General features: G+C 44.8%; 1 protein-coding gene across 1 annotated transcript; it reads right to left on the reverse strand.

Moving 5' to 3' along the window:
- Positions 1-46,228: 46,228 nt before the first annotated feature.
- Positions 46,229-101,606, reverse strand: RHOD (ras homolog family member D). Its single transcript, XM_030185829.1, has 5 exons — positions 101,054-101,606; positions 88,986-89,073; positions 62,853-62,962; positions 55,500-55,634; positions 46,229-48,086 (listed from the first exon to the last, which is right to left on the reverse strand). Exons 1-5 carry the CDS (start codon positions 101,192-101,194, stop codon positions 47,922-47,924), a joined length of 639 nt encoding a protein of 212 aa, XP_030041689.1. The 5' UTR covers positions 101,195-101,606; the 3' UTR covers positions 46,229-47,921.
- Between the last annotated feature and the right edge of the window lie 42,573 nt (positions 101,607-144,179).

The raw sequence follows: 144,179 nt of genomic DNA on the forward strand, positions 1-144,179 counted from the left end.
CTTTAACTTGTGGACAAATGGGCAGTAAAGATATATACTTATCATTTTTGTTTCCTAATGTTAAATAATGCCGATTTCATATTCACTTTATGTGGTGATATATTGAAAAATTTAAATAATTAAAAAAAAAAAAAAAAAAAGGAACTCACTTGGTGGTTCCAGAAAGCCAGCCTTTCTGAAGAAGCTTTCTTCTCCCCTTCACCTCAAGATATAACCCTTACCACAGATGCATCAAGTCATGGTTGGGGAGCCCACCTTCTAGAATATTCTATTCAGGGTTGATGGACGCGATGGAACTTTTATGTCACATAAATGTTTTTGGAACTTTGTGCAGTTCATCACGCCATTCATGACTTTCCCCATGTTCTCAGAGGCAAGATGATACTTTTGCAAACAGACAATCAGATAACGATGTTCTACTTGAACAAGCAGGGCAGCATGGGCTCTCTACCACGCTGCCAGGAAGCTTACAGAATCTGGCTGACGCTTCTCAATATAGGCTCTTTTCTCCAATCCTCTTGCATCACTGGACTCTCCAGCACTATGGCCGACAGACTCAGCAGAGTCCTAGCTCCTCACGAATGGTCTCTAGCGCAGGAGACAGAATGCCATCTGTTTCATCGCTGGGGAACTCGTCTCATAGATCTATTCACTACTCACCGCAACACCAAATGAGACCAATTTTGCTACAGACTACCATCCCCCTTCAGTCTTCAGAAGGATGCTTTTTCCATACCCTGGACCACAGGTCTTTTTTTATGCTTTCCCACCAGTATGTCTTCTCTCAAGAGTTATTCCGAAAACCATTCAAGACTCAGTAAACCTAATTCTTATTGCGCCAAGGTGGGCCCGTCAACCCAGGTTTGCTTGGCTTCTCAAGCTGTCAGTGGACTCTCCCATTCCACTTGGAAGTCATCAACCCTCCTCACACAACAGAATGGTCGCCTACTCCATGCAAATCTTAAGAGACGTGTATTGAGAGCTTGGAGAATTTAGGGGCTCGATATCCTCTTCCTGAAAATTAACCTTATAGAAAGTTCTCAAAGCAGCCCTCAAACCTTCCACACAGAAATCATATTCACTAAAGTGGAAACGATTCACCATATGGTGTATACAACATCAATAAGATCCGCACACTTGCTCTATACCATCTCTTCTATAATATCTTCATTTATCCAATTCATGACTCCAATCTATCCAAGTTCACCTAGCAGCAATCTCCTTTTACCATGTGACTCAGTAATCCCTCCCTGCTCATCCACTGTTCTGCCATTTCTTCAAATGATTATTTCACTTGCATTCACCAATTAATCTTCCTCCATTTTCCTGGAATATAAATCTAGTTTTGTCCTAACTTTTGCACCCTCCATTTGAACCATTAGCTTCTACATCACTTCAATACCTTACTTGGAAGACATTGTTTTTGGTTACACTTACCTCTGCACATCGAATTAGTGAGATTCAAGCTCTGGTCCATTATCCTCCATATACACAATTCTTCCCAATAAAAGTGGTTCTTGGAACTCACCTTAAATTTCTTCCAAAAGTGGTAACTTCTTTTCATCTTAACAAACATGTGGATAAAGGTGAGCCAGTTGATATTGTGTATCTAGATTTTCAAAAGGCATTTGACAAAAGTACCTCATGAAAGACTCCAGAGGAAATTGGACAGTAGGTAGTGTTAAAAGATAGAAAACAGAGAGTAGGGTTAAATACTCAGTATTCTTAATAGAGAAGGGTAGTTAGTGGGGTTCCCCAGGGGTCTGTGCTAGGACTGCTGCTTTTTAATATATTTATAAATGACCTAGAGATGGGAGTAACTAGTAAGGTAATTAAATTTGCTGACAACACAAAGTTATTACAAGTTGTTAAATTGCAAGAGGATTGTGAAAAATTACAAGAGGGCCTTACGAGACTGGGAGACTGGGCGTTTAAATGGCAGATGACGTTTAATGTGAGGAAGTGCAAAGTGATGCATGTGGAAAAGAATTATAGCTACGTAATGCAAGGTTCCACGTTAGGAATCACCAACCAAGAAAAGGAACTAGGTGTCGTTGATGATACGTTGAAACCTTTTGCTCTGTGTGTTGCAGTGGCTAAGAAAACAAATAGAATGTTAGGTATTATTAGGAAAGGAATGGAAAACAAAAATGAAGACGTTATAATGCCTTTGTTTGTATCGCTCCATGGTGCGAAAGCAACTCAAATATTATGTTCAATTCTGGTCACCGCATCTCAAAAAAGATACAGTGGAATTAGAAAAGGCGCAGAGAAGGGCGACGAAAATGATAAAGGGGATGGGACGACTTCCCTATGAGGAAAGGCTAAAGTGGCTAGGGCTGTTCTGCTTGGAGAAAAGATGGCTGAGGGCAGATATGATAGAGGTCTATAAAATAATGAGTGGAGTGTAATGGGTAGATGTGAAGCATCTGTTTACTCTTTCCAAAAATACTAGGACGGGGGGGGGGGGGGGGGGGGGGGGGCATGCAATGAAATTTATATGGATTAATAAACAGCCTATTAGACACTCACTCAGTGTCAACAGCAAATCCCCCCCTCTCTCAACGGCTGTTGATCTAGCTACTGAGGTGTGTCGATCTGAGCTCCACTCCCACGGCATAGTGTAGCAAATTGGAACCGCAAGTAGTTCAGACCCAGCTGCCTCCACAGCATTGCACCAGCCATCTGCAGCCAACTTGATCTTTGGGCGGATCAGCACCTCCTATTGATTCCCTTCCTCCTCTTCCCAGCAGTCCTCTAACCTCTCATTACATTGTGGCAGTTTCAGCAATTGAAGCACAGCACTGCCGGCTGGCTCCAGAAGCTTTCTCTCTAGTTTGTCCTGCCTCCTCTGACACAACTTCCTGTAGGCAGGAGGCAGGAGGCACGAGAGAAAGCTTCTGGAGCTGGCCAAAGGTGCCCTGCATCAATCACTGAGGTTAGAGGACCGCCTGGGGGAAGGAGGTGAAGGAATCAAGAGAGATAGCAGACCATAAGGTGAGGCAGGGGGACAAGGGGGAGAAAGATGCTGCATCCATGGAGGGAGGGGGACAGATGCCTGACTAGGGTTGGCCAGGAGGTGGTGCCTGGAGTGAAATGATGAGGAGAAGAGAGGTATGGAATGAGCAGATATACCAAGTCACACGCATTCGGCCCCCTTCTCCAGCTCACATTCTAAAGCCACCTCCTCTTACGTATTTCAGGGAGGGCCGCCTGAAAGAAACCCCTCCCTTCCAGGCCCTACTGCAAAACTCAGCTGGCCTCCCACTACTCCCCACCCCAAACCTACCTGAACAATGCCCTGGTGGTCTAGAGTAAGGTGGGCAGCAGCAATCCCCAGTCGTTGCTACCTTTACTGGATCCGCAGTTCAAAATGGTGGCAGCAACCTCTCGTGAGAATACCATGAGAGTTTGTGGCTGCCACGTTGAACCGCGGAGCTGGCACAGGCAGCAATGACTGGGGTCACTGCTGCCCACCTTATCCTAGACCACCAGGGTATCATTCAGTTAGGTCTGGGGGAGGAAAAGGGTTCTCCATTTGTGTAGAGCATCGGAGAAGAAGGGGGTGAGGAGCAATGAATGGGACAAGTCAGGTGGTGCTGCAGGAGGGTGGGTACATGCTAGGGGATGAGGGAGACCTTGAGGAGCGACAGATAATGAAAATGGCAAGCTGAGGAGGGGGTGCCATAAGAGAGGTATGTACTGAAAGTATGGATGTGGGAGAAGGAGGGCAAGCTGGGTGAAACGTGAATGCAGTACCATGACTGAATTTTGGGGATTCCACAGGGGGGAGGGAAGAGGTGGGTGTGGGTGTATGTATGTGCCAAAGTAGGGAAGGAGACAGAGAGCAGGGGAGATGTATTGGTGGCATATGAGGGGGGTAGGGTGTCTTTAGCAGGAACTCTCCATTATCCTCATGTTGGGAGAGGGCATGGGCGTAGATTGGGGGGGTGAGGGGGGCATTGCCCCCCCAAACGAGTCTTCTTACCCGAAGTCGCACTGGTGAACTGGTGGGCGGGGCGCCAGTAGTAAAAGCACCAATCAGGCAGGCTCGACTCTGTCCTTTGCTTCCCTGCCCTCTCAGTGTCCTGCCTGCCCGAAAGGAAATGACATCAGAGGAAGGCAGGATGCAGAGAGGGCAGGGAAGCGAAGGATGGAGTTGAGCCTGCCTGATTGCTGCTATTACTACCGCCGCCCGCCTGTTTGCCATTGCAACGTCGGTGGAGTGGATGAGTCAGCCTATCTAGTCCACTGTAAGGAAGGAAGGTAAATCTCTGTCTGTTTCCACTCCCTCGTGCAGCTGTCGCCGTTCAAAACACAGCAAGCAAGCCTGCATCCACGTTGTCGTTCTTTATTGTTGGTTGATCTTGACTGTTCTCCTGAGGCTTTGACAGCTATCCGAGATATTATGGCAGAGTACAGCACTCTATCAGATTTTAAAGTTAATCTTTCCAAAATGGAAATTCTTAATGTGGCTTTACCATGGGAACAGGAGAGTGTGCTTTGCCAGCAGTTCCCTTTTAGATGGCTCTCCAGGTCCATTAAATACTAAGGTGTTGAACTTTGGGATTGACTGGAAGACTCTTTTTCAGTGTAACTACAGGCCTCTTATAGCTGCTATTAATCACAACTTGGAGCAATGGGGATACACTTATTTTGTCTTGGATTGGGAGAATGGAGACTATAAGATTGATGATGCTTCCATGATTTTTATATCTCTTCCAGGTCCTCCCTATAGGCGTTCCATCGGATTTTTTCTTTTGATGGCACCATAAGCTTTTTTGGTTTATTTGGGGGGGGGGGGAGGGGGAGGATCTAGAGTGGCTAGTGAGGTAACGTTCCAGGCCAAGGGAAGGTGGGGGAGTTTGGGGATCCTAAATTTGGAGCGGTATTATCAGGCTGCACAGCTAAGAGCTATGTTGGAGTGGCAGGTCTAACACTGTTTTTGTTGGGTAGGCAGTGCCTTACAAGGTGGAGGAGGAAAGAAGGAAGGGAGGGAAGAGCTGTTTTGGGGGGGAATAACCCTAATGAATATGTATGAACTATAAATGTATGCAAATGAATATGCTAATGTGCCCCGCCCCATCCTTTGCCCCCCTAAATGAAAAAGTCAAACTACACCCATGGGAAGCGGGTGGAAGCTCAGATGGAAGGGGGGAGCTTTGGACAGAAGAGAAAGGAACACGCTTGACCTTGGGGGAGGGGGACAGGAGAGAGGAAAAGAGGGAGTGTTGGTGGCTTGAGGGGGAGGACAGAAGACAAGTTAGAGAGAGGGAGCGATATTAAGGACTCAAGAGTTATGTTGGACAGGACAAGAATAGGGTCAGAAAGAAGGGAGATGATCAACATGGTAGGAGGATGGGGCAGGGCAGAGAATGTAGAGAAAATATGGATAGTGGACATGCAGAGAGAAGAAATGCCAAATGGACATGGAGCCCCCCTGGCAAGACAGCTAAGAAAACAGATGAAATAACCAGACAACGAAGGTAGAAAAAATAATGTTATTTTCTTTTTATTGATTATATCAGTTTTTGACATGTACATCTGCCAAGACTGGTTTAAGATATGGCTGGAGCCTGTGAGAAAAACCTCCAGCATTGTGGGGGTATATCTACAGCATTGGGATGGGCCACCCTTGGCATCTCTGGATGAGGGGCAGAGATGCTGAAGCCACCAAAGGAAGGAGAGAAAGAGATATGCCGGGGTGGATGGTGACCCAAAGATGGTGAGAGGGACAAAGAGAGAGAGATGCTGGTCTGGAGGGAGGTGGGCAGGGGAGAGAGAGGGACAGATGCTGGCCCTGGGATAGGGATGCAGGAGAAATGGAAGAGAGCAGGAGAAGTTGAATATAAAGAGATACATGGACCCAGAGGGGTAATGTTGGACATGGGGGGGGGGGGGGGGGCAGAGGTGGGGACAAAGTAGGCAGGTGCTGAACATGAGGGAAGGGATAGGGACACTTAACACAGAGGTGAGATATTAAACAGGACATTTAGGGACACAGACGGAATGATGGTGGGAGAAAATTAACAAATAGACCAGAGACCGTGAAAAGAGCAGAAGATGAATGGAACTCAGGGGTGGGGGAGCAAAGCAGAAGATTACTGGGACTTGCAGGCTTATTTTCGAAAGAGAAGGACGCCCATCTTTCGCCACAAATCGGAAGATGGGCGTCCTTCTCACAAAGTCACCCAAATCGGCATAATCGAAAGCCGATTTTGGGCGTTCCCAACTGCTTTCCGTTGCGGGGACGACCAAAGTTCCCAGGGGCATGTCGGAGGCATAGCGAAGGCGGGACTTGGGCGTGCATAACACATGGGCGTCCTTGACCCATAATGGAAAAAAGGGCGTCCCTGACGAGCATTGGACGACTTTACCTGGTCCAGTTTTTCTTACGACCAAGGCACAAAAAGGTGCCCAAACTGACCAGATGACCTCCCCTTACTCCCCCAGTGGTCACTAACCCCCTCCCACCCTCAAAAAACATCTTTAAAAATATTTTTTGCCAGCCTCTATGCCAGCCTCAAATGTCATACTCAGGTCCATCACAGCAGTATGCAGGTCCCTGGAGCAGTTTTAGTGGGTGCAGTGCACTTCAGGCAGGCAGACCCAGACCCAGACCCAGCCCCCCCTACCTGTTACACTTGTGGTGGTAAGTGTGAGCCCTCCAAAACCCCCCAGAAATCCACTGTACCCACATGTAGGTGCCCCCCTTCACCCGAAAGGGCTATGGTAGTGGTGTACAGTTGTGGGTAGTGGGTTTGGGGGGGGGGGGGTTGGGGGGCTAAGCACACAAGGTAAGGGAGCTATGTACCTGGGAGCTTTTTCTGAAGTCCACTGCAGTGCCCCCTAGGGTGCCTGGTTGGTGTACTGGCATGCCAGGGGGACCAGTGCACTACGAATGCTGGCTCCCATGACCAAAGGGCTTGCATTTGGTCGTTTCTGAGATGAGCGTCCTTAGTTTTCATTATCGACGAAAATCAGAAACGACCAAGTCTAAGGACGACCATCTCTAGGGACGACCTAAATGTCAAGATTTGGGCGTCCCGACCGTATTATCAAAACGAAAGATGGACGCCTATCTTGTTTCGATAATAAGGGTTTCCCCGCCCCTTCGCCAGGACGTCCTGCGAAGACGTCCTCATGAAAACTTGGGCGTCCCTTTTGATTATGCCCCTCTTGCTGATGCAGTGGGAGAATGTTGGCGAAGGAGGAGGGGCAGAGCAGGGAATTATGAATGGGAAAGTTGGAGAGAGGATTCTGAAGGGTTAGTGAAGACCTGGCAATTGGAAGGTATGAATGGGCATGATTTGATGGGTTGGGAGAATGAGTGAGGGTGTAAAATGGGGGGTAAAGAGAGGGGATAAAGTATGGGGAAAGGTGGAGACATAATGTGAATGCCCTGGAAGTCTGGAAAAGATGAGAGGATGAGGGTCCTGAGGAGAGGTATGGGAGGAAGGTGATGGGTCTCTGAAGGGATTGGGCGAGAGTGGAAATGGGGTTAAAAAAGATGGTGAAAGAGAGAAAAGAATGGCCTAGACGCAAGGGAAGTTTGGAGAGACAGGAAAGGAACTGGTACTGGTACTGGTGAGGGGATGAGAGGCAGTGGAGGGTAAATTAGGACAAAAATGGTGAGCACAAAGGATGGAAATGGTGAAGAGGGAATCAGAGGGCGTTGGGAAAGCCAGTAGGTGGATGAGAAGAAGACTAAGGACTAGAAGGTGAGAGAAAGGGAGAATAAGAGTAAAATCAAATGGGCAGATATAAACACGGAGAAAAGTGGGGGTAAGGGGATATAAAATTAAAGATCAGTGCCAGACACATGTAGAGAAGGAAAGGAAGAAGATAAGAGGAAAGAGAAGAAATAGAAATGCCAACCTGGAAAAGAATTTGGGAGAAGACTGGCATATCCTATATAATAATTCTCACCTCCAACAGGATGTGCCTGGGACCGTGCCTGCCGGAAGTGGTCTGCACGCACTGACCTCAGTGTCATCAGTGACAGACAATTTGGCAAAGCAAAACAATCTGAGTGCTGGCCATGAGGACACAGGGTTGATAGGAGAGTTTTAAAAGACTGAAGGAACCGAAAGTGATAAAAGAGGGGGGGGGGGGGGAGTTCTGAACAACTGAAAGACATGAACATTTAGGAAAGGAAAACAATCTGAATGCTGGCCATTAGGACACAGGGTAGATAGGAGAGTTTTAAAAGACTGAAGGAAACGAAAGTGTTAAACTGGAGAAGGGGGGGGGGGGGGGAGTTGTGAATGACTGAAAGACATGCAAATTTGGGACAGGAAAACAATCTCACTGCTGGCCATTAGCACACAGGGTACATAGGAGAGTTTTAAAAGACTGAAGGAACCAAAAGTGTTCAGGGGGGGGGCAAGTTCTGAATGATTGAAAGAAATGAAAATTTACGACAGGAACACAATCTGAATGCCGGGCATTTGTACACAGGGTAGATAGGACACTTTAAAAAAAAAAAATTAAGGACGTGAAAGTATTACATCTTGGGGGAGGGGTGAGGAGGAAAGCGGTGGGGTATCCGGATACTGGGTGTTAGGGCCACGGGGTACATAGACTTTTGAAAGCCTTAAGGAACCCAAAGTGTGGGAAGGAGGAGGAAAAGGAGGGGAGGGAACGGGGTGAGGGGCATTAGGAACAGGGGAGAGGGCCCTGTCACACACTCTCATTCTCACACACACACTGTCACACAGACAGTCTCACTCTGTCACACACCCGCACATTCACTCTGGCTCTCTCTCTCAAACATACACACTCCCAGGAAAACCTTGCTAGCGCCCGTTTAATTCGTTCCAGAAACGGGCCTTTTTTACTAGTGGAAAGTAGAAAAGAGACTGGGACCAGCCCAATTAGAAAAATAAAATTCCCAAACAACAAAGGTAGAAAAGAAATAAAAAATATTTGTATTTATTACTCGTTAAGGACTATGTGCCTGCTTTGTGAAATGTACATTTTTTTCTATCATTTTGCAAAGTACAGGGGAAAATACATTTCTGTTTCTCTTTTACCAATATTGCCTGCTTATGGAGGCTGACTTTCTTGGGCAGAGAAGGGAGGGATCTCCATTTCAGATTTTGTCTACATGTTTTTTTTGTGGTCCCCTATTTTGTATTAGGTGAGAGTTTGTCCATATTCCACATATGCAACTGAGGTGAAGGATTCTGCTCCATGTAATCTTTGTGTAGGAATTTGTAACAATCCAACTTGTTCCAGTTTCCCAGCAGCAGTTATATTGGTACTCTAGGGCCTGGTGTAATATTTATAGCACTGTCTTTTCAAAGTGGGTTAGGGCTGTCATGGTGTAAATTTACTATATAGGTTTTGAAATTGTCTTTTTGCAGGGTTTTGTATTATTTCACAAAGTGTTTCACCATATGTGAAAGTAGGCTCTGGAGCAGGCAGCCCTTGTCACCCAAAAATAAAATTATTCAGGACTAGTTGTCTTCAAATTCTGTACAGTCGCAACACAAGCAAAAGCCCATCTGATTAACAAAGTGTCTAGCAGTAGAAGGAGTGTATGTGCTATTCCTGAGGTGATGGTCACAGTTTGAATATTTTTCCTTGCAGTTAAGACAGTGGCATAGCCAGAACTCAATGTGTGTGGGGGGGGGGGGGGGGGGGGGGGGGGGGGGGGAGGGGGGAGAGGGGGGGGGGTCCAGAGCCCAAAGTGAGGGAGAGGCACATTTTGGCCCACCTCACTGCCGCCACCGCCTCACATACCTTGGCTGGCTCCAGTCCCCAACCCCCGCCAGCTGAAGAGTTTGTCCAGTGCTGATCTCCGCCGCATTTATTTATTTAGATTTTGCTCACAGCTTTTTCAGTAGTAGCTCAAGGTGAGTTACATTCAGGTACACTGGGTATTTCTCTATCCCAGGAGGGCTCACAATCTAAGTTTGTACCTGAGGCGATGGAGGGTTAAGTGACTTACCCAAGATCACAAGGAGCAGCGGTGGGATTTGAACCCGCCACCTCTGGATTGCAAGACCGGTGTGAGTACATTGCCTGCCCTGCTCTTCCCCTCACGATGCAGACCATGTATGCTACCACATTTTGAAAGTTTTGGTATATTTAGCAAAGGAATTGTTGATTAATGGTAAATGTAAATATTGGGATGTGTAGTTGCTTCAACCTGTCTCACCCTTTACACTTCTGATCCTTTCAAGCTGTCTGGAGTGGGAGAGGTTGTAGAAGGAAACAGGAGGGCTTCTCTCTGTTGAGTAAGATGTGGTGCAGGAGTCCTGTGTGCCCATGCAGAGTTTGGGTTGTCAACCAGTTGGTATTTTCCCAGACTGGCAGTTTTCTTAAAGGGAGGCTAGCAGTTGGCAGGGAAGAGAACCAGCTAATGTAAGTGTTGTAGCTGGTGGGAGTTGGTATCCCCCAACTCCCACTCCATCCAGCTGCCCTGCTTCATATGCCCTCACCCCAGCTCAAAAGTTAGTTGATTCCACTTGACTTGATACCACGAGACATGGTGCTTTTTTAAAGAGGTATCTATTCTCTGAAACTCACTTCTTTTTTTTTTTTTTTAGATTATCTTTATTAGTGTCAATACAGTACACGCTTTCCAAGCACTAGCAGATGTACAATCTAACAACAGTACATGAAATAAGCATCACAACAAGACATTTATAACACTCGGCCCATCCGCATGATGAAAGCCTTTACGCAACTCATGACTGCATTAACATTTTTCTACTTTTCTCCCCAACCTGTATGCCCCTCCCTCCCTCCCATGGATCCCCAGAGAAACTAAGCCATTCAAAAAGGAAAAACATTCACTTCCCCCCCTGTCATCCCCCTCTAACACTCCCTCACTCAAGCCCCCCCACCTTCCCTACCACACCTATATACAGTTCAACTCACTTCTAACCATTACGCTACTTCTGTGTGGAGTAGTAGTTTAATAGTGCAGCGGGCTTTGAACGTGGGTTCAGTTCTCACTGCAGCTCCTTGTGACCTTGGTCAAGTCAGTTAACTCTCCATTGCCCCAGATACAGAAACATAGTTTGTGAGCCCTCTAGTAGCGCTATAAAAATGATTAGTAGTAGTAGTAGTACTAACGCTTCATCTGTGATCGTCTTTTCCTAAATTCTGAATGTTTTTGAAGATTCATCATTTTTCCTTTTTGTATGGAGGTTTGATTAAGGCGGGATCTATAACTGCACAATTGTCTGATTGCCTTTTCCTTTTCCCCAGTTCCCTTACCCCACTTGTTGGTTTTCACTTTCTTTGCTTTCCTGTTTGTAATACAGAGTTCCATTTTTGAATGCTCTTGTTGTTTTGCTTTTTGGAAGAAAGGCAGTATAGCAAGAGAAAAATAAACATGTGAAACAGCATTTTGGAAAGGATGTCCAACTCAGAATACAGATGTCCAAGTCTGTACATCACAAAAGAACATCCATGTCACGTGTGTTTTAGAACAGGATCTGCCAATTCTAAAAAACATGAGAAATGGACATTCAAGTGCTGGCTGCATTCAGCAGGAACATCCATTTTACACACTGAAATGTCCAAACTGTGAACAGTGCAAAAAAGGGACATGGATGACTTTGTAGCAGCAGAGGAACATGCATATTATAAAATGGTCGCATAGAGGGGCATAATCATAAGTACATAAGTAATGCCATACTGGGAAAAGACCAAGGGTCCATCGAGCCCAGCATCTTGTCCACGACAGCAGCCAATCCAGGCCAAGGGCACCTGGCAAGCTTCCCAAACGTACAAACATTCTATACATGTTATTCCTTCGATTTTGGATTTTTCCAAGTCCGTTTAGTAGCGGTTTATGGACTTGTCCTTTAGGAAACCGTCCAACCCATTTTTAAACTCTGCTAAGCTAACCGCCTTCACCACATTTTCCGGCAATGAATTCCAGAGTTTAATTACACGTTGGGTGAAGAAAACGTTTCTCCGATTTGTTTAAATTTACTACACTGTAGTTTAATCGCATGCCCCTAGTCCTAGTATTTTTGGAAAGCGTGAACAGACGCTTCACATCCACCTGTTCCACTCCACTCATTATTTTATATACCTCTATCATGTCTCCCCTCAGCCGTCTCTTCTCCAAGCTGAATAGCCCTAGCCTCCTTAGTCTTTCTTCATAGCGAAGTCGTCCCATCCCCGCTATCATTTTAGTTGCCCTTCGCTGCACCTTTTCCAATTGTACTATATCTTTCTTGAGATGCGGCGACCAGAATTGAACACAATACTCAAGGTGCGGTCGCACCATGGAGCGATACAATGGCATTATAACATCCCCACACCTGTTTCCATACCTTTCCTAATAATACCCAACATTCTATTCGCTTTCCTAGCCGCAGCAGCACACTGAGCAGAAGGTTTCAGTGTGTTATCGACGACGACACCCAGATCCCTTTCTTGGTCCGTAACTCCTAACGTGGAACCTTGCATGACGTAGCTATAATTCGGGTTCTTTTTTCCCACATGCATCACCTTGCACTTGCTCACATTAAACGTCATCTGCCTTTTAGCCGCCCATTCTCGTAAGGTCCTCTTGTAATTTTTCACAATCCTGTCGCGAGTTAACTACTTTGAATAACTTTGTGTCATCAGCAAATTTAATTACCTCGCTAGTTACTCCCATCTCTAAATCATTTATAAATATATTAAAAAGCAGCAGTCCTAGCACAGACCCCTGAGGAACCCCACTAACTACCCTTCTCCATTGTGAATACTGCCCATTTAACCCCACTCTATCCTTCAACCAGTTTTTAATCCACAATAGGACATTTCCTCCTATCCCATGACCCTCCAATTTCCTCTGTAGCCTTTCATGAGGTACCTTGTCAAACGCCTTTTGAAAATCCAGATACACAATATCAACCAGCTCCCCTTTGTCCACATGTTTGTTTACTCCTTCAAAGAATTGAAGTAAATTGGTCAGGCAAGATTTCCCCACACAAAAGCCATGCTGACTCGGTCTCAGTAATCCATGTCCTCGGATGTGCTCTGTAATTTTGTTTTTAATAATAGCCTCTACCATTTTCCCCGGCACTGACGTCAGACTCACCGGTCTATAATTTCTCGAATCTCCCCTGGAGCCTTTTTTAAAAATGGGCGTTACATTGGCCACCCTCCAATCTTCCGGTACCACGCTCGATTTTAAGGATAAGTTGCATATCACTAACAGTAGCTCCGCAAGCTCATTTTTCAGTTCTATCAGTACTCTAGGATGAATACCATCCGGTCCAGGAGATTTGCTACTCTTCAGTTTGCCGAACTGCCCCATTACGTCCTCCAGGTTTACCGTGAAGTCAGTAAGTTTCTCCGACTCGTCCGCTTAGTACTACTACTACTATTTAGCATTTCTATAGCGCTACAAGGCATACGCAGCGCTGCACAAACATAGAAGAAAGACAGTCCCTGCTCAAAGAGCTTACAATCTAATAGACAAAAAATAAATAAAGTAAGCAAATCAAATCAATTAATGTGAACGGGAAGGAAGAGAGGAGGGTGGGTGGAGACGAGTGGTACAAGTGGTTACGAGTCAAAAGCAATGTTAAAGAGGTGGGCTTTCAGTCTAGATTTAAAGGTGGCCAAGGATGGGGCAAGACATAGGGGCTCAGGAAGTTTATTCCAGGCGTAGGGTGCAGCGAGACAGAAGGCGCGAAGTCTGGAGTTGGCAGTAGTGGAGAGGGAACAGATAAGAAGGATTTATCCATGGAGTGGAGTGCACGGGAAGGGGTGTAGGGAAGGACGAGTGTGGAGAGATACTGGGGAGCAGCAGAGTGAGTACATTTATAGGTTAGTAGAAGAAGTTGAACAGGATGCGAAAACGGATAGGGAGCCACCCAAATCTTCCTCGGTGAAGACCGAAGCAAAGAATTCATTCAGTCTCTTCCGCTACGTCTTTGTCTTCCTTGATCGCCCCTTTTATCCCTCGGTCATCCAGCGGCCCAACCGATTCTTTTGCCGGCTTCCTGCTTTTAATATACCGAAAAAATTTTTACTATGTTTTTTGCCTCTAATGCTATCTTTTTTTCGTATTCCCTCTTGGCCTTCTTTATCTGTGCCTTGCATTTGCTTTGACACTCCTTATGCTGCTTCTTGTTATTTTCAGACGGTTCCTTCTTCCATTTTCTGAAGGTGTTTCTTTTAGCCCTAATAGCTTCCTTCACCTCACTTTTCAACCAGGCCGGCTGTCTTTTGGAGTTCTGTCTTTCTTTTCTAATTCGCGGAATATGTATGGCCTGGGCCTCCAGGATGGTATTTTTGAACAGCGTCCACGCCTGTTGTACAGTTTTTACTCTCTCAGTTGCCCCCTAAGTTTTTTTTTTTACCGTTCTTCTCATTTTATCATAGTCTCCTTTTTTAAAGTTAAACGCTAACGTATTTGACTTTCTGTGTACAGTTACTTCAAGATCGATATCAAAACTGATCATATTATGGTCACTGTTATCGCGGCCCCAGTACCATAACATCCCTCACCAGATCATGCGCTCCACTAAGGACCAAGTCTAGAATTTTTCCTTCTCTCGTCGGCTCCTGCACCAGTTGCTCCATAAAGCTGTCCTTGATTTCATCAAGGAATTGTATCTCTGTAGCGTGTCCCGATGTTACATTTACCCAGTCTATATTTGGATAATTGAAGTCACCCATTATTATCACATTGCCCATTTTGTTCGCGTCTCTGATTTCTTTTATCATTTCTGCGTCTACCTGCTCATCCTGGCGAGGCGGACGGTAGTACACTCCTATCACCGTTTTTTTCCCTTTTCTACATGGAATTTCAACCCACAATGATTCAAAGGTGTGATTTATGTCCTGCTGAATTTGTAATTATCTGAGTCAAGACTCTCGTTAATATACAATGCAACCCCTCCACCAGTCCGGTCCACCCTATCACTACGATATACTTTGTAATCGAACGGCGCCGGCCAAATAGCTGGCTGGCCGTCTTCGGGGCCGGCGCCATAAGTGGGCGGAGCCAACCGTATTTTCGAAAAACATGGCCAGCCATCTTTTTCTTCGCTAATACGGTTGGGCCCGGCCAAATGTCAGAGTTCGCCGGGTTTGAGATGGCCGGCATCGGTTTTCGGCCATAATGGAAAATAATGCCAGCGATCTCAAACCCGGCGAAATCCAAGGCATTTGGTCGTGGGAGGAGCCAGCATTTGTAGTGTACTGGCCCCCCTCACATGCCAGGACACCAACTGGGCACCCTAGGGGGCACTTCTAAAAATTAAAAAAAAAATAGCTCCCAGATGCATAGCTCCCTTCCCTTGGTTGTTTAGCCCCCCCAAATCCCCCCCCAAAACTCACTCCCCACAACGCTACACCATTACCATAGCCCTAAGGGGTGAAGGGGGGCACCTACATGTGGGTACAGTGGGTTTTGGGTGGGTTTTGGAGGGTTCCTATTTACCACCACAAGTGTAACAGGTAGAGGGGTGATGGGCTTGGGTCCACCTGTCTGAAGTGCACTGCACCCACTAAAAACTGCTCCAGGGACTTGCATACTGCTATCAGGGAGCTGGGTATGACATTTGAGGCTGGCAAAAAAGTTTTTTTGGGGGTGGGAGGGGGTTCGTGACCACTGGGGGAGTAAGCGGAGGTCATCTACGATTCCCTCCGGTGGTCATTTGGTCAGTTGGGGCTCCTGTTTGAAGCTTGGTCATGTAAAAAAAGGGACCAAGTAAAGCTGGCGAATTGCTCGTCAAGCCTGGCTTTTTTTTCTTTATCAGGCGAAGCTGGCCATCTCGTGAGCACGCCCTCGTCCCGCCCATGTCCCGCCTTCACTACCCTACCGACACGCCCCCTTGATGTTTCGCCGGCTCCTCAACAGAAAGCAGTTGAACCCAGCCAAAATTGGCTTTCGATTATACTGATTTGGCTGGGTACAGGAGATCGCCAGCCATCTCCCGATTTGCGTCGGAAGATGGCCGGCGATCACTTTCGAAAATGAGCTGGATAGACACCCTGTGGAGGAATAGTTACAGTGGTTCCCAAACCTGGTCCTGGAGGCACCCCAGCCAGTCAGGTTTTCAGTAAATCCACAATGCATGTTCATCAAAAATGAAAAAAACTAAATACACCAGATCATCTTGAAAATATTTTAAAAAAAACCTGATCTGGGTGTTAAACAAAAACAAATCAAACTAACTTGTAATATAAATATGGAATGTGTGCTCAGAACCCAGTGCTACCCGACCAGGGTAACACCTACCAATTCCATCACTGCACACAAAGTATGCTTTAAATGGTGATAAAGTTCAGAAGTAATGTTTGTTAAGAAAAAAATAATCCACAAAATTCCCAGAAGATAGTTTAAAGGTTCCCAAAAAATATATCAACCTGAACTAATCCACAATTTTGCATCACAAATCATCAAATACTGTATGTATCTTCCGAAAAAAAGTTATTTAAGTTTGAGAACCACTTATCTGAGAAATGAAAATAGCTGTCGGCCACAAAGGCAAGTCTTCCTCAACTCCTCAACCGTTGATGGAAACTCTGCAGTGGGTAGATGAGTGTTCCACTGTCCAGCCAGGTATCAATATTACGAGTTAGTTTGATTAGTTTTTTTCAATGAATATTCATGAGATAGATTTGCATGCAAGTGGAGGCAGTGCATGCAGAGCTCTCTCATGAATATTCATTGCGGGTATCCTGAAAACCTGACTGGCTGGGGTGCCTCCAGGACCAGGTTTGTGATCCACTTGTCTATTAGAGCAGCTATATGTAAACCAGCAGGGCAGGGAACCAGAGGGTGCTGGTTCAAGTCTCACTGCAGCAATGTTGTCTTAATTGTGAGCCCTCTGGGGATACTGTGACTTCCCTTACTCCTTCCAGTGGAGAGCTGCTTAATCAGAGCACCTTTCTATAACCTGGACGTGCAAAGTACTAGGTCTAAATATGGACATCCACCTTTTTGGACCTGGATGTCCCTTCCCCTTCGGAAATCGGAATTGGACATCCTTATTTTGGCCCCTCCCTAGTCCCACCCAAAATACACCCAGACTACACTCCCTTGCCATATGGATGAACTACAGTTTTAGATGCCCATTTCCAAAACTGTTTCGGTCATGAATGTATGTATGTTACATACTGTGTGTGAAACAGAATAAAAACACAGGTACTGATGTACACATTGCAAATTCATTGAGGCTCAGGTGCTATTAGGATGTTATGTCCATGACATTATCCCCCAGATTCTATATAGAGATCCGTGCTGAAATCCAAGTCGATTCTATAACAACACGTGTAACTTAACAACAGTGGCGTACCAAGGGGGGGGGGGGCGGTGGGGGCAGTCCGCCCCGGGTGTCAGTGGGTGGGGGGGTGATCCGCTTCGCTCCCGCTGCTCCCACTTTACCTTAAAAAAAATTTTTTTGAAGCGTCGTTGCAGGCAGCGCCTTGCGTCTGCCCTGCTTGTTGTAAAAGAAGTAAATCTCTTCGCTTTGTCGTCGTCGTCAGGCCTCACTATGTCCCGCCCTCCTCTGAGGTAATTTCCGTGAGCCCGACGACGACGAAGCGAAGAGATTTACTTCTTTTACAATAAGCAGGGCAGCCGCAAGGCGCTGCCTGCAACGACGCTTCAAAAAAAAATTTTTTAAAGGTAGGGTGGGAGCAGGAGAGTCGGGTCGGGGTGGGCTCCTCAGATGGGAGAGGGGTATTGTGGGGGTTCTCACATGGGGGGAAGGGGTTTTTATATGGGAAAAGGGGGTGGGGTTCTCAGATGGGAGAGGGGTGTTGTGGGGGTTATCACATGGGGAGGGGAGGGGGTTTTCATATGGGAGAAGGGGACTAGAGTGGGGAGGGGCCTCTCAGATGGGAGAGGGGTGTTGTGGGGGTTCTCACATGGGGGGAAGGGGTTTTTATATGGGCGAAGGGGACTGGGGTGGGGAGGGGGTTTTCATATGGGAGAAGGGGACTAGAGTGGGGAGAGGGCTCTCAGATGGGAGAGGGGTGTTGTGGGGGTTCTCAGATGGGGAGGGGAGGGGGTTTTCATATGGAAGAAGGGGACTGGGGTGGAGAGGGGTGTTGTGGGGGTTCTCACATGGGGGGAAGGGTTTTTTATATGGGAAAAGGGGCCTGGGGTGGGGAGGGGGTTCTCAGATGGGAGAGGGGTGTTGTGGGGGTTCTCACATGGGGGGAAGGGTTTTTTATATGGGAAAAGGGGACTGGAGTGGGGAGGGGTTTCCAGATGGGAGAAGGGGACTGGGGTGGGGAGGGGGGTTCTGGGGATTCTCAGATGGGAGAAGGACTGGGGTGGGGTGAGGGTTCTCAGATGGGAGAAGGGGACTGGGGTGGGGTGGGGGTTCTCAAATGGGAGAAGGGGGCTAGAACTGGGGTCTGAGAAGGGGTCATGATGGAAAATGGGGCATGCCTGGGTCAGGTGGGAGAATGGGTCGGGCTGAAAAGGGGGGCAAGGCATGTGGATGAAAGGGGCTGAAACTGGGGGCTGAAAGGAGGGTAGGTGGGATAAGGGGGCTAGTACTGGGACTGGGGGCTGAAAGGCGGCAGGGGCTGAAATTGTGGGGACTGGGGGCTGAAAAGGAGACAGGGAGAAGTGGCTGGGGCTGAAGCGGCTGGGGCTGAAGCTCAGGACTGGTGAGAGAAAAGGGCTGGGGTTGAAACTGGGGGCTAAAAAGGGGACAGGGAGAAGTGGCTGGGGGCTAAAGCTCGGGACTGTTGGGAGAAAAGGACTGGGGCTGAAACTGGGGACTGGTGGGATAGTGGGGCTGGAACTGGGGGCTGAAATAAAGGGGTAGAGAGAGGGGACCGATCCTGGATGGAAGGGGGAGGAGAGGGAGGGCAGACCCTGGATGGATGGGAGAGGGAGGGCAGACCCTGGATGGATGGGAGAGGGAGGGCAAATGATGGATTGAAAGGGCAGACAGTGGATGGAAGGGATAGAAAGGGCAGACAGTGAATGGAAGAGGGAGAGAGAGAGGGTAGACAGGGGCAGAGATAGAGGGCACATGTAGATGGAAGGGGCAGGGAGAGAGGGCAGACATTGGATAGAGGGAACAGCAGAGAGGGCAGACACTGGATGGCAGAGAGAGAACAAAGACAGATGCTGGATGGAAGGAAGACAGTGAAAAGAAGATGAGGAAAGCAGAAACCAGAGACAACAAACTGTAAATAAAATATATATTTTTATTTTTTGCTTTAGGATAAAGTAGTATTGTAGCTGTGTTAATGTTTATAATAGAACATGTAAACAATGTAATCTTTTTATTGGACTAATTTTAATACATTTTGGCTAACTTTCGGAGAACAAAACCCCCTTCCTCAGGTCCGGATAGGATATTGTAATAGCACTATACTGTATTGACCTGAGGAAGGATGTTTTGGCCTCTGAAAGCTAAATGTATTAGTCCAATAAAATGGTATTATTTTATTTTCTATATTTGTTTTATTTCTATTTGTTAATTTGTAAAGTGGTGATTGGTACTTGTTAGTTTTTTCAAATGTACATCTGCTGTCTTTATATTTTGCACAGTACTAGGGGACATTTTCTGTTTCTGTGGTGTTGCATTGTATGCAGAGTCTGGCATCTTGGGGGTTCAGTTTAATTTTTGTCTAAATAGAAAGGTTATTATTGCTTATTCTATAGTGGATTAGGGTGTATCTGTGTTTGTGAAAAAGACATGGCTTTCGGTTGGCATTGACTGTGCAAGATGGACGATCTATGTTATTCTGCCTGGTTTCGTTTTACAGTAGGTGAATTGATGTTCTAGTGCTCACTGTAGTGTTTAAGATGCTTTCCTTTTCCTTGTGTGACTTGTAGAAATTACTGCTTATGGTATGCTAGAATTGCTCTATAGGTCCTGAGTGTTTTGTATTCTCGGCATGCCTAGTACTAGATTTTGGAGGGGGGGTGTTAAAAAATGACCGGCCCCGGGTGTCAACTACCCTAGGTACGCCACTGCTTAACAACAAACTAATGAGCACTGATAACAGCACTTAAGAAGCAATAATGAGCACTAATTGACACTAATTAGCGTATTCTGTAATGAAGTGTGCTGAGCTTCTAACAAACGCAGGCAAAAAGGGGTATGGTTATGGATGGGAAAATGGGTGTTTCATAGGCGTTCCGAAATGTACGCACTTAGTTACAGAATATGGCCCAGTGCACATAAATCTACACCCTGGGATTTACGCATAATTTTAGGCACTGAGGTATCAACTAGGTGTATTCTATATACCGTGCCTAAATCTAAGTGCCAATTATAGAATATGCTTAGTCGGCACTGATTTCCATGCCGATTATTTTAGGCACCATATATAGAATTTCGCCCTATATGATTAAAATAAAGTTTTTTAAAATTTTATTTTGATTAATTAATTTATTTATTTGTAACATTTATACCCCGCGCTTTCCCACTCATTAGCAGGTTCAATGCGGCTTACATAGTAAATATAATATAAATATGGATAGGTGATATGGACAGGATGGTAGAGGTAGGGAATGGGAGATGGGTATGTAATGGGGTTAGCGTGTTGTTTATAATGGGAGAATGAAAGGAAGGGAAGAAGAGGGATGTACTATAATGTGTAGGGAGGTGTAGGAAGAGGAGTATATTAGAAGAATTATACGGGGGGCATATTCCAGATTTACATTATTTAATAATTTACATTATTAAACAAGCAAAAATACTTGTACAGAAAAGTTTGATTAATTATGAATATTAATACAAACGTAATGTATAAAAAGAAGAAAATATTTACTTTTTTTTTTTTTTATTTTATTTATTTATTCATATTATTAAATATATTACAAGCAAAATTCTTGTTCAGGATAGTATCCATTTAACAATAACATACTCAATCATTATAATAAAGGAAAAGGTGAATTCCTCACGTTTTCAAAAGAAAACAATACTCAAGTCCATAAATTCAGATCCAAGATTTCGGAAAACAAAAGGAGAAAAAACATTACAAGGAAAATAGATATCGGAAGACATACTAATTCAACTAGGCAGAGTTATTTTATATATTTAGCGCTTTTCCACTTTTACTGAGGCTATAAGTGCCAACACATGAGCAGGTTCTGTAAATACATATTTTTTTTCTCTAACCCTTATTATGCACTTGCAGGGGTATCTTAAAAAAAAGGTACCCCCCAAGTGCAGAATCTCCGGCTTAAGGAGCAAGAATTGTTTCCTCCGTCTTCTTGTCTCCTTAGAGACATCCGGAAATAATAATATTTTAAAACCTAAAAAAGGTTTATCTTTGTTACGAAAAAATAGACGAAAAATCCAACTCTTGTCTGGTAACAATGCGACTGTTGCCACTAATGTGGCTGCAGTCGCTAGATCAATATCCGAAGTCTCTAACAAAAGTGAGACATCTAATGGAGCTTCGGGTTGATTTAGGTCTTTCCCAGGGATATAATAAGCCATAGTCATTGGTGGTAAATTTTGTTCAGGAATTAATAGTATTTCGCGCATATAGCGCTTCAACATTTCCATAGGAGCAACATTCTGAAGTTTAGGAAAATTGACGAATCTGAGGTTACAATTTTTAGTATAATTGTCAAAGATTTCCATTTTAACCCTTAGGCTCGTCAAGTCTTTAATCATAGTAGATTGTACTGTTTCAAATTTCATAATCCTTTGATCCATTTTAACAACTTTATCATTCAAGTCTTTTATCTGCTCTTCTTTCTTTTGTAGATCTTTTTCCAAGGTTTTTAATTGGTTAGAAACCAAATCCCACAAAGCTTCTAATGTAACCTCCTGGGGTTTGACCAGGAGTTCTAAAGGAATTTCAAATCTTACAGTTTGCTCAGATGTGGCACTCCGTTCCTCAGAGTTTCTCTCCTCAATCCGCGGCGTTTCCATGGGCATACTGCCCTCCAGTCCAGCTCCAGATGTAAAAACAGCTTCCATTCGGCGTTCTTCTGGGCCCCTGCCCTCTTCCGGGGTGGACCCTGTCGAATCCTCGAGGAATGAACTGGCGCCAAGCGGTTGTGGAGGAGGGGTGCGCTCGGCGGGGCTCAGAGTGACTTCAAGGCCAGGGAGCGCCGAAATCTCCAATTCGCCGGCGTTTCCGACTGGCAGCGTTCCGCCATCATGAGTAACTCCCTGGGGTCTCAAGTAACGATCCAAAGGACCAGGTAAGGAGGGAGTTAGCGGGGAAGCTCTAACCGCTAATCTCCCTCTCCGTTTAGGCATTTTTTTGTATAGAGAGATCGAGACCCGCTAGTGCTTAGTAAGTCGCGGCCATCTTGGATCCTTCCTGAAAATATTTACTTTTAACTTCACTTAAGTCCACAATATGGGTCCAAGATTCCTAATAAATGGAGTTTAAGGAAATAAAAAAAAAAAAAGAGAAGAAAACTCAGCGGATGTACAGGATTATAATTATTGATAAGAGCAAGTGCTAGGTATTACTACTTCCAGCATCTCATCTAGATGATATAAAAGCTGCGAGTTGAGGAGGTTCATAGTAGGCAAATTTCTGCAATTGTTATCTGATCAAACATTTACATGGATATTTAAGGAAAAAAGTTGCTCCTAGTTGAAGTACTTCTGATTTCATTTGGAGAAATTGCTGACGTCTTTTTTGCGTTTCCCTTGAAACGTCCGGATAAATTCGAACTTTAAAGTCTTTGAAGGTCTTTTCTTTATTTTGAAAAAATAGTCTTAAAATCCAAATTTTTTTTAATATGGCAAGAACATGGCCTTTTGGGTGTGTGTTAGTGAGGTTAGTATTTGTTAAGTCAGCCTTTTCTCTTGCTATGGTCTTGCACTATGCTGGCACTGAATAGAAGATGGTGGCTGCAGGCTGCAGTGACTGTCCCTGTCAGTTCTTTTTGATGCAGGATGCCACTTGGATATTTCCAGTGCAATTTCATGCCAGAAGTCCTCAATTGGATTAAAGTCTAGTGACTGGGTTGGCCAATCAAGGGTGGAGATCTTCTTGGATGTCTTCCAATCAACAACTGTTTTTGCTTGATAGCATGGGGCATTGCTATCCTGGAATATGTAGTCGCCTAGAAAAATTTCTCTGCTGATGGAATGATGCATTTCTGCAGTATCTCGCTATATTCCTTGGTATTTACCATGCCAATGATGATTTGTAGATGTCCCAGTACCATTTGCTTTTGTGCATCCCCAAACCATAACCTTCCATGGATGTTTGACAGACACATTTAAGCACTCTGGGACTGATGCAGAAAACTTCCTGCACAGTGACTGCAGGGTTAACACAGGTTGTACTGTGGGTTTGCAGTGCAGAAAGGGTTTCAATGCGGGTGTTAACTCACGCAGGACTTCTCCCTGATATGTTAGACTGGCCCTGCCTCAGTGCATCCCAGAATGCAGCCATTTTGCAGATTATGGCATCAGAGGCAGGAGAAAGTGGACATGGCGGAACCTGGCTAAGGGGTTGTGTGGTGGTGCCACTAGACACCAGGGACTCTTTTGGGAGGGGGACACTAGGCTAGTATTTCCCAAGTCGGTCCTGGAGTACCCCCTTGCCAGTCAGGTTTTCAGGATATCCACAATGAAAATACATAAAAGAGATCTGCATACAATGTAGGCAGTATATACAAATCAATCTCAATCATATTCATTGCAAATATCATGAAAAACCTGACTGGCAAGGGGGTACACCAGGGCCGACTTGGGAAACACTGCACTAGGCTACCAAGGAATAGGAGATGGGTCAGCTTGGGTTGGGGTGGGGCACTAGAATACTAGGGAATTTATTTTTGCAATTGGGGGAGAGAGGGGGGCCACATGACTACTACGGCAATTTATTTTTAAATAATCGAGGGAAGGGGATTAGGTCAGGCAGGGCAGGAGAGGAGGGATCCAATAAACCCTTGCAAATTTTTTCCCTTAAATGTATCTCTTCCTGTCAGTGCCTGAGCCAATCGGTGCTTGGACACTGATAGGAAGGGTGACATTTTGTAATGATCTGCAGATTACTGTAGCAATTTTAATGCGGCAGTAATTTGTATGCTCGTTGCTTATTTATTTATTTGTTACATGTGTATCCCACATTTTCCCACCTATTTGCAGGCTCAATGTGGCTTACATAGTACAGTAGAGGCGATCGCCAATATCAGTATGAACAAATACAAAGTGAGGTTATGACAGAGTAATGATCAGTGTGATAGATACATTGGGGGTCATAAGGAGGAAAAGTTGGGTTAAGTCCACTACGAACTTTTATATTGTTGTGTTGCGGGGTTAAAGCATTTAGGTTGGATCGTTAGGGTATGCCTTTTCGAACAGGTTAGTCTTTAGGAGTTTCCGGAAGTTTAAGTGGTCGTTTGTTGTTTTCACAGCGATTGGTAGTGTGTTCCATAGTTGCGTGCTTATCTAAGAGAAGCTGGATGCAAAGGTTGATTTGTATTTGAGTCCTTTGCAGCTTGGGTGGTGAAGATTTAGGTATGTTCGTGTTGATCTTGTTATGTTTCTGGCTGGTAGGTCTATGAGGTCTGCCATGTATCCCGGGGCATTGCCGTAGATGATTTTATGAACCAGGGTGCAGATTTTGAATGCAATACGTTCTTTGATTGGGAGCCAGTGTAGTTTTTCTCGTTGAGGTTTGGCGCTTTTGAATCTTGTTTTTTCCGAATATAATCAATTCCTTTTTATTAGACTAACTTATTACATTTCTGACCAGCCATCAGAGCTACATTTACTTGTCAGGTCTGCTGATTCTGGATCAGTGGCGTAGCCAGACCTGACATTTTGGGTGGGCCCAGTGCTAATATGGGTGGGCACTATGTACAGTGGTGGAAATAAGTATTTGATCCCTTGCTGATTTTGTAAGTTTGCCCACTGACAAAGACATGAGCAGCCCATAATTGAAGGGTAGGTTATTGGTAACAGTGAGAGATAGCACATCACAAATTAAATCCGGAAAATCACATTGTGGAAAGTATATGAATTTATTTGCATTCTGCAGAGGGAAATAAGTATTTAATCCCTCTGGCAAACAAGACCTAATACTTGGTGGCAAAACCCTTGTTGGCAAGCACAGCGGTCAGACGTCTTCTGTAGTTGATGATGAGGTTTGCACACATGTCAGGAGGAATTTTGGTCCACTCCTCTTTGCAGATCATCTCTAAATCATTAAGAGTTCTGGGCTGTCGCTTGGCAACTCGCAGCTTCAGCTCCCTCCATAAGTTTTCAATGGGATTAAGGTCTGGTGACTGGCTAGGCCACTCCATGACCCTAATGTGCTTCTTCCTGAGCCACTCCTTTGTTGCCTTGGCTGTATGTTTTGGGTCATTGTCGTGCTGGAAGACCCAGCCACGACCCATTTTTAAGGCCCTGGCGGAGGGAAGGAGGTTGTCACTCAGAATTGTACGGTACATGGCCCCATCCATTCTCCCATTGATGCGGTGAAGTAGTCCTGTGCCCTTAGCAGAGAAACACCCCCAAAACATAACATTTCCACCTCCATGCTTGACAGTGGGGACGGTGTTCTTTGGGTCATAGGCAGCATTTCTCTTCCTCCAAACACGGCGAGTTGAGTTCATGCCAAAGAGCTCAATTTTTGTCTCATCTGACCACAGCACCTTCTCCCAATCACTCTCGGCATCATCCAGGTGTTCACTGGCAAACTTCAGACGGGCCGTCACATGTGCCTTCCGGAGCAGGGGGACCTTGCGGGCACTGCAGGATTGCAATCCGTTATGTCGTAATGTGTTACCAATGGTTTTCGTGGTGACAGTGGTCCCAGCTGCCTTGAGATCATTGACAAGTTCCCCCCTTGTAGTTGTAGGCTGATTTCTAACCTTCCTCATGATCAAGGATACCCCACGAGGTGAGATTTTGCGTGGAGCCCCAGATCTTTGTCGATTGACAGTCATTTTGTACTTCTTCCATTTTCTTACTATGGCACCAACAGTTGTCTCCTTCTCGCCCAGCGTCTTACTGATGGTTTTGTAGCCCATTCCAGCCTTGTGCAGGTGTATGATCTTGTCCCTGACATCCTTAGACAGCTCCTTGCTCTTGGCTATTTGTAGAGGTTAGAGTCTGACTGATTCACTGAGTCTGTGGACAGGTGTCTTTCATACAGGTGACCATTGCCGACAGCTGTCTGTCATGCAGGTAACGAGTTGATTTGGAGCATCTACCTGGTCTGTAGGGGCCAGATCTCTTACTGGTTGGTGGGGGATCAAATACTTATTTCCCTCTGCAGAATGCAAATAAATTCATATACTTTCCACAATGTGATTTTCCGGATTTAATTTGTGATGTGCTACAGTGGGGGAAATAAGTATTTGATCCCTTGCTGATTTTGTAAGTTTGCCCACTGACAAAGACATGAGCAGCCCATAATTGAAGGGTAGGTTATTGGTAACAGTGAGAGATAGCACATCACAAATTAAATCCGGAAAATCACATTGTGGAAAGTATATGAATTTATTTGCATTCTGCAGAGGGAAATAAGTATTTAATCCCTCTGGCAAACAAGACCTAATACTTGGTGGCAAAACCCTTGTTGGCAAGCACAGCGGTCAGACGTCTTCTGTAGTTGATGATGAGGTTTGCACACATGTCAGGAGGAATTTTGGTCCACTCCTCTTTGCAGATCATCTCTAAATCATTAAGAGTTCTGGGCTGTCGCTTGGCAACTCGCAGCTTCAGCTCCCTCCATAAGTTTTCAATGGGATTAAGGTCTGGTGACTGGCTAGGCCACTCCATGACCCTAATGTGCTTCTTCCTGAGCCACTCCTTTGTTGCCTTGGCTGTATGTTTTGGGTCATTGTCGTGCTGGAAGACCCAGCCACGACCCATTTTTAAGGCCCTGGCGGAGGGAAGGAGGTTGTCACTCAGAATTGTACGGTACATGGCCCCATCCATTCTCCCATTGATGCGGTGAAGTAGTCCTGTGCCCTTAGCAGAGAAACACCCCCAAAACATAACATTTCCACCTCCATGCTTGACAGTGGGGACGGTGTTCTTTGGGTCATAGGCAGCATTTCTCTTCCTCCAAACACGGCGAGTTGAGTTCATGCCAAAGAGCTCAATTTTTGTCTCATCTGACCACAGCACCTTCTCCCAATCACTCTCGGCATCATCCAGGTGTTCACTGGCAAACTTCAGACGGGCCGTCACATGTGCCTTCCGGAGCAGGGGGACCTTGCGGGCACTGCAGGATTGCAATCCGTTATGTCGTAATGTGTTACCAATGGTTTTCGTGGTGACAGTGGTCCCAGCTGCCTTGAGATCATTGACAAGTTCCCCCCTTGTAGTTGTAGGCTGATTTCTAACCTTCCTCATGATCAAGGATACCCCACGAGGTGAGATTTTGCATGGAGCCCCAGATCTTTGTCGATTGACAGTCATTTTGTACTTCTTCCATTTTCTTACTATGGCACCAACAGTTGTCTCCTTCTCGCCCAGCGTCTTACTGATGGTTTTGTAGCCCATTCCAGCCTTGTGCAGGTGTATGATCTTGTCCCTGACATCCTTAGACAGCTCCTTGCTCTTGGCTATTTTGTAGAGGTTAGAGTCTGACTGATTCACTGAGTCTGTGGACAGGTGTCTTTCATACAGGTGACCATTGCCGACAGCTGTCTGTCATGCAGGTAACGAGTTGATTTGGAGCATCTACCTGGTCTGTAGGGGCCAGATCTCTTACTGGTTGGTGGGGGATCAAATACTTATTTCCCTCTGCAGAATGCAAATAAATTCATATACTTTCCACAATGTGATTTTCCGGATTTAATTTGTGATGTGCTATCTCTCACTGTTACCAATAACCTACCCTTCAATTATGGGCTGCTCATGTCTTTGTCAGTGGGCAAACTTACAAAATCAGCAAGGGATCAAATACTTATTTCCACCACTGTATATAAGTGAGAGTAGCATTTCTTGAGATCCTCCTAAATAATGCCTTAAAGTGCACTTGATGAAGGATTTCTAATAAACAGTCTGCCCAACAGCTGTCCACTAGCAATATAAACCGCATACATACTCAAAGCCTATGTAGCAAACTTTAACACCACCAATTCTGAACACACAAATACTAATAACAGTACCTTTAAAAAGGCAGCAGTGAATATACACAACAGCAATATGTGTCTCACTGGAAAAGTCAGACTACTCAGACTGATATAGATCCCAATACAAACCACATGCCAGAAGAATCACTTTGGTCACATGCAGAACACAGACCAACCCTCATCAATTGCCCAGCATCAGCTCTGTCCTTCCCTACCCCTCCATTCCTCCCTGTAGCCCGACATCAGTCCTACCCTTCCCTTCCCCACTCACCTCATCCATCCCTATAATCTGGCATTAGTCCTACCCTTCCTTTCCTACCCCCCATCCATCCATCCCCGTAGCCTGGCATCAGCCCTTCCTTTCTCTACACTACCCCCCCCCCCCATCTATCCCTATAATCTGGCATCAGCCCTCCCCTTCCCCACACCCATCCTGTACCTAGGCATCAGCCCCACCCTACCCCCACCCCTGCCTGTAGCCTAGTGTCAGTCCTGTCCTACCCCCTACTCATCCCACCATAGTCTGGCATGTCTGAAGCACACCACTGCAGAGCCCACCCCCACCCAGAAACCTACCTACATTAAATATAAAACTTTTTTTTAAATTTTAAGCTGGGCACAGCAGAGAACTTCCCCACCGCAAAACTCGCCAACGTAAAAAGACATACAACTTTTTTTATTATTATTATTTTTACCTGGGCATTGAGTGCACTCCCACCCAGAAAATTAATTAATTGTTGGTGGGTTTATGGGTGGGGATGGGCTCTACACTGCCTAGGGGGGAAATGCATATTTAATGATTCAATATACCTTTCTTCCCCTAGGCTGTGAAGAGCCGACCCTCACCCAGAAGCCCACCACCAGCAAACACTCACTGTACATGTTAAAAAGCATTTATTTACCTGGGCAGCTGGGCTTCCGACCAAATTTGTATGCATTTGGTGGCAGGTGCAGACTCCAAGAGCTTTGCAGACTGTGCTCCATATTCTGACTCCTTTTCCTGTTTGGGGCCATGGGTGAGTGCTGACTCTGGGGGTCTCACTCCCAACTGAAGGCTGACCCAGGCAGCAAGGGCCCAATAACGTCTTTTCCCTTTTACTGCTAGAGTATTACAGAGGAGGTACAGGTTGGTGGAATGGGAATCCTCAGCCCTTTCATTTTAGCTGGTAGTGGGACGAGATCCGAAGAAGACTGAAAGAGGTTAGGGATTCTAGTGTGTGTGTGGTGTGGGGGGGCGGGGATGTTAATGTTAAATTCTGCCTTGCTGAAGGTGTTGAGGGTCGGATGAGAAGGGTTTTCAGTTTCTGATCTGCAGCAGTACTAAGCAGTGGCGTAGCCAAGGGTGGGCCCAGGCCCACCCACTTTGGGCTCAGGCCCACCCAATAGCAGCACACCTATGATGTGGCTGGCAGGGATCCCCAAGCCCCACCAGCCAAAAACTCCCAACAACTGTCCCTCCTGCATACTTTTTAAATAGCAGATCTTCACCTGCAGCGAGCAGCAACTGATACATACTGCTTGCACCGGCCCCACAGCCTTCCCTCTGATGTATTCCCTCGTATGCGGAAACAGGAAGTTGCATCAGACGGAAGGCTGTGGGGCCAACATGAGCAGTGTATATTCACAGCCAGAGTTTTGTGAAAATCTGCTATTTAAAAAGTATGCAGGGGAGGGGGTATGTTTGCGAGACCATACGGCATGCAGGTGAGAGAGGGAGAGACCAAATCACTTGTGGGACAAGGTGGAGTTCTTCTGCCCACCCATCTTGGGCCCAGGCCCACCCAAAATTGGGTGTCTGGCTACGCCCCTGGTACTAAGAGACCACAGTTTTCTACAAGTTTTGAGGTGGGTAGGAAGATTACTCGGATCCATAGCCCTGCACTCACCTCCCTCCTGTAGGGCTCGGAGGAGCCCCCACCCAGCAAAGGCTCACTTGCAATAAGAGAAACAAAAGTCGGCTCATGAGCCACATCCCGATCACTTTCCCTCGCTGTTCCTCGGGTCCAGCCTGCCGAGCAGCTGAGTCAGGAAAGTTTTAAAGGGGCAGAAGCAAAGGGGGGGAGGAGTTGAGGGACCATTAAGGAGTGTAATTGTTAGTGACTTTTGTTATGTGAGTTTGCATTTAAATTGGTGAATAAAGGGGCAGAAGCACCGCTGAGCCAGGGCAGAACTGAAAGGCTCAGGCTGTGCAGCACTCTCACTGCAGCCTAACCGGCACCTAGAAGACCAGCACCGGATTGGAGGAGCAGGACAAATTGGGTGGGCCTGAGCCCATCCAGGCCCACCCGTAGCTACGCCCAATCTGGATGAAGGAACCCTAGCTCCTGAAAGCTAGCCACAAATAAACTGTTAGTTCAATAAAAAGATGCCACCCACAACTACTTTGTTGACATCCTACTTCTGTTTATACAGATAAAATGCAATTGAAAGTGTAGCACATGCCCCTTAAATATACCCACCATGCATAACTGAGAAAGTCTTTAGCCATAGTTTCTGCATAAAAAAAGAGACCAAAACAAAATTTAAGCTACGCAAAGGCCTTTTCAATTCCACAGTGAGGGCTGTTCATTATTTACAGTACTGGTCAGGTGTTTTACATAAATTATCTATGAGTAGATTGCTCTTAATTTTAGTGTATTTTCTGCAATGGGTGGAACAGTCCACTAACACTCTGAGATGAGGCTAAAACCAGTGGTTCTCAATCTCAACCCAATCCTTGGGGCACACCCAGCCAGTTGTTTTTGAATGAAAGTTTCATGGTAGAGCTGCACACTAAGCTGGCTCTACCTCGAGGCTTTTTGCATCAGCCCCTCTGGCTTGCATTCTTCACCTAGAAATTTCCTTTGATATATAAAAAGCCTAGGCTCCAGCAGCAGAATGTTCTTTTGGCACTTAAAAATATCTTTTCCCACATCTCACAAATCCTTTTTGAGTACTTATTTGCTCGCTGGACTGTGTTCTTATGTGCCTCCGTCAACAACATCTTCTTGCTTTACATCCCCTCAGTCATCTACCCACTGTAGATGAAGAAACTGCTGCTGCACATTTGTCAAACCACTGTCACAGTAGGAGATCATTTTACAAAGCTGCAGTAAGCACTAACGCATGCATGCCACAGCAAAAGATGGCATCCTGCAGGCGGGCTGAGGCGGCCCACAGTAATTTCAGGATGTGCACGCACTAGCCACACACTAAAAAATAAAAATGATTTTTTAGCACAGGGGATGTGCCTGGGGATGGGAACAGGGACTGGGCATGTTCTGCACACTAACTGATTAACGCATGCTTAGTGTGTTAGCCCTTACTGCCTACGCAATAGTTGATGGTAAGGGCTCATGCACTAATCTGTTTTAATGGCCATGTGCTAATGGCAAAATTAGTGCATAGCCATTAATACATAAAATAGCAAATTCGGCCATTTTACCCCAGTGGTAAAAATGACCTTAGTACATGGGAATGACCAACTTAAGGGCACACTAAGGCCATTTTTTACCGCTGTTTAGTAAAGGAGCCCCTAGCTGAGGCGAGTTTTGATTGATTTTGATTTAATATTTTAAATACCGCTTAGCACAAATATGAGTTTACCGCTGTATTGATGACACAGGTGATGTCAGCCAGGATGCCGCATTTAAAGTTTCATGCAGTCCTCTGTGTCTGCTTTCATGTATGCAAAGGATAGTTTAAGATCAGTCGAGGCACCTGGACTCAGACTGCCAGGGGAGTCAAGCTGCAGCAGACCTTTAATTCCCTCAGGAAGGTGCTTCTCAGATCTACTCCTGAGAAGCCCGTCTCCCTGGTGCATTCTGAGCGCTTTGAAAGGTGCATACTGATATACAGTAATAAAGTAAATGACAGCAGGTAAAGACCCGCATGGTTCATCTAGTTTGCTCAACAAGATGGCCAGAGCCACACCTGCCACTCTGTGCAAGCCCCAGTCACCCATGGGTAAATGCTGGTTGTCAAGTCCCACCATGCCAACTATATAGGCAGCGAAACATGATGGCGCCTTGGTTATAACCATATATCTTCCCCAGATGTCTTCCCCTCCCACCTGAGCTTAACAGCACCCTCACTCACAGCACATGAAAAAGTGATCTACAACACTGGAGTTGCTGAAGCTTCAACTGTCATTTGTCATTTGTGGGACACAGACCATAGAAGTCTGTCCTGCATCAACCTCAGTTCTCACTACTCTTTCTCAAGATAACATCTCAACAGCCATGTTGAACATAAGAGTAGCCCAGTATCCTGTTTTCCAAACAGTAGCCAAGCCAGGTCACAAGTACCTGGCAGAAACCCAATTCGTGGCAACACTCCATACTACAAATCCCAGGGCAAGCAGTTGCTTCCCATGTCTGTCTCAATAGCAGACTATGGACTTTTCATCCAAGAATTTGTCCAAACCTTTTTTAAACCCAGATATGCTAACTGCTGTTACCACCTCATCCGGCAAAGAGTTCCAGAGCTTAACTATTTGTTGAGTGAAGAAATATTTTCTCCTATTTGTTTTAAAAGTATTTCCATGTAACTTCCTCGAGTGTCCCCTAGTCTTTGTACTTTTGGAATGAGTAAAAAATCGATTTACTTCAACTCGTTCTACACCACTCAGGATTTTGTAGACCTCAGTCATACCTCCTCTCATCCATCTCTTTTCCAAGCTGAAGAACCTTAACCTCGATAGCCTTTCCTCATACGAGAGGAGTTCCATCCTGTTCATCATTTTGGTCATTCTCTTTGAATCTTTTTCTAATTCCGCTATACTTTTTTTGAGATACGGCGACCAGGACTGAATGCAATACTCAAGGTGCGGACACACCATGGAGTGATACAAAGGCATTATAGTATTTTTGGTCTTATTCACCATCCCTTTCCTCATAATTTCTAGCATCCTGTTTGCTTTTTTGTCTGCCGCCTCACACCGAGCACAAGATTTCAGCGTATTATCTACAATGACACCCAGATCTTTTTCTTGAGCACTGACCCCCAAGGTGAACCCTAGCATCAGGTTACTGTGATTCGGATTATTCTTTCCAATGTGTATCACCTTGCATTTGTCCACATTAAATTTCATCTGCCATTTGGACGCCCAGTCTTCCAATTTCCTAAGGTCTTCCAGCAATATTTCACAGTCTGCACGTGTTTTAACAACCTTGAATAGTTTTGTGTCATCTGCAAATTTGATCAATTTACTCATCGTTCCGATTTCCATATCATTTATAAATATGTTAAATAGTACTGTTCCCAGGCACTCCACTGTTCACTTTCCTCCACTGAGAAAAATGACCATTTAAATTTAACCCTACCCTCTGTTTTCTTTCAAATAACCAATTCCTAATCCACACCAGAACCTTGCCTCCTATCCTATGGCTCTTTAATTTTCTCAAGAGTCTCTCATGAGGAACTTTTTCAAAAGGTTTCTGAAAATCTAGATACACTACATCAACTGGCTCACCTTTATCTATATGTTTATTCACGCCTTCAAACAAATGAAGCAAATTGGTGAGGCAAGACTTCCCTCGGCTGAACCCATGCTGACTCTGTCCCATTAAACCATACTAGTAAAAAAGGCCCGTTTCGGACTGAAATGAAACGGGCGCTAGCAAGGTTTTCCTTGTAGTGTGTATGTTTGAGAGAGAGAGTGTGTGTGTGTGTGTGTGTGTGTGTGTGTGAGTGACTGTGTGATAGAGAGAGAGTGAATGGATGAGTGTGTGTGACAGAGAGAGTGAGACTGGGTGCGAGAGTGTGTGTGTGAGAATGAGAGTGTGTGCCAGGGCCTCCCCTCCCCTGCCTCCCCTCCCACCCAGTTCGTGGGTTTTCCCTCACCCTGCCTCCCTCCCAGTTCCAGGGTCCTCACCGTCTTTCCCTCCCTCCCAGTTCCAGGGTCCTCTCCCCCCTCCCTGTATGTTTCCAGGTGTTCTCCACGGCCCTGTGGTCGGCCGCCGCCTGCTTCTGTTGGCCCGCCGCCTTCAGGTCGTGTTGTGGCTTGTCATTAGTGAAGTGTTTTTGTGTGTGTGATAGATATTGTGTTTTTGTTTTCAGAATGTTGTTTGAGGGGTGGGAAAGGGAGGGGTGGGCGGAGTTGTCTAGTTTGGAGGGTGTGATGGTGTGTGTGAGTGAGAATGTTAGGGGGAGGGGGGCTGGGTGATGGATGGTGAACTGTGAGGGACTGGTGAGGGGGTTTTGAAGTGGGGGTCTGCGTTCCTGTGGTGATGGGTTGAAAGTGAGGGATCCTTCAGGTTGTGTTTTTGTTGGCTATCAGTTTGTTTGTGTTTTTGTGTGTGCTGGAGAGTGTGTGTTTGTGAAGGTTTGGAGGGGGCGGATGGGGAACTGTGAGGGAGTGGCTGTTGGCTTGGAGGGGGGTCCAAATGAAACAGCTTTACAGTTGTTACAGATGGACCAATAATAAAGAACGACAACCTGGATGCAGCAGCTCATACATTTGCTTGCTTTATTTTGAGTGTATAGCAATGAGGGCTGCGCGGGAGAGTGGAAATAGAGATCAACCAAATTGGCTTCCTTGCTTACAGGGAACTAAATAGGGGGTGGGAAAGGGAGGGGTGGGCGGGGTTGTCTAGTTTGGAGGGTGTGATGGTGTGTGTGAGTGAGAATGTTAGGGGGAGGGGGGGTGGGTGATGGATGGTGAACTGTGAGGGAGTGGTGAGGGGGTTTTGAAGTGGGGGTCTGCGTTCCTGTGGTGATGAGTTGAAAGTGAGGGATCCTTCAGGTTGTGTTTTTGTTGGCTATCAGTTTGTGTTTGTGAAGGTTTGGGGGGGGGGGGTGGATGGCGAACTGTGAGGGAGTGGCTGTTGGCTTGGAGGGGGGGTCCAAATGAAACAGCTTTATAGTTGTTACAGATGGACCAATAATAAAGAACGACCGCGAGGTGGATGGGGCCGTTGGCGCCTCATGCTTGTGATGCGTCGTTCACCCGCCCTTGACGTCATCACGTTGTGACGCGAGGGCGGGGCAAGGAGACATGGTCTGTTTGATGTCTTCACCACCACGAACCCTTCATGAAGTAAGTGACGTCAGAGGGCTTCAGAACGTTGAGGGTGCGTTTTATTACAGTAGATTTGTCTATCAGGCTCATTTTTGAAAGAGATGGACATCCAAAAAGTGACATAAATTGGCACTTGGACATCCTTTTCACAGAGACGTCCAAATTGGTATAATCGAAACCGCATTTTGGACCTCTTTGTCAGAAGTCCATCGCAAGGATGTCTAAATCTCAAGGGGGCGTATCGGAGGCGTGTTTGAGGCGAGACTTGGACATCTTTGAGCCATAATGGAACAAAGCAAAGACGTCCAGGACTAAAACTTGGACGTTTTCACCTAGACCTGTTTTTATTATGAATAAGGCACAAAAAGATGCCCAAAGTGACCAGATGACCATTGGAGGGAATCGGGGATGACCTCTTCTTACTCACCCAGTGGTCACTAACCCCCTCCCACCCTCAAAAACATGATTAAAAATATTACTTGTCAGCCTCTATGCCAGCCTCAGATGTCATACTCAGGTCCATAACAGCGCATGCAGGTCCCTGGAGTAGTTTACTAGTAGATGCAGTGCACTTGAGACAGGTGGACCCAGGCCCATACCCCCCCCCCTACTTGTTACATTTGTGGAGGAAACAGCAAGCCCTCCAAAACCCACCAGAAACCCTCTGTACCCACATATAGGTGCCCCCCTTCACTTGTAAGGGTTATGGTAGTGGTGTACATTTGGGGGTAGTGGGTTTTGGGGGTGGGGTGGGGTGGGGGGCTCAACACACAAGGTAACGGAGCTGTGTACCTGGGAGCATTTTATGTCCACTGCTGTGCCCCATAGGGTGCCCGATTGCTGTCCTGGCATGTCAGGAGGACCAGTTACTAAAAATGCTGGCTCCTTCCACGTCCAAATGGCTCAAATTTGAACGTTTTAGACTTGGACGTTTTTGTTTTTGAAAATGGCCGAAAATCAAAGACGTCTAAATCCAAGGACATCCAAATCCAAGGACGTCCATGGTATTTTCGAACACAAAGATGAACGTTCATCTTTTTTTTGAAAATTACCTTTTCCCCGCCTCCGAATTTGGATGTTTTACAAAGACGTCCAAATTCCAACTTAGACGTTTCTTTCGAAAATGCCCCTCTATGTGTTCTATAATTTTATTCTTTATAACAGTTTCCACTGTTTTGCCCGGCACCAATGGTCAGGCTTACTATAATTTCCTGGATCACCCTTAGAACTCTTTTAAAAAATTGGTGTCACTACTACTATTTAACATTTCTAGAGCGCTACAAAGTGTACGCAGCGCTGTACAAACACAGAAGAAAGACAGTCCCTGCTCAAAGAGCTTACAATCTAATAGACAAAAAGTAAAGCATTTAAATTTAAAATATTTAAGCAGTCAAGCACAAGAGAACAGTCACAGAAGGACTGAAGATGTTGAAGGGTGGTCATTGTGATTAGGTGTAACTCTGGTTGGAGTAGTGGGAGAAGGTGATAGAAGAATAGAAATGGGTGAGGTAAAAGTAATGAGTGGGTTGATAGGGAGGTTATATAAGACATGTCACTCTAGGGGTGGGTGGGTAGAGGGGTAGGGTGGGCGGGACTAAGTCTAAAGCAGGAGAAGGTATTCTCTGCAGCCTATCTGTGAGATGGAAAATGCTCTCTGAAGCTGCTGCTATAAGTTGTTAGTTTTCTCTCCCTGAAAGAGATCCAAGCCACACCCACGAAGTTCAAACTGTCTGTGGGGAGGGGGAGGGGAGGAAATGGCCGTGCTTGATGAAAAAGAGAGCCACATTGGCCACCCTCCAATCTTCAGGTACTTTGGACGATTTTATAAGTACATGAGTAATGCCACACTGGGAAAAGACCAAGGGTCCATCGAGCCCAGCATCCTGTCCATGACAGCGGCCAATCCAGGCCAAGGGTACCTGGCGATAGGTTGCATATTACTAATAGCAGATCAGCAGTTTCATGCTTGAGTTCTTTGAGTATCCTTGGATGTATGCAATCCAGTCCAGGTGATTTACTACTGTTTGTCAATTTGGCTCAGTACATCTTCCAGGTTCACCGAGATTTCTTTCAATTCCTCCGCATCATCACCCTTGAAATTCATTTCTGGTACAGGTAGATCTCTTACATCTTCTTCCGTAAAGACAGAAGCAAAGAATTCATTCAGTTTCTCTGCTATGGCCTTGTCCTCCCTGAGCACCCCTTTTGCTCATTCATGATCTAACAGTCCCATGGATTCCCTCACAGGCTTTCTGCTTCTGATGTACCTGAAAAAGTTGTTACTGTGCGTTTTAGTCTCTGCGGCAAGTTTCTCTTCATATCCTCTTTTAGCTTTCTGTATTAATGCTTTGCATCTGACTTGCCAGTGCTTATGTTGCTTTTTATTTTCTTCATTTCGGTCCTTTTTCCATTCTTTGAAGGACAATCTTTGGCTGTAAAGGCCTCTTTTACTTCACCTTTTAATCATGTAGGCTTATGTTTTCTCTTCTTTCCACCTTTGCAAATACATGGAATGCATCTAGACTGGGGTTCCAAGATGGTATTTTTGAATAACGTCCACACCTGATTTAGTGTCCTAACCTTTGCAGCTGATCCTTTTAGTTTCTTTTTAACCATTTTCCTCATTGTATTATAGTCGCCCTTTTGAAACTTAAATTCAGCTACAGTAGATTCCTTTTGCAGGTTCATCCCAAATAGTAGCTCAAACTTGATCATGTTATGAACACTGTTTCTCAGGTGAGCCAACACCGCCACCTCTCACACTATGGCCTGCACGCCACCAAGGACCAAATCCAAAATGACTCCCCCTCTCATCGGTTTCTGGACCAGCTGCTCCAAGAAGCAGTCATTTGTTACATCTAGAAATTTTATCTCCCTGGCACTCCCTGATGTAACATTTATCCAGTCTATATCGGGGTAGTTGAAATCACCCATTATTATTATAGCATTGCCCAATTTGGCAGCTTTCCTAATCTCTGTAAACATTTCTTCATATGTCTGTTAGTTCTGTCCCTTCCCTTCACACATGGAATTTCTATCCATAATGATTCCACACTGCTATCTGTGTCATTTGGAATGTTTATTTTATTTGGCTCAATTCCCGCTTTAATATATAGCGCAACCCCCCTCCAATTTGATCCTCTCTATCATTGCGAGACAATTTGTACCCTGTTAACACAGTGTCCCGTTGATTGTCATCTTTCCACCAAGTCTCTGAGATGCCTATTATATCTACCTCATCATTTAGTGATATATATTCTAACTCTCTCATCTTATTTTTTAGGCTTCTAGCAGTTATATACAGGCACTTCAAATTGTGTTTTTTTCCTTTGATCAAATGCAGGTAAAAAGTGGGATGTTTGACCACGGAAATACAAAACCTGGAGACAATATCTTAAAAACTTCTTTATTGATGAAAAGACTCTAAAGCTTCTTATTTGATGAAAAGGCTCAAATCAATTTCATTGTTTAAACCTTTTGGAATCAAGGTTTGAAACTCATAAATGAGCTTCTGTTCCTCGCGTAATAAATGTGCATCTAGGTCACCACCTCTCCATTTTTTTGTGAACGTCTTGAAAACTAAAAACTTTATGTCGGAGATCGAGTGATCCCTGCACCATCGGTTCAACCACACATTGAGACTTCGGAGCTCTGCCTGCCTTTTGGGTCCTGCGCGTGGAACGGGGAGCATCTCTGTGTTTCCATCCTCTTTCTATTTAGGCATCCTCTGTGTCTATCCCACGCATTTTTTAATTCACTCACCGTTTTTGACTCTACCACCTCTCCTGGAAGGGCATTCCAGGCATCCACTGCCCTCTCTGTGAAAAAGTATTTTCTGACATTACCCCCTAAGTCTACATCTCCACAACCTCCATGTCTTTAGTTCTATTGCTTCTATATCTCTTTTTCGCTTACTGTTTTGGGGAGGAGAGTGATTTTTTTTTCTATTTTTATCTTTCTCTAGGAGATATTTACTGAGGATGAGGTTTTGGACTTATCTTTTTTTGGAGTCCAGGGCACTTAATAGTGGCAGTGTTTAAATATTGATCCATGAATTGTGAGGTGAAGTATTTTTTTGTGTGTACCTTATACATTGGTCCAGACCCTGAGGAACAGAATCAGAGAAGCAAGGAAGAAAAGGTTACTTAAAAGGAAGCCTATTCACCCCTAAGGACTGAAATAAGGGCTCTTGATTGCTTTTTTTCTTTTTTTTTCAGTTTGCAGAGGTCTTTATTAAACAGTATGCCAAAAGGTACAATAACATAGTTGTTTACTCATTATCTACATAAAAAGCATACAAAAGCACATTACAGTATACAGCTACTAATTTCCCTATGGCTTATAACAGTAAAGTTATTTCTCCAATTACCATCCAAAAAGGAACAGTATAATCCTCTAAAGGTTTTTACGTTTATTTTGTCAAGTATTCTCCTCTCCCCCTAAATCCCAGCCCTCCTCCTTCCCAAGAATAAAAATTAGGTCTGCCAGAGGCTAACTTGTAACCCAAATAAAATTGCTGAGTGGCATTACCATAGACATACAAAAGAATAAAGCATCAAGGGTAATTTACCAAGAAAACACTCCATATTTTTCCCACTTATGCAAACTCAATTCCACAAATATAGTGCAGTTTATTTAATCACTTAACTACAGGTGGAGCATTTTTAGACTTCCAACACTGAGCTATGATTAACTTAGCTACATTAGCGCTATGGCATACCAATGCCTGCTTGACCTTAGGAAAATCAGGTATTGGTTTATTTAATAAATACATTTTTGGGTCCCAAAGAATCAGAGCACTCAGCCAATATTGTAATTGACTTTGTTCTGCCCTCCAAAATATATTGACCTTTTGACAAGACCACCAAATGTAACCCGTGGTATCCTGCTCTCTCCAATGATATTAGCAAAGAGTTGACGTCACCGGGTACATTCAGTGAAGTTGAGCAAGGGTCAAATACCATCTATACATAACTTTGCTGGCCAAAGATCTTAGCATGAGCATGTTCCATTGTCCCCCAGTCATGATCCTCATATTGTACCCTAGTTCCCTCTGCTGCCTCTCCCTGTGTTTCATATAGGTGGAGCAGTGTCAATGAGTTTCTGTGTCCCAACAAAATCCTCACACACCTTCACCAAGAGGGAATCCTGTCTCTATACTTTTTGCTTGATTTCTTTAGTAGTTAAAAAGTGATCCAGCTGGGTGTGTGCAAAGCTGTCTGTTGGTGGTAGCTGGTAAGTGTGAGCCAAAGTGCCAAAAATAACATCATCTTCAGATAGTTGATCCCAAAAAGACAGTCCCTTTTGCTGCCAATTCTTAAATACACTAGGCCTCACGTCAGGTGGAAACAGTACATTGGATGTAATAGATGTAAAATGGGGTAGATGAAAATCAAGCTCTGTAGATAGGACATAAAGCCTGAAAAAGATTATATGTACGACAGGGCAACCACACCAAGTGCTCCAGTGATACTGAGCTCACCACGTCTTGTTCAGTTTTTTACCTACAACTTATGCGAATGATTCTGGAACCACTCACCGCTGCCCTATAATAATAAATTAAAGTAGGCACTCCTAGGTCCCCCTTTTTATGATTGCAGTAGCATAGGTTTCTGGGGAGTCTAGGTTTCTTATTTTGCCAAATTAATTGAATCAACTTCTGCTGACACTGAAATTGGTAGCACGTGAATGAAGTGTATGAGGTGAAGGACAATGTTCATTTTAAAACACCTATCCTGCCAAACCAGCATAAATTCAACGTCCTATTGAACCGAGTCTTCCATTAAGGCACAAACGAGGGGATGATAATTTGCCTGAAAGAGTTCTAGTTCAAAGTCAAGTTGTTTGCTATACCATTAATACGTACGAAGTAATCAAATCAATTTACAAAGTCAAAATAAATAGTTTAAGGGGGAGCACACACAAGAAAATCTAAAAACAGAACAAAAGGATGAAAAGAAAGGAGGGATACATGAGGGAAGACATAACGCTTTGCTTATTAAGGTGCAATACCATTTTTAGAACTTGCTAATGCTAGAGACACCCATAGGAATATATGAGTGTGTCTATTAGCTTGCACTAATTTGTAGCACATGCTAAAAACGTTAGCACGCCTACAGAGTGGCTTAGTAAACAGGGCCCACAGTGTGTGTGTGTGTGGGGGGGGGGGGGGGGGGGGGAGAGGGGAGGCTGGGGACAATATTACAGTCTCAAGGGGAGATAGGAGATGAATAAAGCAAGAGGAAAAGCACAGTAAAGAAAGCAGCATTGCAAAGAAGCCATCCTACCTAGGGCCTTTGCCCATCAGCAATGCCTTTATGGCTTGGAGGATTTCCTTCATTGTTATAACCAGGGGCGTATCTGCGTGGGGCCACAGGGGCCTGGGCCCCCGCAGATTTCGCCCTGGCCCCCCTCCCCGCCGTCAACCCTCCCCCGCTGCTTACTTTTGCTGGCGGGGGGCCCCAACCCCCGCCAGCCGAGGTCCAACCCGCAATCTCCATATTTCGTCTTCCTCCGTGGCCATGTGCTTCAAGGAAGTAACGCTGCAGTGCTGATTGGTTGAATCCAGTTCGGCGTCTGACGTCGCAGCGATGTCAGACGCCGAACTGGATTCAACCAATCAGCACTGCAGCGTTACTTCCTTGAAGCACATGGCCACGGAGGAAGACGAAATATGGAGATTGCGGGTCGGACCTCGGCTGGCGGGGGTTGGGGCCCCCCGCCAGCAAAAGTAAGCAGCGGGGGAGGGTTGACGGCGGGGAGGGGGTGGAGAGAGGCGGCGGCGGCGGCGGGGGGGGGGAGGGAGGCAAAAATGTGCCCCCCCTCTCTGGCTCTGGCCCCCCCTACCGCCGGATTCCAGATACGCCCCTGGTTATAACACCATCCAAATTAGCCTGCTGGGCCTGGGTCAAGGAGGGAAGGTAGACTCCAGCTAAGTACATTCTTACCCAAAATCAGAGTTTTTCTGATAGTCTGGTAGTAACTCTTGAATCTCTAATCATAGAAGAGTGGGTTAAACAAACTCCATCATTGTGTTTAATAAGGAGTAAACCTCTATTCAATTCAATAAAATTAAATTATTGTATACCGCTAATATCCCCTTTCGAGGGTTCAGTGCGGTTTACATTCTAGGTGTGTTAGAGTGTTAGTGTGAGGTATGAGAAACATTAGAGACCATTGGTGTAATGCACGAGATTAAAACATTAAAGGAAAGGATAATGGATGATACTAGGAAGTAGAAGTCATGATGGATTGTTATGAAGCAGTCCATCAATTTGCATTGTACACAACCTATATGCCAGGATCTTTCCCACATTATTGTGTGCATAGGTGATTTGCCACATCCTAGAGTTCACAAATTATAATTTGGTATTCTGCTAACTCTCTAAATGCAGTGAAGCTGTCAGCAACTCCAGGAATACTCCTGTCAACCCTGTTTGCTAATGCTGGGCCTCCTGATGCTGTATTTGTGCCTTGTGCTGAGAAATAAAGGCCTCCCCCTCCTCTTCTTCTTATGATTAGCCTGCTTGATAAATAACCCCCTAGTAACAGTATCCTATTTAATCCCTATAGGGGGCCCCCAAATTAAGGTTATGCTCCAAATAGATTCGAATGACTTCCCTATATATAGTGTAAATTGCTTCATCCTTCAGCAAGCTATTGTTTAAAGACTCCTCCTCCCTTAAATTTGGGATAGTCACCCAACAAAGGGCATGGCCCATAATAGCGGTAAAGCTAAGCTGGGAAGTGCACCCTATATCAGAAAAGATTTTTCTCGGAAAATATATAATCCCTAGGCCCAGGTCTTCAGCCATAGCGGTGCTCTTGCCACCCTCTTATCCTCCCCAGAGGAGAAGCAAGATCAGTCCAGCTCTGGAGACATAATAGCATTAAAATCTCCCAATATCAACATGCCCCTCACAAAGGGAACCAGAGTAGTCAAAACCTTAGGAAATTGGAAGACTGTGCATCCAAACGGCAGATGAAATTTAATATGGACAAAAGCAAGGTGATGCACATTGGAAAGAATAATCCGAATCATAGTTACCTGATGCTAGGGTCCATCTTCGGGGTCAGCACTCAAGAAAAAGATCTAGGTGTTGATTTAGATAATACACTGAAATCTTCTGCTAAGTGTGTGGTGGCAGACATAAAAGCAAACAGGATGCTAGGAATTAGTAGGAAAGGGATGGCGAGTAAGACAGAAAATACTATAATGTCTTTGTATCACTCCATGGTGTATCCGCAGCTTGAGTATTGCATTCAGTTCTGGTCGCTGTACCTCAAAAAAGATATAGCAGAATTAGAAAAGATTCAAAGAAGAGCAACCAAAATGATAAAGGAGATGGAACTCCTCTCATATGAGGAAAGGCTAAAGAGGTTAGGGCTCTTCAGCTTGGAAAAGAGACAGATGAGGGGAGATATGATTGAGGTCTACAAAATCCTAAGTGGTGCAGAATGAGTAGAAGTAAATAGATTTTTTTTACTCGTTCCAAAAGTACAAAGACTAGGGGACACTCGAGGAAGTTACATGGAAATAATTTTAAAACAAATAGGAGGAAATATTTTTTCACGCAACGGTTATGCTCTGGAACTCAGCGGTTAGTGTATCTAGGTTTTAAAAAGATTTAGACAAATTCCTGGTGGAAAAGTCCATGGTTTGCTATTGAGACAGACATGGGAAGCAACTGCTTGCTCTGGGATTTGTAGTATGGAGTGTTGCCACGATTTGGGCTCCTGCCAGGTACTTGTGAGTGTGACCTGGTCTGGCTACTGTTTGGAAAACAGGATTCTGGGCTAGATGGACCATTGGTCTGACCCAGTATGGCTACTCTTATGTTCTAAATGTTACTTCATGGTAGTCTAAAACTTGAGCAAGGAGGAACTGACTTTTGGAGTCTCATTTCGCCCGCTGAACCTGCAACATTAGGGAGTCTTTTACTAAGCTGTGGTAGCATTTTTAGGTCGTGGTAGAAATCAGCTGGCGGTAAATGCCAAGATGCCCAGGCGTATTGGCATTTACTGCCAGCTGATTCGTATTGCGAGCTAAGAACGCTACCGCAGCTTAGTAAAAGACCCCCTTAATGAATTATAAAATTATAATGCTACCCCGTGTATTTTGGACCCAGTTTTGTCACAGGCAAACAGCTTCTGAGAAGAGTGAGGATGAGATAATAAATGTTCATGCTGGTATCTACAATTAGTCTCTTGCAACAATTTCAAGGGGATTTAATGGGAGTAATTCCTTAAATAATAATAGCCTTTTATTAGGAGAGTTAGGGCCTTTGACATTCAATGTAGCCCATTCTGTCCTTTTCACTTTTATAACTTTAGGGACTATGCCCTGGGGGTTTCAGCCCATTCTGGCCTGTCTCCCTTTTCCATTTGACCCCTATTATACTTCCCAGTTAGGTTTAAGAGGTTCCTTGTCACACCCAGTTGCCCTACTTCTGGGATCATGTTAGAGTTACTTAACTTCCTTATTGGTGGCCAGATGAGGAACCACCTTTTCTATAATTCAGGCTTTCTCCACCCTCTTGGCTGTGCTTGCCTACATTACCAGGCAAGTCAGTGTCTGTCCGTCCCTTGAGGATCCCAATATACATCTCCTACAACCTCTCTCACAGAAAGGCTCCTCCTAGTGAGCTGTTTCATCTAGGGGAATGTGTAGCATTAGCCCTACATGGCTCCTGGCTTTCCCAAGTTCTTCCTCTGAGCCGTGGTTTCCTTGTTTGGTATAGCTCACCTAGGGGAAAATGGCTCTAGGGACTACATTTCCCACAATTCCCTGGAGCTTCCTCCCTTGTCATAGCTGGAGCTGTTGGCTTCCTGAAGCCCTTACAACTACTCTTCCCTCTAGGGTTGATCCAGTCCTGGGCTCACCCCAATGCAATCAGGAACTTGTAGCCTTGGGTTTCTTAGGAAATCCAATGAGGAAATCAGAACCACAAGTCCCTGCATGAAACAGGGTAAGTCCATGACTGGATCAACCCTGTCGGGCGAATCTGGATCTAGTTGACAACTATTTCCCTCATGGATCACAGCAATGTTTTTCCTCAGCAATGATTTACCTGTGATTTGGCTGCTGCTTTTGTAGGTAGGTAGGCTTACCCCAGTTTCTTACTGTGCTCCGTACTTCTAAATACAGCAAAAAGCACCAAGATCCTTCAAAAAAGGGACACAGTTCCTTTAGTGACAAAAATCAATATTCTAATATAGACCTGACATGGGCCGTGTTTCGGCGCACAACGCCTGCGTCAGGGGTCAAGTAGCGATCTATTATAAAGTGAATATTTTATGATAGAGGAGTTCAATATGCAGTGCACTAGAAACAGTGAGTCTCCGTTTCAAATATGCTGAGTGACTTTTTTTGTAGAGCATGTTGAACTCCTATATCATAAAGAAGTTTCATCAAAATATTCACTTTATAATAGAACGCTACTTGACCCCCTGACGCAGGCGTTGTGCGCTGAAACATGTCCATGTCGGGTCTATATTGGAATATTGATTTTGATCACTAAAGCAACTGCGTCCCGTTTTTGAAGGCGCTTGGTGCTTTTTGCACCCTGTCTTGTACTTTGTACCCTCTTTGTACTGTGTCATTCTGTACTTCTAAAAACACAGGATTTCAAGCTGTCTTGCAGGGAAGTCTGCAGCGCTAATCCCTGCACTGGGCTATGACCGAGGCTCTCAGTCACAGGACATATGAATGATGATGTCATGAAGACAGTGCAACAGTTACATGAAACCAAAACAGCCTGAGAAAGCGATTTTTAACTATTGATTTAACATAATTTTATATACAATTTTATATATACAGATGGCCCAGGGAGAGCCCATACTGCTGGATCATGAGATACAGGCACTCTTGATGCCATAACAAATAAGGTGTGGCCTGTGACTGAGGGTGTCCTCTTTTGTTATTTTAATTTGAAATTATGTCAGAGCATTTGGGGGTTAAGTTTAAGAATGGCTAGGTAGGTGCAAAGGTCTGCAATTGAGCTCATTCTCAAGGTGAAAGTACACACATTCTCACTTTCAAAATTGAGAAAAAAAAAAAACACTTGCACCCATTTACACCCACCAATTTGCATGGTACTTTTTCAGAGGAAAAGTATGCTCCTATATTTGAAAATTTAAAAATGGTGTGTATACTTCCAAACTTTGCCCTCACCCCACTGCAAGGAATGCCCCCTACTACTGGTAAGAGTAGGAGTGTACAGGACATACATACATATTTTTAACCACATTTTGGGGGGGGGGGGGGGGGGGATTTTTTTGGTCAATACCAGCATCATGTGATTGGGCATCAAATGGTGTACAATCAGCATATCATTAGGCTTTGTCCAATGGTATGGCAGCTTTAACAATGCCTGATGACATCATCATGCTCTGACCTCAATAATACTTAAAGCTCGAGTTAAACATCTAAAAGAAAAAGCAATGTTCGTAATTGCTTTAAATATTGTCCTCAATGTATTTTATACTATACCATGTACAGAGAGAGACAAAAAAAGATAAATACAAAATATACAATATACCAAAGAGATCAATATGTGTGTCCTAGGCTATAATCTCACAAATTCAGTTCAGGTTTTGAATCTGAAAGCAATAAAGTTCATTCCTGAAATCTGTTTCCCTTTTAGAAAATGCATGGATGGCACCTGTCCACTGTAGTTTCATGTAGCTTTGCTGTGTCGGTACGACTGTTTTCCCTTCCAGGATTCTGCCTTCTGCTCTGCGACCCTAGGTACATCCCAGAGATGGGGTTGAGCATATTTTTTAAATTTCTTTCTAGCCATCAGCAAAGCCAGATCAATTGGGAAAGCTAGTAAAATGTTGATGATTTTATTTAAATTTGCTGAAGTATACAGAATTCAACAGACATTAGAATTATAGCAACGATTGTGGAAGTGTGTTTCCATAGCTGAGAGCCAGGCGTTAATTTTCTTACTCTTCTGTACATGTGCTTCACCAGATGCTGCATTTGAAGAATCTGTACTTTTGCCAATTTATGTATACTTTCTGGGGTATCATAAATTTTGTCCAAAAATTATAATAAACGTTTATACTGGTTGTCAATTTTTTGATCGCAGAATGAGGTATTGTTCAAAATTAGACTACTATGAGGTATATTTTCAAAGCACTTAGCCTTCCAAAGTTCCATAGAAACCTATGGAACTTTGGAAGGCTAAGTGCTTTGAAAATATGCCTCAATATGAGTGAGATATGCGTGAACTTCCAAAATGGCACTGAAGTGTCCTGGAGCCCTTTCTAGGTGCTGAAGATGTCCACGCCATCTTCTATCCTCGTGTTTCCCACAGTCTCCCCTCTCCCTGTAAAGAAGAGGGTCAGGATTTTTCAACGTATTCTGTGTCTATAAACACAGCAAGAATTATGTCCAACAGCAAGGGACTCTACCCTTAGTGTCTCAGAGGCAGACGAAGGAATACAGAAAAAATCCAGTACTATACAGTGCAAAGTCAAAAGTTCAGTACATTGCAGAATTGAGAATTCATCCAAAGAGTTGAGACATTGTCGGGGAAAACTCCCAACATCTCAAAGACCATGCCAATCAACAAGGGACTGACTGCAAACTCAAATAATATTTATCACTGGGTATGGGAAAGTCAAGTTTTGTCTCCTGGTCCTTAGAAAACCAAGGGACAATATTTCTGTGACATTGGTCCCTTCCCAAAACACAGAGCTGCTTCTACAGAAATGTTGGTTTCTGAGTGTATTATTGGCATCTCATAGGCTGAACTCTTGACCTCGGAAGGTCATGCCTCAATACATTGGTTAGTCTGTAAGGTGCCATCCTCCTCTTTGTCACTTTCTGAAGATTCAGCGTTATTTACTCCACAGTAATTTACCACAGTGTGGTATTAAGTGCACACTGTGGGAAATGGTGGCAACACTTCACACTGAAGGAGTTGGCATACTGGGGCACTAGGACAGTACACAGCTCCTCTTGGTGCTTTTGCGCTGTTTCCTCTTTATGCCCTGCAGTGCTGCAGCTGTGGCCTCTGCGAAAATATCCATAATGTTCTCCTGGAACTTAGCAGAGCATTCGAGGTACATGAGGGCACGCACTTCCCGGGCCATAGACTGTCCCTGATAGAAGAGACACAAACAGAGAAATCAGCAATTATCTCTTGCGATATGTATGTCATTACTTACAGTTGGTGGCTTCTGTCACATGGGAAGGAATTTTGTTGGTTTTAGTGTTGCAGACCTGCCAAATCTCCTGCATTCAGCAGGAGACTTCAATTTTCACAGGTCATCTACTGCACTCCCACTGAGAAGCCGAGACCTCCTGCTCAGCAGCCTCCTCTTCTATTGGCAGCAGGAGATACCTTATTAAGATGAAATCTGCTGCCACAGGACCATTCTCGCAATAAGAGCTGCAAAATCTCACAACTGTTATTACGATACTGGTCTGCGGCAGCAAGAAATGATGTTTTATTAAGGCATCTCCTGCTGCCAGAGGGGGAGGTGGCTTGTTGGTGCTGTGGCCACAGAACTGAGGTCTGTCTAGGGGTGGAGCCTGGAGGTGAAATGGGTGGAGTTGGGATGTGCTGGGTGGAGTGAGGCGGGAATGGGGTGGGTGTTCTTATATTAAATCTTTTTTTATTGAAGAATTCAATAACTGTACAAAAATTCCAATAAAAATTCTTAATTCAAAAAACATATAAGTAAACAAAACAATGTCTCATTTATTTTTTTTAACTTCTAAACAATGCCAACTCCTATCTTAATCCATTCCCAACCCTATCCCGTTACCCCCCATACCATGGAGACCACTCATAGCCTCCTGATTAATGCTGATGGCGGGTGACACTGGGTTTGGTCTCTTATAATCCCTGCCACCCAGTTCAATGCACAATCGGTTGGGGGTGGGGTGGGGAGAAGAAGGTTCTTAAAATCTCCCTCTTAAAGATCAGCTATGGTGTTGTTCTTGTTCCATGGGCGTAGGCAGGAATTTCTCCAAGGGGGGTGGGGAGGCAAAGTCATTTTTTCCATTATCCAACAGAGCTTACTATGAACCAGGTAGTAACAGGGAGGGTGACTCTGATGAGAATTTTCTTATGTATGATGGGACAGATAATGTTTTAGAATTCTTGAGCAGATCAATGTAATGAACTGTTAAAACATCAACAGGCTTTCTTTTCCCTATAAATCATACCAAACAAAAAAAACAAACAAAAAGTCTGAGACAAACATTTTTGAAGGTAGATGGGGCAGGGGAAAGATTCACACTGGCACAGGTGTGGAGGGGAGGGAAGTAAAGGAAAGAAAGCAGGTGCTGCAGAGAAATGCATGGGGATGGAGGGGAGGGAAGGAAGAGAGAAGGTTAACTGTTGGATATGGAGGGAGGGGGAGATGCTGCAGGTGGTGTGGGGTTAGACGGAGATTTGCTGCACATGGGGTGGTGTGGGAGGGAGAGATGTTGCAGAGCGAAGAGAGGGGCAAGAGAGGGAGAAATATTGGATATGGGGGTGGAGGGAAGGGAGAGATGCACTGGGAAAGAGGAAGAATTGCCGGACATGGGTAGGGTGGGAGGTAGAGATGCTGCATGGGTTGGGGTAGGAGGGAGGATTGTTGGGGTGGGGTGGAAGGGAGAGATGTTGCATGGAGGAGAGGGGCAAGAGAGGTAAAAATGATGATAGAGGGGTGATAGAGTAGAGGGGATGAAGAGATATATGAGGAGAGAGAAGGAGAATTGCTGGACATAGGGTGGGGTGGGAGGGAGAGATGCAACATGGGTTGGGGAGGGAGGATTGGAGGGGAGGTGAGATGGAGTGGGAGGGAGGGAGGGAGAAATGCTGTACGGGGGAGAGGGGCAAGAGAGGGAGAAATGTTGGACATGAGGGTGGAGGGGAGGGAAAGATGCACGGGGAGAGAGGGAGAATTGCTGAACGTGGAGGTAGGTGGGAGGAGGGAGGAAGGGAGAGATGCTGCATGGACAGGGGAGAGGATGAAAGAGATGTTGGACCCAGGGCACAAGGAAGTCTTCAGTAGACAGAGCTTGGGAATCCTCATTAGCTATAGTATTTATTTTTTGAGTTGTGAGGTGCCGGGGAAGGGGTGAAGGGTCGGGGTAGGGCAGGAGCAGAGAAAATAACGTGGGAATGAGTAGAAATCATTGTGGGATGCTACAATTAAGGATGAGAGGATGAGCCCAATTAGCTCAATGAACCCAGTAAGTGTAAGTCCGATTAGGGAAGATGTATGAAATCAGTTAAGAACCGGCCGTACTGGAGATGCTCAAGTGTGTAAGACGTTGGAATGATCAATGCGATCAAACATTGCAGTTAATTCCAGAGAGAGAATAATTATTTTGACTTTGTCTAAGTAATGAAGTATAGTAGTGGTAAGACCTAGCAAAGCTATTTTTGATGTTATGTGCCTTCCTGAAACTGGTCTAATGAAGGTGTAATGTATCAGATTTCTCTAAGAAGTGCAGTGGAGTGCAGGAGTAGCCTAGTGTTTAGTGCAGTGGACTTTGATCCTGGGGAACTGAGTTCAATTCCCACTGTAGCTCCTTGTGACTCTGGGCAAGTCACTTAACCCTCCATTGCCCCTGGTACAAAATAAGTACCTGAATATATGTAAACCACTTTGAATGTAGTTGCAAAAACCTCAGAAAGGTGGTATATCAAGTCCCAATTCCCTTTCCCTATTTGAGATTCTACATGGAATGTTGAAACTATTTGTAGATTCTAGATGGAATGTTGCTACTATTGAGATTCTGTTGCTACTATTTGAGATTCTACATGGAATGTTGCTATTCCACTAGCAACATTCCATGTAGAAGCCTGCCCTTGCAGATCAGCAACGTGGCCACGCAGGCTTCTGTTTCTGTGAGTCTGACCTCCTGCATTGCTGATCTGCAAGGGCAGGCTTCTACATGGAATGTTGCTAGTGGAGGAGTAGCCTAGTGGTTAATGCAGTGGACTCTGATTCTGGGGAACTGAGTTTGATTAGCAAAATCCGCCCATTCCTCTCTGAACAGACCACCCGAACCCTCGTCCACTCACTCGTTACCTCTCATCTTGACTATTGCAACCTTCTCCTTGCTGGTCTCCCGCTTAGCCACCTATCCCCCCTTCAATCTGTCCAAAATTCCGCTGCACGTCTTATCTACCGCGTGAACCGATACTCTCATATCACCCCTCTCCTCAAGTCGCTTCACTGGCTCCCGATTCACTACCGTATTCAGTTCAAGCTTCTCCTAATGACCTTCAAATGCACTCAATCTGCAGCCCCCCATTACCTCTCTACCCTCCTCTCCCCCTATGTCCCCACCCGTAACCTCCGCTCTCAGGACAAATCACTCCTATCTGTACCCTTCTCCACCACCGCTAACTCCAGACTCCGTCCCTTCTGCCTCGCATCACCTTATGCCTGGAACAGACTCCCCGAGCCCATATGCCATGCGCCCTCCCTGCCCATCTTTAAGTCCTTACTCAAAACCCATCTCTTCTCCCTTGCTTTTGGCGCCTAACCACCTTCCCCATTCATGATACACTGACTACACTGACTACATAGTTTGTTACCTTTAGATTGTAAGCTCTCTTGAGCAGGGACTGTCCTTCCCCATGTTTTAACTTGTACAGCGCTGCGTAACCCTAGTAGCGCTATAGAAATGCTAAGTAGTAGTAGTAGTAGTAGTAGTAGTAGATTCCCTCTGCAGCTCCTTGTGACTCTGGGCAAGTCACTTAAACCTACATTGCCCCTGGTACAAATTAAGTACCTGAATATATGTAAACTGCTTTGAATGTAGTTGCAAAAACCTCAGAAAGGCAGTATATCAAGTCCCATTTCCCTTCCCTTCCCATTAATTGCTGTAGAACTAGATGTTCCACAGTTTTTGCACCTTATCTATGAAATGTGCCTTTAACTACTTTGGGGTCATACTTGATTCACACCTATTATTTTCACCTCAAATTTCCAATAGTTGTAAAACAGAGTTTCTTTGTACTCTTTACAGCTTCATGCTGTTTGCTGTTACTTCAGCACCAATACTTTTCACTCCTTTATTATATACCTGGGTTGCACACAAACATCCATTAAAAGGCTCCAATCTCTCCAAAATACAGCCATTTGATTGCTCTGCTACGCCCATCGTTAGGACCACACATCACCACTGCTTCAAAAATATCACTGGCTTCCAATTCATCAGCACATTAGCTTTAAACTATTGGTCCTTACATACATATCCTATGGACTCGGTCACCCTGGCTACTTGTTCTCCCTCACCATTCCTTATTCCCTGGCCCATCTCCTTTGTTTACTTAACGGCCAGTTAAGTACCCAGTACCCAGTACCCAGTCCAAAATCTGCCCAATTACAGTCCATTCGCCATCATGCTTTCTTTTTTACACTCCCTATCATTGGAATTCCCTTCTGCCAGACATTCGTGCTGAGACTTCTTTTAAAACATTCAAAGCAAAAACTTAAGGCACATGGCTCTTTGTTAAAGCTTTTGACTTAGTATGATGTTTTGACAAACTATTCTTTTATTTCTGTTTGATCTCTGTTGCTAGTTCTCATTTCCCTCTATGATTTCCGTTCTATCCACTGCCCTATTGAATTTTGTAGTTCCTTTCATTTTCTTTGAAATCTTTAATTGTATTGTAAACCTCCGAGAACTGCCAGTCAGTAATGGCGGTATAGTAAATCTCAATAAACCATAAACCGTAGAGTTTTTGAATAAAACGGATACCTTGGGTTTCAGTGACTGCAGCACAAGCAGATTTAAGTCTGTGGTGAGCTGTTGTTTGTAACATTGCTTTCTGTACTCTGGGGCTCCCTCCCCTCTGAGTTGTGTTAGGAGAGTGACCATGGAGAAGAACAAGTTAAGGCAGGTAAATGAGAAGAGTGATGAGGAAAGTAAGGGAGGACATGGTGAATTACTGGGTTTTGTAAACAGCTCTTTGAATTCAGTCCACAATTAACTTGAACCTGTCTAGTTGGTTTACTGTTATCTAAAAAGTGAGTAAATATTGCCACCTGGTGATGAAACTTAAAAATGGCATGCAGCTGACTGATTTTTTTCCAATGAACCTTCCGGCTGATATTCAGCCACCACTGGCCAGTGTTTTTATGGCTGTCTCCGGCTGTATTCCTGGATATGCAATACTGGGCATGTCTGGGCACTGGCACTGAATATCTGGCTATACGTTGGCTGCTAAACCTTATGCAGTTATGTGCAAAATTCAGCCCTTAACCACATAAGATGAACAGCTTAAGATAGGATTGCTTTTTATGTGGCTCAACTTATAATGTTATCGCATACGGTCAAGGGCTGAATATTTATTTATTTATAGTATTTATATCCCACAATATTCCCACCCACAGGCAGGCTCAATGTGGCGTACAGCAGTTTCAAAAATGTACAATAATACAACAAGCATATAGGCAATGTCAGAAAGGGAAAGAGAAATAACTGAGGAGGGTAAGGGGAAAGAGTAAAGGCTGACAATGTGTCGCTTTGTTTGCCAGGTGGGTTCGTAGTGTAAGCTCTACCAAAAAGGAAGGTCTTGAGACACTTCTTGAAGGTCGGGTGATCAGGGGTAAGTTTGACCAATTGAGGCAGCCCATTCCACAGGTGAGTGCTGCGATAGGAGAAGGAGGATGCATAGGTGGTCTTGTACTTGAGGCCATAGACACCTGGGTAGTGGAGATTCAGGTACGAACGAGTTGACTTGTGACATAAGTTCCAACTCTGCCCCTGCAACACCCACAAGTTAGGCAGTTTCGGGTCAGGCACTAACCACAAATATTCAGTCACACTAACCGGTTAAGTGCCGCTCAGTATTCATGGACAAGTAATTTAAACAGCCAGGAGCCTCTATGGGCCATTTAAACCACTTTGAATATTGGGCATCTTATTATTAAAGGTGCACTTAATCTCACAACTGTGCTGCAGGAGCAGGGGAACAGTTTGGGTGGTGCTCTGCTCTGGTGCTGGGAGGAGGCTATCAATCCCTTTCTTTAAACAAAGGTTTGTTTGATATTCTCTTTTTGTTATTCCCATTCTGGGAGAGTTCCTACTATGCAGACTATAAACCTCACCTTTGTTAGGTTCTGGTAATTATCATAACCAAAGATTTATACTCTGAGTGAGTTTGTCAAAGCAGAAAAAGTAATGATATTTTGCATTAGTCAGCAGTGCGACTGAATTGAGTAATGGGTTGTGGAGAAAACGACATTACAGGACATGCTGTGGACCAGAGGAACATTAATTCCCTGAGTAGGTATGGAAATATTTATAGAAGATTTTCCGAACCTGTTCTGGGGACCCTGCAGTCAACTGGGTTTCAGGACTATGATTAAGCATTAGGTCCACTTGCATAACATGGAGACACAATATATTTATTTTATTTATTTATTTTTAGTACATTTATACCCCACATTATCACACAAGAGCGGGCTCAATGTGGCTCAGTGGCGTAGCCAGACAGCCAAGTTTGGGTGGGCCTGAGCACAAAGTGGGTGGACACAAAATTTTCTCTCTCCCCCCCTCTCCCCAAAATTGGCTGTCTGGCTACCCACTGCCCCGAACCCCCCCCAAGCCACCGCTGCAGGTTTCTCCGGCACCACCTACCGGCACCCAATGGGCCTTCTTTCCCCTCCCTCCGTCGGGCAGCGCCAGCCTAACTGTACAACAAAGCTGCACGGCACCGGGTCCGTCAGATTGCTGCCGCTAGCTCCTACCTTGTCATCTTTCGGCAGAGGTGTTAGTTCTGCTGCTAAACCTGCAGCGGATCCACGCGGTGCCAGGGCTGTCTCTCTGTACGCTGCTGGGACTGCTTCCTCTGCGCTAGCCCCGCCTCTTCAGAAAGAATATCGGAGGTGAGGCGGGGCTAGCGCAGAGGAAGCAGTCGCAGCAGCGTACAGAGAGACAGCCCTGGCACCGCGTGGATTCGCTGCAGATTTAGCAGATGACAAGGTAGGAGCTAGCAGCAGCATGCTGACGGACCTGGTGCCGTGCAGCTTTGTTGTACAGTTAGGCTGGCGCGCGCTGCCCGACAGAGGGAGGGGAAAGAAGGCCCATTGGGTGCTCCTTTGCTGGGTAGGCCTGAGCCCAAATTGGGTGGGTCCAGGCCCACCCGTGGCTACGCCCCTGATGTGGCTTACACTATTACAAGTGGTTACAATTCAGGGAGGGTACAGATACAAGGAAGCCAAAGGAAGGGGTAACAACATATGGATAAGACAGGGGTGCATGTCGAGGTAGGTGCAGTCGGGGTACTGGTGGGCACGGCTGGTGTGAGGAAGGCTAGGATTTAGTATTAACAGTGGGATAAGCATTCTTGAATAAATATGTCTTTAAGTTAGATGACTTGATGTAAATTTATTGCATGCATAGTCATTTTGGGGTCAGCAGGACAGATTTAGGAAGCCCTGATCTATGGGATGAGGGAGGGAAATGCTTTTCCTAAAGCAGGAGTGCCCTCTGCTAACAGAGTTTTACTCTCTGAGAAATAATTGGACTTTCTGTCGTGCAGTAGCTCTTACCTTCTGGTAGGTTATGGGTTCCAGTCTGTCCTCTCGGAGTTTCCTAGGTCTGACTTTGTCTTTTCTTAGGTCCGTCTTACAGCCGACCAACAGAACAGGAACACCCTTACAAAAGTGATTAACCTCTGGATACCACTGTATAGTGCAGAGCATGTAAATAAATATCATTAAAACCACTCAAGGAATCTAAGAACAAAATTATTGCTATACTGGGACAGACAGAAGGAAATATAATATTGAATTGTGAGGGAGATGCTGCAGACCCATTCCCTACAGTTCCACCTCTTGGAAGAGGCTGGGACTCCCAGCCTCTTCCAAGAGGTGGAACTATAGGGAATGATGCAGGAGCTCTCACAGTATGAGAGTTTACAGTGCCTGCATCCCAGCCTCTCCCAGGACGAGCTCAGTTGAATTTCTGCATAACCAACATCAGAGCCTGAGTTGCCAGATGGCGAAAATTTTCCCTACCCAAAAGTAGCCCAAAAAATAGACAATAATATAAATATTAATAAGGTCAATATGAATATTAATAACGCAAATATGAAATCCTTGTAATCATCAGTAGTATAATCATAATAATCAGCATCAGCAGCATAATTCATAATCCAGCAGCTTAATCCATAATCAGCAACATCATAAGCATATCATAAATAAGTAAACAAACAAACAAACAAACAAACAAAGAGCTAGAAACTCTAAATGTTGAGCACCTGATTCACATAACATGATGTCTGTTTTAGTGGCCCTTTACCAGGAGAAAAAAAATCTCTGCATAAATATAACACGTGCTAGGGTGTCCCTATAACCAGGCTCTCCAAATGACACACTGATTAAGATTTATAACAAATTACTACTCTACCTATGAAAGGTTGTTCCGTTATTGTACTTCCTCTCTGTACATCCATATGCACAAGTTGGCATGTTTCAAAATATAAGCGAGATTAAATAAAAATTCTGCTAACAATAAAGGACGACAATGTGAATGCAGAACCTCATCATAGGTTTGTTTCCTTTGTTTTGAGTGTATGCAGAACAATGGTTGAGCAGGGGAGGGGAAACACAGACTACCAAAATTGGCTTCAACTTTTTGATATCATCTGGTCCCGTCTCCTGTTTTTAATTGAAAACTGGAGACGGGACTGGATGATTAATTGAAAACTGGAGACGGGACTGGATGAGGTCAACCCTTCTTGCTCTCTAGCCCTGGGTGGGTGGATCGGTACCCTCCCTGAACTTCCTGGTGGACTAGTGGGGCAGGAAATATCCCACTCGTTCCTGCCTGCTGCGCTTCCGCTGATCTGCTGCTCGCTCCCGCCTCCCGCTATGTCTTTAAAATGGCTGCCAAGAGAGCTTGACGTCTCAGTTGTCAGCCACTTTAAAGACAAAGTGAGAGGCAGGAGTGAGCAGCAGTGGCAGAGCAGCAGGCAGGAAAGAGTGAGAGCTTTCCTGCCTGCCCCACTAGACCACCAACACTGAGGTATGTTTGGAGGGGGGGGGGGGGGGGGAGGACAGTGACACCGAAACCGACGCTAGTACAGAGTGGGATTCCTCCCCATCCTCAATGGAGATTCCCCAATCTCCACGATGATGCATTGTCCTCGTTGGGCTTCTGTTCCTCCTCTTCAGCTCCCTCCCCCCCTCGACCCTGACTCACAATTAGACTGTCTGGCACTGCTGCGCTGCCGGTGTGCGCTACTGCACACATTCTTCTCCTCTCTGGTACCGGGTCCCCATCCTGATGATCTGTTCTCTGATAGAAAGCTCAACAGATCATCAGGCGGGGGAGTGGGGATCTGTGACGCCCCCAACCAGCAACATGATCATTTCGCCTGACGCCTACAGTGAGGGAGTCCCTGAGACTGTCTGGGACAGGTGCGGGAGTTGGATTTGGGATGGGGTAGCGCCAAGTATTTAAAGTGGGCTACATCCCGCCTCCCTCGCCATCAGTCAAATTTGACCAATAGGATTCGCAAGGGGAAAAAATCCATCAACCCGTGGGCCCTCGCAGGTAATCAGCCCAAAAAACTGCTACCCTCGGCTTTTGCATTTTCCCACAGGGGCTTGCAGGAAATCGCCCAATTCTGTGGCATTGGCATCTTCGATCAGAGCTGACAAGGGGACCCAATTTTTGAGAGGGAGATTTTAGTACATGCCCTACTCTGCATTGGCTCCACCCACTCTACCTCATGGCTCTGCTCCCTGGCACACCTCAGTCCCACGGCCATTCTAGAAAATATTTTATTTACACCAGCGACAGCAGGGATGGGTAAGAGGGAGTATTTCAGTTCACCCTATTACATCCCCTATCCAGCATTTATTCCCCTCAAGGACATAACAAGAGGGGACCTTGATCCCCTCACTTTGCGCTTAAACCCACTCCAAAATTGTGGCACTAGCTGAATCGCTGGTGGAACTGCCCAAGCTCCGCTATTTGAAGAGTTCCACTTCAGGATCCTCCTACCATGCTGTTTGAGCAGTGCAGCAGTTGGCAGCATGTTTCAGCTGTCAGTGCCAGCCCTCCCGCATACGCTCAAGTTCAGGCTCTAGAAAATGGAAAATAAGATGATTCCTTTTTATTGTACTAGCCTAATACCTTTTTCAATTAGCTTTCAGAGGCCAAAACCTCCTGCATCAGGTCAGGTCAGGACAGTATACTGCTTTTATGGTATCATCTCCTGACCTGAAGTGTTAGTCTCTAAAGGCTAATCAAAAATGTATTAAAATCAGTTCAATATAAAGGTATCACCTTATTTTCTATTTTGTGTTTTATTTGCATTTATTAACCATTATTAACACAGCTACCATATTACTTTATTCTAATTAAAAATAAGATTATTTTCTGTACTTTTTTTGTCTGGCCATTTACTTTTTCTAATTTTGTTAATCCCAGTCTCTTGATTCTGCTTTCCTTCATCTTCTCTTAACTCTCTTACCAGGGTTTCCTGTCCATTTGTCACTTTTCTCTCTCCTTTTTCTTTGTTTTTTTTTTCAATTTATTTTTCTGCCTCTCTCTCTGTTCAGATTTAATTTATTCTTACTATCCAGTCTTTAATTTCCCTCTCCTTCATCTACCTATGGCTTTTCATCTTTTCCTCACCCTTATTCTCCCCATGCCCCTTCCTCTTAATCTCCAGTCTTTCACTAACTCTAACCTCTCCCCTTTCCATCCAAAATCTCCCCTCCTTCTCTCCCCATCCTTTGTGTCTCCCCCTCTTTCTGCTTCCTTCCATCCAGCGTCTCCTGTTTCTCTCCCTATCCTTTCATCCAGCATCTTCCCTCTTTCTCTCCTACCCTTCCATCCAGCTTCTTCCCCTTTTTCCCTCCCCATCCTTCCAATCATTTACCCTTTCTCCCTCCCCATGAACCCACCCATCTACCCTCTCTCCCAATCCTTCCATCCAGTGTCTCCCTCTCTCTCCCCTTCTAGCCAATTCTCTCTCTCTACCCTTTTCCATTCAGCGTGTCCTCTCTCTCTTTCTCTCCCCATCCTTCCAGTGTCTCCCTCTTTCTCTCTGCATCCTTTTATTCAGCATGTTCTCTCTCTCCCACTACCCTTCCATCCACCATCTTCCCTTTTTCTCTCCCCATCCTTCCATCCAGCATTTACCCTCTCTCCCAATCTTTCCACCCAGTGTGTGTGTGTGTGTGTCTCTCTCTCTCTCTACCCTTTTCAATTCAGCATGTCCCCTTTCTCTCCCCATCCTTCTAGTATCTCTCCTCTTTCTCTCCCTACCCTTCCATCCAGCGTCTTCTCACTTTCTGCCCCCATCTTTCCAGCATCTTCCCTCTTTCTCTCCCTCCTTCATCTAGCAACCTTCCTCTTTCTCTCCCTCCTTCATCTAGCATCCTTCCTCTTTCTCTCCCTCCTTCATCTAGCATCCTTCCTCTTTCTCTCTACATCTGACTAGCCAGGGTCTTCCCCTTTCTTCCCTTCCTTCTCCCCGGCACGTCTCTCTCTCCTGCCCTTTTCCATGTCTCCTCTTTCTCCCCCCCCCCCCGTCTTTTCACTCATCTCTCTCTCTCTCTGTACCCTCTTCCATCAGTGTCCCCACTCATTTTCTCCCCTCTGCTCTCTCCATTCAGCACCTCCTGCCTCCCTCTCCATTCCCTTCCCCCCTGTATCTCAGTGTTTCCTGGTCACTGCTGCTTCTCCCAATGAGCAGCAGCAGCCACAGCAAAAGAACAAGAAAAGCAAGTGTAGGGCAGTAGCAGCCTTCAGGCATGCGATGCATGTCGGCTCTGTCGGTCCTCTGCCCCCTGCTGACGTCAGCTTCCCATTCCAGGGGCAGAGGACCGGCAGAGCTGATAGCGCATGCCTGAAGGCTGCTGCGGCTTTGTGCTTGCTTTTCTTATTTGCGGCGGCAGCTGCTGTTCATCGGGAGAAGCAGCGGCAGCAGTGTAGCCCCTGGCCCAGCACTTTGTCTCAGCAGGAGGCTTTCTCACTTTGGCAGAAGTCTCCTGCTGAATGCGGGAGACTTGGCAGGTCTGCAACATAGGCAATTCCTTAGACAGTCACATTTCAAAGATACCATTTGGTGTGCTTGTGGCTGAATGAAGCCTGGGGTAGAGATCCAGTTGGTGCCATTCCTTCTTTAGCAGACAAGAAATATCAGTGCAGAGCCTTTGAGCTGGCATGCACATACAGCCTTGCAATGGACCCTGCTGCTTGCATGAGTTTCTTTAGCAACAGGAAGCCCATATAGGAAGAGGGAGTGGGGCTGCCTCAGGGCTTGTGAATGCTTCCTGGCTTAGTCCTAATACTGATCTTTCTTGTTTCCTGCTGAAGGTGTGGTGCTATTTGGATCTCTGCTGGTACCTTCTTTTAAGGCTAGGGTGACTAAGGAGCAGATCCACAAAAAAGCTACAGGGGGCAGGGGGACTGTCCAGAAGCTGGAGGGCTCAGGCAAGAGCACAGAAAAGGTGCCTAAAGTTGCCAAAATTCTAAATCTGGCCATGAGCACAGAGCTCCCAAGTTGGAGTAATTTTTTAAGCAGGAGAATTTTCACCACAGACACATCCCTTCCATCCTGCACCCCACTTCACTTATGCCAGTGGCGTAGCCAAGGGTGGGCCTAGGCTCACCCACTTTGGGTTCAGGCCCACCCAGTAGCAGCACATCTATGATGTGGCTGGCTAGGATCCCCAAGCCTCACCAGCCAAAAACTCCAACAGTTGTCCCTCCTGCATACCTTGTAAATAGCAGATCTTTACCTGCAGTGAGCAGAGACTGATACATACTGGCCCCACCACAGCCTTCCCTCTGATGTATTCCCGCCTATACGGAAACAGGAAGTTGCATCAGAGGGAAGGCTGTGGGGCCAACATGAGCAATGTGTATTAGTTGCTACTCGCTGCCGGTGAAAATCTGCTACTTAAAAGGTATACGGGGGAGGGGGATATTTGAGAGACCATATGGCATCCAGGCGAGAAAGGGAGAGACCAAATCACTTGTGGGACAAGGCAGAGTTCTTCTGCCCACCCATGTTGGGCCCAGGCCCACCCAAAATTGGGTGTCTGCCTACGCCCCTGACTTATGCTCCAGCTTCCATCCCTTCTTCCCCAGAGTAACTCCTCCATCACCCCCCCCCCCCCACCCCACATCACATTCCTTATCCACTCACTGAACAATCTGTCACTTACTGTCTTGTCTGCCTGGCCAAAGCCAGCACAACACCTTCAAATCTCACAGCTTACTCTTCCTTTCTATTAATCTCAAGAAATCAGCATTTTTTTCGTGATTAGCATCTAATATAACCCCCTGTAATATGCTTCGCTATTTTTAGTTTAGTGATATTATTTCTTAGACATTTTAGTGCACATCATTTATATCGGGACTTAATATTTGCATAAAAGCCATTAAAGGTTATGTCATTATATTCCATTAGCAGAACTTTATTTTTAGGTTTACATCCCAGGTAATCCTTTGCACCATACATCGCAATCTGATATTTGATTTTTTCAGCACATAATTTGATTGCGTTGTGCCCTTACTCTCCATTGCTGTTCTCTTAATGCTCCCTTTTTTATGTTATCCTTGCTGGACTATGTCTATGGCAATCAGTAGTATATATATTTTTCTAGAAGCCTCTTTTAATGCTAGTCTTTTTAATTGAAAAGGTTCAGTTCCCTTTTACTAGAGTCTTTTGTCTAAACGTATGAAATTCCCATATGAAAATAGAATGGTTTTGCTTATTTATGTGTTTGTTATATATATATTTCTTTAAGTATTTGTCAATATGACGTGATGCTCATGCGCCTGTGTTATATATAGTGTTTTTGTCATCAATTATCTGTTTATTCATTATAATTTCAATTTGATGTTTTTACTTACATATGATTATACACGTTTCATGTGTGTATTGTGTTTTTCAGTTATATATACATATTATTTATATGGTTTTTTTAAATATGTTTTTTAGACTCCTCAGGCAGGCCTGTGGCCGAAACACAGTACTGTGTTGAGTCTACATTAAAGTTTGTTCATTGTATACAACCACAGTCACAGCTTCCTGGAGTCATTGGTCCACTTCCCACTTCTTTGTTTGTGTTTTGACTCCGTGGGATTTGGTGTTCATCCATTCAGGTGGATTGCCTACCCTGGTAGCAAGATGTGCAGGATCCCCCACGCTAATTTTGCTAGTTGTGGCCAGCATGTTTACTTGTTTTTCCAAAAAAATCAAAACATCGTTGTCTGCATCACTCAAACATAAATAGCAGTCCAGTTCATTAACAGGCTTCAAAGTAGAAAGTGACATGGGGACAAAGTTTGTCCCTGTCCCTGTGAGCTCTGTCTCCATCCCCGCCCTGTCCCCATGGGATCTGTCCTCATCCCATCCCCTGTGGGATCTGTCCCCGCCCTGTCCCCACACGCTCTGTCCCCATCCCCATCTCCATGGTTACTGCGGGTCCCTATCCCCGTGTCATTCTCTACCTGCACACTTAGCATTCCTGATCAGGCTGGAATCAGACCAGAGCATCAGGGAGAGGGAAATGTCCAGCCACATGGCATTAACCACACACAGTCATAGGTGTTAACTTCACAAAATGATTGGGTATACTAAACACAGTACAAACTACTCCCCTGGGCAAAATGAAGGAGGTTACCTAACAATGAGGGTGCTAAGCCCCCACCTCACCCATAGAGCTGGCACCCACTGCAGAAGGGAGGCAGTGGGCTGGGTGGGCCTTTGGAAAGCACAGCCACATAGTCACTGCTTCACAACCATAGGTGGAGGAAGAGAATGGGGAGCAGATAAAGTGCTCAGGCCCTTCACTGAATTTTCAACAAACGTTAACTACTATGTTTGTATTCATTAAAAAAAAAAGAGAGAGAGAGAGAGAGAGAATTTGCACCTTTGTGAGAACATTGTCGAAGCTGCCAGGATTGGTGACATCATAGCAAATTATTATCACGTTGGCTCCTGTGTATGAAAGGGGGCGAAGTCTGTCATAATCTTCCTGTCCTGTAAGAAGGAATGAATCATATTAGTTCATTGTTTCTAAATGGGAGGCACCAGCTATATTACACAGTGATACAATACTTAATGTATTCACATCAACTCTCTGTTGCTGATTTTGCCCTCGGTGCTGCACCAGTGTTTGTGAAAGAGTTTCTCCCAAATAACTACAGTTCATGGCACTGGTGGAAGCAGGGGCGTAGCCAGATGATCAAATTTGGGTGGGCCTGAGCCCAAGGTGGGTGGGCATGGAATTCACATCCCCCCCCCAATCCCCCTCTGGTTTGCTCCTCTCTCCACCCTTCCCTGCCCACAGACCCCAAATATTAAATACTTGAGCAGGCGGGGATCCCCAAACCCTGCTTCCTGAAGATTTCCTCCTCCTCCTCCTTGAGGCAGCCGGCAGCACTTGCCTCAGACTGATGCTGCTACCGGCTTGTCGTGCATGCTCAGTGCTTATGCATGTGCGAAAACTGAGCATGTGCAGAAGGGCCGGTCTCTGGGCAAGTGCCGTTGGCTGACATTTGGAAGAGCGCTGGTGCCCAAAGAGAGAAAATCTTCAGCTGGCAAGGTTTGGGGATCTCCACCAGCCACAGCAAGAGTGTCACAATTGTGGGTGGGCCTGAGTCCAAAGTGGGTGGGCCCTGGCCCACCCAGGCCAACCTGTGGCTACGCCACTGGGTGGAAGGGTAACAGAAGCAGTGAGAACACCCCTGTTGAAATCTATGGCGGCTTCTCCTGTAAATGAGACATTGTCTTTTTCCTCCTCTAAAGCAAATCTAAAGTTCTTCAAATTCCAAATCATATATGTTGTTTGCATTATATAGGGAGGGCAATTTTCAAAACTGAAAATTTCCCATGACATTTATAGTTAAAAAGAGTCAGGTTCAGGACTAGGAAGAGGACAGAGCTGGTTGACCATGTGTAGAGATTTCATTTTAAAATCCCCGTGGGTAGTTTAAGATGACTTAACTCATGGGTCTTAACTCGTGGGGATTAATGTACCCACAGCATGGTCCCTATATTTTCAAAGGGAATCTCAATACTCTTTTAGAGTCAAGAATGGTTCTAGAGGACTGGAGAAGGGCGGATGTGGTCCCAATTCACAAAAGTAGGAAGTATAGAGAAGGATGGAACCACAGGCTGCCTTAGTCTGTGGTGAGTAAAACAGAGGATAGTGAAGTTTCTGGAATCCAGTGAATTGAAGACTCGAGGCAGCATAGTTTTACTAGATGTATGTCTTGTCAGACGAATTCTACTCTGTGTTTGAAAGACGGTAGTGGGTGCCTTCAGTGTGAAATATTTAAATTCTGTTGCTTGGCTTACCCTTGAGAACTATGTCATCTCAAATCCTTAACCCCTCCCCCTTTTACAAAGCCATGCAGTAATGTCGACACAGCCCATTTACTTTGAATGGGCTACGTTGGCATTATCACACCGGCAGCCGCTAGTGCAGCTTTGTGAAAGGTGGGGGAGGAGTAAATTACATATATTTGGAAAGGCGCTTTTTGACAGCGCCAAACCACTCCGAGAAGGGCTACACTGGCTACCAATTAGAGAACTTATCACTTTCAAAATCTGCACAACTGTTCATAAAATTGTTTACGGCGAGGCAGCGGGATACATAACAGACCTTATCGACCTGCCAACCAGAAATACCACAAAATCTGCACGATCATGCCTAAATCTCCACTGCCCAGGCAGCAACGGACTCAAGTACAGGTCCACCTATACATCCAGCTTCTCCTACTTGGGTGCACAACTGTGGAACGCACTGCCAAAAGCAGTGAGAACTATGCTCGACCACCTTAATTTCCGGAAAGTACTAAAGACAGAACTGTTCAGAAGAGCATACCCCACTGACCCAACATAAAATACCGGACACTTGCGACACAATGTAACCAAGGACCGTAATGGACATTACCTGACTCTTCCTCCCCCTTTCCCTCTCTAAGTTCCCCCAATTGTACATACCTTACATGTACCTCATTCTACCACAATTCACTTTGTATTCATTCAAACTATGTATTTGTTCAGACTGAAATCGGCTAACGCCGATAACGGCAATATGTAAGCCACATTGAGCCTGTAAAAAGGTGGGAAAATGTGGGATACAAATGCTACAAATAAATAAATAAATATTTACCCCCCCCCCCCCCCCCCATTTACAAAGCCACACTAGTGGCTGCCGGTGCGCTAATGCCAACACAGCCTATCGCTTTCTAAATGTGGAGGGGTGGGGGTAAGTATTTTAGCATTACCTTCTGATATTACTTTAAAAAACCCAAAATGTATTATTTAGCCCTTTATGGGGCCCTGTCAGAAATAACTAGCTTGTCTTTGTAGAGCTGAAACTATGTTGTTTATATAAATATCACAAGGGTTTAACTGTTTATGATAACATCTCTGTAGGGAGCAGGGGCGTAGCTACGTGGGGCTACGGGGGCATGGGCCCCCATAGATTTGGCCCTGGCCCACCCACTGCCAACCCCTTTGACCCCCCTCCCGCCGCCAACCCTTCCCCGCCGCCATCAGGTACCTTTGCTGGTGGGGGTCCCCAACCCCTGCCAGCCGAAGTCCTCTTCTCCGGCGTGGCCATGTTGCTGATCTGCAAGGGCAGGCTTCTGTTTCTGTGAGCCTGACATCCTGCACGTACTCACCGAAACAGAAGCCTACCGTTGCAGATCAGCAACGCGGCCGCGCAGGCTTCTGTTTCTGTACGTGCAGGACGTCAGACTCACAGAAACAGAAGCATGCCCTTGCAGATCAGCAATTCGGCCGCGCTGGAGAAGAGGACTTCGGCTGGCTGGGGTTGGGGACCCCCGCCAGCAAAGGTACCCGACGGCAGGGGAGGGTTGGCGACGGGAAGAGGGTCGAAAGGGTTGGCGCTGGGGGGGTTAAAGATGGTGGTGGTGGTGGGGAGGTCAAAAATGGCGGGGGGGGGGGGGGTCGGCGGTGCCAGGGGGGGCTAAAATGTTCCCCCTCACCTCAGGCTCTGGACCCCCCTCCCGCTGAAGTCTGGCTACGCCCCTGGAAGTTTGTTGCACTCCATTCTTTACTCCCTTATTTGACATACTGACACTCACCATTTTTCAGTCCAGACTAATTTTTTTTTTTTCAAATGCCAGAAGTTTGAATTTGTTTTAATTATATATTCATGTTCTGAAAATGTGTGTGTGTGCGGGTGGGGGGGGGGGGGGGGGAGGGCTATCCTTGTATTAAAGCAAATGCTATTACTTTTGCTAAAAAGTAGTGTTGAATGAAGTTGTAAGCAGATATGAGTGGTTAGGGTGGTGGACTTTGGTCCTGGGGAACTGAGGAACTGAGTTCGATTCCCACTTCAAGCACAGGCAGCTCCTTGTAACTCTGGGCAAGTCACTTAACCCTCCATTGCCCCAGGTACAAGTAAGTACCAGTATACAATATGTAAGCCGCATTGAGCCTGCCATGAGTGGGAAAGCACGGGGTACAAATGTAACAAAAATAAATAAATAAAAATAAATTATATCAGATAGAGGTACATTTCACTCCCAGATTATGCAGCAGGTATATACTGCACACTAAGTGCTCCTTTTACAAAGCCACACTAGCGATTCTGGCGCGGCAAATGCAACAAAGTACAGCTTTGTAACAGGAGCGTAGCCAGACCTGCCATTTTGGGTGGGCCCCCTTCCCACCCCTACCCCTGTACAGTTATTTAAAAAATTTCCCTCTGCCCTCCCGGCATCTGCTTCTCTCTCCCTCCTTGGCCTACCTGGGCAGCGCTTTCTCCCTTCTCCTTCCCCTCTCGAGTTTTGCATTTCTCCTCTTTTCTGCCCGCTCTCCCCGTCCGCGTGGTCTGGTCATTTTTACTGCCCCGAAGCGCTGTTCTCCCTCCAGCACCGGCGATTCCGATAGCCTTCTGCCTGTGTGCATCGTCAGGGCCTCTCCTCAGGGGCACGTCCCACCTTTGCAGAAAACAGGAAGTTGCAGAGTAGGCGGGACGCGCCTAAGGAGAGGCCTCGATGACGCACGCTGGCAGAAGGCTGACTTTGGGAATCGCTAGTGCTGGAGGGAGAACCGTGCTTCAGGGAAGTAAAAGTGAGCAGACCATGTGGATGGGGAGAGCGGGCAGAAGAGGCAGGAAAAGATTGGAGCCTCGCTTGGGAGAGCTACGCCACTGGTTGGGTTGGGGCTAGTTAGGGTGGGCAGGCCTGGAGCAAAAGAGCTTGCTTATTGATTGCTGATGTGACTAGTTGTGAGTTAATGCTGTAATGGTTAGACATGATAGGATAATTCGCATCTAGAAGAAGGTAGGAATTATATGCTCTTTCTTGTAACTTTTAAATCTTATGTTAGTATACTATCTGAAGGTAGGAAAAGGAGAAGTTGCTAAGTCTCACTACTGAACAACAGGATATAGCTTGCCGACAGCAAGGTCAGATAGTACAGCAAAAATAGCTTAGCTACAGCTTGGATACGTGATACAAAACTGCTGAGTAGCATGAGAAGGGGGCATAGAATCTTCTAGAACAAAGGAATGGGTGGGAGAGAAGTTTCTAGTAGTTGGGCGGGATAAACTTGTGTGGACAAATGATTGGTGACAATATATACATGAGTTGTCCTGAGATGACCTGTTGTATGGTATGATATGTATTAAAACAAAGGTATAAAAGCAGGTGTAAGGAAAGATACGGGGGGGGGGGGGGGGGGGGGGGGAGCACAGTACTTCCTTCAAGTCAGGGAGCTGGATAGGCCTCTCTAACTGTTTCTCTTTTATATTTCAGGCTTCCTTTGTGCTTATGTTACTGAACTAAACTTATTCTTTATTCTTCTTTGGAATAAACTTTCTTTTTTTATTCCTATGTTTTTATATTTAAAAGGTAAGACTAAGAACCAGGTTGGTGAGCACTTCAGCCATCAGCTGAGGTAGGGTGTGCTGGTGATCTAATTCTGACCCGCACAAGGACCTCTGATATTGGGATTTTGTTTTAATTAAGATTTTATCATAATAGACAATAATATACCAGCAACCTCATAAAATAAAGATATACAACATTTTCAAGTCCACATAAAGGGAAATACACTCCAGTTCAGAAGTGCAAGACAAAGGCAAAAGTTATAACTGGCAAATTACAGGCACCAAAGCAATCACATATGAACTGATCTAACATATTCCCAACCCTTAAGAAATTCAAGAAGTAATTAATCCCATATTATCTGAATTGCCCTTAATTGGCTTATCTACTAAAAAAAGTTTCCAGCTGTATAGGATCCAAAAAAGTATAAAGATTATTCTCAAAAGTCTACTAGGCACTTACATGGAAATTTAAGAAAAAAGGGGGCACCAATTGCCAATACTTTAGATTAAAGTTGTAGAAAAGTTTTCCTTCACAATTGAATGGGTCTAGAGACATCTGGGAATAAAGTAACTGCTTGACCACAAAAAGGTAAATTCTTTTTAGGAAAATAGGCCCTCAAAATCGCCAACTTTTGCTCCTCTGAATGGAAGGTAACAATAAAGTTGCTTGTTTAGTAATAATCTCCTGAGACGATTCCAAAAATTGTGACACATCCAAACTATCTGGAGAAGCAACTGAATCTACTCCTCCCTCCTCTACAACTTCTCTAGTACCCCTAGGCAAATAATAAGCATTTTCAATAATCAAGTATCATAGTTAGGAAAATGCAATATATCTCGCAAATACGTTTTAAACATCTCCTACACATTGCAGGTGTTTCCCCTCTGATACTGTATTACAATGGATATCACATAGCTAATGTATCTCTGTAAGATACTCTCTTGTCATTATTCAGCGCTTATTTATGCAGGTCCTGGTTAATATTCAGCTGGGACCTCCATAGGATAGTTATGCGGGTCACAGCTGAATATTGGCTGGGACCTGCATAAGTGCCTCTGTCATTTTATTTATTTATTGCATTTGTATCCCACCTATTTGCAGGCTCAAAGTGGCTTACATAGTGTCGTTAACATAGTTATTCCAGTATGTCAAATATGGTTAGTATTGTGTAGAGCTTAATTAAGGGAAGAAAGAAGAAGGGAGTGGATTATCAGGGTATTTATAGAAGGTGGGCTTTCATAACTGAATGGGTTGGTGAAGTGGATTAGTGGGGCTGTAGATTTTCACTGTAGGCCTTGTTGAAGAAATATGTCTTCAGAGATTTGCGAAAGGTAGTTGTTTCATCGATTGTTTTCAGGTTTATGGGTAATGCATTCCATAACTGCGTGCTCATTTTCACTCTCCTCCCCACTGATTCCAACACCCCCTTCCCAAACCCCCACAACTATTGCGACCCACCTTCCTAAACCTCCTTGGAGATCGACTCCCCTCTCGAGACAGTCCTGCCTGCAGGACTAGCCCGAGGCCACCTCCCGAGATATGCATCTTAGCCATGCCCTTCCCAGACCAAGTAACCCCCCACCTTGGGGTCTATCTATATCCCTAGTGGTCCGGTGTGTATGTGTGTGTGTGTGTGGGGGGGGGGGGGTCTGTTGCCCAGGAATGATCCTTGTTCACACCTGCCTTTAGCGGCTGCCAGCCTCGAAATGGTGGCTACAATATCTAGTGGCAGTCTCGTGGTACTTGCTCTAGAGATCAGCTTTCCATATGAGGGATAAGTTTCCTTGAATATCCACCCATGAGTGTTTAGGAGGAAAAGGGCTTATAAATATTTTAGGAGATAGGGCCAAAATTTAAGCAGATAGCTTTATCCATTTAAGTTTAGGATCACATATTCAGCAATCCTAATTAAATGGATAAGTCAGCCAAAAATCTGACCTAAAAATAAGCAGATAAGTCACGTGTTTTCTTTACATGGTGGCTACTACCCATATCTCACAAGGACACACAACAGGACAGAAAGCAATCGCCTCTATTATTAAGCAATAAATAAATTCCTTATTTTGTATCTCCACCGTGCTACATCTTTTGCACTGTGTCCATTGTGGGTTTTTTTTTGGAGTACTTCCTACCCCACAGTTTGACATAACAATAGGGACAGCAGGATGGTGCTATACGTGGTTTTTTTAAATCACCAAGGACTGTATATTTGATGGTGTGAAACAAAATCTTACAGACAAATCCTCACAAAGTTTGATTAGGGACACCATATGGCACATGTTTTATAACAGACACATGTATAATAGTAATTGCAATTCTACAAAAAGGAACCTTTATATTCTCCAAAAGAATGTTATTCAAATCATAAACAATGCTCCTAAAATATAATTATTAAAAAAGACTCCTGTTCCTTTATGCTTTCAGCTCAGGTGAAGCTGGAGCTAGGAGCTGGTTATCTGCAGAGAGGGTCTTGGGCCAAGTTCCAAGCACCAGGGCTTCTTCTGGACCCCTGTAATCATGGACCCTGAATCTGGCCTCTAGGTGTTGCTTTTATGTGAGGAGTGGGACTCTGCAGCATCTCAGCCCTGCTGACTAAAGAATTGAACTGGCAATTTTACCGAGTCATTGGACTGACTGGAATAAGATGTTAATGGGAAAACTCTTAAAATACTTTAGATGCATTCTCCAAACACAGACTGTATTTTGACATCAAGCAGTGTGTTCCTTACAGAGAACATTTTGTAAATCTTAAACTGCATATACGGGCACACCATCCTCTGTAACCCTTCTGTGACTGCAACCTGTCTCCAGCCACTGCACTTTGCCTCCTGTTGATGCTATTCACCATTTCCAGGTGTGGCTACACACCTCTGCTGTGGTGGCTACCTGCCAGTTCTTACTCCAGAATCAGCACTTTGTTCCTCTTCAGCAGGTGTCTGCTGTCTCATGCTGTTGTTGCATGTTGTTTCTTGCTATAACTTGACCTTACTTCCTGCAGTGGCTGCTCCCTCTCTCCAGGGCCAGAACTAGGCGGAAGCAGATTGATCAATTGCTTAGGACAGGGATTTTAAGTACTCCATAGCCAGTCCTATTTTCAGGGTATGCACAATGAATATGCATGTGCAGTGTGTTTTTTCTAGCAAAAAAGGTGCTGGTACTCAAATGTTAAGCCACCCTTCAGCAGTGTGGTGATCACTGAGGGACCCACCCCATAATATCCAGCCCCCCTGCAACCAGTCACAGAATCTATGACAAGGCAGAATTGGTGTGTAGAGACTGAGCTCTTTCATTAAAACTTGGACCATGGCTCAATTTTAGCAGACAATGGAAAAGGTGCTGGTACTCAGTACCCCCAAGTACCCCCTCAAAAAAAGCCCTCTGCATGTGATAATTTGCATATACAGTGGGGGAAATAAGTATTTGATCCCTTGCTGATTTTGTAAGTTTGCCCACTGACAAAGACATGAGCAGCCCATAATTGAAGGGTAGGTTATTGGTAACAGTGAGAGATAGCACATCACAAATTAAATCCGGAAAATCACATTGTGGAAAGTATATGAATTTATTTGCATTCTGCAGAGGGAAATAAGTATTTAATCCCTCTGGCAAACAAGACCTAATACTTGGTGGCAAACCCTTGTTGGCAAGCACAGCGGTCAGACGTCTTCTGTAGTTGATGATGAGGTTTGCACACATGTCAGGAGGAATTTTGGTCCACTCCTCTTTGCAGATCATCTCTAAATCATTAAGAGTTCTGGGCTGTCGCTTGGCAACTCGCATCTTCAGCTCCCTCCATAAGTTTTCAATGGGATTAAGGTCTGGTGACTGGCTAGGCCACTCCATGACCCTAATGTGCTTCTTCCTGAGCCACTCCTTTGTTGCCTTGGCTGTATGTTTTGGGTCATTGTCGTGCTGGAAGACCCAGCCACGACCCATTTTTAAGGCCCTGGCGGAGGGAAGGAGGTTGTCACTCAGAATTGTACGGTACATGGCCCCATCCATTCTCCCATTGATGCGGTGAAGTAGTCCTGTGCCCTTAGCAGAGAAACACCCCCAAAACATAACATTTCCACCTCCATGCTTGACAGTGGGGACGGTGTTCTTTGGGTCATAGGCAGCATTTCTCTTCCTCCAAACACGGCGAGTTGAGTTCATGCCAAAGAGCTCAATTTTTGTCTCATCTGACCACAGCACCTTCTCCCAATCACTCTCGGCATCATCCAGGTGTTCACTGGCAAACTTCAGACATGTGCCTTCCGGAGCAGGGGGACCTTGCGGGCACTGCAGGATTGCAATCCGTTATGTCGTAATGTGTTACCAATGGTTTTCGTGGTGACAGTGGTCCCAGCTGCTTGAGATCATTGACAAGTTCCCCCCTTGTAGTTGTAGGCTGATTTCTAACCTTCCTCATGATCAAGGATACCCCACGAGGTGAGATTTTGCGTGGAGCCCCAGATCTTTGTCGATTGACAGTCATTTTGTACTTCTTCCATTTTCTTACTATGGCACCAACAGTTGTCTCCTTCTCGCCCAGCGTCTTACTGATGGTTTTGTAGCCCATTCCAGCCTTGTGCAGGTGTATGATCTTGTCCCTGACATCCTTAGACAGCTCCTTGCTCTTGGCCATTTTGTAGAGGTTAGAGTCTGACTGATTCACTGAGTCTGTGGACAGGTGTCTTTCATACAGGTGACCATTGCCGACAGCTGTCTGTCATGCAGGTAACGAGTTGATTTGGAGCATCTACCTGGTCTGTAGGGGCCAGATCTCTTACTGGTTGGTGGGGGATCAAATACTTATTTCCCTCTGCAGAATGCAAATAAATTCATATACTTTCCACAATGTGATTTTCCAGATTTAATTTGTGATGTGCTATCTCTCACTGTTACCAATAACCTACCCTTCAATTATGGGCTGCTCATGTCTTTGTCAGTGGGCAAACTTACAAAATCAGCAAGGGATCAAATACTTATTTCCCCCACTGTATTGAGCTTTCAATACATGTAAATTGATCTCATGCATATCCATTGTGGATGTCCTAAAATCTAGCTCTCCCCCTCCCCACCGATATTCAAAGGTATTTAGCCAGTCAAACACAGCTGGTGACCAGTTAAATAGCATATCGGCACCACTAATATTCAGCGGGAGATAACTGGTTATCTCCACTGAATATTGCCGGTTAGTGCACAACTGGCTATATCTTATGACTGTGCCGGTATTCAGTGTCTAACCGGATACGTTTAGAGGTAAAATAGGCCACATAAATAGCTGTCCTATCTTCAACCGCTAAAAAGTTAACTGGTTAGCGCTGAATATTGGCATAGCCGGTTAATGTTTTAGCCGGTTAACGTTTTAGCGGTTAACCCCCCCCCCCCCCCCTCTGATATTCAATGCCAGAAATGGCCCTGCATTGAATATCCTGGTTTAAAGCTGGCAGCAGAGATGACCAATCTAGTGAGAAAGAGCCAGTTGAAAAGGGGGACCAGAGTTCAAGCTGAGATATGAGATCAAGACCACTGAGCATGGTCCGAGACCCCAAAAAGAGAGAGAGACACACAGAGACAGAGATTCTATTGTGAGAAAGTGTCTAGGAACAAAGAAGCTGACAGAGGTGAGAGACCAGATCCAGCTGAAGAGAGAACAAAGCTTACTGTTGTGAAAAGTAAGTCCAACCAGGCCCAAGGAGTCAGTCTCAGGAGAGAACATATGCGTCAAGCTGGGAAGGGACTTGACAGCAGAGAAAATCCTTCAGGTTAACACCCCCTAAGCCACCTCTATGTGAGTACGGGTGCTGCAATTTTCATTCTGTCACTACACTTAGGTTTGGAAGCTAGGGGTAATTCAATAAAGGGTGATAAAAGTTAGGCACCATGATGCACAAATTCTACAATGCCATCTGGGCGCTCAGATTCCCTCAGAGAATAATAGCGTAAACTTGGCATTTGTGCACCAACATTTTGGTGTGTTCACATATGCCATACCAATAACAGGCATAAATGCATGCTCCTGCATGTGGCACTTTAGTGCATAACATATTTATTTATTTAGATTTTGCTCAAACTTTTTCAGTAGTAGCTCAAGGTGAGTTACATTCAGGTACAGTGGATATTTCTCTGTCCCAGGAGGGCTCACAATCTAAGTTTGTACCTGAGGCAATGGAGGGTTAAGTGACTTGCCCAAGATCATAAGGAGCAGCAGTGGGATTTGAACTGGCCACCTCTGGATTGCAAGACTGGTGCTCTAACCACTAGGCCACTCCTCCACTAGCAACATTCCATGTAGTATCTCAAATAGTAGCAACGTTCGATGTTCCACTGCACTAACCACTAGATTACTCCTCTACTAGCAGCATTCCATGTAGAAGCCTGCCCTTGCAGATCAGCAATACGGCCGCGCAGGCTTCTGTGAGTCTGACGTCCTGCACGTACGCATTGGTGGTCTGCAAGGGTAGGCTTCTACATGGAATGCTGCTAGTAGAGGAGTAACCTAGTGGTTAGTGCAGTGGAACATCGAACGTAGAATGTAGAATCTCAAATAGTAGCAACAGAATCTTAAATAATTTATTTGGATTTTGCTCACACCTTTTACAGTAGTAGCTCAAGGTGAGTTACATTCATGTACTCAGGAGGGCTCACAATCTAAGTTTGTACCTGAGGCAATGGAGGGTTAAGTGACTTGCCCATGATCACAAGGAGCAGCATTGGGATTTGAACTGGCCACCTCTGGACTACAAGACCGGTGTTCTAACCACTAGGCCACTCCTCCACTCCACTAGTAATGGTTGAACATGCACATCCCCCCCTGCTAACGCCCCTTTGCATTTATACACGAAGGGCTTGTTGGTTTACTGGAGGAAGCCCTAGTCCAACTGTGGTCCTAAATCTGTTCAGAACATCTATTATTTTGGTCCCTTCCTTCTGCTACTTAGGTGTTATCCAGATTCTCATCTGACATTTACACCCCAGATATCCAATGTTTGTAAAACCGTTTTTTTCATCATTAAGCAACTGCGTACAGTTAGGAAGTATTTTGATCACAATGCATTGTACTCATAGGAGCCAACTTTTCAAAATTATTGGGGGTGCTAAGCCCAATGGAAATAACCCTTCCTTGGACACATACAAGGAATTTTCTCAATATTGGGGGTGCTCAAGCACCCACAGTATCCACAGAGTCGGCTCCTATGATTTGTACTCACTCATTTTGTTCCTATTAATTTCTAGAATAGATTATTGTAATATTATTTACTTTGGATCTTCATTCTATGTACTTACTGCACTTCAAAATTCTGCTATTAGGCTACTTTGCCATGCTAGGAGATCAGATCATGTTTCCCCTTTAGTCCTAAAATATCACTGGCTTCCTATCAGCCGAAGAATCATTCACAAGCTGCTAACCCTTACCATCAAAGCATTCCAAATAGGTTTCTAAAGTATTTATCTAACCTTACCATCCCTTACTCTCTCATGCGTTTACTTAGGTCCCTACATGATTTTCGTCTGGTCCTCCCCAACTAAAAACAAGACATTCTTGAAACTACCAGGCATTGTGCATTCTATTTCGCTGATCCCTTCCATTAGAATTCCTTCCCACACGATATTAGAGCAGCATCCTCATTTAAAGAATTTAAGCCAGCCATAAGAACTTGGCTGTTCCATCAGGCTTTTAATACCACATAGTACTACTACTACTACTTAAGTTCAGTTCTCTTCTGTATATTATGCTTAAACTGCCTTCTGTCTCCCTCCCTCTTACTCCCTTTCCCCTTCCCCTGAAACCCTCGTTGCTGTTTTAGCTTCATTTGGATGAATGAACGTGACACTTTCCTATCAACTTTCCTCGCTTCTTCTTCTTGTTTTTTTTTTTTTAAATTTGTACACCACCTAGATCTGTTAGTTAAGGCGGTATATTAAGTTTGCCAAAAATAAATAAATACATAAATAAAAGGCACTCAAAAATGGGTCCAGAGAACAGCGGTGGGGGTCCAGGAAAGGAGAAGAAAAACAAAGATTCACAAATGTTTTTATTGACGAATGACCCTACTCGGCCGAGTTTCGGCAACAGCCTTCCTCAGGAGTCAATACAGTCTTCAATTGGTTATCTCTATTATGTCATCCATGCTCTCTATGCAATACTAATTGTTATCTTCCAATCTAGTATTTACCAATCGATACATTGTAAGCCACATTGAGCCTGCAAATAGGTGGGAAAATGTGGGATACAAATGCAATAAATAAATAAATAAATAAAATAAGTCCATGCATAGTCTCCTTTAAAAACTAGAACAATCCTCCTAGTAGCTGGACTTATATCCCTTTGAATTCACATTGATGGCTGTATTGACTCCTGAGGAAGGCTTTTGCCGAAACTCAGCCGAGTAGGGTCATTCATCAATAAGAACTTTTGTGAACCCTTGTTTTTCTCCTTCTTTCCTAGATCACCACTGCTATTCTCCCTTTTTTCTTTTCTTTTTTACTCAGAAATGGGTGCCAGAAAAGATCAGCACCAAGCATGATTCTATAAAGGGCACACTCCCTATATAGACTCACACTTAACGCCAATTCTCACGTCCTAATTTTGGGCGCCAGATTTATGTCTGCTGAAACCCGGTGTAATTGCTGGTGCCTAAGTTGGGTGTGCTAACTCATTATTTGGTAACAATGTGTGCAACTTTATGGAATGTCCCTGACATGCCCAAGCCCCTTCCTGACCATGCCTCCTTTTGAGATATGCCCTATGGGACGTAGGCACCCAGCGTTATCAAACAGTGCAAGCATTATGCATACGCAAATATTAATCGGTATCAATTAATGTCAACAATGTTTATCCACTTCTACCCAGGGGTGTAGCTATGTGGGGCCACGGGGGCATGGGCCCCCCCCCAGATTTGGCTCTGCCCCCCCGCCGACCCTTGGGACCGCTGCTTTTCAATATATTTATAAATGACCTAGAGATAGGAGTAACTAGTGAGGTAATTAAATTTGCTGATGACATAAAGTTATTCAAAGTCGTAAAATCGCGGGAGGATTGTGAAAAATTACAAGAGGACCTTACAAGACTGGGAGACTGAGTGTCTAAATGGCAGATGACATTTAATGTGAGCAAGTGCAAAGTGATGCATGTGGGAAAGAGGAACCCGAATTATAGCTATGTCATGCAAGGTTCCACGTTAGGAGTCACAGACCAAGAAAGGGATCTAGGTGTCGTCATTGATGATACGTTGAAACCTTCTGCTTAGTGTGCTGCTGCGGCTAAGAAAGCAAATAGAATGTTAGGTATTATTAGGAAACTAATGGAAAACAAAAATGAGGTTGTTATAATGCCTTTGTATCGTTCCATGGTTCGACCGCACCTCGAATATTGTGTTCAATTCTGTTCGCCGCGTCTCAAAAAGGATATAGTGGAATTAGAAAAGGTGCAGAGAAGGGTGACGAAAATTATAAAGGGGATGGGACGACTTCCCTATGAGGAAAGGCTAAAGCGGCTAGGGCTCTTCAGCTTGGAGAAAAGGCGGCTGAGGGGAGATATGATAGAGGTCTATAAAATAATGAGTGGAGTTGAACGGGTAGATGTGAACCGTCTGTTTACACTTTCCAAAAATACTAGGTCTAGGGGGCATGTGATGAAGCTACAATGTAGTAAATTTAAAATGAATCGGAGAAAAAGTTTCTTCACTCAACATGTAATCAAACTCTGGTATTCATGGTCTGTCCCAGTGTGGCAATACTTAAGCACTTTCCTAGCATCTAAATATAGGCTCCCATTTATAGACTTGCCTTCTTAGGGGCTAATATTCGTCCCATGGCATTAAGTGGCTTGCAAGTGGATCACAGTCACTGTTCCCTCTAAGCTCAGCGGGAGTCTTCCAATTGCATTGGTGCCAGTGGGGGGAGGTGCTTCAATATTGTGTTTTCAATCACTAAGGACAGGCAGGTTCCCTGGAGTCCTGAAGAGCTTGCCTGACCTTCACTATTGAAACTGTAATAGTGAAACAGCACTCCCCTACTGGAAGGCCTGTAGATGGAGGATTGCTGCTCGGTTTACAGGGAACAGGCCTCACAGCCGAAGACTGAGCTAACCTCGGACATTCATTGCTGGGGCAAGCGCGCTGACCTAGAAGTTAACTGAGCACTTGCTGATATTCACACCTGTGTCTTACTAACTCAGTGCATAAAGTTAGGGCAGCCTTTTGCTGTCCTAATTTCATGCGCTTACTTAGCTGGTTAATGGACCGAATAAGTTGTGGCTCTGGCCAAACTCCGCCCCTGAACCGCCCCAACCTAGCTGGTTAGGAAATGACTGGTTAGCGAAGATATTCAGAAGTACTACCTAGTTAAGTGCTGCTGAATACTGGTAGCCAGCCAGCTCAGTGGGGTTTAATCAGCAGGTGCAGGAGTGGACTGACCATTCAAGCCACTGGGCAGTGGTCGAGGGCCCAGAGGTTCCAGGGGGCCCAGAGGCTCTGCCCGGTTGCCCTTGACTGCTGCTGCTGCCGCACACTATAGCTACCCAGGCGAAATGACAATTCTTCCCGCCGCTGCCTGTGTCCTGTGCTGGCTCTGTGGTTTAAAATGGTGGCCGTGAACTCTTGCAAGACTACCGTGACAGGTTGCAGATGTCATTTTAAACTGTTGAGCTGCCGTGGGCAGCAGCAACATGGAAGAAGGTGGGAAAGAGGAGTTGGAGGGACACACTGGGAATGAGGAGGATAGAAGGGGAGATCGGAGGACATACTGGACATGGAAGGTAAGGGCTGCGGGGGTGGTGGTAGCATGTTGGGGGGGAGCGGCAGTGAGAGGATGCCCAGAGTACTCTCAGTCCGCCCCTGAGCAGGAGCCTCTCCTACCCAGTTAAACCTCTTTGAATATCGTTTAACTAAATGCACTGCATATAAATCCCTTTTTAAACAGACTCTCCTGAAATAGGCTTTCTAATTTCTTATCAGTGGTTTTTCCCTAGTTTCCTCATTTTGGTTTGTGTGATAGTGTAAGCAGGGTTGGAGGCGTGAGACCTTCATATAATACATCCAGACAAGGATTAAAAAAAAAAAAAAAAAAGGATAAAAAAGTAAAACAAAGCCTCTTTATTAAACAAATGCTGAACTCTGTTACCTCACAGGTACATAAATAAAGAATAAGGTCTCTTCAGTTTTAGAAGCAAACTTCACACAAGCCTGTAGCTGATAGACCTACTACTACTACTTATCTAATATAATAATTTGCTCCTCCAACGTTCCAATGAGGCTACCTGCGTCCGTAACCATCTCCTGACGTCACGAACGCAGTGAGAGAGATTGGAACGTTGCAGGAGCAGCTTCAGCCCTTCCTCCACACGCACCAACATCTTCACCCAGGGCCGCTGAGAGGCTGGGCCGGGGCAAGGCTGCCCCCGGGGGCCCGGTGCCCTGCTCCTGCCACCACGCCCCCTCCGAGGTCGCCACCGCGCCCCCTCCATCTCCCTCAGGTCGCCGCCGCTCCCCCCTCTCCATCCGCCCAGCCACTTTCCCTCCAGGCCCACCCACCCAACAGACCTGCCAAGTCTCCCGCAAAACACACAGCGCCAGCTCCCATTTCCGGCCACTGCTGCTTCTGTTGATCAGCAGCGGCCGCTTCAAAAACAAAAACAGCTGTTTTTAAAAAGCAAGCGTGGCACCGTAGGCAGCCATCAGGCATTGGCTATTGGCTCTGCAGCCGCTCCTCTCACCTCTCACGTCGCTGCGCTCCTCCGTGGTTCTGCTGCGTGTCTGTCTCAAAGAGATATCAAAAGAGTGGGACAAGAAGCACCTTCCTCAGTGGACTTCTCTAGGAATGCTTTCAAGTACAGACAATCTGCTAAAACCAGCCATATAAAGGCTTTCCTGATATTTTTGTATGTCAGATAGCCTTATTAAGCAGTGTGATTTCTTCCCTGTGGATCTTTTCTATCAACTCTTTCTTGAACATTTCTCTTGGGCTGTTAGATGGCACTTGAGCAAAATGGAACGCTCTTAAATTTAGATGCCTCAATTCCATCATTACAGGCTTGTAATGGGTATTCCCATTACTCTACTGGTAGAATTAACATTTTAAACTGAGGAACACCGAGATTTCAATGTTACAGGTCTTCTATCTGGATCCATAGTTGTAGCCTTAAGTCTGACAATTTGTTCTCTGAGAAAACCCAAGGAACACTTGAAGTTATCCATTATTTTACCTGCTGTGTTCTCCAAGGTGACAATGGCCTGTCCAATGAGTTTCAGAGTGATACTTTCCAGTCTTGTTAAACTGTTGGTCCAAACTCCCAAAGGAATTGTGTTCATAATCAGTATATTTTCCCAGCTGTGACTCTGTGACACTGACACACCTCCTTTTAGGGCTGCTCCTCAGTGAAAGGGGATATCTATCATCTACTTAGGTGAGAATGAAACTGTAGAACCATCTATCTCGAAGGTATGCAGGTTATTACTACTGCTTCTGTAATACTAACTGGGAGACTTGGCATCTAAATGGCAGATGACGTTTAATGTGACCAAGTGCAAAAGTGATGCATGTGGGAAAGAAGAACCCGAATTATAGCTATGTAATGTAAGGTTCCATGTTAAGACTGACTAGGAAAGGGATCTAGGCGTCGTCGTTGACGATACATTGATACCCTCTGCTCAGTGTGCGGTGGCGGCTAAGAAAGCAAATAGAATGTTAGGTATTATTAGAAAAGGAATTGAAAACAAAAATGAGGACATTATAATGCCTTTGTATCGCTCCATGGTGTGACCGCACCTCGAATTTTGTGTTCATTTCTGGTTGCCGCATCTCAAAAAAGATAAAGTGGAATTAGAAAAGATACAGAGAAGGGCGACGAAAATGATAAAGGGGATGGGAGTATTTCCCTATGAGGAAAGGCTGAAGCGTCTAGGGCTCTTCAGCTTGGAGAAAAGACTGCTGAGGGGAGATATGATAGAGGTCTATAAAATAATGAGTGTAGTGGAACAGGTAGACGTAAATTGCTTGTTTACTCTTTCCAAAAATACTAGGACTAGGGGGCACGCAATGAAGCTACAAAGTAATAAATTTAAAATGAACTGGAGAAAATGTTTCTTCACTCAACATGTAATTAAACTCTGGAATTCGTTGCCACCAGAGAATGTAGTAAAAGCAGAGGGCTGTAATGGAGGCAAAACTTTGAGAGGATATACTTGAATGTGCTCTTTTCTTTTTTCAAAACAGGGTAAAAGATAATTTGCTTTAAATAACTAGAAAGAAAGAAAAAAGCTGAGAGGGTGGGGGTCTCTAACCATACCACTTTGGTTCTGTACCATGTATTCTGCTTCCATAAATAGCTGGGGGGTTCTATCATTACTTGTCTCTCTGATCTCACCATCATTCCACCCTAAAGGAGCCTGTGAGAGTATGTTATCACTAGAATCTCATGTAATGCAACACAATTTATAAACATTTTCAGATAAGATTCATTAATTGGTGGATGAATGAGCACCTTTCATTTCCTTGTAAGAATGTCAGCAGTACAATAACTGCAGCAAAAAGGATCCCATTCTTAGGTGATGCTTTGTAAGAATGAGCCTCAAGGCCTCCCTCTGCTCTTACAGCCGCAGACACAAAACACCCAAAGATTCTGAATGCGTGGGAATGTAAAGGATGAGACTTTGCCAGACATCTCATGAATTACTTAATATAGAACTGACTTGGTATTCCAAGTCATTTTTAAGGATTTTGTTCAAATGAAGAGAGTTGTTTTAGAGTTTTATAAAACGCATTTTGGAATACAAAAGGCCAGTGATTATGGTTAGTAACTGACAAGGTTGGCTGCCAGAGGTACTTCAGTAAGCTGCCAATAGAGTCATGGCAGCCATTTTGAAGTGGAAGCCATAATGGACAGGAGTGAGTGGATATCACTCCTGCCCTTTCTCGCTAGACTACCAGAGATCGTACACAAAGGCCCAGTGGGTGGGATGGAGGTGGGAGGGAAGAAGGGAGAGAAGAGGGATCCTTGTTGGGGACACAATGCTCTTTCAGGAGAGTGGTAGAGAGGGAGGGGAATCAGAATCGAGAGGACCACTGTTTCCTCTAAGCTGAGCGGGAATCTTCCAACTGCACTGCTGCCAGTGGAATGCGGTGCTTCAATGTTGTGTTTTCAATCACTAGAGGCAGGCAGATTCCCTGGAGTCCTGCAGAGCATGCCTGTCTGTCAGTATTGAAAATGTGATAGTGAAACAGCACCCCCAGACTTCCGCTCAGCTTAGCGGGCACAGTGAGGAGGGCCAGATGCTTTTCTGGAAAGGGGGGGGAGAGGGGAAGGGAGGGGGATCAGAATTGGGGTGTGATACCTGCATAAATACTGGAGGCTGAATTCTATGCGGTCAGGCCCAAATATTCAAAACCAGTGCATGCACATGGCCCCCATTGAATAGTTGGGTCTAACAGCTGGCAAAGGTAAGTGTTTAAAAACATGCTCACTGCTGTCAGCTGGAAATTGACCGGCATATGTCTAAGAGAGGCTGCCTCAGATATAATAATTTGCCCTGCTTTGTCCTCCATCAACAGGAGGAGCTAGTTGTCAGACAGAACTCCATAACTGCTGCTTCCTCCGCTGCCAGTTTCCCTCCGCAGTCAGAACCATATGGAGCCCCATTTGTGGTTTTAAAATGTATTTCCATTATGATGGGGGGTAGGGTTGCCAACTGGCCGGTATTCAGCCAGCCTGGCTGGTTTTTGAAAGGCCAGGCCGGCTGCCAGCAGACCCTTCAAACCAGCAATTGAAAACCCGTTTTTTTGGTCTTTCAATGATTCACGGCTGGTCTCCACAGCATAGCACAGTGTACCTGCCAATCAACACAAGCCTTCCTGCTCTGCCAACATCCACTCACAGTCAGCTTGACCAGTAGACCCTCCCTCCTGGCCTCTACTGCATATGACATATTTTTACTTACACATGTCGCTTGCTGCTTCCAAGTTCCTCTCTCCTTCTCTGGACTCGGACAACGATTGACACTCAAGGTTGCTTCTGCTGCTGTGGCCTGACTCTTGATGCAAGTTCCTATTTCCGTGTAGGCGGGCCACAACAGCTGAGTCAGCCTGTCAATCATTACCAGAGTCTGGACCAGCCATAAGCACAGCTTGACAGCACAGCCACCATGCGGTCACCTTGGACTCAGCAACTGCTTTATTGCAACGCCAAGCCAAAGGCAAGTTGGACGTTGAGGGGGAGGGGACCAGTAAAATGGAGTAGTATTGAAAAACAAAATTTAGTCAAGTGCAAATAAATGTGGGGTGTGTGGGAGGAAGGGAAGCAAGAGGGGACTCAGCGGAGGGACAGGGACATAGAGAAGAGATGATAGGCAGAGGTATTCTAGGGACCAGGTAATGATGGAAAGGGGTGTGAATGACAGAGGGACATGGGGAAGGGCAATGCTTGAAAGGGGTGTGAAAATGAGAGAGGGGCATGGGGAAGAAAATGCTGGAAAAGGATGCGAGAAACAGTATGTGTAGCGAGGGACTTAGGTGGACCATGGAGCAGAGTAGGTGTCAGGTTTTTCTCTGTTAAAAAGTTGGCAACCCTAAGGGGGAGGGGGGAATACATTTGTTTGCCTAAGGTTCACTAAAGGGTTAATGCCAGAGAACTTCATCTTCCCACTCTCCCTTCCTCCACTGCAGCCTGAGACCACTCTTGGCCTCTCAGCTATAAGGCAGTGGTCTTTGTCCTTGACAGTCAGAGAGGCACTTTGGCCTTCTGATCATTCAAGCTTCAGTAGTGTCACCAGTTGCTGCAGGTGATCAGGGGCAAGCTGAGCAGCTCCTGGTTTTACCTCTTTGCATTTAAGGATTTGTAGGTCCAAAAATCTAAGAAAAGTAAGACTACATGTCCACAGATGCCTTAAATCAGAGTCATTACTAAATTTTACTTGAAGGCCAATTTGGAAGCAGAGGAGATGAAGGAGAGCCAACAAATATCTTCCCTTGCTGACTGGCATGTGCCAATATGATATCGCCCTCTCTCTCTTTCTCTGCATCAAACTCTCCCCACCCTGCACCTCCAGTCTCTCTCAAATCTTCACCCTTGTGCCTCCATTCTGTCTCTCAAACCACCCACCAATTACCACCTGTTGCTTTTCTGGCATGTAGCACTACAGGAAAGTTTATGTTGTTTCTAGCCACTTGAGCTTCATAACAATGTCTGTAATTAAGCTTTAGTGATTTATGTTTTTCCATGGCAATGAAAGGCAGATGCCATAACACTGCACTGGAACTGACCACCAGTGACAAAAGCAAGCCTCATTCACTATGCACTAACAGTAGGAATGTTTTGAGCCATAATTGCACCCTTTGTAACATACCTCTAGCTCCTTTGCCCCAGGAGATATGTCCGAGGATCTGAAGATTAAGAAACAATGTGACAAGGTGGCGGCTGTGGCCAGAAGGATGCTACATTGCATAGAGAGGGGTATAACCAGCAGAAGAAAGGAAGTGTTGATGCCCCTCTACAAGTCATTGGTGAGGCCCCACTTGGAGTATTGTGTTCAGTTTTGGAGGCCATATCTTGCTAAAGATGTAAAAAGACTGGAAGCAGTGCAAAGAAACGCTACAAAAATGGTATGGGATTTGCGTTGCAAACCATACGAGGAGAGACTTGCCGACCTGAACATGTATACCTTGGAGGAAAGGAGAAACAGGGGTGACATGATACAGACGTTCAAATATTTGAAAGGTATTAATCCACAAGCAAACCTTTTTTGCAGACGGGAAGGCAGTAGAACCAGAGGACATGATTTGAGGTTGAAGAGGAGCAGACTCAGGAGTAATGTCAGGAAGTATATTTTCACGGAAAGGGTGGTGGATACATGGAATGCCCTCCTGCGGGAGGTAGTGTAGATGAAAACAGTGATGGAATTCAAGTATGCATGGATAAACACAAAGGAATCCTGTTTAGAAGGAATGGATCTACGGAATCATAGCGGAGATTGGGTGGCAAGACCAGTAATTGGGAAGCAAAACCAGTGCTGGGCAGACTTCTACGGTCTGTGCCCTGATCGTGACTGAATAGATATGGATGGGCTGGAGTGTAAATTTTAAGGGTCTTCAATGTTAGCTTCAGAACTTTTAGTACAAGAACAGTGCTGGGCAGACTTCTATGGTCTGTGCCCTGAAAATGGCAAGGACAAATCAAACTCGGGTATATATATAAAGTATCGCATACCATGTAAAATGAGTTTATCTTGTTGGGCGAACTCTGGATTGACTGTACAGGTCTTTATCTACTGTCATTTACTATGTTACTATATATGTTACCCACTGTGTTGCAGGGGACACATGGATGGGGAGCAATATTAGGACCCGTCTCCCCTGCACCCCATGCAGCTGCACTGCTTGCACAGCCCTCTGGACATCTCTGACTGGCAGCACATTTTCAGCCTTTATGAACTGTCCCAATTGGACTCAACAATTGTGGAATAAATGTTAATAACCACTTTTAGATGATGACTGGTGGGGGCATCTTAACATCAGTTTCAATTTATGATTGTTGAATTCTGGCATGATCAGCCAATATAGATAGCAAAACTCCAGTAGAACCAATAATACCTGGCAGAGCATAGTGAGGCCCATAGATCTACATGGAATGTGGCACTGCATCATTCACCACATTATCCAATGAATGTACAACTCTAGTTGGCAGTCATCTGTGCTGTGCTCACCCTGTTTCTTGCTATGGAAATTTGTAGAACAATTTTTATGAAACCTGTCATAATAGCACATTGCTACAGAGCTGAGAAGGAGAAACAAACACAAACTGGCTTTTTACAGACCTGATGAGGAAATTCTTTACCCAGGTTTTAGAAGTTTTGTTTTCTCACGTGACAGTTGCATGCAAGAAAAAAAATGATCCAGTTTCTTTCCTTCTAAGTACACCCTGAATGAGAATTTTATAACTTGTATATTCAGCCATACATGTCCTTTTGAGCTGCTTTTTGTGATGGTTACAAATGTAAAACTCTTTGAAAGATAAAGCACTCAGCTGCTCAGTGTTTTATTAATGAGAGCTTGCGTGTACACTCTAAGCTGCAACGGCTAATTTTCCTCTAGAAAAGCTTTGGTGTGAGCTGCAGCTGCAAATTTCAGTGTAATAACAGCCCGATGCATGGCCCATGCAATGCACAAATGCTGAATCCACTGTACCTGTGTCCCTAGACATCATAGTGAAATTCTGAGCCATTGTGGAAAGAGAGGGGGCAGGATTTTGTGAGGCAAATCCCCCAGCTCTCTGCCCTGCTGCTATGGATTGGCCAATGACTTGTGGACTTTGCAATGAAGGTCACTGCTTTAGACAAAAAACAAAACAGTCACAATACACATTCCATGCCCTGAGCTGTGTAATTATGCTATTGTACTTAAATGTAACAGGCCTTAAGATACTACTGAAAAAGGTGTGAGATAAATCCAAATCCACATTTAGAGTTCAGTGTAGAAGTGCATTCACAAAATATTTTGGTGCAATATTAAGCAACATACACTTTTGGTTTTAAAATAAAAATATCACCCTTAATCTTTAAAAACTGCTCAACCCTCTCATTGACCTAAAAGTGCATTGTGATGTCATCGTCCATTGTTAAAACTGCTTTGCCATTGGCTGGTGACTGAGCAACCATCAAAGAATTTCAGCATATGATCACCTGCCACTGTCTGACACAACCACAATGTGCAATTTAAGTGTTTGAAACCTAATTAAAGGTTCTCTGAGGATTGCTGGGTTCCTATTTTGGATGAATCAAATAAATACCTTTCTGTAGCTGAGGAATTTTAAGTACAGAAAAGACACAAAAATCAGCATGGAGAACCAATGGGTGAGAGAGTACTAGGAGAAGTGCTATTTCCTTGTCATCATCAGCAGACAAATCTAGAGACTTGTAGATTATGACCATCTACCAGCAGGTGGAAATAGAGAGTACCAAACTGAACTGAATAGTATGTTCCTTGGTCAGTCAGTATTCTCCAGTGAACGGGTTTATCCAGTTTCTTTGGCTCCTGTTCCGGGTTCCCTGGTTCAGTTGAGCTTGAGGATGTCTAGGCCAGTAGAGGCGCTTGACTTGGGGTACACCTGATTTTGCAAGGTCCCTCCCCTCCTTCCCCCCCTCCTCCTGCCACTTCCTTCCTCCTCCTCACAGAACTTCGGAGAACAAAATGGTTTCTGTTTATGTGGCATTCTGGAGGAGGGGGGGGGGGGGGTGTCTGCACTCATGTAGATTTCAGGATTCAGCCATCCCATCAGAGTGCAGAAGACCTGTGGGTACTGTTAACACCGACAAAATTGTCCAGGGAAAAAGAAAGAACGCACTGCCCGCAAATTATGTAGTTCAAAGAAAATTCTTTTACATAGAGAATTTATCTGATTTTTCATGTTCAATCGTGTATCAAGAACTACACAGAGTACTCTTGAAGAAGTTTAAAACTTTAGGTTCTTTCCTGAATTTATAGTAATAGTTTTTGGCATATCCAACTTCTCACGGAAGTAAAGTCATTTTGTTTTATCTGTATTAAGCTTTACATAATTTTTAGATGCCCAATTTCATGTTTTATTTATACAGTCCTGTATCAGTTTTTAACCCTCTTCAAATCTATGGATGTAGGGCACTGCTCTGTCTCTGCATGTGGAGCACAGTTCCTTGTCTGGTTCTGGGGTGCATCTCTGTTTCTCGATCTGGGCGTAGCTACATCTCTGGATGAGGAGAACTGCGCCATTCATGGAGGTGGAAGTGCACCCATCTCTGAATGTGCACAACAGCTTCAACGCTGTTCAATATCTGACTCTCAAGCTGGTTTTGTACTTCTCATCTGTGACTTTCCCACTTTGTTGAGGAATCTGTTCTAGCTAGAGAACGCACCTCTGGTGTTCTGTAGTGCACAGCTCAGCCCTTTCTGTGTGGAATATTGCTAGCTGGCATCGTATTACAGCTCATCGTATATCTATAGGGTTCTGCTTGAAGTGCAGTCTCACCCTATCCTGAGCTTCAGCCCTATCATGCGATAGTCCTCGTCTTACACTGAAGTTCTCCTGTGTACCTTTATGCTCGAACTGGCTCCATCTCGGTGTGGTCAGGGTGACTCCAGCTTGGCATTTTTTTTGCTTGGTTCCATCGCTAATTTGAAATCCTGACAGTGTTCTGCACAGATCCCTTATTCGTGTCTCGGAGTCAAAAGTGATTCTCAGCATGGTCCCCACCATGTGATGGTATCCACATTTTCATTTCCATTAATCAGCCATTGTTCCTCCATTCTTTGGGAGGAAAATCATCCTGGGAGTTTCCTTCAGCGCTTTATATCACGGTCGCTGTGGGCCTTTCTGGTACCTTCAGGCGATCAATGGATGTCTGGGCGTAGTCTCCCTTTCTGTTACTAGAAGCAATACAGCCTCATATGCAGACATAGCTTACTGAAGTCAGGTGACTATTGCTTAGGCTTATGTCTTCTGGGTGTGACTCCTCTTCTTTTTCTTTTATGAAGGTCCCCTATGTGGTCCTTGTGATGCGTGTTTTCCAGACTTTGTCCAGTTGACGGTTTTGGCTAGGTCTAAGGCATCCTTTGGGGCATCAGTTCTTTCTGTGGCTGTGTCTGATTCCCACCCTACCTATGGACTGCTTTGCTACATCCCACAAGTCTCTGGATTTACTGCTGATGAAAAGGAAGGAAAATTTATGTCTTACCTGATAATTTTCTTTCCTTTAGTCACAGCAGACGAATCCAGAGTCCCACCCTTTCAGGAGGTTGGCACTATTAGTTTAGTCTGTTTCTCTACTTAGGTTTCTTGGTGTGGTTGCCAATGCATAGTTCTGCTAGTTGACAGGTTTTTATACCTTATGCTTTGTTACAAGATATATTGATTGACCAAGGAGCATACTGTCCTATGTGGCAGACCATCTATCTCCACCTGCTGATAGAGATGGCCATAACCCACAAGTCTCTGGATTCATCTGTTGTGACTAAAGGAAAGAAAATTATCAGGTATGACATAACTTTTCCTTTTCTGGTATTTATTCAATAAACACTTTGGTTTCATGAGGTTGTTTTATTGGTGTTTATCAGTTAAAACCTAAAATCAGAAGTCCTATATAAAATTTACTGTATGGTTATCTTTATTTTTCCCATTGATCATGAACAGTGAATTTGGTAATTTCCATGCCCCACTGGCTCTTGGACTTAGTTCCTACCTGCTGTATCCCACAGGTTCATCTCCACTGATTTGTTGCCCAGCTGGAAAGTGGTGGTGTATCTCTCAAACACAGTTGGTACATAAACCTAAGGATCATGGGTGAGGAGGGTCATGAAGAAAAGACATGAAGAGAGAAGGACAGAAGATTATAATGGTAAACTTGTATTCTTTCAATTCACAAAACAGCTTCAAATTACAGTCTAATACTGTATCTACGTACAGAATAAATCAGTGGCATACCCACATAGCTAATTTTAGGTAAGCCTGAACCTGAGGTAGGTGGACATGAAGATTTCTCTCCACCCCACCCTCTCCCTGTTCTCTGTTTCCTCCCTGTGCCCCTGGCATCCCTCTCCCCAAATACGGAATATAAATACCTGACCTGGTGGGGATCTCTAAGTCCTGCCACCTGAAGTCCTCCTCCAGTGGCCAGAGCTCTTTCCAAGCTTGGCAGTTGGCAGCAGTGTCCCTGAGCTGCCACCACTGCCAGGTCCCTGTGCATGCTCAGTTTTTGCACATGTACCACCACTGCCCCCACCCCCACACATGATCTGATTTTGCACATGGAGGCCTGCAGCAGTGGCGGCTCTGAGACACTGCGCTAACTGCTGAGCTTGGAAACAGTTCTGGCCATTGGAGGAGGAGGTCTTCAGCTGGTGGGGCTTGGGAATCTCTGCTAGCCACAGAAAGAGCTGGGCCCACCTTAACCATTGGACCAGGTAAGACACTGGTTCAGGGCACCAGTGATAAAGGGTACCAAAATCCCAGCCTACTACTACTACTACTATTTAGCATTTCTATAGCGCTACAAGGTGTACGCAGCACTGCACAAACATAGAAGAAAGACAGTCCCTGCTCAAAGAGCTTACAATCTAATAGACAAAAAATAAAGTAAGCAAATCAAATCAATTAATGTGTACAGGAAGGAGGAGAGGAGGGTAGGTGGAGGCGAGTGGTTACAAGTGGTTACGAGTCAAAAGCAATGTTAAAGAGGTGGGCTTTCAGTCTAGATTTAAAGGTGGCCAAGGATGGGGCAAGACGTAGGGGCTCAGGAAGTTTATTCCAGGTGTAGGGTGCAGTGAGACAGAAGGCGCGAAGTCTGGAGTTGGCAGTAGTGGAGAAGGGAACAGATAAGAAGGATTTATTCATGGAGCGGAGTGCACGGGAAGGGGTGTAGGGAAGGACGAGTGTGGAGAGATACTGGGGAGCAGCAGACTGAGTACATTTATAGGTTAGTAGAAGAAGTTTGAACAGGATGCGAAAACGGATAGGGAGCCAGTGAAGCGACTTGAGGAGAGGGGTAGTATGAGTAAAGCGACCCTGGCGAAAGACGAGACGGGCAGTAGAGTTTTGAACCGATTGGAGAGGGGAGAGGTGACTAAGTGGGAGGCCAGCAAGAAGCAGATTGCAGTAGTCTAAACGAGAGGTGACAAGGGTGTGGATGAGGGTTTTGGTAGAGTGCTCGGAAAGAAAGGGGCGGATTTTACGGATGTTGTAAAGAAAGAAACGACATTTCTTGGCGATCTGCTGGATATGAGCAGAGAAGGAGAGAGAAGAGTCAAAGATGACCCCAAGGTTTCGAGCTGAGGAGACAGGGAGAATGAGAGAGCCATCAACAGAAACAGAAAACGGGGGGAGTGGGGAGGTGGGTTTGGGGGGAAAATGAGAAGCTCGGTTTTGGTCATGTTTAATTTCAGGTGGCGTTGAGACATCCAGACAGCAATGTCAGACAAGCACGCTGAAACTTTGGTTTGGGTGCAAGGTGAGATATCAGGGGTAGAAAGGTAGATTTGGGAGTCATCAGCATAGAGATGGTAGGAAAAGCCATGGGATGAGATTAATGAACCAAGGGAAGACGTATAGATAGAAAAGAGGAGGGGACCAAGAACAGAACCCTGAGGTACGCCGACAGGCAGAGGGATAGAAGTAGAAGAGGATCCACCAGAGTGAACACTGAAGGTGTGGAGGGAGAGGTAGGAAGAGAACCAGGAAAGGACAGAGCCCTGGTATCCAAGTGAGGACAGGGGGAATCCATGTGATGTCATCAAGTCTAATGGTTAAGCCTTCTGTTCCCTCTCCTCGTAGGTCCAGTTTCTCTCCCTCCCTCCTTCAGTTCATCAACCTCCACTTCTCTTCCCATTCTCTCACCTGGTCTCCCTCTCCACCCCCATCCCTGTGGGTCCAGCATCGCTCCTTCTCCTCTCTCTCTCTTCCTCTCCCCCTTACCTTCCTGCAGACCTATAAACTGCATGCGAGTTGCTAGCAGCAGCAGCTGAAAACAGGCTTGCCTTCACCCAGGCCGCTTCTGATGTAGCTTTCTGTGGGTGGGATATGGCAGACAGAAGAACTCATGCACAGTTTACAAGGCCATGGGGAGGGGGTGAAGGTAGATGGAGAGAGAAGGAGCAATGCTGGACATGCCTGCAGGAAGGAGGGTGTGGGAGAGCGAGACTGAACCGGGGTAGGTGGGGTGGGAAGAGAAGGGGAGAGACAGATATCGGACTGGAGGCGCATTCCAATGCAAGCTGGCTCAGGGCACCACTGTACCTTGAGCTGGCACTGGCAAGGGATTGTGCCAATTTTGGGTGGGCCTAAGCCCAAAGTAGGTGGGTCCCTGCCTACCTGGGCCTTCTCAGGGGTACACCACTGGAGTAAATAAGTAAATAAGAGATGTGTTTGACTTTAGAAATTTAGAATTAAAGAGAACATCCCAGTAATCATCTGGAGATTCAGGTTCACTAGATATACCTCCTTGCAGAACCTAAATGTGGTAACCTTGCATTAGAGCCATGTGCTAACGTTTAGTGCATAGCTGCCTAAAGCAAAGTAGTGCCAAACATTTGCTCCCCAATAGTATGCAAATAGGCCCAGCAGAAAAGATTTGTGCTAACATGGGAGAGCACATTGGATGAATGAACAGGTCTTCACTAGTACCAACTACACCTTGCACACAAAGGATTTTTTTCGGCATCCAGAGCTGCATGTGCATACCTTTGCATATGTGTTGGAATGCTATTCTGTGCATATAATTTTTGTAATATCAATATTTATGCGCAGACCAGAATTCCAACACATTCACAGATGTCTGTGCATGCAGCTCCGGGTGCTGCAAAGGTTTGAAATTTCCATGGCAATTCTATGGTATATTTGCACACATGTGAATCATTTTGCACATTAAATAATATGCACTTTACTTCACTTATATAAAAATAGTAATTTTTGGCAATATTCCTTTTCCATTTATTTAGGTTGATGTGAAGATCTCCCTTTGTCTTTGTTCTTGTATGTATTATGCTGTAATTCACATATTAATATTCAATATCATTTCTTTTTTGTCCTGTTACTGTATGAGTTTTACTTGGATTGTATTTTTAAAATTTGCAATAAAAATTAGTTTTTCAGCCTTTGCAGTGCACTGTTTTGGCTTTGGTGGGTGGGGCAAAAGGGTTCTCAGGGACAGGTGCAGAGGAAGGGAATTGGCATAGTGAGGGGACCTTAGGGGTGAGAGGAGAAAGGATTGGGTATGGTAATAGAATAGGAGGGGTATGGGAGAGAGGGAGGTAGAGAAGATGGAGAATCTGGTACTAGTGGAGAGGATCTTCTTAGTTAATTGTGGCTCACACGTCACGCTCTTACATCCTGTCACTTACACATATACCCCATCTTTCCTGTCTCATCCCAGTTCTTATATTAATCCTATCTGCTTCCATCAGATCTCCTCTTTCTCCTGGTCCAGCACATATCCCCTTCTCTCTTCCCATAAGCAGATACTCTGTCTCTCAGCCTTGGTGATTATTCCCCATCCATCTATCAGATGGATGATCATAGGCATAGAGTGGCATTGCCTCAGGCTGCATCTACCTCCTCTGACACCAGAAGCCAGATTCATGGCTTTGAACAACACGAGACACCATGGTTCAAAGATGTGACTCCTGTAGCATAACAGTAGAACACCCCTACTCAACATCAGGCAGTGGACGAGCAAAGGTGAACAAGAAGCACAATTTATTTGGATTTTACTCACAAGATTTCACTAGTAGCTCAAGGTGGGTTATACTAGGTATTTCCCTGTCCCTGGAGGCCTGACAATTTAAGTTTTATACCTGAAGTAATAGAGGGTTAAGTGACTCGCCCCAACATCACAAGGTGCAGCAGTGGGATTTGAACCAACCACGTCTGGATATCAAGCCTAGTGCTCTAACCACTAGGCCACTCCTCTCCGTTAAGAAAGGGAGGGAGAGGCTTGTTCTCTCTCACTCAGCTGCCCACCCTTGACCTAATCCAGTTCCCTTTCAGTTCTTCAGCAAGGGCCAGATTTTGTGGCTTTTACCAGGGGCTGTGTGTATAGGCAGGTAAATGCATGTTTGCACTGCACATGTGAAAGGCAAATCCATAAACTACACACTAAGATTTAGCATACATGCCAATTGTGTACATAAATGCTTAGAACACTAGCATATATGTGTATAGGTTTCCACTTAAATGCATGTACATGCTGGTATCCTGCCTAAGAGCTGTTCTGTAAATAACCAACATTCTAGCATAGTCTATATTTACACATAGGTGGAACATTGGTAGGTCATAGGTGAGGCTCCAACTTAAGCACATAACTTACAAAATACTGGAAAGTTATGCACATACCTGCTGCATTTAGGTGCCCGAACTTACGCAAGCTCTATGGCTGGGGAATGTTCGGGCACCTAAATGTTAGGTGTGCCAATACAGGGTTATACTAGTACAGTATAGTCTTGATTATCTGATGTAAATGAAACCAACCAGCTGTCGGATAATTGAAAAGTCGGATAATATGGAAAACACTGCATAAACCCCTCAAACAATGTATAAACAAAGGCATACAGTTCCCAACGTTCAAACATTTTTCTAAACAAAGATTTTTAATAGAAATAAACTTGATGACATCACTGGGGGAAGGGGGTCTGTCAGATATGCCGGATAGTTGGGTTAGCAAAGGTTGGATAATCGATACTGTATTGTATTCTATAATGGAACCTGAATGCCCAGCTTCCGTTATATAAATAGGTTTCTACCACTCACCCTCAGGGCGCCTAAATGGAGGTGCCTATAGAATTATCCCTTCCTCAACTACAGACGGTCAGGCAATATGAAATGCAAAAGTCTGTGAGTCAGTTTATTATGAACTCTCTGTGAACAGCACAAGGATTTAAGTTCTGGCTATACTGGAAAATTTAAAACAATCCACAGAAAACGTAATGAACAAAACTGCTTCTGAAAAAAAGGGTTCTGGGACTTTTGCTATATTTAAGCAGCAGACAAAAGGTCCTGCCACATTTTTCCAGGCTCGTTTTCTTATACAAGTCTTTCAGGGGGTCTTTTACTTAGGTGCTCTGGCGTTTTTAGCTGAATTAAAAATAGGCGCACGCTAAACACTAAAGATGCCCTTAGGAATACCTTCTGCTCAGTGTGCAGCTGTGGCTAAGAAAGCAAATAGAATGTTAGGTATTATTAGGAAAGGAATGGAAAACAAAAATGAGGATGTTATAATGCCTTTGTATTGCTCCATGGTGCGACCGCACCTTGAATATTGTGTTCAATTCTGGTCGCTGTATCTCAAAAAAGATATAGTGGAATTAGAAAAGGTGCAGAGAAGGGCGACGAAAATGATAAAGGGGATGGGACGACTTCCCAATGAGGAAAGGCTAAAGCGGCTAGGGCTCTTCAGCTTGGAGAAAAGGCGGCTGAGGGGAGATATGATAGAGGTCTATAAAATAATGAGTGGAGTTGAACGGGTAGATGTGAAGCGTTCTATTTACGCTTTCCAAAAATACTAGAACTAGGGGGCATGTGATGAAGCTACAATGTAGTAAATTTAAAAGAATTAGAGAAAATTTTTCTGCACTCAACGTGTAATTAAACTCTGGAATTCGTTGCCAGAGAATGTGGTAAAGGCGGTTAGCTTAGCGGAGTTTAAAAAAGGTTTGGACAGCTTCCTAAAGGAAAAGTTCATAGACCGTTATTAAATGGACTTGGGAAAAATCCACTATTTCTGGGATAAGCAGTATAAAATGTTTTGTACATTTTTGGGATCTTGCCGGGTATTTGTGACCTGGATTGGCCACTGTTGGAAACAGGATGCTGGGCTCGATGGACCTTTGGTCCTTCCCAGTATGGCAATACTTATGTACTTATGGAATACATCGGCTTCTTTAGCATTTAGCGTGTGCCTATTTTTAGCGTGCACTAAAAACGGCAGTGCGCCTTAGTAAAAGACCCCTTCAGTTTTTATTTTCTGTTCCAAAAGATAGACTTTTCTATTTGGTCAGGCTTTCAGTCTGCATGTTTGACTTTCATGAACTGATACTGTGAATTTTAAATCACAAATCTGTTATTGTATTATACAATCTGTTTTGTATTATTTTACGTAATAGACTGTGAATGTTGAGTTGTAATCTGCCTAGAATCCCAAAGATAGGGCGGAATAAAAATTTTGAAAATAGATAATATATAGGGGAATGCAATCCTTGGGCAAAAGATGTACCAGTTCCAGACTATATGAACAAACAGACCCCAGGCGTTTTGTTTCTTATTTGCCTGAAACTCAAAACTAGGCCCTTAATTCTGCCTCTGCCTTTCATCTACAGAGCAATGTGCCTCTATTATTCAATCTGGTCAAAATATACAGCGGTCATACTCGGGTTCCACAATTGCGACCCCCAACTACTATAGGGAAAACACATTTTGAGCTTGCAAGTCCATTTTCTCTGTGCAGTAGCTGAGAAAGTAGGAGAGACTGAGATACTTTAAGAGCTGAGCTGAGTCTGGAACATACTGGTACACAGTGGTTCATCCTGTGACCTGATCTCAGCCACCTCTTTCCAGTGTAAACATTCCTGACCTGATTCTATTAGTGGCCCATCTACTGTGTAAGGCTGCTCCTTCACATGGGGGTGTTTTTGTGTTTTCCTAGTGGCTGGGAGGGAAGGACACCTGGGGTGGGGAGAATTATTCCTGGGAAAGGAGGGGCAGCTTGGATGGGAACAATTATACCTGGGAAGGGAGAGGCACCATTGAGAGGATCATTCCTGATGAGGGAGGAAGAGCAAATACTAAGTTTAGCAGGTACAGGGCAAACTGGGACTGTAGAAGGGAGGGAGAGTACATGGCAAGGCATTTTCACAGGGTAACTGGCCCTGGATTTAGTTTTGGTGTCTCTTCTCTGAGGCTGAGTAGAGGAGTGACCTCATGGTTAGTGCAGAAGGCTTTGAGACTAGTGACCTGGGTTCAAATCCCACTGCATCTCCTTGTGACCTTGGGCAAGTCACTTAACCCTCCATTGGCCCAGGTACAAAAGCCCCCTAGGGACAGAGAAAGTACCTGCATATAAAGTGTACAGTGCTGTGCTACATCAAGTAGCACTATATAAACAATTAGTAGTAGTAGTAGCCCTGCTTCCAAAGGTACAGTAAAGACCACTATCTGGACTTCTGGCTTTATTCCTAGAAGCCACTGTCTTGCTCTGCTTCCTGCATATACAATTCTCATTTACCATTTATTCATGTGATACTGCCTCTTATGCTTCCCGTCCATCGTTCCAGGAGGTCATAACAGTCCAGACCTCCTGGGGCACAGATGGGGGGGGGGGGGGGGGTGGAGATCTCAAGGTTGGGGTAGGTTAGTACTCAATAAGATTTTCTGGCCATATTATATCTTTGGAGCTATTGACCAGATCCCATTACTATTTAATGTTTAAAGCTATGACTGTATTATTTGGGAGGTGGGGGGAGGGACTTGCCGAGGGTCACACGGAGGTGCAGAGGGAATTGAAGCCGGTTCAATTCTCTTTTTTTCTTCATCTGATCTTAGCAGATAATAGGGATGGTCTGTCATTTGCGATGAAATGTCATTGACCGATAATATAGTTTGCACTTTTAAAGAATGCACATCTTATGCAAAGTTTGCTATTGAGACAGACATGGGGACGCTATTTCTTGACCTGGGATTGATAGCATGGAATGTTGCTACTATTTGGGTTTCTGCCAGGTACTTATGACATGGATTGGCCATTGTTGGAAGCACGAAACTGGGCTAGATGGACCATTGGTCTGACCCAGTATGGCTATTCTTTTGCTCTTATGTTCCTATACTTTTCTCACAGAGTGCTCACTCTTTTCCAATAGTGTACGTTGGTGCATGGGAAACGTGCAAGCTTTTTAAAAAATGTGTGCTCTCTTTTACATAGTGTGTACTCTAAGAAAAGTGCGTGTAGGTTACACATACCCTCAGATTCTATATATGGTACCAGAATTTCGGCACCAAAATTTACGTTCAGAGCCAATTAACTGCATTGAATTGATGTTAACAATTAATGCAGTTAATTAGCACTAATTAAAAGTTGCAAACGCATCTGCCTGCGCCTTATTTTATAACCCAGCGTGCCTAAATCCCCTGGCATGGCCAAGGGAATGGCAGGGACGTTCCTAAAAGCTTCATGCCAATTTTGCACCAAAGTGCCTGGAGTTTGGTGCTGGCATTTACACCAGGTTATATGTACATATGTATTGCCACGCTGGGACAAACGAAAGGTTCATCAAGCCCAGTGTCCCGTTTCCAACAGTGGCCAATCCGGGTCACAAATACCTGGCTAGATCCCCAAAAAGTTCAATACATTTTATGCTGTTTATCCCAGAAATAAACAGTGTATTTTCCCCAAGTCATTTTAATAATGGTCTATGGACTTTTCCGTTAGAAAGCAGTCCAAACCTTTTTTAAACCCCGCTAAGCTAGCCACCATTATCACATTCTCTGGCAATGAATTCCAGAGTTTAATTACATGTTGAGTGAAGAAAACTTTTCTTCAATTCATTTTAAATTTACTACTTTGTAGCTTCATCGCATGCCCGCTAGTCCTAGTATTTTTGGAAAGAGTAAACAAATGATTCACGTCTACCCGTTCCACTCCACTCATTATCTTATAGACCTCTATCATATCTCCCCTCAGCCGTCTCTTCTCCAAGCTGAAGAGACCCAGACGCTTCAGCCTTTCCTCATAGGGAAGTCATCCCATCCCCTTTATCATTTTCATCGCCCTTCTCTCAGTGACGATCCTAGGTCGGCTGCCACCTGGGGCAGATCGCCGATGCACCCCCCCCCCCCCCCGGGGGCATTCTTTGCTTCTGGGAGCAGCTACGCGGCTCTCGGCTCCCTGCTCCCTCTGCCCCGGAACAGGAAGTAACCTGTTCCTGGGCAGAGGGAGCAGGGAAACAGCGGAGCAGAGAGGCGTGCGGCTGCTCTCTGCACCTGGGGTGGACCGCCCCCACCGTCCCGCCCTTGCTACGCCGCTGCCTTCTCTGTACCTTTTCTAATTCCACTATATCTTTTTTGAGATGCGGCGACCAGGTTTCAACAGGCATGAATGCTAGTGCCCAACTTTTGGCATGGGCTCTAAGCGCTATTCTATAAATGGCGCTCGACTTTAGAGTGCTGTTTATAGAATAGAGCTCTACACAGATTTATTCTGGCACTGAAATCTTGGCGCCATTTACTGACTTTTCCTGATAGTGCCCATTCCATTTGCAAAAATTGTGTACTCTTGATATTTGTTCTGGAACCATAAAAAAAAACATGAAATTTTTTTGAGCTGCCCATTCCTAGCTCATAGTACAATCTTTTGTTGTTTTCCAATCAGGTGCTCTAAAGATACAGCCACACTTTGCTTTTTCACTTGCTCTTTGTTCTACTCTTTCGCACCTCTCCCAAATGATCACTTTTGTTGTCTCTCTGCCTTCATCTCTGCCATTGGCATTTTCAGCCAGTCTCCATTAGGATTGGTTAGTGCAATCCTGGGGAACTGGGTTTGATTCTCATTGCAGCTCCTTGTGACCCTGGGCAAGTCACCTAATCTTCCACTGCCCCGGGTACAGGAAACACCTTAGATTGTGAGCTCACTAAGGACAAAGAAAGTACATGTATATAATGTGTACAGTGCTGCATATGTCTAGTAGCATTATAGAACAGGGCTGCCGAGGGGGGAGCAGGGAGGGCAAAATTCCCCAGGGCCCAGCCTCCAAGGGGGGCCCGGCGCCCACCTGGCACTAGCATGGCTCTCCTGCTCCTGGGTGCTGCAGAGCACAGTTATCGCTCTGCTGCACAGGTCCTTCTTCCTGCCGTGTCCCGCCTCCTGTGTAAAGTACTTCCTGTTTGGACGCGGCAGGAAGAAGGACCTGTGCAGTAGTGCAGAGTTAGGAGAGAAGACGAGCAAGAAAGCAGGCCCGGGGGGGGGGGGGGGGGTGGGGGGGGGGAGCACATGGGCCTGGAGGGGGGGCAGTGCACAGGCCTGGAGGGGGGGACAGTGGGTGGACCCATAGGGATGGCGTGCAGGCCTGGGGGGGGGGGGGTGTTTGCCCCAGGCCCTGCTTTGTCTCTCGGTGGCCTTGTAATAGAAATGATTAGTAGTAGTTCCTCTCTCATTATTGCTGCTTGGCCTTTTGTTATCATCTCTGCCCCTGAAACCTTACCACCCAGTTTAAACCAAAAATGATTTGTGTATAAACAGGCAGTTAGCTGGGACAGGATGAATCCTGCATCTGGACCTGATCTGTAGTAGAGAATTATATAACTCCAGTGAGAGGTCTCTGTAACACCCAAACAGGGCTGGTGATAAACATGTTGGGGTCCAGGGCAGAATTTTTTTTTTTTTTTTTTTGGCGGGGGGGGGGGGGGGGGGGGGGGGCGACTGCATCTCCTTCAGCTTTAAGCAGACTTAGGGCCCCTCTGTAGCATGGGAGCCCAGGCATAGGAGCCAGCTTTTCAAAATTATTGGGGGGGGGGGGGGGGGGGGTTAAACCCAATGAAAATAATCCCTCCCTGGACACATGCAAGAAACTTTCTTAATATTGGGGGTGCTCAAGCACCCACAGAGTCCGCTCCAATGAGCCCTGGGCAATTGCCCTGTTTGCACCCTTTCTAATGTTAGCCTTGTACCCAAGGAAACTTGCTATAATAACTGGCTCCCGACATCAGATAGTTCACATCCTGCACCATGATGGTCCAAACATACAGCTCTATAAAGCTCTACCCAGTCCCTGAGAGACTTTACTCCTTGACAAGCCCATCACTCTATCCATTGAGCCATTGTGATCAATCTCCTACAGACTGTGCAATAATTCAAAAGAGCCTTGAGTCAAATTAAAGGTCATACTTCCAAAGTCCTTCCCCGAATACATGGGAGCAGCCCAAGTGTCCCACATTACCTTTCCTAATGCAGGATCTGATTGGTCTATATTGCCCTTGATGTCACAGAAAATATCACATGTTTACCATAACCTAATTGGATGCATAGCTCAGATGTGACCATGATCTGGACAAGTTTCATTCCTGAAGTTACTGCATCTCCCAGACACTGCTCATACCCAGCCCTTATCCAGGGCACCCTGGCTGCTATTCTTAGCCAGCTGGCTGTGGTGGCATGCTGCCTTACATTTTCATCCTAATGCTATAATTTAGACATATGTTTGTATGAAGCTAGTTACTCTGTCACAATTCTGACTCATGCAGAAGAAGGGGTCAAGGGGTAGGGATGCCAACTGCTCCGTAGGTTGAGCCGGCCCCGAGTTTATTCTATGGCATGTGTGGGCTTGTGGGCTTGCTTTTATTAGAGGATTATAGAAATCAGAATTACAAGTCCTTGCATGCAGTGGGGTAAACCCTGGACTGGATTGACCTATTAGGCAAATCTGGAGCCAGCAGGCAAAGCTAGGGAAAGAAAAATCTGCAGTTACAATAAAACAGGCGGGGGCTATAAGCGTGGCCCTTTCTTCCCTACCTGGCTCTCTTATGATCCAATCCAAGAACATTTGTTAGCATGACAGTTTTTTTTTTTTTGTTTTTTTTTACATGTGTTGCCTGTCCTTCAACCCCCTCTCACAGCACAGGCAGCTGCTGTGACTTTCAGTTATTCAGTTAAACTCTTTGTCTTTGTTTGCCCACTGCCCATTTCTCTCCCTCCCTCTTTCTTCCTCACTGTTCAATTTCTCTCCCCTTTCACCCATTCCCTCTGTTTCTGGAAGGGCTGTAGAAAACCAGTCTTACCTCAGGGAAATCTCCCCTAGCAAAAACCATCAGGAGGGAGGTTTTGCCACAGCTCCCGTCTCCGACGATGACAGCTTTAATGCTGGTGAGTCCTCTCTCACCAGCATGTCCATTGCTCAGGTTCTCGGCTCCCACCTGCATTACTGGATCCGTGTGAGGCAGGAAGGGTTAAAACCACTGGCAAACTTTTCCTCTGCTGGTGGTGTCTTGTAACCAGCAGATCCCCTTCACTCTGTTTCTGGCAACCAGACCCAATCCCAGTAGGGGCACTTAGACTAGTTCAGGACTCATTATCTCTCTTCCCAGTAATGTTCTTTTTTTTTCGAAAGCTTTCCAGTAAGGTTGGTTTCTTGTGTCTCTCTTTTTGAGCCTTCCCACAAGATTCTCCTAAACAAGCCAAGTCTGTGTCGGGAGCAGCTTGATGAAAAGTTGGAATTTCCCTCGGACTTGGGCCCAGGGTTACTGTGCTCAGGACTGTTCATCTGACTTACAGGAAGAGAGAGCAACAGCTGTGTAGCCGGTTGTCATTCCTAGGCCGTCCCCTTTGGGAGGGAAGGACAAGGAGAAGGACTGGGGTAGGGTAGAGGCAGGTGAGAGAGCCAGCCTTAAGAGAAAGAGAGAAAGGAGGAGGCCAGTTTAAGAACAAGGGCAAGAGTTACAGAATCCAATAATAGGAACATGGGTTGAGAGAGAGAGAGAATTGAGAGGAGATTGCTGTAATACAAGGGCAAGAGTCATGCAGTCATGCAAAAGTCAGGAAAGAGGAAGATGGGAGGGTTTAAATAATAACCTGGAAAAAAATACTGAAGGGAGATTCTGCAGCATGAATTTCACATCCTGCACTCAGTGCTGCATAGGCACTGCCAAGTCATTTATAGATTTGAAAACGATAAATGTGTACAAAATTTCTGATCTGAAGAAGAAGGTATTGCCTTCCAAAACTAATCAAAAAATGTATTGTTGGTAAAATAAACAAGGACTCTTTTCTTTTGGTTTTATTTCTATTTATGACTTTGAACAGGGCACAAGTGCCAAAGTTTCAGCAGTTGATAGTATGGCCCCAGCCTGGAAATTACCTGCTGGGCTGCGGACTTCAATTAAACAGTGGCACAGTTTATAGGAGTGTAGTCAGGTGCCAAATTTAGGGTGGGCCTGAGCCCAAAGAGGGTGGGTGCAAAAACTCATCTCTTACCTACCCTCCTCTGGTGCTCTCCCTGCTCTCCTTGGCCCCCTCCGGTGCTCCCCCCCCCCCCCCCCCATCAAACCAAAAGAAATACTTGAGCTGACGAGGATCCACAAACCTTGCCAGCCAAAGATCTCCTCCCGGCAGAAAGGACACTTACACTACTACTACTTAACATTTATAAAGCGCTACCAGGGTTACGCAGCGCTATACAATTTAACACAGAGGACAGTCCCTGCTCGAAGGAGCTTACAATCTAAAGGACAAAAAAAAAAGTGCAGTCAATCAAATTGGGGCAGTCTAGATTTCCTGAATAGATGAATAATGGTTAGGTGCCGAAAACGACATTGAAGAGGTGGGCTTTGAGCAAGGATTTGAAGATGGGCAGGGAGGGGGCTTGGCGTATGGGCTCAGGGAGTTTATTCCAAGCATAGGGTGAGGCGAGGCAGAAAGGGCGGAGCCTGGAGTTGGCGGTGGTGGAGAAGAGTACTGAGAGGAGGGATTTGTCCTGTGAGCGGAGGTTACGGGTAGGAGTGTAAGGGGAGATGAGGGTAGAGAGGTAATGAGGGGCTGCAGATTGAGATTGACTGCGCAACCAGTGGTAGTGTCCCAGAGCCACTGACATGGCCAGCCCAGCCTCTGCGCATGAGCACAAACTCAGCATGCGTGAGGGATGGGGCAGCAGCGGCTCAGCAATACTGCTGACTGCAGAGGCTGTAAGTGTTCTTTCTGCTGGGAGGAGATCTTCAGCTGGCAGGGCTTATGGATCCCCCACCAGCCACGCTTACAGAACACTGATTTTGGGTGGGTAGGCCGGGGCTACACCACTGCACAATTAGCTCTTGAATTGGACCTTGGATCCTCTTTTTCCTGATAGTCAACGTTCCCCTCTATGTCATGGTCTAGACACTTGTAAAGGGGCCTGTGGAACTAAGTTATTTGTGAGTCCCACAAGAAAACCTTTTGGAGTCCCAAAGTGTAGTGATTGGATTGGACCATTTGCAAATGGCCTTCCCTCTTGGAGTGGTCACAGTGGTACAATCCAAATGTTTCATTTAGTCACCTGAGAGAAGGTTCTGAGAGAGTAAAAGTCATGGGTGAGGGTGAAGTAGGAGAGGGAGGAACTCTTCCCCTTGTTTCTCTGAGTAGGGATGATGTGAATGTATGGGCACATGAAGGAAACCTTTAGCCTTTACCCCTCCCCCATCATCAAATATCTTTCAGGTCCTTAACTACCCCCTGAGATTTTGATAGTTAAACTCAACAATCATGGCCATTCCAACTACAACCCCCTCCTTCAGCAATCCAGTAAAAACACATAATTGAACATCATATTTTAAAATACTGAACTCTGCTTTGTATGTACATGTAAGGAGGACAATTTCTATGAGTCATTTACCTTGGAAAATGTGCTATTGGAAAACTGCCCACCCTCCCCGCAGGTAACAGTACAAATTAATGATTCTTTGCTTTTGTGTAGCTGACAAGATCTATTGTTTTGCTTTGACTGCAGCTGCTATGTACTGCTCCTCAGAAGCTGTTGCCCTAGGCAAGGGCCTAGTCTTGCTTAATGGTTAAACCCTCCATTTTACTGAGTAGAAGTGGATTGCAGAGCAGTCACACAGACAGTCTCTGTGGTGGTGCTTTTGGCATTTTACTGTTGTGTAATCTGGAGTGTCAACTGTGTTCTCCAGAGGCATTTATCAGCTAGTTGCAAGCCCTCATGGTCTGCTCACCTTTTGCACAACTCTGACACAACCAAAGCTACTCTCAATACCCCAGGTTTCTGCCCTTCACATTAATCCATCAAACTCCTGAACCATGTGCCTCTCTGGAGGAGCAGCACCCATATTTCTCATGGTGCACCTGGGCCTTCTGCATTTACATCCACAGAATGAAACCCTTCTGACAGACCCACAGATCTTAATCTCCTAAGTTTAATTAATGCTTGATATACCTCTATGGTTGAACACAGGTGTCATTGTAGACAATATACTGAAATCTTCTGCCCAGTTTGCGGCCGTGGCCAAAAAAGCAAACTGGATGCTAGGAATTATTAGGAAAGGGATGGTAAATAAGACTGAGAATACTATAATACCTCTGTATCACTCCATGGTATGAATTCACCTTGATTACTGTGTTCAATTCTGGTCGCCATATCTCAAACAAGATATAGCGGAATTAGAAAAGCTTCAAAGAAGGGCAACCAAAATGATTAAGGGGATGGAACTCCTCCCATATGAGGAAAGGCTAAAGAAGTTAGGGCTGTTCAGCTTAGAAAAGAAATGGCTGAGGGGAGATATGATTGAGGTCTACAAAATCCGCCCCTGACCGCTTCATAGCAGACCTCACATCCCACCTAAACTACATGCTTCAGCAAGGTCTCTTCACTAAGGAAAATGGCAACATCCTACTCATCCTGATACCAAAAGACACCAAGAAAAAAACAAATGTGTTACATCCCTCACCTGTTCGACGCTCCTCCCGGCTAAGTCATTCCTCAGCTTCGTTCAAGAGTAGGGTTACCATATGGCTCCAGAAAAAGGAGGACGGATTGAGCCAGCCGGGTTTTACTTCCATTGCTAAAGCAATGGAAGTAAAACCCGGCTGGCTCAATCCGTCCTCCTTTTTCTGGAGCCATATGGTAACCCTATTCAAGAGGGACAAGGTTCAGTCTTAGGAGGGTCGGTTTCAGTTTTCTAAGTCTGGCAGCCGTCATCCGGGTTGGATCAAGGACAGCAGCCATCTTGGCTAGCTCAGGAGGGGGCAGCCATCTTGGAGTAACAAGGTCAGGAAGGAAGCCCATATTTGGACGAAGGCACCTCTGCTGATGGGGGCAGCCATCTTGAATCAGCTGCACATACTTGAGCCTAATTCCTCCACTACTTAAAGCCCTGCCTTCAGTCCTTCGTTGCTTCGGCCTCATTTTGTTCTGAGGAGTTGCTGTCGGAGTGTTGTTCACCGACTGTCTTCTGTTCCTGTTTTCCTGTGTACCGGACCTTGGCTAGTCTTCTCGGATTACGCTTGTTTGCTGCCTGCCTTGACCCTGGACTGAATTGACCATTCTTTGCCTGTTGGAGTTCTGGTTCTGGACTGTGTCTGTTTCTTGCTATCCTGGTCTGTGGCCGTGCAACCCCGCCAGTTCTGGAAGTCTTGGTGGCTACCTGCAGCTGGGAGCTCAACTCCCGGTGAACGGTGGTCGCTTCCCAGGTGAAGCTAGGGGTTGTCTGGCTGCCTGACCGAGTGCGGTGTCACTCCATTTCTGCCGTGCTCAGTCGGGGCACAGGGGCTCACTACTACCGGGTCATAACAAAATGAAATCACTAACTACCGTCTAGTAGCATCCATCCCGTTGGTAGGCAAACTGATGGAAAGCATGGTAGTCAAACAACTCACCGATTACATAAACAAATTCTCAATATTACATGAGTCTCAATCAGGTTTTCATCCCCTCCATAGCACAGAAATAGTACTACTCACTCCTCTAGCCAAATTTAAGCAGGAAATAGCAATAGGCAAAAACATCCTCCTCCTCCTCCAATTCGACATACTTAGTTGGATCAAGGGTTTCCTAACCACCTTTGCGGAAACAGGAAATGAGGGCGGGGACCAGAGCTGAGCGAGAGAGAATGGAAAACTGACCTAAGGGCAGAGCCTGCATGCTTTTTACTGCTGCTGCCGGCCACCGTAACCCCGATGAGGTAAGTCAAGATGGCTTTTAAAATTCAGAGGGAGGGGGCCTGGAACTCGAAGGGAGGGAGGGGCGACGACCCTGGAATTTGGAGGGAGGGAGGACCCTGGAACTCGGAGGGAGGGAGGTCCCCCTGTGGAACTCGGGGGGGGGGGACCCTGTGGAACTCGGAGAGAGGGAGGGAGAGGGGACCCTGGAACTCAGAGAGAGGGAGGGAGGATCCTGGAACTCATAGAGAGGGAGGGGGAGGGGGACCCTGGGGGACGCTGGAACTCGGAGGGAGGGGGAGGGAAAGAAGAGAGAGGGGAGGGAGGGGGGCCTGGAACTCAAAGGGAGGGGGGACAAGGGAGGGAGGATGGGGAGGGGGAGGGAGAGGGAGCGGGGACTGCACCACCTGTAAAAAAAAAAAAATTTCAGCACCCCCAATCATTTTGAAAAGTTGGCTTCTATGGCTGAGATGGTCCTCCGCTGCATCTCTGTGAGCAGCCTCAGCAAAAGAAGAAAATGAAGCACGGGGCTGCAGCAGCCTTCAGGCATGCGCTGTTGGCTCTGCCGTCCTTTGCCCCCACTGACGTCAATTTCCTGTTCCAGGGGCATGCCTGAAGGCTGCTGCGGCCCCGTGCTTCATTTTCTTCTTTTACTGAGGCTGCTCACAGTGGCAGCGTGTAGAAGGGATGCAGCTGAGCTCGCTGGCTGATCCCAGGAGATAGCAGCTGCTTGGGTGCCTCAGGAACTAAGGTATGGGGAAACAAAGTGCTGGGGTGGAGGAGAATAGAAAAAAAAGATTTTGTTTAGAAGGGAAGGAGGAAGATAGAGTGTGTCGGTGTGTATGTTGCATGGAGGGGGGAGAGAGATCAAAGATATTGGATGGGGACAGAAAAAGGGGAGACACTGGATGAAAGGAGGAAGAGAGAGGAGATGGATGAAAGGAGGGAGACACTGGACAGAAGGTGGAGAACGAGGGGAGACGTTGGATGGGAGAGAGAAAGAGAAAGGGGACATGCTGGATGGAGGTGAGAGGAGAGAAGCTGGATGGAAAGAAAGAAGAGTGGGGATGCTTGATAGAAGAGGGGTACAAAGAGAGAGAGATGAATGGAAAGGTGGTGGGAGAAAGAGGGGACATGGAAAAGGGCAAAGGAGAGACAAGCTGTTGAGGAGAAGGAAGGGGAGCAAGGGGGAGACCATGGCTGGTCAGATGGAGAGAGAAAGAGGAGATATGCTGGATGAAAGAAGGGAGAGAAAGAGAAAAATGCTAGAAGTAGGGGACAGAAAGAGGGAAGACGCTAAATGGAAGAGTAGGAGAAAATGAGGGAAGGTGCTGGATGGAAGGATAGGGAGAGAAAGAGGAGACGCTGGATGGAAGGATGCAGAGAGAAAGAGGTGGGGAGACACTGGAAGGATGGGAAGAGAAAGAGGAGAGATGCTGGATGAAAAGGGGGAGAGGATAGAGTTAGTGAAAGACTGGAGAATAATTGTAAGGGGCATGGGGAGAACAAAAGTGAAGAAAAGATGAAAAGCCATAAAGTAAAAAGAGGGAAATTAAAGAATGGATAGTACAAATGAATTAAATCTTGACAGAGAGAGAGGCAGAAAAATAAATTGAAGAAAACATAGAAAAAGGAGAGAAAAATGACAGATGGACAGGAAACCCTGGCAAGACAGTTAAGAGAAGACAAAGGAAAGCAGAATCAAGAGACTGGGACCAACACAATTAGAAAAAATAAATGGTACAGAAAATAATTTTATTTTTAATTTAGGATAAAGTAATGTGGTAGTTGTGTTAGTTAAGGTTAATAAATGCAAATAAAACACAAAATAGAAAATAAGGTGATACCTTCATTGATTTTAAAACATTTTTGATTAGCCTTCAGAGACCAGCACTTCCTTCCTCAGGTCAGGAGAGGATACCATAACAGCATTCTACTGTCCTGACCCGAGGCAGGAGGTTCTGGCCTCTGAAAGCTAATTGAAAAGGGTATTAGGCTATTAAATAAAATATTTTCTGAAATGACTGTGGGATTGAGGTGTGTCAGGGGACGGAGCCATGTATAGTGGGTGGAGCCAATGCAGAGTGGGCGGGGCTGGGGGCATGTACTAAAATCTTCCTCTCAAAAATTGGGACCCCTTGGCAGCTCTGTAAATGGGTGTGCCTAAAGTCTAGTTGCAAGAACAGCCAGTAAGCATATTTAGGCATATATAGAATTGCGCTAAGCGTCTGGTTTTTTGATGACAATTTTTAAGGTGCCTTTTATAGAATTTGACTCTTTGTAAAATACCTGCATAAATGCGAGTCCTGCCCTCACACTGTCTATTTTCCCCCTCTAGTAATGCTCACGTAGATATTGCATACAGGTAGGTACTATCCCCTGGTTTCTATATATGGTGCTGAAATGTGGGCACGCTGCCGAGCTGTGTATGTAAATGAATTGGCTAATGAGCTCTTAACCATCAATAATTGAGGGACAAAAACCAATTATTGATGTTTATTGTCACTCATTAAAATTTGGGCATGCATCTGGCTGCTCATTATTGTATAAGGCAGTGCGCCTAACTCCTATAGTGTGTATCTCAAAAGGGGGGTTTGGCCACAGGAGGCGCATGGGCATGTTAGAGGCACTCTGAAAATTTACGTGCTTAGTTATAGAATACTGGGTAAGCACACCTAACTTTATCAATCTCTATATTTCTGTGCGTCATCTGCATCTCTTGTCATTCCTAAACACAGAAGTGCAATCACCCCCAACCTACCTTCACCCTTGCACTTCTCCCATTGCCAGGTGGCTCTGAACACATTTTCCACCTCATTTGCTGCCTCATTAACTAACCTTATGTGCTGGCCGTGACTGTTTCACACATTACCCTGCTGTGGATGTGAACTAGAAGGTAGGGGGTAGGGACTAGAAGGAACAGAGAGGCAAGCAGGGATCATTCCATAAAACCATCAGGAGAGGAAAGTGCTGGAGAGAGCTCCATCAGAGTTGGGGACTTTCAGCAGCTCAGTGTGAGAATTCCAACCTGGGATTAAAGGACGGATCCCGCAAGCCCATGCTTGCTGTGCATGTGATTAGATGAGAAAGCGGTAGGTAAGTGAAGGAAGGGTGGAAAAAAAAAGAAAAAAGCGACAGCAATGGCAGAGCTAGAGGAAAATTTGAAAAGAGAGCTCTGTGTCCCAGCCTGCACAGCCAATTCTAAAGTCCAAAGGCACTGGTAGGGTGTTTCTAGCAGATCAAGGTGAATCTGTGTCAGTGACTCATACACTTTCCTTTCTCTTCAGCCTCATTCCTGGAATTCCAATCCTGGGCAGTCACATGTTCCACCTCCCTAGAGCACTGTGTACTGCCTGACTGCCCCAGCTCCTGACCTACAGGTATTCATTCACTTTTGCCCTGTCCTTAAAACACCCACACGTACACATATATACAAATACATTTATGCATAGAAAACAAAACAGAGTATTTATTTATTTATTATTTATTTATTGCACTTGTATCCCACATTTTCCCACCTATTTGCAGGCTCAATGTGGCTTACAAAGACCTGTTATGGCATCGCCATTCCAGGGTAAAAAGATACAATTGGTGTTACAAAGATATCAAGGATGACAAGAAGATTTAATTAAGCAGTTTTAGAAGGAAGACATTCAGAATAAGGGTGGAATGGTGATGTGTTATAGTTAGTTATGGATTCTCGTGGTAGGCCTTGTTGAAGAGATAGGTTTTCAGAGATTTGCGAAAGTTAGTTATTTTGTTAATTGTTTTCAGGTGAGTTGGTAGTGAGGGGCATAATCGAACGGAAACGCCTATCTCCATGGGTGTTTATCTCCGAGAACGGGTCCGTGAAGGGGCGGGTCGAACTGTATTTTCGAAAAAATGGACGTTTTTGAGCTGGGCATTTGTTTTTTTTAGCGATAATGGAAACTAAAAACGCCCAGCTCAAAAACGCCCTAATCCGAGCCATTTGGTCGTGGGAGGGGCCAGGATTCATAGTACACTCACCCCCCTGATATGCCAGGACACCAACTGGGCACCCTAGGTCAGTGCGGTTGACTTCAGAAAAAGCTCCCACATGCATAGCTCCCTTACCACGGGTGCTGAGCTCCTAACCCCCCTCCCCCAAAACCCACTACCCACAAATGTTCAACACTACCTTAGCTCTTAGGGGTGAAGGGGGCACCTACATGTGGGTACAGTGGGTTTTGGAGGCCTCCCATTTACCAGCACAAGTGTTGCAGGTGAGGGGGGGGGGTGGGCCTGGGTCCACCTGGCTGAAGTGCACTCTGGTACCCACTAAAAGTGCTCCATACACGCAGGCCTCTAGGACTGGTTGCTGCTATATAACATTGGCACACCAGTTGACACCTGAAGACTAATCTCTCCAAAAACGTCCTTTATTGGAATAACCGCCTTTACTCACAGTTAACTGCAGATCAGAGGTTGTGCCCCACTGGCAAAGAGTCTCCCTGGTACTGAGATTAGCAGTAGGTCAGAGCTGGCAGAATGCTGTACAATGCCCTCTTTCAGCCACATTCAAGGTAAGAACTAAGTTCTGTAACGTGGCTAACACATGAAAGGGAGATTTCGATCAATGTTAACTCCAAGAATTTTCAGAGTGTTTGAGACAGGGAGGGAAAAGTTTGGAGTGGTTATGGTGTTTAAGGAGATTTATAGATGCAGAGAAGGCCAACAAAACTGTTTAAGAAGATTTGGAGGGGCATTTTCAATATGAAGTCCAAATGGCGAAAAAAACGTTTATCGGAAAACATGTAAAAAAAAAACCCAAGTCCATAATGAAAAGTAATATTTTCTGATATTCGAAAATACACAAAAAACATTTATAAAAAGACATACCGCAAACATCATAGATGTTTTGATGAAAACATATCCGCCAATCAGAAATACAGCATGCAGAACATGCAACAGCGGTACTGGTCCCTGCTTCAAGAAAACATCTGCAGCAATAGCAGGACATTCCCTCCACATGCAAAATATGCACATATACCCCTGCACGTGGAGGAACGTTCCTCAGTGTGCACAACAATGTTTCTGCGCAGGGAGCCAAACTTTTAAGTGCAGGAGCCTGAGCTCCTCCTCCTCCTGTGCCTGAGAGATCTTCAAGCGCAACCACCACCTGCCACCCCACAATGTCTCCATGAGGGTGTGGAGATCCATAAGGAGCAGCCTGGAAAGGTGAGTGTGAAGCAGGGGCGTATCTGCATGGGGCCACAGGGGCCTGGGCCCCCACAGATTTCGCCCCTACCGTCATCAACCCTCCCCCGCCGTCGCCGTCACCTACCTTTGCTGGCAGGGGACCCCAACCCCCGCCAGCCGAGGTCCACTTCCTCCTGCTGCTGCCTTTAGAAATATTCCTTCAGGTGGCAGGGGACCCCAACCCCTGCCAGCCGAGCCGAGGTCTTTGAAGTTCTTCTTCGTCCTCGTGCTGTTCAAAGCTGCATCCACTTTCAGAGTCTGATGTTGCAGCACGTTGTATGTGCAGGACGTCAGACTCAAAAACTGGGTAGCAACTTTAAACTCAAATTAACATCTGAATGCTTTATCCCTCATGTTAAATTTAATTTTTGGACCAGTTTTTTCATTTATGCATATACATTACACCTTTACCCTGGCTCGGCCCAAACTATGCCCCTAGGAATGCCTATGCACAGATCACATAAAAATGTGTACATTCTTTCCATATGCCTACTTTTTACACATGTATAATCCCACACAGTTGTATAGAAGCCCTCTTCAACGTGTTACACGAGAAAAATGTTTTATAAAATTACCAAGGGAGACGTGTATGCAGTATTAGGTCTTTATTAAGATATCATCAAGCTGCTGTGTTTCGACACCTAAGCGACTGCCTCAGGAGTCTATAAAATATTTAAAAACTAGTAAAAAAGGCCCGTTTCTGACACAAATGAAATGGGCGCTAGCAAGGTTTTCCTCGGAGTGTGTATGTTTGAGAGAGTGTGTGTGAGAGTGACTCTGAGAGAGAGAGAGAGAGAGAGAGAGAGAGAGTGAATGTGCAAGTGTGTGTGTGTGACAGAGAGAGAGTGAGACTGGGTGCGAGTGTGTCTGTGAGAGAGACAGTGTGTGTGAAAATGAGAGTATGTGCCAGGCCCCCCCTCCCAGTCCCAGGGTTGGCCCATCCCTCCCATTTCCAGGGTCCCCCCTCCCTCCAAGTTCCAGGGTCGTCCCCTCCCTCCCTCCCTCCCTCCCTCCGAGTTTCAGGGTCTCCCTCCCTTCGAGTTTCAGGGTCCCTCCCTCCCTCTCTCCGAGTTTCAGGGTCATCCCCTCCCTCCCTCCGAGTGTTCTTCCCGCTGCACTACGGGCTCCTGATCGCTGCGGCTTGGCTGCTGCTGCCCGCCCTGCTCTTTCCCATCGCCATCCCCGGTGGTGCCATGATCCGCGTCTACTTCTCCCTACTCGCTGCTGCTGACGGCGCTCATCTTCTTCCCTTGCTTGTCCATCGTCACCGTTACCAATGGGCGCCTTTTTTCGCGGTGACGTCAGCCTGTGTTACGGAGCCTAGCAGACCAACTCCGAAGAAGTCACGAACACAGGCACCAAGACCAATAGAACGTTGGAGGTGAGAATTATTATATATCATGAACATATCATTAAAAAAGAGGGCAATAATTATGCATACCATGGGAAATTAAATTATAAAACTTGAACAAAGATTGACTGTTTATGTCTGCAAATTGGATTATTATTTTTTGTATATGTAAGTTCATTTAGTTTTAACACTTCTGATCCTTTATCAATCGTTTTAGTTGTATAATTTAATTTCCCATGGTATGTATAATTAGGTACACATATTTTATTCTATTGTGTTATGTTTAGTTATATTTATGTGTATTCTATATGATTGGCATTTTATTTGCATATAATATGTTTATATTTGTATATTGATTTAACCTTTGTAAATGTAGATCTGTTTATATTTATCTATTCTTCATCTATAATTCATTTTTACAGTATGTATGATTTGTTATATATATCATTGTATTATGACCAGTTGTATTTATATGTATTCTATATAATTGGTGTTCCATTTTCACTTTTATTGCCCTCTTTTTTAATTATAAGTTCATGTATGTTTTTAAATATTTTATGGACTCCGGAGGCAGACGCTTAGGCATCGAAACACAGCAGCTGTGTCGAGTCGCTTGATGACTTCTTAATAAAGACCTAATACTGTGTACATGTCTTTCTTTGTTTTTTTGGAAAGAGCCAGCCTACCCTACTCCTCTGTTTGCTTGATTGCTCCTTACGTAGGGATTGAATGTTCCTCCACTTTTGTGGTCTCCTCGTCTTACAAAATTACCCCCAGTAAGTGCAACTGCGCACAGAATGGTGATGTATGAGCGAGTGTTTCTATGTGTGCGTCAGAGAGAGAGAGAGAGAAGCGAGTGAACTATGCCACCACCGCTGCTGCAAAGTGGCATTCTCTGTACTTCCCTGTCACAGTCAGGGTGCACCGTGTGATCTCAGAGCCAGAGGTCATGAAGACGTAACTGACTCAGAAACATTCAGTAGTCGAACACAAGATTATTTTTGTTCATGAAACTGCACTGTTACACAATAAATATTATATAACCAATGACATCATACTATACAGAGAGATTGTGACCTGGAGTTACCAGGGACCTTGAGTAGCAGGGAGGAATCAGGTAGTACAGGTCATCAGGGAATCAGGTAGTACAGGTCATAATTTACCTAAAAATAAATTCCAAGTTCCTCCAGCAGGATGTTACATAGCCAGGGAATGTATTAGCCCCTTGTTATCTGCTTCAGAGTAATATTCTGTTGTCATTATTTCAACAGCCAGTATTCTCACTTCTACTAGTTCAATCTTAGGGTCTCCAAGACTGAAGTTGCCAGATATGATGACAATTTCTTACTGTCCCTAAACAGAATTATTAGTGGTTACAATCTCATATCTTTGCATTAGTAAGAAAACCTGAACAAATGCAGTCTAGCACCCTGTGATCACAAGATAAGCTTTTCTGGATTTTACTCAAAGGGGCTCATTTTCAAAACAAAAAAGCATCCAAAAACATCATAAGGTGGCAGAAAGATGTTTTTCTCTCAGAAACATCTAAGTTCAATTTTTGACACCCCGATTTTAGACGTTTTGCTGCACAGTTAATCCAAATTTCAAGGGGGGTGTTGGGAGTGTGTTTTTTTTGGGGGGAGGACATGGGTGGCACCAAAAGATAGATGTTTTTCTTCAATAATGGAACAAAATGAAAATGTCTAGGGCCAAAATTAAGATGTTTTTGGCTAGACCTGTTTTAATCATGAATAAGGCCCCAATGATCAAAACTCTGGTGCTGTATGGAACACCACCGGAAAAACAATGGCAGAACAGTGAGGGGAAAGAACTCCCTAATGTTCAACGCTAATGACATGCAAATGTAGGCGCGGCCATAGCATTGAGCATTAAGGAGCTCAGCGGGAGGATGGTGCCTGGTGCCTGCGCTGAAGAGTTGTGCATTAAGCACAGCCTTTCAGCACATACCCACAATGCCAGAGGTGGAAGGAGGGAAGGAGGAGGAAGAAGTGCCAATTAGATAGGAAACCTGCCCGACTGAAATGAGTGGACGGAGCCTGTGGTACCGGTCCTGGGGGAGGAGCCAGAGTACCCCAACTGTGCGGCAGAGCTAGTGGGGGTTCCGGTCCTGGTTCCGGCATAGCCACCCTTCAGTGGCAAGAGTGATTGACAGAGTCAATCCTGGACAGTGATTAGAGGAATGGAGGGCACAGCCATCAGCAACACTGGTCCTCCCCATTCCTCTCCATGACTTGACCCATCCCTAACGCAAGCTCTGAACTGGTGTAGGGTTTGCCATGGGAGGAGCACCCTTGTTTGGCATGCTGCCTGCTGAGCATTGGGGAGGAATATGGAATGACCTCTATAACATGCATTTGTATGCTTATTGCATTCAGAGCCGGCAAACTCATAGTTTCACAAGCTTGTTGGCTCTGAGCATTTGGTACTAGCAAATGCGGGTGCTAGTCTGGCGCTAATGGCCTCTAGCGCCCGCATTTGCTTCTGAGTATAGGGGCCTTGGTGATCAAAAGGTACCCTAAATGACCAGATGATCACTGGAGGGATTAAGGCGTAACCCCCCCTTACTCCCCCAGTGTTCACTGACCCCCTCCCACTCCCCCAAAGATGTAAATTAAATAGTACATACCAGCCTCTATGACAGCTTCAGATGATATGGCCAGTCCTATTAAAGCATCAAGCAGGTCCCTGGAATAGCCTAGTGGTCCATGCAGTGGACTGTGGAGAAGGGAACCCAAGCCCATATCCTGCTCTAACTGGTACACTTGTGATGGAAGGTGTGAGCCCTCCAAAACCCACCAAAAATCTACTATCTCTACATATAGGTGACACTTGCAGCCATAAGGGCTACTGTAGTGGTGTACAGTTGGATACAGTAGGTTTTTGGTGAGTTTTGGAGGGTTCACCATACAATATAAGGGGGTAATGGTGAGATGTATACCTGGGACCTTCTGTGTGAAGTCAACTGCAGTGCCTGGAAGGGTGCCCTACTGCTCTGCTAGGATGTCTATGTGGTCAGTCAACTTGGAATGCTGCCCCCCCCCCCCCCCATATATTCCATTGGCTTGATTTTGTGTGTTTTCCCCTTGGACGTTTTTTTTTTCAAAAATGGTCTTAAGGGCTAGGTGCACTGAGCAAAAAAAATGTCTAGCAAATGGCCATTTTCAAAACCAAAAAGTTGGATGTTTTTCTGGTTTGAAAATGGCCATGTTCACTACTGAATTTTTGGATGTTTTTTGCAAAATGTCCAAAATCAGAAATAGACATCATATCGAAAAATGTCCCTCCACAGATCCCTTATTTATTATTAATTAGTTTCTTAAAATTTGATATCCCACTAATCCAAGTAAAGCCCAAAGCAGTTAATAATACTAAAACAGATACATCCAATATAACATAAATAATAAAACTAAAAATAACAAATAAAACACTAAGAGATAATATGCCGCAAATCAATTTGACCAAAAACTAAACACTCACCTTGTACAACCCAGCAGCTCTCATTATTTTGCACCAACAGGAGGTCAAAGCTGGATTTTCCCCATCTTTTCTCGCATTTCCATGTCTGCTAACCCTTCTTTTCTTATAACCTTTAGGAATGCCATCAAACACTGGATCAACACAAATAGAGAAAATGAAGATCAAGGCCAGAAGGCATCCAGTTATTGTCATTATGTGATGTCTACTTTACATTGCTTCCTCACATCTATCTCCTCTGCTTATTCCAGGCTTTCTTTAAATCCTACCTTTTCTGCCACCAGTTTCTTCCCTGCGAGGCCATTCCATGTATTCACCTTCCTCTCGGGAAAGAAATAATGCCTCAGTATCACTCCATGGTGCAACCTCACCTTGAGTATTGTGTTCAATTCTGGTCATCGTATCTCAAAAAAAGATATAGCAGAATTAGAAAAGGTTCAAAGAAGAGCAACTAAAATGATAGAGGGGATAGAACTGCTCCCGTATGAGAAAAGGCTAAAGAGGATAGGACTCTTCAGATTGGAAAAGAGACGGCTGAGGGGTGATATGATGGTCTACAAAATCCTGAGTGGAGTGGAACGGGTGGAGGTGAATCAGTTTTTCTTTCATTCAAAAGTACAAGGACCGGGGACACTCAATGAAATTGCATGGGAATACTTTTAAAACAAATAGGAGAAAATATTTTTTCACTCAAAGAATAGGTAAGCTCTAGATCTCATTGCTGGAGGATGTGGTAATGATGGTTAGTGTAACTGGGTTTAAAAAAGGTTTGGACATGTTCCTGGAGGAAAGGTCCATAGTCTGTTATTGAGATGGACATGGGGGAAGTCACTGCTTGCCCTGGATTTGATAGCATGGGATGTTGCTACTATTTGGGTTTCTGCCAAGTACTTGTGACCTGGACTGGCCACTGCTGGAAGCAGGATACTGGGCTAGATGGACCATTGGTTGGCTGTTCTTATATTAAATATTTTCTTGTGCTGTTCCCTAGTCCCTCTTTCAATTTTAGTTCTGGAACTTTGTTTCTATGATTCCATTTTGCATTATTATTCTGTTAGAAAGTAATTCTGGGGGGTACTTTCTACCCAAGGACTTCAAGTTATGTTTTAAAATTAAAGCTCACACATACTTTTAAAGAAAAAAGTACCGAATACACTTGCACCTCCTTTCCCTGTGGATGTTTGACTGAAAAAAATGCACACATTTTAAAAAATTGAAAACCAGGACCTCAATTTTCAAATGACACTTAGATTTTCCGCATTGTGCCAGACGTCTGAGTACAGCTTGAATTTCATTTTCACTGGAGGTGCATGTGTACATTTAGGCACATGCTCCGGTGTACCCCTAGTTTTCTACATGCAGAAAAGTGAGTGTGGAAAGGGTGGTCCAAGGGCGGGACCCACTATCCCCCAGATCTAATATATGGCTCTACAAGATACATGCTGAATTTTGCGTGCAATCCTGAGATGCTCGTACCTTTTAATTGCACAATGAGCCACTTAACACCAATAATTGAATGCTAACAATCAATTATTGGCATTAATTGGCCTCATTTGGGAGTTGTGCGTGCATCTCGCTGTGTGCTATTCTATAACACTATGCACAAAAAAACTCATGGCACACAACCCAAAATGGGAGGTGGCCATGGAAGGGGCATGGGCGTGGTATGGGCATTCTCACGAGATATGCACAGTGTTATAGAATTTGCAGGATCCATGCCTAACTTAAATACCAGGATTTACACCAGCCAGTTCATAATCGAAAGTGATCGCCAGCCATTTCCCGACACAAATCAGGAGATGGCCGGCGATCTGGGAAAAGCAGTGAAATCGGTATAATCAAAAGCTGCTTTTTTTGACAGCATCGCCACTTTCCCGTCGCCTCGCCGGCGAAAGTTCAAAGGGGCGTGTCGGCGGCAAAGTGAAGGCGGGACATGGGCGGGTATGGGCGTGGCTACCAGATAGCCGGCTTTCACCGATAATGGAAAAAGAAATACGGCGTTAAGCAGTATTTCGCCAGGTTTACTTGGTCCTTTTATTTTCACGACCAAGCCTCAAAAAGGTGCCTAAACTGACCACATGACCACCGGAAGGAAGCGGAGATGACCTCCCCGTGCTCCCTCAGTGGTCACTAACCCCCTCCCACCAAAAACCCCCCACTTTAAACACTTTTTTTCCAGCCTGTAAGCCAGCCTCAAATGCCGTACCCACCTCCATGACAGCAGAATGTGTTCTGTCCTCCGACAGCCTTTTCCTGCTTGTGATGTGGCTCTGGGGTGAGTGTGACATCTTTTCTGTTATTTGCACTGCAGAGTCACATCAGCAATGCATTCTGGTGGGTGTAGGTATTGGTAGTTGGTAGGCTCTACTCCCCTGGTGTTTTCCCCCTGCTTACTGTGTCAGAGTGTGCCCTGTTTTGTTTCCTGTTGTAGTCCATGCGGTAGTGGCCATTTTTGTAAGCCAGTTTTAGTTCCCTTTCCTGTGTTACCCACGTTAGAGAACGTAGTTCTTACCTTGAATGGTGCTGAAAGAGGGCATTGTACACCATTGTGCCAGCTCTGACCTACTGCTCATCTTAGTACCAGGGGACTCTTTGCCAGTGGGGCACAACCTCTGATCTGCAGTTAACTGTGAGTAAACGTGCTTATTCAAATAAAGGACTTTTTCAAAAGATTAGTCTTCAGGTGTCAACTGGTGTGCCAAAGTTATACAGCAGCAATAAGTCCTAGAGGCTATATGCGGGTCCCTGGAGCCGTTTTAGTGGGTGCAGAACATTTCTGGGTAGTGGGTTTTGGGGTGGGGGGCTCTGCTCCCAAAGTAAGGGAGCTATGCACGTGGGAGCTTTTCTGAAGTCCACCGCAGTGACCCCTAGGGAGCCCGGTTAGTGTCCTTCCATGTCAGGGGGGCCAGTGCACTAAAAATGCTGGCTCCTCCCAAGGCCAAATGCCTTGGATTTGGCTGGGGTTTGAGATGACCGACATAACTTTCCAATATCGCTAAAAAACGAAGCCGCCCATCTCAAACTCCGGCCAAATCCAAGGCATTTGGCTGGCTGGAACCGTATTATCAAAACAAAAGATGGCCGGCCATCTTTTTTGAAAATACGGGTCTGGCCAGCTGTTTGCGGCACCGCAAAAATACATCGCCGGCCATGTATTTTGCCGGCGCCATTCGATTATTCCCCTCCAGATTTTAATTGGCGTACATCCTTTCAACCAACGTTTGGCACAGGGTTTGGCTCTAAGTGCCATTCTATAAACGGTGTGCCTTGCCAATTTTTTTGTGCCTTTTTTCGGTGCCATTTACTGAATCTAGTCCTATGCGCCTACACTAGACATATAGAGGGGCATTTTCGATATGATGTCTAAGTCCGACTTTGGACGTTTTGCACAAAATGTCCAAAATCCGAATAGGAAAGAAGTCATTTTCGAAAAAGAAAAACGTTTACCTTTTTTTTTTTCGAAAATAATGTTTGAACAAGGTTTTGCGCTTTGGGTGATTTTTGGTCCATTTTCAGAAAAAAAAAGCCCTGAATAAGTGCAAAACTAGAGATTCATGCCATTGGGATGTAGTCGGAGCCAGCATTTTTAGTAGAGTGATCCCCTAGACATCCCAGGAGAGCAATGGGGTACCCTAGATGGCACTTCTGTGCTCTTCATAAAAATGCTCCCAGGTGCACAGCTCACCTTTGCAACCTTATCTAGTCCCCTGAGCCCTCCAAAACCCTACCCCCCCACTGTACACCACTACAATAGTCCTTATGGGTGAAGGGGGCACCTATATGTGGGTACAATAGGGTTTTGGTAACTTTGGGACGTGTCACAGTTTCCACCACAAGAGTGACAGGTAGAGGGAGATAGGGACCTGGGTGCCCCACCGTGTACTGCACCGATCACTAAACTACTCCAGGGACCTGCATGCTGCTCTAATAGACCCGAGTTTAATATCTGAGGCTGTCACAGAGGCTGGTAAGTCATATTTTTATTCACATTGTTTGGGAGTGGGAGGGTATCAATGACCACTGGGGAGTTATTGGGGGAGTCATCTCTGATTCCCTCCAGTGGTCATTTGATCATTTAGGGCACCTTTTTGTGTCTTATTCGTTCTAAATACAGGTCTAGCTCAAAATGTCTTAGTTTTAGTCCTTAACATGCCCCTGACCAGTGGCGTAGCTAGGGGGTGCCAGGGGAGCGGCCGCTGCCCCAAACGGATCCGGCACCTATTTTTTATGTGATCCATCATATTTAAAACATGTGCTAGAAGTCCACTCTCTGCTCCCCCGGTGCCTTCAACCTGGCTATGCTTCTGCCCCTGACATGCCCCCTTGAGATTTGGATGCACTGCAGAAGAACAAAATAGAAAAACCGTCTGAAAAATAGGTTTCGAAAGTACTGATTTGGACGTTTTTGTGAGAAAAAGTCCAACTGCTGGTTTATGCCACTTTTTAGACGTTTTTCTCTTTTGAAAATGAGCCCCATAGGTATTGATATTGATATTGGGTGCCTATTAAACTAGCATGTATATTGTGATGCAAAGTGATGCACTTAGGGAATAGAAATCCACGGGAGACGTATGTGTTAGGCGGGGAGAGTCTGATAGGTATGGGCGGAGAGAGGGATCTTGGGGTGATAGTTTCTGAGGATTTGAAGGCGATGAAACAGTGTGACAAGGCGGTGGCCGTAGCTAGAAGGTTGTTAGGCTGTATAGAGAGAGGTGTGACCAGCAGAAGAAAGGGGGTGTTGATGCCCCTGAATAAGTCGTTGGTGAGGCCCCACCTGGAGTATTGTGTTCAGTTTTGGAGGCCGTATCTTGTTAAGGATGTAAAAAGAATTGAAGCGGTGCAAAGAAAAGCTACGAGAATGGTATGGGATTTGCGTTACAAGACGTATGAGGAGAGACTTGCTGAACTAAACATGCATACTCTGGAGGAAAGGAGATACAGGGGTGATATGATACAGATGTTCAAATATTTGAAAGGTATTAATCCGCAAACAAACCTTTTCCGGAGATGGGAAGGTGGTAGAACAAGAGGACATGAAATGAGATTGAAGGGGGGCAGACTCAAGAAAAATGTCAGGAAGTATTTTTTCACGGAGAGAGTAGTGGATGCTTGGAATGCCCTCCCGCGGGAGGTGGTGGAAATGAAAACGGTAACGGAATTCAAACATGCGTGGGATAAGCATAAAGGAATCCTGTGCCGAAGGAATGGATCCTCAGGAGCTTAGTCAAGATCGGGAGGCGGGGCTGGTGGTTGGGAGGCGGGGCTAGTGCTGGGCAGACTTATATGGTCTGTGCCAGAGCCGGTGGTGGGCAGAGGGACTGGTGGTAGGGAGGCGGGGATAGTGCTGGACAGACTTGTACGGTCTGTGCCAGAGCCGGTGGTTGGGAGGCAGGGCTGGTGGTCGGGAGGTGAGGATAGTGCTGGGCAGACTTATACGGTCTGTGCCAGAGCCAGTGGTTGGGAGGAGGGGCTGGTGGTTGGGAGGCGGGGATAGTGCTGGGCAGACTTATACGGTCTGTGCCCTGAAGAGCACAGGTACAAATCAAAGTAGGGTATATACAAAAAGCAGCAAATATGAGTTAACTTGTTGGGCAGACTGGATGGACCATGCAGGTCTTTTTCTGCCGTCATCTACTATGTTACTATATCCCCCTTATCACTCAGGGTGACCTGGTTCTCAATATGCAGATCATATGCAGATTAGTGTGCTACCCCTTCTCGCTCAGGGTGACCTGGTTCTCACTAAGCAAATTAGACAGGTCTCACCAACAGCATATTCCTCAGGCAACTCTTTATTCCAGCCCCTAGGCACACTTCTTCTAGCTTAATACTTTATACTTTCATAGGTCTTCACACTGAGCCTCCCCACACAGATACATGGGCTCAGTACTAACTTCAATACTTTGGGGACTTTTAACCCCAGGCTTTGCAGCCTGCTTCTCTTAGTACTGGGACACACAGTCCCCCCTTCTTTGGACACACAGTCCTTCCTTCTTTGAACACACAGTTCCTATAAGTACTGAGGACACACAGTCCAACACTAATGCTTTAGGGACCTCTTACCCCAGGATTTTCAGCCTGCTTGTCTCCTTTGGACACACCATGCACCACAAGTCCATAGGGTTAGCCAGTATCTTTCCGGGGATCTCTCTTCTTCTGCTGCTAGCTCTCTTCACTTCCCTTTCACAACTCAGGTGGGTATAAAGGGGTTAATTAGCCAAACAGGACCCAGCCCATAACCTGCTACACCTGTTGCCCCCTCCAGGACTCTCCCCGGTCCTAGCAACCTCTTACTTCTCACAATATATGTGGGCAGAATGTGCCAAAATCAGGTATAACCTGGAGCGTACAGCTCAAACATATACACTAGAATTATAGGTGCCTAACAGGCTTATTTTCGAAAGAGAAGGACGCCCATCTTTCGACACAAATTGCAAGATGGCGTCCTTCTCCCAGGGTCACCCAAATTGGCATAATCAAAAGCCAATTTTGGGCCCCCTCAACTGCTTTCCGTCACGGGGACGACCAAAGTTCACGGGGGCATGTCGGAGGTATAGCGAAGGTGGGACTGGGGCGTGCTTAACACATGGGTGTCCTCGGCTGATAATGGAAAAAAGAAGGGCGTCCTTGACGAACACTTGGACGACTTTACTTGGTCCTTTTTTTTTTTACGACCAAGCCACAAAAATGTGCCCTAAATGACCAGATGACCACCGGAGGGAATCGGGGATGACCTCCCCCTACTCCCTCAGTGGTCACTAACCCCCTCCCATCCTAAAAAATAAATTAAAAATTTTTTTTTCCCAGCCTATATGCCAGCCTCAAATATCATACCCAGCTCCATGACAGCAGTATGCAGGTCCCTGGAGCAGTTTTAGTGGGTGCAGTGCACTTCAGGCAGGTGGACCCAGGCCCATCACCCCCCTACCTGTTACACTTGTGGTGGTAAATGTGAGCCTTCCAAACCCACCACAAACCCACTGTACCCACATCTAGATGCCCCCCTTCATCCCTAAGGGCTATGGTAGTGGTGTACAGTTGTGGGGAGTGGGGTTTTGGGGGCTCAGCACACAAGGTAAGGGAGCTATGCACCTGGGAGCTTTTTCTGAAGTCCACTGCAGTGCCCCCTAGGGTGCCCAGTTGGTGTCCTGGCATGTCAGGGGGACCAGTGCACTACGAATGCTGGCTCATCCCATGACCAAATAGCTTGGATTTGGTCGTTTCTGAGATGGGCGTCCTCAGTTTCCGTTATCGCCGAAAATCGGGGATGACCATCTCTAAGGACGACCATCTCTAAGGTCGACCTAAATGTTGAGATTTGGGCGTCCCCGACCGTAATATCGAAACGAAAGATGGACACCCATCTTGTTTCAATAATACGGGTTTCCCCGCCCCTTCCCGTGGACGTTCTGCGAGGACGTCCTCAGGAAAACTTAGGCGCCCCTTTCGATTATGCCCCTCCACATCACCTATACATATAGAGTGGACATATAAGTATACATACAGATTAGGTATGTATTTTCTGCAGGACACAATATCCCCTGAATTCTATATAGAGTATCTAGTGTTCTGGGCTGAAATCCAAGTGTATTCTATAACAGTGCGCAGAACTTAATTGGCTTGACAAGCTTATCAGTGTTGTTAACAGCATGTAACAAGCAATAATGATCACTAATTGGCAATAATTAGAATTTATACACACAATTCGCTAAGCGTATTCTTTAACGCACTACGCCTACATTTTAATGCGTGCAGGCAAAAAGGGGCATGGTTATGGGCAGGGAAATGGACGTTCCAAAAGTTACACGCACTGTTATAGAATATGACCTTCTGTGCCTAAATCTATGTGCTGGGATTTACACCACATTTTCTTTCATGTAAATGGAGATACGTAGTTTTAGACACTAGAATATCAACTAAGCGCATTCTACGTTCAGAGTATGAAGGACCATTTTTGCTCCAATTGTGTTCAGCAATTAAGAACGTACTGTGTGGAGACAGAGTTCCGTTGTACACCAAGCTTCTTAGCTGTCATAATCCAATTGACCCCTGACGCAGGCACTGTGTGCCGAAAATGGCCCTTGTTGGGTCACTAAGGAGAGATTGATGTTCAGGTTATATGATTAAAGGATCTGGGTCCTGATTTTGAAGGCTCCTGGTGCTTCTTTTTGGCTATTTGGACTTTGTTCTGTATTTTGGACCCTCTCTCTGTGCTAGTTTGTATACCTGCGCGTACATACAGGGTGAGCAATTTTCAGAAAGCATTGTGTTGTTTGTGGAAATGGCTTTGAAAGTTACTCTCAACTGAAAGTGGGGCGAGGATTTAACATTCAGAATCCTATGTTGTTGTTTGGGTTTGTATTTTTATTATATATGTTTTTATTGTTACCGCTTAGTAAATAAATGGGCTACTAGTGCAATAAATTAAATAAATACATAAAATAAATTTGTTCCTTTCCTCTCCTCTACAGTTGGGCAAGTTTTGCTAATAGGTAAATTAATGGAATGTATGATTTTTCAAAGAATTGAGAGAATGCAGAGTAATGCACCTGTAGGCAGCTCACTTTCTGGAAAAGAAGGAAAGCAGAGAAGGACTTTATGGAGATATGGAGAACACATTTCATGAGGGAGTCTCTATTTACAGAGAGGCTCCATCAAATGACTCATCTCTGGGTACTACTGCTGATAATACAGATTTGAGTACACCAAGAGACCTGGAAACAACGGCATCAGAAACCACAAAGTCAGGGCAGATTCCTGGAGAAGAGCAGAAGAATCATCTATTTTTGCTGTTGTGAAGAACCGTTTCACAATTCTCTGCATGGTGGGTCATTTCCCTTACAGTTCTCCTCTGCTTTGCTGGAGAGGCTTCAGGGGTTGGACACCACGTTGCATAAATGTGGTTGTAATCCTCCCCCCAAGCCTGTATAGTGAGTTTTATTTTAAGAAGACCTGAGCGAGTTGGCTGGATGCTGTCGCTTTACATCAACCATGCTTAAGGGCAACACACCTGCCCAGTAGTTAAAGAAACTGCAGTGGAATAGCTACATATAGCAGGAGGAGGGAGGAGTGGCACCAAATAAATATTAAAGAGTGCTGGAAAAAGTAACGACTCTTGCGGTACACGAACCACTAACTTTCTTAGAGTAGGACATATCTCCACTCTTACTTCCTGTCATCTCCTACTCAGAAATAACCCAAACCACTTCAATGCTATTCCTGAGATTCAGTCCTAAAGTTTGGGGTCGATATTTAGCCGGCAGCATTTTGTTGACTGCTACTGGCATTATTCCTAGATATTCAATGCTGGGGCCTCTCTGGACTTCAGCACTGAACATCCGGTTTTGAGTAGCCAGCTAAAGTATTGCTGGTTAAGTTGATATTCAGCACTTAACTGGCTATGGGTTATCGCATATAGGTAGGACAGACTTTTATGCGGTCTCATTTATATGGTAAACCTGGCTGGTTAAATTCTGAATATCAGCACTTAACTGGCCAAGGTCCGACTTCACTACTCCAAATAGTTCAAAAACACCATACCAAAGCTATTCCAGTCATCAAAACCTTTCCTCATAACATCAACTGATGACAACAGTAGTAGTTCAGTGCTATGTGCTCTCTTGAATCTGTACTGAAATGAATCTAGTATCCTAGCTGACTCCAGAAAATTGCCAAGCTATACCAATACAGTCCACTCAATCACTTTAGCCAAAGGATAGTGAAGAAATTGGTCTATAATTCTTAAGGTTATCTGAATTTAGAGATAGACTCTTTAATAATGGATGGACCAGGAGTAGGGTATTTTGAAGCGTATTTTCAAAGCACTTAGACCTACAAAGTTACATAGAGGGGCATAATCGAAAGGGACTCCGTTCCTTTTATCTTGCTGCACCATATGCCTGGAATAGATTTCCTGAGCCGGTACGTCAAGCTCCATCTCTGGCCGTCTTCAAATCTAAGCTAAAAGCCCACCTTTTTGATGCTGCTTTTAACTCCTAACCCTTATTCACTTGTTCAGAACCCTTATTTTATCATCCTCACTGTAATATTCCCTTATCTCTTGTTTGTCCTGCTTGTCTGTCCTAATTAGATTGTAAGCTCTGTGGAGTGGGGACTGTCTCTTCATGTTCAAGTGTACAGCGCTGCGTACGTCTAGTAGCGCTATAGAAATGATAATTAGTAGTAGTAGAGTAAAGGAGTAGGGTAAATTGGATGTTGAGTCTTTTGAGTTGTTCCAATAAAGATCACCTTTTTAAACTATCGTCTCCCTTGGTCTTTTGGAAGAGCCAATTTACTCTACTCCTTGGTTTCTCTCTTGCTGGTGTACGTAGGGACTGATTAGTCCTCCACTTTGTGTGGGTTTGTTCCATTGCCAGTTTCAACACCTTTGGCAACATCCCCACATATAAAGAAGCATTCACTATCTTAGCCAGCGCTGGCCCACACATTGCAACCATATTATATAGGATGCATGGTGAACATACATCCTCTGAACACTGTGTGGGCCTCAATGATTTTAATCTTGAGCAAACCAACTATATCAAATGTTGCCCAGGAGTATGTCCCAGCTATAATAGGAGAACTCTTCAACTCCTGATCTCCAAAGGAACTAACCAATCCCTCTATTTTCTCTGTAAAACAAAATCACCAAACTGAGCTATCATTGGGCCTATTCAAGGACTCCCAAATTTGGTCTGCTAGTACAATTCCCTCACTTGGTTCACAGCACCCTTTTTAGCTTATACAAATCCCTTGTCTTGGCATCCCTAACCTTACACCACTTCCACTCTTCCCTTCTCAAATCCCTACTCAATTGTCTCAGGGGCCATTAAACCAACACTGAGAATTTTTCTGCTTATTGTAACTTTTTCAAACATTGGGGTGACTTCAACCAGAGTAATGTTTGAGGATCCATTCCAAAGCTACATAATTTTATTTATTTAATTTACTAGGATTTATTTACCGCCTTTTTGAAGGAATTCACTCAGGGGTCCTTTTACCAAGCTGCAGCATAGCCCTCTGAGTCATTGAAACACGGAAGCCCCTCCACCACTTACAAGGTGGTGTCCCTTCGGAGGGGACAGTAAGAGAACTCTTACCGCACGATGGCCATGCAACGGGGAGTCATTACTGCCACTCACTGAGGTGGTGATAAGGGCTCCCGCGCTAACCCAGCAGTAACTGGGCAGCGTGCAGTGATGCTGATTACTGCCAGGCTACCACTGCATTTCTGGGGTTTTCTTTTTGCCCCAGAAATGACCCACGCTCGGGGCGGGATTACTGCCGGTGGCTGTGTTGGGCCAGCAGTAGTCCTGGCCCACCACTGCTCTGTAAAAGGGTCCCTCGAGCGGTGTACAGTAAGAATAAATCAAACATGAGCAACAGACAATTACAGCAGTAAAAATATTTAAATAACTAGTAAAACAGGCCAGTTTCTGACACAAGAAATGGGCGCTAGCAAAGTTTTTCTCGGAGTGTGTATGTTTGAGAGAGTGTGTGTGAGAGAGAGTGAATGTGCGAGTGTATGTGTGTGACAGAGAGAGAGTGAGACCGCTGGGTGCGAGTGTGACTCCTCTGTCCCCTGCCGCCCCTGTAGCCACCCAGCGATTCTCCTCTGTTCCCTGCCCCCCCTCCAGCCACCCAGCGAGTCTCCTCTGTCCCCTGCTCCCGCTCCAGCCACCCAGTGATTCTCCTCTCTCCCCTGCCCCCCCTCCAGCCACCCAGCAATTCTCCTCTCTCCCCTGCCCCCCTCCAGTCACCCAGCGATTCTCCTTTTTCCCTTGCCCCCCTCCAGCCACCCACCAATGCTCGTCTCTCCCCTGCCTCCCCTCCAGCCACCCAGCGATTCTCCTATCTCCCCTGCCCCCCCTCCAGCCACCCAGTGATTCTTCTGTCTCCCCTGCCCCCCCTCCAGCCGCCCTGCGATTCTCCTCTCTTCCCTGTCCCCCCTCCAGGCACCCAGCGATTGTCCTCTCTCCCCTGCTCCCCCTCCAGCCGCCTAGAGATTCTCCTTGCTCCCCTGCCCCCCCTCCAGCCACCCATGGATTCTCCTCATTCCCCTGTTTATCTCCGTCGAAGCGGCTGCATCTTTGAAAGCCCTGCCCATCTGTAGCCTTCCCTTCGACTTCGTTCCCTGCTGACGTCATTTCCTCTTTCCACGAGGGCAGGACTCTGAGGGAACGAACTCGAAGGGAAGGCTATAAACATTGAGGTTGTGGTCAGTGCTGTTTGTGATGACCCCGGAAGTACGTGATGTTAATTCAGGAGATGGATACAGCGTTAGAGGCAGTATGAACCCTTCAACCTTTCACTGCCACGAAGTCAGCTTCAGAACGTTGGAGGTGCTTTTTATTATATAGGACAATACAAAGTATGGGATAGTATACTACTTACAATGTCAACACAATACGTAATAGAACATTTGAATTGACAGTGCAGGGTACAAGCAAAGATGGAACATATAGATAGGTAAGCGAGTAATAGCAGTTAGAAAATAAGGAGACTAATTTAAAGAAAGTAGCACATGAGGTCAAAGAGATGGTTAAATATTATCTTAGCTAGGGTAGGAGTGGATAAACATGTCCTGCTGCAGTATGTGCAGCCCGTGTCACTCCTTGCGTATGTGAGTGAGACTAGCAAGTTGGTTACTTCTTCCATTAAAGGCCTGGTTGAAGGACCAAGCTTTCACCTGCTTCCTCATCCATTCCCAACCGAGCTATGTCACTAAGCAGTGGACTCCATTTCTCCATTAAAAATTCTGTATCTGTAGATGGCTGCATTTTTCTTCCTAGTTTCATCTGTGGTTGTTTATAAGATGTCCATGAATTGGAGACTGTAGAAGAAATGCAACGATCAGACCATGGCACAAAATTGATTTTGACAGAATAATCAGAGGCATAGTAAGCTCAGGAACAAAGAAAAGGTCTAACATGTGACCTGCCCTACAAGTACTGTAGAAATTGATTGTTTGAAACCCAAAGCTGATAAGACTTCAACAAATACAAAGTCCAACCCTTCAGATGAGCAATGATTAATCGGTAAGTTAAAGTCTCCCAAAATATATAAATGAAACCAATCTATTGACAGAGTTGTTATAAAGTCTAGCATTACAGAACAGTCTACCTGTAACAATCCAGAAGGGCACTAAGACACACAAAGCGCAAGAGAAAGATTATCTACGAGTGCTTCAAATCAGAAGCGTTGCTAGGTTGTGACGTCTGGGGGAGCAGCACTTTTGTAAAATATATATATAGTGTTACATTTGTACCCCGCGCTTTCCCACTCATGGCAGGCTCAATGTGGCTTACATGGGGCAATGGAGGGTTAAGTGACTTGCCCAGAGTCACAAGGAGCTGCCTGTGCCTGAAGTGGGAATTGAACTCAGTTCCTCAGGACCAAAGTCCACCACCCGAACCACTAGGCCACTCCACCAAATAGCTACCGGTGTGAGGCTGCAGGCCCAATTCACATAGGTGCCATTTTATTCAAACCACATTTAGGGGAGCAGTTGCTCCCCTTGCATCCCACCTAGCTACACCTGTGCTTCAATGAACCTTTCCACTAAGAGGAATTTTCCAAAATCAAATGGATGAACAAAACACAAGTAACCCCCCCCCCCCCCCTTCTTACATCTGTATAAATTCATTTTACAGGAAAATTAGCTGGACAGCATTGGTATGCTTCCTTTTATTTATTTATTTATTTATTTATTTATTTATTTATTTATTTATTTGTTTGTATCCTGCCTTTACCCAAAGCGGGTAACAAAAAATATGCATAAATATAATAAAAACCAACAGAATACAAAAAATAACAATCTTCATATGGTAAATAACACATCACCATCAACCAATAACAAACACTTCTCTTTAATTCAATCCAGCTAAATGATGAATTGGGACTTCAAAGAGTATAATTAGCTTACCTCCCCTTTTGACCTGAAGGTAAAAAAGGAAAGCCTTAGAGCAAGCAAACTCCCTAAAGAGAAAAATAAACAAATCTCCTTCTACTAAAGCAACAGAAAATATCCCAACAGCTAAGCTAGCAATATAAATTTCGAATTAATAAAAATCAATTTTTTAAAGAAATCAGACAGAGCATGTGATGTAAGAAAAAAAAAAAACCAACAGAAAAATTACCTCAGTTTGTAATGTTCTCTTCTCAGAAAGGCAGAGGTTACAAAGCTTGGAAATACTGACTCTCAGGGAGCTCAAATAGCACACACCTCAAAAGTCCTGATCTACTAACACCCTCCTGTATCCCTGGCCTCTATTCTGATCCTTTATGACCTTATGTCTGCACAGGTTTTACATTCCTCCAGCCCTGTTCTTCTAGGTTTTCATGTTCATGCAATGGATCTGTTGGACAGGCCCATTGCATGAACAATGAGTTCACCCATGATATTAGGCCAGCATAGCTCTTGACTACCTCCACACACATGGCAGGACACACCTTGGATGTAATCTTTACTTATGATTATTTCCCTTCTTCACTATAGATCTATTCACTACTCCGATTTCATGCTCCAACCACTCTCTAGTTTCCTTCAGGTATTCCTCTGTCCCAGGTCTAGGTAGTCACTAATACCTTTTGTCTCACTGTGACCCCTTCCCTACTGATTTTGGTTTTCGTCCTTTAGCTGAACAGGTAAACACCTGGAATTCCTGTCTTATTAAGGCTTTTATACTCCCTCATTCATGTCTTTCATGCTAGTCTATGTGTTTGAAGTTTTGTGTTATTTTTGTTTTAGGTTTCAGAAGCTGTTTTAACCTTCATTTACACATGGTGGTATGTCAAATGCCATGTCAATAAATAAAAGTAAAAAATAAATTCTACTTTGCAATCTGTTTTAAGCAACGCAGCAGGGGTACAGGAATATACTTGTCAAATGTATTTATTAATTAATTTTTAAGTATTCCACCTAAAAGTAACTGGATTGCAATAGAAACACACATAAAAGGCTATAAAACATTTTCCTTAATAACACATATCTCTTCAAACAAGTAAAATGTGTGTTGCAATACCTTTGCTTACTATATTGACAGACTTCCTTACACAAGGATATGCCATAAGAAACAAATATTTCTTAAACTGTATCAAATTTGCACAAGTGTCCAAGTAAATGATTCTATTACAACAGACCAGCCACCGAAAGGTACCCACCTTTGTATCTGCATAATGTACCTTACTCAGTTTTGAAACTTCTAAACATTTCACATTTACTGATCTTACAGAGTACTATGGTTGACACACCTTCAAAATCTGTGCCAAATGCTAAGGAGCAGTTGCATAGTTTGTCTGATGGATAAGTATCGAGACTTGAAACTGGATTCTTCTGGAAGCATCACATGCATATGCTTTGAGGTAGAGAATGACACAAGGACAAAGTTTGTCTCCATCCCTACCCTGTCCCCCGGGCTCTGTTCCCATTTGGAAGCCTCGAACACTTAGGATTTTATATGTAAATTTTTTTATCAAAGTATTAAAAGGAACAATATTCTGTACAACTCTTGCTTATAAATCACAAATAGAGAATAATAACAATGAGCAATTGAAATAACCCCTCCCCCACCGCCCTTCAGTCTTCTAACTCCAACAATATCTGACATCTACTCTCCCTAGGAACTCTAATTCACCCTGTTAAAATGTCCAGGGGAACAAAATACAACCCGCTCTGTATGCCCTAGCAGGGGAGAAATACGTCCTATGAAGTACTGTTATGATATTTTAATCCGTGGATGAATAATAAGTCATGAACAATCTATTTCCTGTCTTCTATACGCCTTCTCACAATAGAAAATGTCCTCTCAGAGGATGTGCTGGTAGCAGGAATGCACAGGATCCCCCATGCAAGTTTTTCCAGTTTTGGCTTTTAGTTTGTTTTTCCAAAAAATCAAAACATTGTCACCTGCATCACTGGAACATAAATAACTATACAATTCATTAGCAATAGTCTTCAAAGGAGGCATTGTTCCATCAAAGTCACTCAGAAAACTGCTAACATCCTTTTTCATTCTTTTGGAGGGGGCTCTTCCACAGATGTGACACTTTCTGGGAATGTGGATTGTGGAGGATCCTGAATCGTTGATGTTGATGGACTCAGGCCTTCCATTTTATCTGGTTTTGGTACAATCTATCTTTTAATTCTGCTGTGACATTTAAATAAGTCTGAATTAGCTCTCAAAGGGTGCAGATTTCAGAGAGAATCATCTCACTTGAGCTTGAATCCAGTTTGATTGGCACCATTTTTTCAGGAGATGCTGGTTCGTGTTTAGATCACTTAAACGCTGTATGCACTGCAAACATTGATTCTCCCTTGGAGGTTTTAGAAGCCATCAGGAGTAATGTCAGGAAGTATTTTTTCACAGAGAGGGTGGTGGATGCGTGGAACGCCCTCCTGCGGGAAGTGGTGGAGATGAAAACGGTAATGGAATTTAAACATGCATGGGATAAACACAAAGGAATCCTGTTTAGAAGGAATGGATCTACGGAATCTTAGTGGACATTGGGTGGCAACGCTGGTAATTGGGAAGCAAAACCGGTGCTGGGCAGACTTCTACGGTCTACGCCCTAATCGTAACTGAATAGATAGGGATGTGCTAGAGTGTAAATTTAAGAGGCTTCGACGTTAGCTTCAGAACTTTTAGTACAAGAACAGTGCTGGGCAGACTTCTACGGTCTGTGCCTTGACAATGGCAAGGACAAATCAAACTTGGGTATAAGTATAAAGTATTACATACCATGTAAAATGAGTTTATTATTATTTTACTATTATTTGTTACATTTGTATCCTGCATTTTCCCACCTATTTGCAGGCTCAATGTGGCTTACATAGTACCGTACAGGCGATCGCCAATATCGGTATGAACAAATACAGAGTAATGTTGTAGTAGAGTACGGATCATGTGTTGCAGACACGTTAGGGAATCGTAAGGGGGAAGAGTTGTTTTTGTTTAGTTTATATTGTTGGGCAGACTGGATGGACCATTCAGGTCTTTATCTGCCGTCATTTACTATGTTATTATACTTCAGCAGACCCATACACATCAAATGAACCAAAATAACCAAAAGGGAAGTTAATCATTAGAGAAAAAGTAGGAAGGTCAGTTGGAGCACTGTCCTCAGGTGTCTATTTCTCACAGGTCATGTGACTTCTCTCCCGAGGATTATGGAATTGCTATATTGCCTTTCCGTGGTACAACCAAAGCACATATATTATATACATATAGTAAATTGACAACTGCTCTATTTGTGATAGCAGTATTTGATGATGAAGAAGTGTAACCAGTACAGAGTGACAGGAGCAGCTCTAGCTGCCTGTTTGGCAGACTGGACTGACCATGAGGTTCTTTATCTGTCATAATTTATTATGTTACTATGTAAGACAAAGGTAATTGAGATAAATAAGGAGTAAAAGGGGTACTCAGGGAAGACAGGGTCATAGCAGAGAAGCTGAATGAATTCTTTGCCTTGGTCTTTACTGAAGAAGATGTAACAGATCTACGTGTACCACAGATGGTTTTCAAAGGCGACAATGCAGAGGAATTGAAAGAAATCTTGATGAGCCTAAAAGATGTACTGAACCAAATCAACAAATTAAAGAGTAGTAAATCACTTGGACCGAATGGTTTACACTCCAGGGTACAGAAAGAACTCAAATATGAAATTGCAGATCTGCTATTAGTTGCAATTCCTCAGCATGGATGTAGAATGTTATGTTCATTCACTGAAACAGCTCGGTTAGAGGTAGATTTTAAATAAAATAGGTGACAGCATGGTTTCCTCTGGCACCCCACAATTCAGTGCCCAAGGTGATGATGTGCTGTAGCTGAACAGAACAGATGGTTGTTTGTCTGACAGGTGGAATGTGAACCACACACATACTATGCCACTGATACCTGTTTCTGTCTGCAGTGCAAACATGATATTGTGGTCCCCTGTAAATCTAAAAAAAAAGCTTAAAAGGATATTTATACACTGATAAACACCGTATAAACTTTACAAAACATCCTTACACTATTGTGATGTAACTTAGATAGTTATTTAAAGGAGGAAAAAAGCCTCATATTGTAAGAAAACACTCCGTCATTGGTTAAACCAACATTAGGGAGGTCTCCTAAATCATCACGGGCAAAAACCTCCTTATAATTTAATGTTGTGTGTAAAAATATGGCTACTGCTCAAAATATTTCTGCACATAAAGCCGTCTCAATCTTTAATTGACGGGTTAAGCACTTATCTGTTTTGATTCAACAGTCTATTAGACACCCTCCACGGTCCCCCGTGTCAGAGGTTGCTGAGAAATCTTCCTGAGCCCCTACGTCTTGCCCCATCCTTGGCCACCTTTAAATCTAGACTGAAAGCCCACCTCTTTAACATTGCTTTTGACTCGTAACCACTTGTAACCACTCGCCTCCACCTACCCTCCTCTCTTCCTTCCCGTTCACATTAATTGATTTGATTTGCTTACTTTATTTATTTTTTGTCTATTAGATTTTAAGCTCTTTGAGCAGGGACTGTCTTTCTTCTATGTTTGTGCAGCGCTGCGTATGCCTTGTAGCGCTATAGAAATGCTAAATAGTAGTAGTAGTAGTAGTAGTAGAAATCAACAATAGATTTGAGGCAGATCCTTTGTCACAGTTTCAATGGAAATTGACAAACAAGGATAAGGGCGAACCAGTTGATATTGTGTATCTGGATTTTCAAAAGTCGTTTGACAAAGTACCCCATGAAAGACTCCAGAAGAAATTGGAGAGTCATGGGATAGGAGGTAGTATCCTATTGTAGATTAAGAACTGGTTAAAGGGTAGAAAACAGAGAGTAGGGTTAAATGGTCAGTATTCTCCATGGAGAAGGGTAGATAGTAGGGTTCCCTAGGGGTCTGTGCCGGGACCACTTCTTTTTAACATATTTGCTGATGACACAAAGTTATTCAAAGTTGTTAAATCGCAAGAGGATTGTAAAAAATTACAAGAGGACCTTACGAGACTGGGAGACTGGGCGGCTAAATGGCAGATGACGTTTAATGTGAGCAAGTGCAAAGGGATGCATGTGGGAAAGAGGAACCTGAACTATAGCTATGTAATGCAAGGTTCCACATTAGGAGTCACCAACCAAGAAAGGGATCTTGGTGTCGTCGTTGATGATACGTTGAAACCCTCTGCTCAGTGTGCGGCAGCAGCTAAGAAAGCAAATAGAATGTTAGGTATTATTAGGAAAGGAATGGAAAACAAAGTGAGGACGTTGTAATGCCTTTGTATTGGTCCATGGTGCAACTGCACCTCAAATATTGTGTTCAATTCTGGTCACTGCATCTCAAAAAAGATATAGTGGAATTAGAAAAGGTACAGAGAAGGGCGACAAAAATGATAAAGGGAATGGGACGACTTCCCTATGAGGAAAGACTGAAGCTGCTAGGGCTCTTCAGCTTGGAGAAAAGATGGCTAAGGGGAGCTATGATAGAGGTATATAAAATAATGAGTGGAGTGGAATGGGTAGATGTGAATCGTTAGTTTACGCTTTCAAACAATACTAGGACTAGAGGGCATGCGATGAAGCTACAAAGTAGTAAATTTAATACGAATCGTAGAAAATCTTTCTTCACTAAACGTGTAATTAAACTCTGGAATTCGTTGCCAGAGAATGTGGTAAAGGTGGTTATCTTAACGGGGTTTAAAAAAGGTCTGGACGGCTTCCTAAAGGAAAAGTACATAGACCATTATTAAATTGACTTGGGGAAAATCCACTGCTTTTTTCTGGGATAAGCAGCATAAAATGTATTGAACTTTTTTGGAATCTTGCCAGGTACTTGTGGCCTGGATTGGCCACTGTTGGAAACAGAATGCTGGGCTTGATGGACCTTTGGTCTGTCCCAGTGTGGCAATACTTATGTACTTAAGGATATAAGAACTGTCACTTTCCATATCCAGCTCTGAAGCCAGATTGACATAGGTCTAGCCGGCTTCTTTCTTTTAGCTAATTGTTCTACTACTACTATTACTATTTAGCATTTCTATAGTGCCACAAGGCGTATGCAGCGCTGCACAAACATAGAAGAAAGACAGTCCCTGCTCAAAGAGCTTACAATCTAATAGACAAAAAATAAAGTAAGCAAATCAAATCAATTAATGTGTACGGGAAGGAAGAGAGGAGGGTAGGTGGAGGCGAGTGGTTACAAGTGGTTACGAGGGCCTGATATTCAGCTGGCGTCAATCAGCATTTTGCTGACTGCTGCTGGCAATATGCCCAGAAATCCAGTGCTGGGCAGGTCTGGATCCAGCATTAAATTTCTGGGTTTACCGAACTGGCGATATTCAGCACTAAATGAGCTATGGTAAACCGCATAAAGATTGGACTGACCTTTATGCAGTCTTTTCTATGCAATTACCTTGGCCAGTTAAATATTGAATATCGGCACATAACCGACCAAGTGCTGACTCATAAGTACATAAGTAATGCCATACTGGGAAAATACCAAAGGCCCATCAAGCCCAGCATCCTGTGCCTGACAGTGTCCAATCCAGGCCAAGGGCACCTGGCAAGCTTCCCAAACGTACAAACATTCTATACATGTTATTCCCGAAATTGTGGATTTTTCCCAAGTCCATTTAGTAGCGGTCTCCACCCTGGGGACTCCCCCCCCCCCCAAATAGCTCTTTTTCTGTTGGGCAATAATTGGACATTTTCAGTGGCTCTATCCAGTTAAGTGCTGCTGAAAATGATCTGTTAGGCCCAAACAAGCGATTTAACTGGCCAGGAGCAGTTTCCGGTCGGTTAATTTGCTTTGAATATCGCCTTCTGAGAAAAAGGATGTTAGATACTGGTATGGAGTTTTCCTGCTAGTCCCAGTCATGGGAGCTTTTTTCAGTGCACCACAACTGCCCTGGCATGAACCTACTGACTGAGGGTTATGTGAGTACAGAATGCAAGAGAGGCAGGGGCACCAAAATTGTTCCCCATCTATTATTTCCTCTCCTTGGCTGCAGTGCAGTGGGTGGGGTGGGGGTGTCAGTGGGTGATTCTGGCTTGATACTGGCTGATCACAGGGCAATCTATCCTGTGTTTTAATTCTGTTTTACTAAAAGTTTATATGAACGATCAAGTACTCCATAAATTCCTTTTTTAATTACAACTTGTATTAAACCAGTCGATGAGTATAGCAGCCTATCAGCAATTTTTAAAATGTGAGTGAGTGGAGGAGTGGCCTAGTGGTTAGGATGGTGGACTTTGATCCAGGGGAACTGAGTTTGATTCCCACGTCAGGCACAGGCAGCTCCTTGTGACTCTGGGCAAGTCACTTAACCCTCCATTGTCCCATGTAAGCCACATTGAGCCTGCCATGAGTGGGAAAGCACAGGGTACAAATGTAACAACAACAACAAAAAAATCTGTGGTCAGATGTCATGAACATAGTATGTAGCAACACTGCCACCTTGTGGTAATATATCATGTCAGAAAATATTATGGCAGAGGTTCCTTCTGTTTCATAGCATATCCAGTATTTATTTATTAATTGGGATTTATTAAACGCCTTTATGAAGAGATTCACCCAAGGCGGGGTACAGCAGGTACAGTTTAACATAAAATTTACAACTTTGTTTACAGTATAACAATAGTAAAATAGCCAAGAATAAACATAAATACAATAAATGAGGTAACCTTGAAAACAGTAATTTGAAACCTAATAATAGAACTGCTGTGAAACAGTATAAAAAATATACACATTTAACAGCCCCTAACCATGCTCATCCATGCCAACTACTACACTCTACAATCCCTTTCTCTCCTTCAGAGATCCTCTGTGCATGTCATATGCTTTCTTGAATTCAGATAAATTGTTCCTCGTCTTCACCACCTCCACTGGGAAGCTGTTCCATGTATCCACCACAATTTCTATTAAAAAATATTTCCTTAGATTTCTTCTGAATCTATACCCTTTCACCTTCAACCTATGACCTTCTGACCAGAGAAGGAATAGCCTAATTGGTTAGAACAGTGTGCGGAGAATGGGGGAAGCCCTATTAAAATCTTCCCATTATCTCCTCCTCTTGGCTGTAGTGTTGGCTTGGTACTGGCTATAGCCCTTTTAAAATTTGTTCAAGAGACACCTCTGTTACCTGGTTGAGTAAATCCCAGATGGCTGTGCATAGGGAAGAGGGAGGGGGATGAGAGAGTGTTTTCCTCATTAGCTGGTGGGAGGCTTAATAGAATTATCTCTAGGTCCATCCGGATCCAGATGTGTCTTTGAGTCAAACTGACTCATGATGACAACACAATAAGGGACCCCCGCTCTTATGGTTTTCTTGGCATGATACAGGAGTGGTTTGCTTTTGCTGTCCCGTAAGGTGTTAAGGCTTAAGTGACTTGCCCAAGGCTACAAGAAGTAGATGTGGGATTTGAACTTACACCTTATGGCTCCCAATCTGTTGCTCTAACCATTAGTCTACCCAGGGGCAGACTCACAGTGATCTGGGCACCTAACCACCTATCAAAAATGATTAAACTAGATGGAAGCTAGGGGACACTGGGCCCTCTACTGTTATGGCCCTCAGGCACTGCCCTATTGTCCCACTGGTCACTCCACCCCAGAGGCTACTCCTCCACTCTATAGGTCCTGATGGAGACTTTTCATTTTGCTGGCAAAGTATCTGGCAAAATCACTGCTGATCAGTTGTGCCTGGGAAGCCTGTTTCTCTTATGGGATTTGTACTTTATTATCTTGAACAGCTGCTTGGCTGAACTTACAGCCTGTTCAATGCATTAAGAGAAATATTATTTTTTTGGCATCCATTAAGGTATGGTAGTACATTTGCCATGTGTTTCCTACAGTTGAGCTTGTCCTTATAAAAAAGATTTGTGTAACTGCCCTTTGTATTTGGAGTCAATCAAGACGTTTTACAAAAAAAAACAAATAAGACAAAATAAAATAAGATAAGATAATTAAAGTCTTTATTATGGAAAATCTGAATAAAATATATTAAAAAAATAATATGGTAATATAAAAACATAAAACAGACTAAAAAACAAACCATTATCAAAATGACTTCTGTTAAAATGACTATGAGCAAAGTTTCTTCATTTAGCTCTTGCAAAATAAGACTGAAAATTAAGCTCTGAAATTCATTGTCAGAGTTTAAAAAAGGTTTAGACAAGTTCTTGAAAGCAAAGTCCATAAACTGTTATTAAAGTGGGCTTGGGAAAATCCACTGCTTATTTCTGGGATAAATAGCATGAAATCTATTCTATTCATTTGGGATCAGCAGGTACTTGTGATCTAAATTGGTCACTGCTGAAAACAAGATGCTAGACTTGATGGACCTTTGATCTGGCCCAGTGTGACGATGCTTACATGCTTACGTACTTAAACATAGACAACTGTGACACCCTGACCCAGCCTGTTTTCCACCCTAAACCCATATTAATAAATAACAACACATACACTTCGTTAATTATATGGGAACAACTTGGCCGCAGCTTTATTAGAACAACAGGACTATATCTTTAAACTTTCTTTAAATTAGTCACCTTATTTTCTAACTCCTCTTACTCTCTTACCTATCTATATGTTCCATCTTTGCTTATACCCTACACTGTCTATTAATATGTTCTATTACATATTGTGTTGACATTGTAAGTAATATACTATGCCATACTTTGTATTGTTATTTGAATATTTTTACTGCAGTAATTGTCTATTGCTCATGTTTGATTTATTCTTACTGTACACCGCCTTGAGTGAATTATTTCAAAAAGGCAGTAAATAAATCCTAATAAATAAATAAATAAATATTTAACACAAACAGCCCAAAAACTGGATACCCAAGCCAAACTGTAAGCTCTTAAAGCTAGAAATAGTGCTCTCAGTGGTCCTTTTACAAAGGTGTGCTGAAAAATGGCTTGCGGTAGTGTAGGTGTGGGTTTTGGGCATGCGCCGATCCATTTTTTAGCACGCCTGTAAAAAAGGCCTCTTTTTTCTTGCCGAAAATGGACACGCGGTATAATCAAAATTGCTGCGCGTCCATTTTGGGTCTGAGACCTTTCCGCCAGGCATAGACCTAGCGGTAAAGAATTTGGGTGGTAATGTCCTACGCGCATCAAATGCCACTTGGCGCGTGTCCGTTATGTGCGCCAGAAAATAAAAAATATTTTTCAGATGCGCATAGCGGACGCGTGCCAAAACTGAAATTACCGCAAAGGCCACGCAGTAACCAGGTAGTAACTCCAATTTGGCGCACGTTCAGTGTGTGTAGGTGCCTACATGGCTTAGTAAAAGGGGCCCTCAGTTTGCCGCCATAAGCAAGACTGACCAATGCACTACATGCTGTACCCAAGATGCTCCTGCCATGCAGCAAGGTGCATCCAACCCAGGTGCATTGAATCCATCTGCACCAAACCATAACTTGATAAATAGCACTGCTCCAATCATCCAGGCTTGAGTATTCCTGCCATCAGCCTGGGGTAGTTAAAATAACTTGCCCCAGGCAAACCCCCAATTACCTGGGGCCAGTTGTGACTAAGGAAAAGGTCCCTGAACATAGACACATAGAAACATAGAAACATGATGGCAGATAAAATTCAACTCCTCTGCAGACTGTTTGCTGATATGTGTTTCTCCTGGTTGGCCTGTAGATGGCAATTGTTTTCTTTAAAGCTGTACCAGAAGTGACAGTTTGTTTTTTCTTTTTTCCACCTGTGAGGTAATTAGTCAGGCTCAGTTTGGAAGTAGAGGGAGAAAGACCCCTCTGCTGAGCCTCTGTGATAAGTTATATTCTTTAATTGGTGAGCAACTGTATTTCCTGTACTTTCCAGGCACTATTCAGGTAGTGATAAAATGTTTAGATAGTTTATAATTAATCCTATTTCAGTTACCTGTTATTGTGTGCTGTTTTCCCATCTGTTTTATAGTTCACTGTTCAATATTTTATGAAAATAAATGTAATTGTTTGCTCTGCTTGTGTGGACTGACTAAGAATTCTGGTGGTTTGGGTCTGTGGGTGCTTTCTGGGAACTGGGGGATCCCTGGGAGTGTGGCCTCCAGCATAGGCGTAGTTTGACTGTTTCATTTGGGGGGGGGGGGGGGGGGGGCAAAGGATGGGGCGGAGCATATTAGCATATTCATTTGCATATATACATATGCAAATGATATGCTAATATGGAGGAAGGAAGGAAGGGAAAAAGAGCTGGCTTTTTTTGGGAATAACCATAATGAATATGTACCGTGTTTCCCCGAATATAAGACACTGCCTTATATTAATTTTTGCGACCAAAAAGGCGCTAGGTCTTATTTTCAGGGGATGTCTTAATATTTCGGGGAAACACGGTTGGCCCGCCCACCTTCCCTCCGTCGCTCCTGCAACTACCGGTAACCCCCCACCCGAGGTCGCCCCCCCACCCGAGATGGCGCTCCCACCCGAAGTCGCCGGACCCCACCCCCCTCCGTCGCTCAGAAACTAACCTGAACTTAAGCCTCCTTTCACTTTCCTTACAGTTCGCAGGAGCAGCAGGGCAGGGCAGGCCTCTCCTTCCTTCCGAGCCCCACCCTCGCCTGACGTTACGTTACGTCAGGCGAGGGCAGGACACGGAAGGAAGGAGTGGCCTGCCCTCCTACTGCTGCTGCTTGCTGCGAACTGGAAGGAAAGTGAAAGGAGGCTTAAGTTCAGGTTAGTTTCGGAGCGACAGAGGGGGTTGGGGTCCGGCGACTTCGGGTGGGGGCGCCATCTCAGGTGGGGGGGGGCGACCTCGGGTGGGGGGTTAGTTTCAGAGCGACGGAGGGGGGCCCGGCGATCTCAGGGGGGGGGGGGACCCTACTTACCGGGAAAAACAAAACTTTGCTAGGCCTTACTTTCGGGGGAGGCCTTATATTTTCTAAGGGCACCAAAAACCTTGGTAGGTCTTATTTTATGGGGATGCCCTATTTTCGGGGAAACACGGTATGAGATATCAAGCCAGCTCTTTCTCCTTTCCTTCCTTCTTTCCTCCTTACCCAGCACTCCCTCTTCCACTCCAGTAGTATTTCCCCACCCCCTTTCCCATACCATGCCAGTGTTGACCTTAGAAATGCATAAGCTCTATATGTAGATCCTTCAAGAGGTAGTGTGTCATGATTTAGGCTCTACACCCTTTCTGATGTTTTGGTGCCACCTCAGTAAAGCCAACACACAATCTCTCCACTGCAATACACTATACACAAACTTGTGCAAAACTCATAACCTTACTAAACCATAACAGCACTAATTCCAAGGACAGGACGAGCTGCAACCTTATGCGTGAAAAGGCAGAACTGTAATTACACCAGGCTCTAAAACACCAATACACTACCTCGTGAAAAACACATGACACAAGGAGTTACGGATCAAGAAAGGGATCTGGGTGTTGTCGTCGATGATACGCTGAAACCTTCTGCTCAGTGTGCTGCTGCGTCTAGGAAAGCGAATAGAATGTTGGGTGTTATTAGGAAGGGTATGGAGTCCAGGTGTGCGGATGTTATAATGCCGTTGTATCGCTCCATGGTGCGACCGCACCTGGAGTATTGTGTTCAGTACTGGTCTCCGTATCTCAAAAAAGATATAGTAGAATTGGAAAAGGTACAACGAAGGGCGACGAAAATGATAGTGGGGATGGGACGACTTTCCTATGAAGAGAGGCTGAGAAGGCTAGGGCTTTTCAGCTTGGAGAAGAGACGGCTGAGGGGAGATATGATAGAAGTGTATAAAATAATGAGTGGAATGGATCGGGTGGATGTGAAGCGACTGTTCACGCTATCCAAAAATACTAGGACTAGAGGGCATGAGTTGAAGCTACAGTGTGGTAAATTTAAAACGAATCGGAGAAAATTTTTCTTCACCCAACGTGTAATTAGACTCTGGAATTCGTTGCCGGAGAACGTGGTATGGGCGGTTAGCTTGACGGAGTTTAAAAAGGGGTTAGATAGATTCCTAAAGGACAAGTCCATAGACCGCTATTAAATGGACTTGGAAAAATTCCGCATTTTTAGGTATAACTTGTCTGGAATGTTTTTACGTTTGGGGAGCGTGCCAGGTGCCCTTGACCTGGATTGGCCACTGTCGGTGACAGGATGCTGGGCTAGATGGACCTTTGGTCTTTCCCAGTATGGCACTACTTATGTACTTATGTACTTATGTAAGGAACTAGAAAGCAAAAAATATGAAGGCAAAATACTGAACTGGAAAGTTAACTAAAGAAGTCAGACTCAGCATGCAGCAATACCAGAAAAATTGAAACTTACATGCAAAATTTCACAGATACACATTTCAAAAAGCTGACATATTCCAATTAATAAATTCTGAATAAAATACTTTTTTCTACCTTTGTTGTCTGATCATTTAGTTTTTCTATTCGCTTTGGTCCCAGTGTCTTCTGTTTTATGCAGTGTCTTCTTTCCATTTGATATTCCATTTAATAGATTCAAAATAAAATACTTTTTTGTACCTTTGTTGTCTGGACATTTTACTGTTCAATCATGCTGGTTCCAGTTTCCTCTTTTCTTGTCTTTCTGCTAATTCTCCTTCAACTGCTTGCTGTCCATTTGTCTTTTCTCTTTTCTCCTGTCTTATTCCATTCCTTCACTACACCTACCTTTGACACATTATTTCTTTTTTAGCTGTTTCCTCTGTTTTTTTTTCTTTGCTGCCTCTCTGTTCACTTAAATTTCACCCTCGTCCTCATCCTTCTCCTTTTTAGTTTTCAGCTATCAAATTCCATTTCCTTCTCTCACCCACTAGCTGCCCCATTCCTCTTCTCAGTCCTTCCTCCAACCTTCCATTTCCTTTCATCTTTAATCAACTCTCCATTACCACATTTCTGCCCCCCCCCCATCACTATCATCCTCTCATTTGTTTCCTTCCCACCTCCCCTTTGGCCTCTCCCAAATAGTTCCACCATTTGCAGCATCTTCCTCCCTCCAACCCTCTAGCCCAGCACGCCTGCTTCCTTTCTCTCCTTGTAGCCTAATATCTCCCTGTCCCTTCCACACACACATCCACACCCCAGTATCTTCCAGCCCCCCCTCCCTGTGGTCCAGCATTTCTTCCTCTCTCTCTCCCCTCCCTCCAATTGTCCAGCATTTCTCCCTCACTCCCTTCTGTCCCTGGATCCACAATCTCCCTCTTTTTCTCTTTCCCCTCTAATGTATATCTATCCCTCCCTCTCATCCATCCCCATGTACAACCTCTCTTCCCTCC

Source organism: Microcaecilia unicolor, chromosome 1, assembly GCF_901765095.1.
Source record: "Microcaecilia unicolor chromosome 1, aMicUni1.1, whole genome shotgun sequence".
In the NCBI taxonomy this organism is placed as follows: domain Eukaryota; kingdom Metazoa; phylum Chordata; class Amphibia; order Gymnophiona; family Siphonopidae; genus Microcaecilia; species Microcaecilia unicolor.

Bases quoted from the DNA above. Each gene is read 5' to 3' on its own strand.
- RHOD (XM_030185829.1), bottom strand. From the start codon at position 101,194: ATGCAGGTGGGAGCCGAGAACCTGAGCAATGGACATGCTGGTGAGAGA. The intron at 89,074-101,053 runs GTAAGACTGGTT...CATGATCCTTAG, and splicing joins CTAGGGGAGATTTCCCTGAG to GTTTATGTACCAACTGTGTT. The intron at 62,963-88,985 runs GTAGGAACTAAG...TCCTTCTTACAG, and splicing joins GAACCTGTGGGATACAGCAG to GACAGGAAGATTATGACAGA.